Source organism: Bubalus bubalis, chromosome 13, assembly GCF_019923935.1.
Source record: "Bubalus bubalis isolate 160015118507 breed Murrah chromosome 13, NDDB_SH_1, whole genome shotgun sequence".
Taxonomy (NCBI): domain Eukaryota; kingdom Metazoa; phylum Chordata; class Mammalia; order Artiodactyla; family Bovidae; genus Bubalus; species Bubalus bubalis.
The window spans coordinates 276,165-413,402 of NC_059169.1; the positions used below are offsets into that span (position 1 = coordinate 276,165).

Below are 137,238 nucleotides of genomic sequence, written 5' to 3' on the forward strand. Positions count from 1 at the left end.
AGCACCTTGATCAACTCACCAAGCACAGAAAGCACACCTGTCTGCACTCCCCAGGCTGAGGCCAGGCTCCGGCTCGGTTAAGCCTCCCCCGCCCCAGCAACGGACACGGAACGTCACCTTCTGCAGCGTGGCTGAGCTCCTAACTGTGCCACCCTCACGGAACGGAGCCTGGTGTGGGGAAGAGTAAGAAGCCCAGCGGGGGCGGCGCTGCAGGTGGGGCCGCTTCTAACCACAGGGCCTCCTCTGCCCCAGGCTCTCTTTGCAGCAGGGTCACACCTCAAAACAGGAAAGGGACAGGCGGGTGGACAAGATGGACAGGTGAGTGGACAGGGGTGGACAGCTGGGCGGACACGAGTGCACAGCTGGGTGGACAGAGTGGACAGGTGAGTGGACAGGTGGGTGGTCAGGGGTGGACAGCTGGGTGGATGGCAGGGGCAAGGGTGGATGAGGTGCACAGCTGGGTGGACAGAGTGGACAGGTGGGTGGACAGGGGTGAACAGCTGGGCAGACAGGAGTGGACAGGTGGGTGGACAGCTGGGTGCACAGGATGCTGCCTGCGGCCAGAGGCCCCTGCTCCTTCCTCGGTCTCCCTCGGATCCCATGCCTACATCACCCCCATCTCCCTTGCAGGAGGGAGAAACCCAGCAGCCTCCTACCATCGCGTAGTCAGTCAGTACGCACCAGTGGGTGAAATCCCACATTCACTCAAGAATAAAGACAGTGACAAACATCAAGTGGATTTACCGCTCCGGGCTGACCCTCTCTTGGTGAGCTCCATCTGCAGGTTGGCTGACCGCTGGCCCCGAGAGGTGGTGGTCACACAAAGGCGGCCTCACAGGGACCTTAACAGACAGTGACTGCAGAGCAGGCAGTCCCAGCAGGGCTGCAGAGGAGACAGGGCCAGGCTCCTCCAGGAGGAGCCCGTGGGGCTTCCTGGAGGAGGTGGATGAGAGAGTTGAGGGGAAGACTCACATTGCATTTTGTGTATTTTTTTTTTAAGCAGTAAAAACTAAAGGAGAAAATCTCTCATGTCCGCACTTTAAAATTTAATCAGATAAAGCCTTTACTAAGCTGCGGCTGCACAGCTCCGCCCTTTGGAGTAGGGCGGGGGGGGGGGGGGGGGGGGGGGTGGGCGCAGCTACAAAGGGGAACGAAGGAGAAGCAGGGGACAGGGCGCCCTGTGGGAAGGGGTTGCCTCACAGTGAGCAAAAGCGCAGGCCTCCAGTCTGCTTACCTGGAGCCAGAGGGGGTGCGGGGCAAAACACTGAGACACAGCCTCCGGGCGGGAGGACGCCGGCACACCCGCCGTTTGGCACCGAGTCAGTCAGTTCAGTCTCTCAGTCGTGTCCGACTCTTTGCAACCCCATGAATCGCAGCAGGCCAGGCCTCCCTGTCCATCACCAACTCCCGAAGTTTACTCAAACTCATGTCCACTGAGTTGGTGATGCCATCCAACCATCTCATCCTCTGTTGTCCCCTTCTCCTCCTGCCTTCAATCTTTCCCACCATCAGGGTCTTTTCCAATGAGTCAGCTCTTCACATCAGGAGGCCAGAGTACTGGAGTTTCAGCTTCAACATCAGTCCTTCCAATGAATATTCAGGACTGATTTCCTTTAGGTTGGACTGGTTGGATCTCCTTGCTGCCCCAGGGACTCTCAAGTCTTCTGCAACAGGCGCAGGTCAGCCTCAGTCAAGGCCTGGACACAGGCACTTACCAGCTGTGTGGTTTCAGTCTGGTCGCCCACCCACCACTGAGGGCTGCTCGCAGCTCGGCCAGAGACCCCAGGCCTCCCCATGACAGGTGGAAAGGGGTTCTCTGTCCTGCAGGAACCCCTTGGGGTCGGCTCCCAGGCCCAAGTTTAAACCAAGGCGGAGGTGGGATTGGCTGCAGAGGCTCTAAGATGAACCAGATGCAGTTTTAAACACTCGGCCTCAGAGCGCTAGAAATATTTGGGACGATCTCTGAAGTTTATCAAGCACTTGCTACGAGCCAGGAACTAAATACACACATTCCACACGCTACTCTGCTGGGCCACAATGACCCTGCAGAGCTCAGGAGGCCAGGGCGCATCCTCCGCCCACCTTGGTCATGAAAGGGTGAGCTGACAACGACCCTGCAGAGCTCAGCAGGTCTGGGCACGCCCTCCAAGCCACAGCCAAAGTGGGTGCTGACCTGGTGGCCTTGGGGGCCATCGTCTCTTAGGGCTCAGAGATGACCCTCCAGGAGAAGGAGTGAGCTCAGGCATGTCAGGATGGGCCTCGAAGGTCCGTGTGAGGATTAATGACAAGGCAGCACAGCCTGAACCGGCAGCTGCCAGTGGAGAGTGCCCGTCCGCGTGACAGGCAGTGGGCCGGACACCACACCCCTGCGAGCCCCGCGCTGAGGCCCTAGGGCAGCTGGGCCTCCAGGTCTGGGCAAAAGCCAGTCTGCTCCAGCCTGGAGCCGAGAACTTCCTTCCACGCGCTTTTCTGGGACGGGCTTCGGCAGAGCTTCTGTCCTCAGGACACTCAGGGTGGAAGGTTCTCACTGCTGTGATTTCGGGACCCTCCCGCCTTCAGAGCCCGTTTCCTGCCTGAATCCGAGCTGTGTCGACTGGGCCGTCCCCCGACCCTGCCGGGCCCCAGGGCCATGCAGGTGGTCACACTCCCAGCACCGGCCAAGGCGGCTTCTGCAGAGAAGGCCGGCAGCTGCTGGGCTGGCCCAAGCTGCTTCCTCGGAGAGAACCTCCTCGGGACCACCCCCGTGTGACACCCACACTTACCTGTCCTCCAGGTGCTGGGACGATGCCCACCAGACCGGGGCTCTGGCCCATGCTGCCCCTCCAGTCTCGCGTCCTGCCGGGCTCCCTTTTCTTCTCCCCCTCTTTCACCCCATGCGCTGGGGTGTCACTGCAGGATGAGGTCCACGCAGCCATCTGGTTCCTGGGGCTGCGGGGTGGAGAGACGGAACCAGGGTCAGCCTTGGCCACCGCGCCTCTAGAGGCAACAGATGGAGCAGCTGTGTCCCCTGCCCTCAGGTCGGAGCGCGGCAGCCTCTCGATTCCTGTCTAGGGAACAACACGGCCCTCAGGCCATCGAGTTCACTTAGTGAGTGAGGGCTTCCCCGGGGCTCAGCGGGTCAGGAGTCCTCCTGCAGTGCAGCAGACACAGGTGATGGATCCTTGGGTCGGGAAGATCCCCCGGAGAAGGAAATGGCACCCCACTCCAGTATTCTTACCTGGAGAATCCCATGGACAGAGGAGCCTGGCGGGCTACAGTCCGTGGGGTTGCAAGAGTCAGACACAACTGAGCGACTAAGCACGAAGTGACAGTTGAGATGATTTTTGATGACTGCGTCTAGAGGAAGACGAAACAAAGACCGATTTCGAAACCCCCGTCTGCGCAGTCCGCCAAGCTCGGGCGGCCTCAGGCGTGCCTGTCCTGAAGTCCTCCCTGGGGACGGAATCCTGCCGCTAGCCTGGCTCTGCCCTCCAGAGACGTTCCGAGCATGACCGACGCGTCTGTGAGCTCTGCTGCACAGTGTCCAGGCTTCACTGTCTCTGCAGCATCAGGAGGGTGTTGAGAGAGCCGGCCGTGTGGCTTCGCCACCCCTCCAGTGCCTGCTTCAGAGCTCCAGGTGGAATGAACCTCAGCACACGCCCGAAACTTCCGGACTATGGCTACCCACCCACATCTACCCTCCAACGGCCCCCACGGTCTTCCGTCTCCTGGGGTTTTACTTCCTAGGAAACCGCTGTCTATGATTTGGAACCACAATTGCAGAGGAAAGTCACAGAAACACGGCAGGATTATCTAATTTGCTTGCCAAGGACATGCTGCTCTTCTAAAATCCTCTTGTAGTTTTCTGCAAGCCAGTCACAGCCAAAATGTCAAAGTCTGTCTGAATAGTCTGAGAAGGACAGACCAGTGGGGACTTGAAGCTATCCCTCTGGGCGGCCGGCTTTGTGGCGCTCTGAACCGGGCAAGGACTGAAAGTGTGATTATGACACAGGACCCGCTCTGAGCAGAGATGCTCTGAGCTGTGCTTTCACAGGAGCGGGGCCTCTGATCACGGAAGGACTCAGGCAGATGGCTCCCGAGACGCAGCCATAATAAGGAACTGACTTCTAATCGGCCAAGAAGTCACTGCCCGCGGCGCACACGTAATGCACTCCAGACGCCGCTGGCACCGCCGGGCGCCAGGACTGAAGGTCAGTCTATTCGCAAGGGTCGTGCGGGCAGCCAGCCCCTAACCCCGTCCCTGCCCCCTCCAGCCTTCCCTCCGGCTCCTTCACCCACCGCAGGACAGCATTCTTTCCAACTTCAGCGTCTGCTTGAACCAATCATGAGTTCTCCTTCCACTGAACACATCACACAGAACCAGGTACAGACACAGTGAGAGGCATTAAGAAAATATGCTGTGCTTACTTCGTGGATCCAGAGGTGGACGCCTTTGGCCCTCTGTGCACCAGGAGTCCCAGGCTGGTGGGAAAGGAGGGCTGACCTGCTGTCTCACCCGCACGCGGCCTGTGGCCACGTCCCTGCCGGGCAGAGCAGGGCCTGAGGCTTCTCGTGGCCTCCGCTGGCTGGGGGCAGAGAGCGCAGCACCGAGGCCTGGGCCAGAGGCAGGCTGGGCCCTGCGGCTCCTGCACCCGGCCCTCGGCAGGACACAAGCTCAGGTGAGGCCATTGCAGGTGTTTCCTCATCCATGCACATGCCCCGGGGGGACACACGAGGGTCATTAGGTGCCAGGAACTGTCAACCGGACATGCGACTGCCTGTCACCTCCGCCACTGTGTGTGTCCTGGTCATCCCAGGAACAGCCTGAGTCTGAGAAATGAAGCCACGTAGAGAGAGTGTCCTGTGAGCCTGAGCAGACATCAGGGGACCGACCGCCACCGCAGGGCTGGCTGGCAGCCTGTCTGCGTTCAGGGAAGCAGAGGACAGTGTGCTGAGCGGGCAGCTGTGGTCCCGTGAGGACCCAGTCCCCCCGGACGCCCGCCTGATCCTGGAGCGGGTGGCTGGGCCGGACTCAACCCGTCCTCCTGACATCTGACCACACTCCTTGGGGCCCAGAGAGACGGCACCCAACTGGCATTCAGACCAGCTGGGCAGATGGCTCTCCTGGAAGGAGGGACTGAAATAAGAAAAACCTGAATGGACTTGCTCAGAAAGCCTGAGGAGACAGAGGGAAGAATCAGTGACTGGAAAGCTGAGCCAATAAGAACCACCAAGTCTGAACAACAGAGAAAAACCAGACCCGAAACCAGACCTCTCAGAATGTCAGGGACTGCAGGGCCACGGCTTCATGTCGTAGGATCCTGGAGGAGACGAGCATGAAGACAGAGCTACAAATGCTAAAGAAAACATAAATAAGGACAGGAACAGCTGAGAGTCTGCAAAAGGCCTTAAACCCACAAAATTAAGCTGAAAAAACAAATTCCAAAATGGGGAAATCCACACCAAAAAAACAGCAAAGTCAAACTTCTGAAAGCTGAAGACAAAATGAAATGATGTTTTAAGCATTTAAATCAACAAATTCAGAAAACCACTCACATTACAAATTGTCTCATGAGGAAGCAAGAAAGCCGAAAGGGCAGAGTCTGGCATTCTCAGACACTAAAGGAAGGGTCAGCTTAGAGGCCTGTATCCGCAACAACGGCTTCAGGTTGAGGGGAAACCAGAGCATCTCAGCTGAAGGGAAGCTGAGAAGACACGAAGCAGAAATCCTTCACTAGCATTAGCAGAGAGTCCAGCAACATGCGGGGACACCTGAAGTTCACGCCAGGAACAACTGAAGTTCACTCTCGGGATGCGAAGCTGTTTCAGTGTTTTTAAATCATCCAGTGTAGTTCACCGTATTAACGGACCAAAGAAGAAAAATTACATGGTCCTATGAGTAGGGACACTCACAGAAAACCATCTGACTGCAATCGGCACCTGTGCACGCGTGGTAAGACAGCACCAGGAGGAACCTCATGGACTGGGCGAGGTGGCAAGAGTCAAGCCCAACATAAAAAAAATCAACTGTCTGTATGTATCAGTAGAAATACACCTACATGTATATGATCAAGTCATTTTCAACAAAGGTGCCAAGATAACTCATTGAAGACAGGAATACCTCCCAGCAACTGTTGTACGACAGCTGGATATTCACGTGGAGAAAAAAAATCAGCAAAGGTCACCACTGACCCTTACCACACTGCACGCAAAAACTAACTCAAAATGGATCTTAGCCCTAAATGCTAAATTAAAAACTATGCAGGATTTCCAGGAGAAAAATGTGTAGTTTGGGTATACACAAAGATTTCTTTGGATCCTAAATGCACGAGCCATGAAAGAAACTTGATAAATGGGACTTCATCAAAATTTCAACACCTTTGCCTTTGGAAAAGCAACATTAAGGAAACAAAAAGGAAGTATATCAGAAAAGGAATATTTGTTTTTTCCCCTGAAAAGGTATTGATGTGATTTAGCAACACTAGCTGATGAAAAAATATTGACAACGGAAAATAAAAGGAAATATCCTTAACATGTTTTTGCCTTTTGGAAAGTCTCTTGAACATGTGCTACTTGCCAGGTTTATTCTCCTCTCTTGGCTGCACGTCCAAACTCATAAATCCTCCCCATGAAGACAAGCCTGCCTCCACCTGGACGCTGCCCAGATGTTTTTGCCCAACACATTTCAACATTTCTTTAGACTTAGAGATGAGCAAAGAGAAGGGGGTGGGGAGGGAAGTCTTACTGCATCACTGGGCCAACCGCCCAGTGCAAACCTTCCGCTGGGGTGGGTGGTGGGGGGAGGCGGGGAGAGGCGGAGACCCCCAGGCAGAGGGGTGATGCGCACGATGGACCCAGACAGGAGTCCCGGACCCTGAGCCCAGCTGGTCCTGGAGACCACTCTGGGCTTGTGCTGAGCAAGCTCGCATTGAGGGGCTTACTACTGAACATCCAATCCACAGGGCACAGAGCCCAGGTCAGGCTCCCAGACTGCGGCGCATGCGAACTAAAGCAGCTCAGACGTCAAGTCCGGGACAGGAGGTGACTGTGGACTTGGAGAGGCTCCTGATGGGAGATGAAGCAGGGGCGGAGCGGGGTCTCCAGGTGAAGCACACTTTCCTAGTGTCGTCAGGGCCTTGGCCGGAAGCCTCTGTATATCCACTGTACTCAGCAGTCTAGAAGTCCCACCTGATGCAGTAAGACCAAAACAGAAATAATAAGAGCTGGGACGCCAGAAGATGAAGGGAGGGTGGGGAAAGGAAACAAAGCTCTCACCACTTACGCCTGACGTCTCTAAGAATGTCTGTATTACGGTTTTACACGCATGGTCGGGGCCCTAGGAGGCAGGTTTGACCACTAACATTTTACAGACAAGGAGCCAAGGCTTTCAGAAGGTAATGAGAGGCATTGGGAAAGCTGAATATCCACCTCCAGAAGAATGAAATTGGACCCCTGTCTTATATCATACACCAACGTTAACTCAAACTGATAAAAACTGTAGAACTCTTAGAAAAAAACACAGAGGGAAAGCTCCTAGATACCGGTCTTGGCAAAGGTTTTGGGATTTGATAACCTAAAGCACAAGTGACAAAAGCCAAAATAAATCCAATTACATCAAAGTAAAAACTTCTGCACGGCAGAGGAATAATCAACAAAACACGAAGGCAACCTGCAGAACGGGGGATGGTTGCAAATCATGCATTTGGTAAGGGATATTGCTGTGAGGAACTCACACAACTCAACATCAAAACAAGTAATTTAATTTAAAAATGGGCAAAGGACCTGAATACACATCGTCCAGTGGTCAACAGGCACATGGAAAGATGCTCAGCATCATTAATCATCAGTGAAATGCAAGTCAAAACCACAGAAAGATATCTCCTCCCAGTCAGAATGGTTATTGTGAAAAAGGCAAGTGACAAGTGTTGGTGAGGATTGGGAGAAAGGGAAGCCTCCTGCACTGTTGGTGTGCATGGCATCGGCAAGACGTGGAGACAGCTCAGGTACCTGTGGATAGGTGCGCATCGCGTTATGGCTGTAAGTGCTGTGCATTGTAACACACACATGCTTATCACATATATCACATATTATTTATCCATGATTACCATAAGTATACACACATATGTATATTGGATAATTATGCATATGTAAAATGGATAAGCAGTCAGTCACATCCACATGGACAGTAGCCGTCCAGGCTCTTCCCTCCACGGAATTCTCCAGGCAAAAATACTGGAGTGGGTTGCCATTCCCTTCTCCAGGGGATCTTTCCAACCCAGGAATTGAACCTGGGTCTCTACTGCAGGCAAACCGTTTACCATCTGAGAAGGACTGATGCTGAAGCTCCATTACTTTGGCCACTTGATGCGAAGAGCTGACTCACTGGAAAAGACCCTGATGCTGGGAAAGATTGAAGGCAGGAGAAGGGGATGACAGAGGATGAGATGGTTGGATGGCATCACTGACTCAATGGACATGAGTTTGAGCAAGCTCCAGGAGTTGGTGATGGACAGGGAGGCCTGGCGTGATGCAGTCCATGGGGTTGCAAAGAGTCGGACATGATTTAGTGACTGAACAACAAACTGGATAATAATTATGCAGCCGTAAAGAAGAGGTAAATTCTGCCATTTTCTACAACGTGGATAAAACTTGAGACCATGAGACCATTATGCCAAGTAAAATAAGTCAGAGAAAGGAAAACACAGTATGATCTCACCTGTATGTGCAGATCTAAAGTGTCCAGCTCACAGAAACAGAGAGTGGAACGGCTTCCCCACAGGGGCTGGGCTTTCAGGAGATGTTGGTCACGGGATACAAGCTTTCTGTTATAAGATGGATAAGTCCGAGGGTCTGATGGGCAGCCCACAGCAGCACCCGCAGTTAACAACACTGTGCTGAATATGTGAAGTTTGCTGAGTAAATGTTAAATGTTCTTAGCACGTTCGGAACAATGTGGTCACGATGTGAGGTGACACAGGTCAGCTGGCCTTAGTGGTGACCCTTTTACAGGAGACACATGTGTTGAGTCACCACGCTGTACACCTTAAACTTACACACTGTTGTTAATTGTATCTTAATAAAGCTCAGGGGGAAAAGCCCTGGACCCAGCAAATGGTGCGTTAAGCATGTAAACACAGGTCTGGTTGACTCCAGAGTCAGAGCTTCAAGTCAAAAAGCTCCCAAACACCCAAAGGAATGGACTCACAATTAGTAAAACAAAAACGAAACGACAGTGATGGGCAATAAAATGACCATACAAACCCCATAGCCTTCCCAGATGCTAGACGTAACCAGTTAGCCAGGAACGGCGAGGGCAGAGGAGCCATTTAAAATAGCAACACAGTCCATTAAACCTCAGGACCAATCAGGTCAAGGAATGTGACACAGCTTACGCTTTGCCAGGGAAAGATTGAGCGGCGAGAGACGCAGATGCAGCACCAAAAGCGGAGCCGAGACGGGAGAAAAGAAAAAGAAGAAAAGACGCATGGAAATAGAAAAGCCCGCGGCGCACACATGTGTAGAGCAGGCAAAAATACAGACCCCCATCGCAGGGTGTGAGAAAGCGTGTGCCTGGAGGAGCACCACGTGCTCGGAGCCCTTTTATTGGTTGAGATGTTTGGTCTGATAAGTGAAAAGCGTGGGGGAAGCAGGGAGCCGTGGTGGTGGTAACCCACCACAGATGCTCCGTTGTGGCCAAACGTGCACCGCAGCTCATGCGTGTCCAGGCGTCTGTGCCTGACGTGAAACCTGCAGTGAACGGGTGACCAGTTGTAGATGCCCATGGTCTGGTACCAGCCAGATCGGTTCTCATTTCCACTTCGGAAATACCATGAAGCCTTTAGGACAATATTTCAGAGGAGTTTTTAGTAAACTTGAAAAGTGCTAACAATACTGCTAAGTGGAAAAAGCAGGTTGCAGAAGCAAGCGGATAGCCCAAACACTTTTTTTGCGAAATGTATATGTTGATATGGGGTTTCCAGGGTGGCTCAGTGGTAAAGAATCCCCCTGCCAATACAGGAGACTCGGGTTTGAGCCCTGGATTGGGAAGATCCCCTCAGTAGGAAATGGTAACCCACCTGTCTTCTTGCCTGGAAAATCCCAGGACAGAGGAGCCTAGCGGGCTACATTCGTGGGGTCGCAGCGTTGGGCGTGACTGAGCACGCGCACGGGTGTGTGCATGCTGCTGTGACGGGCATTTTCACACGTCTGAATGTGTGTCAAGATACCAAGTGTGAGCGAAAGTCTTAACAGCGGTGATCTCTCAATGATTTTATTTCCTTATTTGTATTTTTCTTGTGTTTTTCAAATGGTGTTCAGTGCACATGAATTTGGATGGCATCACCGACTCAGTGGACCTGAGTTTGAGCAAATTCTGGGAGACAGTGAAGGACAGGGAAGCCAGCCATGCTGGAGTCCATGGGGTCACCAAGATCCGGATCCGACTTAGCGACTGAACAGCAGTCCATGTGCCAGACGTGCCCCAGCACAAGTCCTATTACTGCAGACATGTACTTGGGATAAGAAATTACCTACTACAGCCAGCTTTCCTTCCCAACATTTTAGGTGGGACTTGCCTGTATTTTTTTGATCGATGATTTCCCCACGAAAACGAGGAGGATGACACCAACGTGGACATGCTGCAGCCGGGTTTCTGTCCGAGGGGCGGGGGCAGGGGATTTTCTCTGTGACTGCCCTCGGCCTCGCACCCCGCTCTTCTCATTCTGTGCTACCCCTGCTTTCCAGAGGAAGGCCGTGACCCATCTCCTCCGGTCTCACAGTGTGCAGGAAGTCTACCAGGAGTTTGAGATGGTCCGTAGATGGATACGTTTTATTTTAAAAGTTGCTAATTATTTCAGTGTATTGTAGAAAAAATGTGCAGCAGGTACCACAAAGTTGATTTTATAGATATATTTTCAGGTGGCACTGGATGTATTTAAAATTTTAATCTATTAAAGGTGCATGAGGTAAATACTAAAAATATTATTATTTTCTAGATATGGCAGATACTCAGATATGGCAAAACTTTGGAATTAGCATGCAAAGGACTGAAATTTGAGAAACACTTATGTATGAACCAACGCTTGGGCTCATGTCATAAATACCGTTATGTTGCATCTGTGTTTCCATTGCTTGTAAATATCTTGAAATACCTTTGCACACTGCTTTCTATATATGCACCACTTGTTCTGAAACAGAATAAAACCCCACCTCAGCAACATAAGTGGGTTCCAGGGAATCCAAACAGGCAGATCATGGACTACGTTTCTGCGAGGTTGAATGACCAGGGCAAAGCTGGGACAAACCTCTGGCTACACCTGACAGATGCCACCTTCTGGTAATGGTCCATCTTGCTCTGGCTTCACATCTAAGTGGACGGCTCTTGTGGTTACTGGGACTTCTAGTCAGAAATTCCTTTTCCAAAGAGGTTGGACTGGGAGGAACTGGGCACCCAAGTGAGTGGAGCTCTGTGGGCAGAAGCGGGGAAGGTGAGGGCCCGGGAGGGTCTGCCCGGGAGAAGCGAGAGTGATGCCTCAGACGCGTCCCTTTGAGGTTCCGGCCGGGGACATGCAGCAGAGAGGGACCCACAGCAGAGAGGGACGCACTGGAAGTGCTTACTTGACATCCCCCAAGCATTTTCGATTCAGAAGTCTGGAGGGGTGAGGGCTCAGACAGCCCCTCTCGTTTCCTCATGGGCGTTTCTATGATCCTTTCTCCTTTCTTCAAATATAAAATTTGACAAGTAGGTGCCTGGGGTTGCAGATGGGGGTGGAGTCTCCCTTTCAACATTGCTTTGGGGCAAGGTTGGCTATAGTATCCTTGCCAAGATTTACTTTCGGAATTTTCTGGAACTAGCTTCTGAATCGGTTTCCACATTGCTGATAAGGGCTTGAACGTCATGTGTGGGTTGACATGTGGATCTGACTGCTTATTAACTATCTGATCTTGTGCAAGACACCCAGTTGCTGGATGCCTCAGTCTCCTTATTTGTACACTTGATACGAGACGCCTCTCCTGGGGGATTGCTGTGGGCTTAGACAAGACAGCACACGCATCACATCCCGCCAGTTCAGTTCAGTCGTCAGTCGTGTCCGACTCTGCGACCCCATGGACCACAGCAAGCCAGGCTCCCTGTCCTTCACCAACTCCCGGAGTCCACCCAAACTCATGTCCATCGAGTCAGTGATGCCATCCAGCCATCTCATCCTCTGTCATCCCCTTCTCCTCCTGCCCCCAACCCCTCCCAGCATCAGAGTCTTTTCCAATGAGTCAACTCTTCGCATGAGGTGGCCAAAGTACTGGAGTTTCAGCTTCAGCATCATTCCCTCCAAAGAAATCCCAGGGCTGATCTCCTTCAGAATGGACTGGTTGGATCTCCTTGCAGTCCAAGGGACTCTCAAGAGTCTTCTCCAACACCACAGTTCAAAAGCATCAATTCTTTGGCACTCAGCCTTCTTCACAGTCCAACTCTCACATCCATACATGACCACTGGAAAAACCATAGCCTTGACTAGACAAAACTTTGTTGGCAAAGTAATGTCTCTGCTTTTAAATATGCTATCTAGGTTGGTCATAACTTTCCTTCCAAGGAGCAAGCGTCTTTTAATTTCATGGCTGCAGTCACCATCTGCAGTGATTTTGGAGCCCAGAAAAATAAAGTCTGACACTGTTTCCACTGTTTCCCCATCTATTTCCCATGAAGTAATGGGACCGGATGCCATGATCTTCATTTTCTGAATGTTGAGCTTTAAGCCAACTTTTTCACTCTCTACTTTCACCTTCATCAAGAGGCTTTTGAGTTCCTCTTCACTTTCTGCCATAAGGGTGGTGTCATCTGCATATCTGAGGTTATTGATATTTCTCCCGGCAATCTTGATTCCAGCTTGTGCTTCTTCCAGTCCGGCGTTTCTCATGATGTACTCTGCATATAAGTTAAATAAACAGGGTGACAATATACAGCCTTGACGTACTCCTTTTCCTATTTGGAACCAGTCTGTTGTTCCATGTCCAGTTCTAACTGTTGCTTCCTGACCTGCATACAGATTTCTCAAGAGGCATGTCAGGTGGTCTGGTATTCCCATCTCTTTCAGAATTTTCCACAGTTTATTGTGATCCACACAGTCAAAGGCTTTGGCATAGTCAATAAAGCAGAAATAGATGTTTTTTCTGGAACTCTTTTGCTTTTTCCATGATCCAGTGGATGTTGGCAATTTGATCTCTGGTTCCTCTTCCTTTTCTAAAACCAGCTTGAACATCAGGAAGTTCACGGTTCACATATTGCTGAAGCCTGGCTTGGAGAATTTTGAGCATTACTTTACTAACGTGTGAGATGAGTGCAATTGTGCAGTAGTTTGAGCATTCTTTGGCATTGCCTTTCTTTGGGATCGGAATGAAAACTGACATTTTCCAGTCCTGTGGCCACTGCTGAGTTTTCCAAATTTGCTGGCATATTGAGTGCAGCACTTTCACAGCATCATCTTTCAGGGTTTGGAATAGCTCAACTGGAATTCCATCACCTCCACTAGCTTTGTTCATAGTGATGCTTTCTAAGGCCCACTTGACTTCACATTCCAAGATGTCTGGCTCTAGGTCAGTGATCACACCATCGTGATTATCTGGGTCATGAAGATCTTTTTTGTACAGTTCTTCTGTGTATTCTTGCCAGCTCTTCTTAATATCTTCTGCTTCTATTAGGTCCATACCATTTCTGTCCTTTATCGAGCCCATCTTTGCATGAAATGTTCCAGCAATTACTGTCGCGATCATTTTGTTATTCTGGCTCCTCCACTGCGACTACCCTCATATCTACAGGTGAAAACCTTCAGATCCTACCAGTTCCTTTGGGGACATCATCTTTCTGTACTTCTGTACTTCTCAGTGCTTCTGGAACCCGCATTTTTCCTTGCTCTCTTAAAACATCTATTGCAATTATAAGCATGGTATTTGAATACCAGTGACCTGTCTCACGTTTACAAACCTTGACTTTTCTCTCCCTTTAAAATAGTGTAAATTCATCAGAGCTTGAGCAACAGCATGAGTTTGGAGGCCTCCTGCTCAGCACATGGTCTCTGTGAAGATTCTTTCCTTCCTCCCCCCAGGTGCCCCACCTCAGGTATTGGTAATTGGACAGGGATGGTCTTTTTCTCCAAATGCCTCATTATTTTTGGAGTCTCGTGCTGGACTTTTATTGTTTTTTATTGGGGGTAGTATTATTGGGGCTTCCCTGGTAGCTCAGACGGTAAAGCATCTGCCTGCAATGCTGAAGACCCAGGTTCAATCCCTGGGTCAGGAAGATCCCCTGGAGAAGGAAATGGCAACCCACTCCAGTACTCTTGTGTGGAAAATCCCATGGACAGAGGAGCCTGGTAGGCTACCGTCCATGGGGTCGCAAAGAGTTGCACACGACTGAGCGACTTTACTTACTTATTTATTATTATTATTGGTGGTTTCATAGGTGTCTCAGCGGTAAAGAATCCACGTGCCAACACAGGAGACATGAGTTTGATCCCTGGGTCAAGAAGATCCCTGGAGGAGGAAATGGCAACCCACTTCAGTATTCTTGCCTGGTAAATCCTGTGGACAGAGGAGCCTTGTGGGCTGCAGTCCATGGGGTGGCAAAGAGTCAGACACTCCTGACAGGCGACTGAGCACGCATGCACACATTTGGGGTATTATCCTGGCTTCATCTGAGCATTTTTCCCAAGACTAGCTCTCCTTCTGGCCATTTTCCTGGGTCTGTTTCTTTCAGAAAATGCTCCAATAAGGCCCTGATAACCCACGTCACCAACAAAGGTCCTCTGCCTTTGCCAGGAGGCTTATTTGGGGAAAGTGAGCACAACGCCACGTGTGCACTTCCCCAGAGAGGCAAACACTCAGACACTCGGACAGACTGTCTTTGGAGACTCCCAGGCCCTGTGGTGGCAGGCTGCCGGGCCACCAGCGGCAACCTCACAGGGAAGGCATGCGGCAAGACAATGGAGCTGTGAGCGAATGATTCACGCCTCTTCCAGGAACACTGGGAACAGACCGAGCACAGTAATTCCCCCGTGAAGGCTGCACTGGGCGGCAGCGACCTGCCAGCGCTGCGTGCCTTCCAGCCTGTTTCCGAATCTGCCTGGGGGTGGGGGCGCGGGGTCTCCGAAGACACGGGTCGGGCAGCCCGCCCGCAGGCCCCGCCCACTGCCCCCCGCCTCGGTGCCCCGAGTCCGCTCCAGGAATTTCCCGCGCGTCGGGAAAGGGCCACAACATCGGGAAAGGGCCACAACAGGAATCGCGTGTACTCCAACAGAGAACACTCACGACCTGAAGCCATCGTAAAATGCTCATCACAGGGAAAGCGGGAAAGCAGAAACACAAATGAAAAAAAGAAGGAATCACCCAGAGAAAACTGCAGTGAACATTTCTGCCACGTTTTCTTTGAGAGATTTTATATCATGTTGTTGTTTAGTTGCTAACTCAAGTGTGACTCTTTGCTACCCCATGGACTAAAGCCCACCAGGCTCCTCTGTCCATGGATTCTCCAGGCAAGAATGAAGGAATGGGTTGCCATTTCCTCCTCCAGGGGATCTTCCCAATCCAGGGACCAAACTCGTGTCTCCTACATTGGCAGGTGGGTTCTTTATTGCTGAGCCACCAAGGAAGCCCATCATAGTTCAAGAAAAATACAGTTGTTCCTATTCATCATAGGTACAACCTTATTATGACACAGAACATGTGACCGCCACTCGTGGATGAACAGACGAATGTCATTAACTCTGGATCAGCACCTAGTGTTCACTGCTTTACCTGCATCCATCAACAGGACCCACCAAGGGTCAACTAATAACCTCCCACTTGCACACTTGAGTTGTTTGTATTTTTCACAATTATCCATCATGCTGTCCTGTAATGAATAACTCGGGGCACAAAGATATAAATGTCTTTACAACTTTTGATGTCTGGTGTTTTTAATTAAACAAAATCTATTCAAATATTGAAACACTGGCATTTTGTTGGAGAGTTTTGGAGAAAAGTTTATTTTTCTACCCTGAGGAGCTGTGCAAAAAATGTTAAAGCATGCATTACCTAGAGTTTGAGAAGAGTCCACCAAGAGAGTTACAATTTTTTCCCTATTCATGCAGCACCTGCTATTTCAGCCAGTATCCTGGGTGCTGGAAAACGTGCAGAGGCAGCTTGGAGTCCTCAGCGCACATGAAGTCCTCCCCTGGAAGTCAGAGCCCATGAGTGGGGGTGGGGACCCATCCTGAAGAGTCACCTGCTGGGTGGGGGGCGGGGGCCTGCAGACCTGAGGTCCTGGGGCAGGAAAAGTTCCCGCCATAGAGAACAAAGCACTCACAGGACATGCGGCAGCATTCTCGTCTCTTTCTTGGAAACTTGGCTCTAATTATTGATTTTTCATTGCTTCCCGTACAGCTTGATATATTTTGCTTCCTGAAACCACCCTGCAGGTTTCACAGGCAGGAGAAAAGAGTGGCCGCCACCGAGGGTGGGGTGCGAGGCTGTGGGGGCGGCCGGGCACCTGGTCACTGGAGATGCTGAGACCTTCAGGGCCAACTCGGCCAGAGGGGGAGGCTCTGCCTGTGGTCCCTAAACTCAGAGCACTGCTTTCTTCTTCCTTCAGTCTGTGGGTGGTTACAATATAGCTTATTTCTGCTTTGTTGGAGCCTGAGGTCCAGTTAGCAATGATGTATTCTTACTCCACACCCTTTCAAGTTTGAAATAAGAACCTCAGGCCCACAGGAGCCAAAAGCCTTTGTTGTGTTGACGGTTCAAAGCCTCTAAGCTCCTGCTGTGCTGCAGGGAAAAGGACATCTCAGCGACAGGAATCTGCTTGTAGACCGGGCCAGGGGATTCGGAGCATCCTGTAGCTGTTTCTGGAGCTCCCACCCTGGACCCTGGCCTGTCTGGACGGTGACTCTGGTGACTCTGAGCCCTGGTCACCACCAGCCGTGGGTGGACCTCGTGATCGAGCCTGAGCCCCCCACGTGTCCTGTGTTCTCTGCATTCGCTGGGAACCACCTGCTGGCCCTTTGGGCGAGCGCTGCTGGGGTCCCCCCGCAGCCCCAGCCCCTCCCCAGGAAACCGGGGACTCGTCCACATGTGGCCCAACAACAGAAGCTCAGCGTCTCCATCCGGATGCTCTGAAATGGGAGGACGGTGACTCAGCATCCCAAAGGGCCACCTTCCCTCCTGAGCCAGGACGACGAGGATGGCTCCACAGGCGGGGGCCACACTCAGCAAGCGCTCACACTCGCCAAGTTCAAGAGCAGAGCCGCGCCTGCGAAGGAAGCCGCAGGACCCTTGCTCCCCAGTGGGCTGTGGGGAGTCATTGAAAGGGGGCGAAGACTACATTGTTGCTGTGGTTTAGTCACTAAGTGGTGTGGGGCTCTTTTGCAACCCCGTGGACAGTATCCCTCCAGGCTCCTCTGTCCATGGGATTTCCAAGAATACTGGAGTGGGTTGCCATCTCTTTCTCCAGGGGATCTTCTCGACCAGGGACTGAACCCCAGTCCCTGCATTTGCAGGTGGATTCTTTACCACTGAACCATCGGGTAAACATGAAGGCTACAAAGGATGATCAATTTATCAATGCTGCTCCTGCTGCTGCTGCTGCTAAGTCGCTTCAGTCGTGTCCGACTCCGTGCGACCCCAGAGACGGCAGCCCACCAGGCTCCCCCGTCCCTGGGATTTCCCACTGGAGTGGGTTGCCATTTCCTTCTCCAGTGCATGAAAGTGTAAAGTGAAAGTGAAGTTGCTCAGTTGTGTCTGACTCCTAGCGACGCCATGGACTGCAGCCCACCAGGCTCCTCCGTCCATGGGATTTTCCAGGCAAGAGTACTGGAGTGGGGTGCCACTGCCTTCTCTGATCAATGCTTTATAATCCATTATATGCAAGTTTTACCTCCCAATTCTCCACACCCATCAGGATGCACGGTCTAGGAGCAGTGTCCTGCCTGGGCTTAACCAAACTGCCCAAGAGGACCCAGCTAAGGGCTTGGATTCTCTTCTCTGGTTGGCCCTCTCATCCAAAACCAGATTCTGCTTAAAGTTCCAAATTGTCAGAGTTATTCTTTGGAACAATTTCCCTCCACACAGCCTCTTCCTCATACTCTTTGCTTTACTTCTGCCCCAACTCTTAATAGTTAAAATGTCTGATAACCTCAAAAATAACTTTTCCAGCCAAATAAATCTCTAAACCTTCAATCACTGCTGTTTGCATGTTTGAAGACTGTCTCTCAGCAGCAAAGACCCCGCAAGGTGCATCAGGGTGGAGCCTTTGACTTTGTCCCAGTGGACAGGCCCCACCAGCCTGGAGCCCAGCTCCACTTAACCGACAGGCTCCCCTCCCACACAGCAAAGAGCTGCATAATTTTTGCAGGTCCTTCACTGAGTGGACAGCAACTGAGTCTGCATTCCCACGTCTACTGTGTTGGAATCCATGAGTGGGCTGGGGCCACCTGCTCCCTTGCAGCAGGTGGTGGTCCTGCACCATGAATAACTGCGTCTCCCAGTTAACTGCATGCCTTGTGCGTGGGTCAGGCACCACAATCAGCCAGCTGCCACAGACGGGGACCTGACCCATGCTGACCCTCTGGGGTGCCGGCACTGCGAGGATCAGCGTTCCCCCAGGCTCCGCCCATCAGCCAAGCCGACTGCTCTCTACCTCTCACCTCTCGGCACAGTACCCTTCTCCCACCACAAAAGCGCAGGTAGAGGGAAGGAACGTCCTTGCTGCCAGCCAACTCTCTGAGGCAGGAGCCTTCCTACTGCTTCCAACTTTCCCATCTGAATCCAATTGGTGCATCTCAGATGGTAATACGTGATTCCGCAATCAACTCCAGAGTCTTGTCAGGGCGTCCTGAAGCCAAATCTGGTGAAGGATGACCTGCCTTAGGTCATCCAAGGACGTTCAGCTGTCTCAGGCCACAAGGACACTCGTTTAAGAACAATGCCTCCTACAAGGCAGATCAGACCCGAAACCACAGACGTCTGTGCTGCCGGCGGCTCTTCTAAACCAGTCGCCAGGAGATGGGTCCTGAGGACCCGCAGAGCTCTGACGTCAGACAGGGTTTTCAGCTAGAAAAGGGGACGAGGGTAGCCCTGGAGCCTGCAAACCTGATTCGACTCTGGCCTCACAAAGTTTTTAGCTCTGAGACCTTGAATAACTTATTTAACTTGATGTCAGATACTTCATCTGTGAAACAGGTATAGCAACACTTAAAAGAAAAGGCTAACACTGAGGAGTCAAAATAAGATATTTAAGTGATAAATCATTGAATACACTATCCATCCGGGTAAAGCAAAATTCCTACACTTTATTCTTCATCCCATGTATTAGAATACATTTCAGATGAAGCAAGGATTGGATTTAAAAGAAGAAAGGAAAGAAGGGAAGCAACAGACAGAAATATGGTTTTTCTGCTGTCACGTTTCTACAGCTCTACAATCTTGAAAGGAAAACAGGGAAACCTGGTCACCTCTCTGGACACAAATCCAGAGAACTGGAGAAAAGGCTAATACAATTAATAGCATCATTTTGAACTCTGTCAGATGATACACGTACAGCCGGGGGCTTCCCAGGTGGTGCTAGTGGTAAAGAGACGTGGGTCCCATCCCTGGGTCGGGAAGGTCCCGGGGGGAAGCGAACGGCAACCCTCACCAGTCTCGCCTGGGAAATCCCAAGGACAGAGGAGCTTGCTGGGCTAGAGTCGGCTGGGACACAGAGTCAGACGCGATTGAAGCAACTTAGCATGCCCACACGCATCCTTACACCCAACAATAATACTTTACATTTGTTATATGTATGGACAGAACTCTCACACACAAGCAGCCTTTTGAAATAAACATAATAAAGAAAAATGGGGGAAGTTTTCTGTACACTTGACCAAAGAGCAGTCATTTCCTTCAAGTATAAAAGGTATAGAGGAGAACAGGCTCCACTGCATGGCAGTAGCTCCCCATGAGCCCGTCTTTCCTAACATAACGAGGATAAATTCCAGACAGCATAACACCAAGTGCTCGCAGGTACCAGAGCGCGACAGAGAGCAGGCACCTGCTGGACCCTTGTGAAGACGGAGCTGTTCTCTGGCTCTGTCATCCCCGGCGCCCAGCCTCCGCTGCCCCAGCCCCCGCCGGCCTCCGCGCCCGGCCCCCGCTGCCCTCCACACCCAGGCCCCTGCCGCCCTGGCCCGCTGCCCTCTGCGCCCCGGCCCCCGCCGCCCCAGCCCGTCGCCCTCCGCGCCCCAGCCTCCGCCGGCCTCAGCGCCCCGGCCCCCACCGCCCCAGCTCGCCGCCCTCCGTGCACCGGCCTCCGCTGGCCTCCGCTGCCCTCAGAGCCCCGGCTGCGACGCTGTCCACAATGTTACCGCTGGAGGGGAATGCAGAAGAGGGCACAGCAGTCTCTCTGCTTTACTGTTTACAACTGAGCCTGAATCTTCAATTACCTCAAAGATTAAAAATTTAATTAAAAATCAATTTCTGTTGTTTATAGGATTATAGAAAAAATTAATCCATACGGTCACTGAGATGTGTGGAGACACATGTACAGAAAGCCTTTGACAAAATTCGACATTCATGATTTTAAAAACCCAGCAAACTAGATGAACCCACATTAGAAGAACTCAGCAAAATAGAGGATAGTTGCTTCAGTTGATAAAGGGCATTTAAAGAATCTACACTTAATATAATGGTTACAGTGAAACAGCAAACAGTTTTCTCTTAAGATGGGAGACAAGGCGAGACTCGGCTGCTGCTGCTGAGTCGCGTCCGTCGTGCCCGACTCTGTGCGACCCCAGAGACGGCAGCCCACCAGGCTCCCCCGTCCCTGGGATTCTCCAGGCAAGAACACTGGAGTGGGGTGCCATTATTGCTCCCTAATTCCCCAGCACGGGGTGGAGGGGCAGCTGCTGCAGTATTTCAGGAAAGATGACAAGCATCTCGGCAGATGCCAGAGGCCAGCGGTCCGCTCATCTCAGCTCCTCAAGCTGACACACCGCTTCTAGCTGTCCTCAAGTCCAAGGCAGATAAAAGGCTGGGCTAATGGATGCGCGTCCTATGAGTTCCCTTCCCCTGAAACATGAAAGGGCTTGGTGAGCAGAGCTCCTGCGTGCCACACTGACCCTCTGGTCAGTGAACCGGCTGGCAGCAAGCTTGTCCTGCTGACGACCCCTTCGTCCTCAGCCGAAGCCCTCACCTTGACCATGTGAGAGGCGCGTCCATGGGCTGTGGCTGGGCTCCAGTGCTCATGGGGTAAGCCGGTCAGACTCAGGAGCCACAAGGGGCTCCTTCGGGTAAGTCACTTTGGAGACGCCCGAGGTCTCCCCCGGACCCCTGCCTCCAGCACCAGCCTCAGTCCCCACTCAGGGCACATGCCCCATGCATCCTCTCAGGCTGCAGCTGGAGCGGCCCCCGCAGGCTCATCTCCTCCCCCAGGCCCACCCCAGGTGGGAGGAAGCCGCCTCCCCCAGAGCCACCTCTCACACCACTGTCAGGAACCACACTCCAGGTGTGTCATCTGGACAATTTATTGGCTAAGATCTGCCCCATTAAAGAAGGTAAGTTCTTTGCAAAAGGCCCTATATTTAAATTTTTAATTTATTTTGTGCCTCTCATCTCCACATCTCCCATGGTTCCTGGAGGACGATGATGTGAACTTGGTAAATAATCGTCAACTCAATGAATGGACGCAGGAAGCCCGGGAGAGGGTCCAGGTGAGGACGGGGTTGGGGCTGCAGGACTTGGGGGGCACAGCTGACGGGCCCCGAGCCTCTCACACGTGATCCCCCAGGGAGAGGCGGTAGCAGCTGCACCATGACCCTGACCCCCAAGTCCCCGAGCCCACCCCCCCCCGGAGCACGGGTGGATCCAGGGCCCAGAATCCCATCTCTAGATGGCCACGATGCGGGGGCAGCCCCAGCGCATGAATGTCTGTCTGAAAGGTCACTTCTCACAGGAACTATGGCTGCATGTCTTATCAGCACACAACTGTTTATCAGGACATTGCTTCGAACCATTCACGCTGGCACAGACTCTCAGCAAAACTACCTGATGGAGCCTGGGAGCCCCCGAGTCCAAGGGCACCCTGGGGAGGCGTCTGCTCGCTTGGTGCAAAGCTGCTCGGGGTTTGTGTGGGTGGGGATCACGCCCCCCCCAACCCACCCCCGATCTGCGAATGTGCCCTTGTGGCCGATACGACTGTGGACGTGGAGGCTCTGAAGCGGGCGACGGTATTGATGGCCCCGGGGCGAGTGTAACCTCAGGGTCCTGACGAGGGAAGGAGGGAGGCAGGCAGGTCGGAGTCAGGGAGGCCTCAGGGCTGCAGGGAGCTGACCCTGACTGCGGACTCAACCGACTCCCGGAGCTTGTGTGGTTCTACCCCCACCCCCGCCCGGGACGAGGACGGTGAGCCTGGGGGTCGGGACTCAGGCCGGAATGGCGGTCACAGCCACACGCACATTCAGAGCTGAGCTTCAGGACTTCCTGCCAACACAAGGTGCTCCCGCGGGTGGGCAAGGGGGCTTGGGGGTCAGGAGTCATTGCAGACCCCTGGGAAGGAAGGCTTCCGGGCAGCCAGCTCCCATGAACACTTCACGTGCTTGTAGCCTCAGTCAAGTTCATCCAGGGGAGCTGTCATGGCCCCAGTGCGGGGTCCCAGCCCACCTCTCCATCCGGCCTCTGCACCCCCCACACACCCCGCCTCCACTCTTGGGCACAGACACTCCCTCGGGTGGAGGGCAGCCAAGTTCCTGACAGTTTGGGCCCCATCCTCTGGCCCCAGTGCGCGGGTATACCTCCCAAGGTGCCCTGGGCCACGCCTGACCCCTCCCTGGGCCCAGCCCAGAGCCTGGCCTGGCCTGGACCAGAAGACAACAGAAGAGCCACTGAAACAGCGAGAAACCCCCGGAAAGACAGCCAGGGAATCTGCACTCTGATATCTGACGACCGAGAGGAATCACTGGCATTTATTTTCATTGTAAAATACGAGTTGTGGTTTCCTGGGATGTTTTTAGTTCTTATCTAGCTTTTAGAAATACTTTCTGAAATATTTACAGATAAAATAATATGACGTCTAGGACTGGCTTAAAATAACCCTATGAGGAAGTGGGTGGGGTGTAGACAAAACAAGGCCGGAGGTGGGCCAGGTCCTTGCAGTGGGATTGGGCTGGCTGTGCATGGTCCACGGTCCCAGCGCGTGTGGAGCCCCTCCACCACACGGACCACTCTGGGCGCCGGTTCCTCTGCGGGGCTGCTTGGACCCAAGCCGAGGGGTGGGCTCTGCCCTCAGGAAGGGCGCACAGCCTCCCCCCGGGTGGATGAGGGGCCCTCGAGGCCGCTCACTCACAATAATCTGGGGCGAACACACCCGGGGCGCACACGCGTCCTCCTCCGCCGCCCTCCAGGCCCGCCTCCCGCCAGGCACCACTCTGCCGGCGGCTCGAAGGAGGAAGGCCAGCTGGTGAAGGGCCTCCGCTTGCCCAGCCCACCGTGTCCCTGACCTGGTGTACTCACAGTCCAAGCCCCACGCCGCCCGTCCCGTCCAGACCAGGGGCAGAGGCCCGCCTCCTCCGACACCGGGCTTTCGCTCGGGCCACTGCCCGGGCCCACTCACACCTCCCCGCCTTGTGTAACACAGGAAGTGGCCTGTTTTGATAAAACAGAGCAACAAGCTGGGAAATTAGATAAGCTGGGCTGCACAAAAGCGTTTCCTCTGCCGCATTCCAGCCCCAGAGACGGGTCTCAGGTCTTGATTAGAAAGACCGAGGGCGCATCGGGGGCCGCATGGGTGGCCTGTCACCCCTCGGGGCTCCGTCACTACTAGGGGGCGGTGGCGCTGGGCTGGGCCACGTGCCAGACAGGCCGTGGGACCTGCAGCCGCTCTCCCGCTTAAACACGCCGCAGCGCTTCCTCTCAGGCCCCTGCCGTGTCAGCGAGGTCAAACGGTCCTTTATAACTCGCTCTGCGGCCTTTGGCCCAAATCTCAGAACCAGAAACAGGAAGTCAGGTGGAGACTTGGGTCAGGCAGAACCCCGATTTCTGCAGCCCCAGCCAAATGTCAAGACCTCAGGTAAACAGCTGCCCCCAGGGCCTCGGGGCCCAGGAGGCCGAGTGGCCTGGGAAGGGGTTGCCTGAGTCGTAGCCAGACATGGGCACTGCTGGGCACGGAGGCCACGGGCCCCAGGGACAGCCTGTGGCTGCTGGGTACCCAAGGCCGGAGCGCCAGGAGTGGGGCCGGGCTGTGCGGGCCGAGACCGTGTGAGAGCTGAGCCACAGGACGGAGGCGCGGGGCGAGCAGGCGCCCCCGAGGAGGGACGAGACGGCACCGTGGTGCCCACGGCCCACACCACCGCGAAGCCACTGGGGCCCAGCACCAAGCTCAAACAGCTGAGCTTCCTGCAGGCGCTCCCTTCAGAGTCGAGAAGACACCTGTGGGCCCTGGCAGAAACCAGTTATTGATAATTACCATGGTGACGATGATGCTTTGCTTCCTCCAACCCCCCGGTGCCCCCAGGACCAGGCAGTGAGAGCCAGCAGGGACACGTCGGGGCCTGAGACAGAAGCAAGAACACGCACCTCTGGACATGTGCGTGTGTGTGTGTTCAGTAGTTTTTCTGGAACATTAGAAGTCTTTGAGAAAGATACTGAAAAATTGAAAAGCAAGTACATTGAAACTCACAATATTATCAGTTTAAAAATTTTATTTATATCAAAAAAATTTATGTAATTTAACCATATTGAATTTAATGGAATGGAAATAAGGGCACTGATAATATTTTCAAAATGCACTTCTAAAACAATGAACCATTAACTGAAAAATGACACAGCCGTGTTTATGGGAACATGTGGGAAATCCAAGAAATAGAGTGGACACGTCAGCATTCACACCAGCATCGCTCACAACAGCTGAAGAGCAGACGCAGCCCAGGTGTCCCTCAACTGAGAAGACTCAAACAAAACGTGGTCCATATGCTCAGTGAATGATTGCCTTTCTAAAGGTGTCACGTGGAGAACAAGTGACCTTAATACCGAGCGGACAACGTGGACCCGTCAGGAACAGGACGCCTCCCCAGCAGAGGCACGGCGCTTTCTCCTCACGTGAAACATGGCAGCAGCTCATCCACCCCCCACGGACCTGCAGCCACTGCAAGACCGGAAAGACGCCGAACTGGATTCCGACTCAGCTCGGCCACTTCTGCCTCTGACCCCAGGCAAGACGCCCACCCTCTCTGAGCCTCACACGCCCTGTCTGCAAAATGGGAATAAAGCAATAGTGTGATGAAAGCGCTCAGAATGCAACAGACTCTCAAGAGGAGGCTGGGTCCCCCACCTCCCGGGGGACGCTGTGGTCCTCGGACACCACGGACCTGGGATTTCCAGCACCAACACAATGCTCAGCGATTCTCAAGTCCTCTCCAGTTTACAAAGATGCACTCGATTCGCACACAGGGTCCTGGGCTGTTCACCCGTGAAGTCCCTCTGCAATGCCGTGATCCCTGACCAGCAGGCGGCAGATGGGGGTGCCAGCCTCCCGTGGGGAGCCTGCTGGGTGGAGGGAGGGCAGCAGCCTGGAGAAGGGGCAGCAGCTCGGGCCCGCGTCCGCCTCTGCGTCCCCCCACATTGCGGCAGCGCCAGGCCACCCGCCTCACGCTTGGAAACCACACGCGCATCGAGCCAAGGCCAGCAAGTCATCTGTTCTGTTCAATCCCTGGACGGCATGAGCTCATTCTCAGCACCAGAACACCGGCCTCCACGCCTCGGGGCCCGAGGGATGGAGGGTGTCCAGGCCCTGCTCAGCTCCATCCTCGATGATCACAGAGCGTCTGGCAGCGAGAGCAACCATAACTAATTGGTTGTTTCCCTTGCCTCTTTCGATAAAAAGCAGGAGAAGGAGATGTGATTTCACGTGGAACATGAATCACACACATCCCAGAGCTCAACACCCTGGCCGGGAGGAAGGCCTTGCTCTGTATTCTGGAGTGAGTGCCGCCCCCACCGAGCACAGAGCCTTGGTTCTCACTCACCTGGGATGGTTACCTGGAAGCCGGCCGTTTGGAGACCAGTTACCCCACCCTGCTCAGCTCCCGGGAAATGTCCTCATCAAGCAAACAGGCTGCTTGCAAGCTTGGGCTTCACGAGTTGCAGAGGGAAGGGGTGGGGGGTGGTGACTAAATACCAGGGTGCCACCCGGGAGACATGCCCTGGACAGAGGACAGACAGGCCTCCCCAGGGGACACAGCGCCACCTGTGAAGATGGGTGTGGCTGGCCTGTACCATGGAGTCACCTCCACGTCCAAGCCCCAAGATCCTTGTGACTTTCAGGGAGGGGAGCAGACACCAAGGCTCTCCTCCTGCTCGCAGATGGCCAGGATGGGTTGGGGGAGCGTGCGCAGCCTCACATCCCCGGCCAGCACCCACCTGCCCTGATCGGGAGGGCCCACCTCCAGGTCTGAGGTTCCCTGAGCACCAAACACCAGCAAATCCCACAGTACACCGCCAGGGATGGAGCGGCCAAGGTGGGCACCATGAACTGTGGAGTCTAATGGGACCAGATTCACCACCTGGAATTCGTTTTACAGATGCAACAGCCTACAGATCTATTCTTGGCTTCCAAACAGAAATTCCAACAAGAATGTTCTTGCTCTCCACTAAGCATCAAATAAAGAACTGTTCGGGAAGCAGGCCCACTCTGAGGATGAGTGGTCCTCAGGGAGGCACCTGCAGGCCCACTCCGCAGGTGTTCTGGGTGAGCACTGACCCCCGGGGCTTCGTGAATGGGGGACCTCACTGTGAGGGGGTCAGGCCTGTGAACCAGCTTTCCTGTTACCAGGAGTCATGGCTCCAGTCACCAGCCATAGTGGGCTAAACGCTACCTGAGGACACACCACATTGTCTGATAGTACGGCGGCCTCTTCTCAGAGAGGATAGCGCCATCTGTGTTGAGAAAAATACCCCAGACTTGGAGATCTGGCCAGAGAGCGTGAGGTGAGACCCCACGGTCAGCCTGTCCCTTTGCCCAGCCCCCCAGGCCTTCACCTGGGCCCAGCGCCCTGTGGGTCACAGAGTCGGGCTGCAGAGTCACTGTGGGCTCAGAGCTTTAGTGGCAAAGGGGCAAATAACTTCCTCCCACAAGACACTGAGGGACACACACCAGCTTGTATCCAGCCCTGCAGCCCTGCACACATACCCCTCAGCGGCTGTGGACACCCAGGTGCTTAAAAAGCTCTTGGAACAACTTAACTCTCTGATTCCCTTGTTAATGAGAGAATAAATATTTGACACTTGTTCATTCTGCATCTGCGTGAGAGTCAGGTTTTGAAATTTTTAAAACTACAGCGTGTCACGCCCACAGAGAGACAAACCGCACCGGAGGCAGCCTGGGGTCAGGAGCCTGCAGAGATGGGCCTTCCGGCTCTGCTGACCTCAGGAAACGAACCCAAGTTCACGCACTGGTGTCTTGGCTGCATGGGGACGGCCTCACAGGTCACCGCTCGCCTGGCCTGTTCTTGAAGGTGATACCAACTCCACAAATGTTAAAGCAGCTGGTCAACCCCAGGGGCTCCCGTGGCTACTGGAAACGTTTTTGATCCTCCTCAGAGGAAGATTTCTAGGTGTCTTCAAGCTCTCACCGAACCAGGTTTTTTTTCACTAACTAAAGCAAAGTTCGTCGGTTTGTTTAAAGGTCGAGGTTCAGACCAGCTCATCTAGGAAACAGTCCTTTGTCTGCATCTCACCTGTGTTCATAATCCCAGATTCAGTTTCTGTCAGCAGGTGGTGGGCTCAAAACTGAGGCTGCACACGACTCCGGGGTCCTCAGGCAGCCTTCCCCATGACGCTGTTAGACGAGCCTTGAAAGGCAGATCAGCCCGAGACACCCAAGCGTCACCCTCCCTGCTTCCTATAGCTGCACAAGTTCTGGCCACGAAGGACCGACCTGGGTCCCCACAAGGGGAGACGCTGGCGTGAGTCGGGAGGAGGCTCGGGCCACAGCTCATCAGACGGTCAGCAGGGAGGAGCCACCTAGGACCCCGCCTGGCCCACCCGCCTGGGCACTGAGGGTACCCGTCACCCAAGAGGGGGACGAGCTCAGGGGATGCCACTGCTGTCTTGTCATGACCCCTCCTTTCTGTCAGCTGAACCATCAGTGACACGGCAGGCCTGGCACCTGGCCGGGTGCCCATCCCTGGCCTCAGCAGAGACCAAGTCGTTCGACTTTTCAAAGAGCCTGATGCTGTTACAGACAGAGCCACCCAGTAATTCGGCCCAACAGACAGGCAGCCCTGAGCACCTCTGAGGCTGGGCGCGACTGCCTGGAGACACTGGCTCAGGCAACACCACATGCTCAGCCTCCTCGACACCAGGGAGGAGCTTCCTCCAAGCATGAAGCCTGGGAGGGTCTCACAGCCTGGCCTCCACATCTGCAGAGGCCCCTCTCTCTGCACCCGGGCCTCCCCAGCAGCAGGGGCTCCAACATTCGATACTCACGGGCTTGTTGTAGCAGTAACTCGTGCTTGCAGCAAAAGACAGAACAGGCGCAGAGATGCAAGAACACGGTAAAAACAGGCCATCCCCTGCACCCTGCACAGGCAGCTGCGGTCAGCCACACGTTCCCGGCACCTGGCAGCCCACGGGCCCATGGAGGCCGCATCCCCTCACCAACGGGCTCCGTGCCGCTGCAGCTGTGCGTGCGCATCCAGTGACCTGGGCAGCAAGTGGAGGTCAGGCCACCACGTGTCACTACACTCCAGGGAGATGCCAGCTCCAAGCCCTGCTGCCCAGCATGCTGAAAGCCGTGGGAACTTTGATGTTTCAGCAAACGGCAACTGATGGTCAGTCTTACACGGAGACTTGGGGAGTCACAGAAGCAGAAGGTGGGAGGCTAACAGGGAGGGTCCCAGGCCCCGCAGAGCCCGCGACTCAGGCCTGATGGAGGGGGCCCTGTGTCCCCAGCTCAGCCCCCTTGGAGGGGGCTCTGCGTCCGATAGAGGGGGCTCTGTGTCCCCAGCTCAGCCCCGATGGAGAGGGCCCTGTGTCCACAGCTCAGCCCCGATGGAGGGGGCCCTGTGTCCACAGCTCACCACCGATGGAGAGGGCTCTGTGTCCGCAGCCGACTCTCGGCACCTCACGCCCGCACCCACCTCCCTTGCCCCTTTCTGCCCTGTCCAGGCCCTTCCTGCTGGCTGCTTCCTGCCAAAAGAAGCCACCACTGACCCTCCCAGGAACAGTCTTCTCACGGTTGTTCTGCCTCAACTTAAAATCAGCTTGCAGTGTGTTCAGACCTATTTGGTTAAGAAAATCTGCTTGGGAGATGAGTAGATATGAAAAGGAGACTTCGATCGGGCTTTGCAAAATCCGAGTCTTTGTCCCAATGATAAGGTTAAAAGTCCTCCTGGAGCTCTACAGGGGAGCGAGCAGGGGCTCTGCCCTGAACCCCGAGCCCCACGGCCCTGCCAGTGCCAGTGCCTGGGAAGGAAGCCCCATGAACTGTGACTTCACGAGGAGGTCGCTGCAGCAAAGGAGACCTTTGCGTCTGGGTTTCAGATCTTTAGAATACAGTCTAAGCCAGCTTACGTAGTTTTCTAACAAATACCTTATCAGCCAGAAAGGAAAAACAATGTTCTGAACAGAAGCTAGTGATCCGCAAATTCTAAAAATGTAAACTTTCCTGTCGTGGCATGTTTATCTCCACCTCCGGTACAACGGCCCTTCTGTTAACGGACACAAGGGGCATCTGTGGCATTCCGTCTGCCCGGCAACCTTGCCCTTCCAGGGAGCTCTGCGTGCCTGCGGGGCAGCTGAGCACACGGTGCCAGGGCCACTCGGGCCAAGCAGACACACCCCCGGAGCTCTGGCCGGGCCCCTGAAGCCGCGCGGCTCTTCGGGTTTCAGGACAGCACCGTCTTGCTGCTCCCGGAAGACACGTCACCGGCTGGCATGAGGGGTCCGGCACCGCCAGAGCGTGAGGTCAGTGCCGGCCGGCTGGCATGAGGCGGTCTGGCACCGCCAGAGCGCGAGGTCAGCACCGGTTGGCTGGCACGAGGGGGTCTGGCACCGCCAGAGCGCGAGGTCAGCGCCGGCCAGGACTTCTCAGGCACCCAACCAATGGGCTCCACACACAGCCACACTGGCCCTGGTGGGCACGCCTCTGAATCTGATGGTCCCAGCAGTTGGCCCAGGGCCGGGCCCACGCTGCATCCCAAACAGGTGCAGAGCATGTGCTCCAGCCCATGAGGCCTGCGGGTTGGGGAGCTGCCTCGCTCCTGAGCGCAGCACGGTTGCCGTCCGAGAGCCACGGCCTCCTCATACTCAGCCCCACGAGGCGCCTCTGGCGAGCGACGCCCCGCGCGGCTCTTGTGCTAGAGCTGAGTGCGCAGACGCCCCGGGCTGAACCAGCATCTGCTGAGCAGCAGCAGCCCCTGCAGCCAGACACACCAACAAGGAGACCGCAGCCCCTTCTCTCCCACGACCCTTATCTGTGCTGCATCCCAGATAAGGAAACCGGGTAGAGAAAGGTGACCGCCAAAGGCTCCCTGGGGGTGTGAACTGCATCTGGGCCCAGAGCCCCGCACCCCCGTCTGCCCTCAGCAGGCCCAGCCTCAGGCCGAGGCGCTAGTTTCAGAGAAGCAGGGTTGACCAGGCTACTTCAGCAGCCTCACCTGGGGATGGCTGTTGTTTCCAGCAAGATCCTACAGCATTCCACAAAACCACACAGAGTTTGGCACATAATCACTTGTAAGTCACAGGCTGCCAGGGAACCCCCAATGGGGCAGAGTAGGGGGAGCAACCACCCTGGTCTGCCTGGGCTGAGGGGGTCCTGGGACCCAGGGCTGAGCCGGGAGCAGCCCAGGAAACCCTGAAGGACTGTCCACAGCAGCACTTTCACCTCAGTGGGGCCGGGCCACGTTGACTCACGATGGTAAGCAGCATCTTTCAAACTTTTGGAGCATAACCCACAGCAATAAATACATTTTACTTCAGGATCCAACACATACTCTGAGAAATACAGTGGAAATAAAAACTCACCTCTGATAAAACTCTGCTACCCTCTACCCTCAGTTCAGTTCAGTTCAGTCACTCAGTCGTGTCCGACTCTTTGCAACCCCATGAATCGCAGCACACCAGGCCTCCCTGTCCATCACCAACTCCTGGAGTTCAGCCAAACTCACGTGCATCGAGTCACTGATGACATCTAACCATCTCATCCTCTGTTGTCCCCTTCTCCTCCTGCCCCCAATCCCTCCCAGCATCAGGGTCTTTTCCAATGAGTCAACTCTTCGCATGAGGTGGCCAAAGTATTGGAGTTTCAGCTTCAGCATCAGTCCTTCCAATGAACACTCAGGACTGATCTCCTTTAGGATGGACTGGTTGGATCTCCTTGCAGTCCAAGGGACTCTCAAGAGTCTTCTCCAACACCACAGTTCAAAAGCATCAATTCTTCAGTGCTCAGCTTTCTTCACAGTCCAACTCTCACATCCATACATGACTCCTAGAAAAACCATAGCCTTGACTAGATGGACCTTTGTTGGCAAAGTAATGTCTCTGCTTTTTAATATGCTATCTAGGTTGGTCATAACTTTCCTTCCAAGGAGTAAGCATCTTTTAATTTCATGGCTGCAATCACCATCTGCAGTGATTTTGAAGTGAAGTGAAATGAAGTGAAGTTGCCCAGTCGTGTCTGACTCTTTGCGACCCCATGGACTATAGCCTACCAGGCTCCTCCATCCATGGGATTCTCCAGGCAAGAGTACTGGATGGGTTGCCATTTCCTTCTTCAGGGGATCTTCCTGACCCAGGGATCGAACCCGGGTCTCCCACATTCCAAAAAAATAATTGGAGCCCAAAAAAATAAAGTCTGACACTGTTTCCGCTATTTCCCCATCTATTTCCCATGAAGTGATGGGACCAGATGCCATGATCTTCGTTTTCTGAATGTTGAGCTTTAAGCCAACTTTTTCACTCTCCTCTTTCACTTTCATCAAGAGGCTTTTTAGTTCCTCTTCACTTTCTGCCATAAGGGTGGTGTCATCTGCATATCTGAGGTTATTGATATTTCTCCCAGCAATCTTGATTCCAGCTTGTGCTTCTTCCAGCCCAGCGTTTCTCACGATGTACTCTGCATAGAAATTAAATAAGCAGGGTGACAATATACAGCCTTGACGTCTTCCTTTTCCTATTTCTACCCTACATCATTAAAAACTGCAGGTTAACAAAACACTGAAACTAGGGCCTGAACGCAGGTCTCCTGCATCGCAGGCAGATTCTCTACCATCTGAGCCACCAGGGAAGCCCCAAGTACCTACCAGTGAGTGCGAAACATGGTTTGGGGAAAAAAAAAAATTCTTCATTAAACTATGTCTGGAGGGTTCTGTTCTGGACAAGACAGTGTTATATGGACCAGACTCAACTTCCTGTCTGATTTACCAGGCAGAGTCTGAAACAACTGCAGAACCAGACAAATGTAGGAAATGATGGTATTCCAGACAATGCCATCAGGCAACGAGAGTGACCCTGCGGGACGGAACACAGGTGAGGTGGGCCCAGACCTCTCCCGCTGTATGGAGGGGACCCCAGCCACTCACTCCCTCCCGGGAGACCGCTGCCCAGAGACGGAGCTTCTGAGACCTCTTTGGCTGAATTGCTACAATCTCGGGTAGACTCCCAAGACTGGGAAAGAACAACCTGAAATGATCAGAGGCGCCAACCCCGAGGTTCTCACAGGGCCTGGAAAGTTCCAATCCATTCCGCCAGAGAGGGACTCTTCTGCTCACAGGCTTTGGAGAGTCCCTGGTGGAGGGGCCTGCCGCGGGTCTGCAGCAGGAGGGCATTTAGCTCTGCTCCTGTCTCAGGCGAAGCTCCAGAGACAGAAACAAACGTTGGAGATGAAGCAGACCCTGCACTGATGGATGGATATGACGCTGCAAAAGAAGAGACTGGGGGACTTGAAGGCCCAACAACAGAAAATATCAAAATCATACAGAGAGAAAAAATGTAAAAAAGAGCATTTAGTAAGTTCTGGGAAAACTTAAGTAGCCATATGTATGTGCCACTGGAGTTCCCAGAAGAGAGGAGAGGTTTGAGGGACATGAAACAGCATCTGAAAAATAATGGCCAAATTTTTTTCCAAATTCGATGAAAACTGTGAGCTCACAGATCCAAGAAGCTCTGGGACCTCCAATAACAGAAGTGCCACCAATTAATTAAAGATCTGGTGTAAATCGCGACTAAAGGATTTCCCGCCTCACCCAGATTTTTGACAGCAGTGCTTCTCAGGACAAGCGGGAAGATGAACGTGGTCGATATTCTGTGTAAGCGCCTGCCATTCCAAGCCCGCTTTGACTCACTGCTCTTGGAGTCTGGCTGAGGTGGGCAGCTGAGAACAGCGCAGACACAGGGGCAGACGTGCGGGCTATTGAATTGTTAATTCTCTCTGTAGAGGTTCGGGGGAACATCCCTTTCGCTGAAAGTAACATATTCACGTTCACTGCTGCTGTTAAGTCGCTTAAGTCTGACTCTGTGCGACCCCATAGACAGCAGCCCACCAGGCTCCCCCGTCCCTGGGATTCTCCAGGTAAGAACACTGGAGTGGGTTGCCATTTCCTTCTCCAATGCACGAAAGTGAAAAGCGAAAGTGAAGTCGCTCAGTCGAGTCCGACCCTCAGCGACCCCGTGGACTGCAGCCCACGAGGCTCCTCCTTCCATGGGATTTTCCAGGCGAGAGTACTGGAGTGGGCTGTCATTGCCTTCTATCCCCCCTTCAAACCTTTGACCTCAAGAAATCTGCCATCAGCGGCGCTCACCGTCCCGCCAGGGAAGGTGGGGTGGGCGCAGGTGCGGACTGGAGGTCGGGGTGGGGGTGCCTCGCCGCCCCTTCACTGCCCCGCGCGGGCGCGTGCTCCGGTCAGGACCCCCGAGGCGGCGCCGGCCGGCTACCTGCCCCGGTCCCCCGAGGGGGCTGCTCTGCTTTGGTTTTGCTTGTTTGTGTGTGTGTGTGTTTATTGTGACTTTGCGAAATATTCCAGGACGAGAGACACAAAGTCTTGGTCTCCCAGAACGAGAGAACGCAGCTTTTGGTTTAAGCAGCTACTGGGAGCCCTCGAGGTTTTCCAACGTCATCACCGTAAAAACAGAAACTACAGAAGGACACCATCTAATCTCGCTCCCTGGACCCCAGTGGGGCTCGCTTTGCCTTCAGTTTGTCTCTCCTTTGGTGGGTACATAGTCTTGAGAATACGCGCCTAGGAATGAAGTCTTCAGAAAGGACGCGGAGATCTGGGGCGCGGTCGGGGAACGGGGTGGAAAGAGGTTGGAGGCTGGTAAATGTACGTCTGTACCTGACAGGCTGGACTCGCGTGACCTCCTCTCCGCGTTCGCACCGCCCGGTTACATAAACTTAACCCGCGACTGGGAAGAAGCTCGCGGGCGCGGGGGCGGGGGAAGAGGGGACTCCCCGCCTTCGTCCCGAAGACCCGCTGCCCCTCTGGGCTTTGATCTTCCTGAGAAAACCGGCTCGGCCCGGCGGCGGAGAGGCAGGCGCGCCCCGCCCGCCCCGCGCGGCCCCGAGGCCGGTCCTGCCGCGCGCCCCGCCCCCGCCGCCGCCCCCGCCCAGCCCCGCGCGAGCGCCGCGGTGCCGCCGCCGGGATGTGACCTTCAGAGCCGCCCGCACAGGATGACCAGAGCCACTGCCCCTCGGCGCCCGCGCCTCGCCACGGCCCCCCGGGCGCTCTGACCGCGCGCGCCCGGCCCCCGGCCCCGGTTCCAGTGCTGGCCCTCGGCCCCGGCCCCGACCCGCCCCGCCCCGCCCCGCCATGCCGCCCGGACCCGCCGCCGCCCTGGGCACCGCGCTGCTGCTGCTCCTGCTGGCCTCCGAGTCGGCGCACAGTGAGTACCGCGCGGGGCCGCGGGGCGCGCCGGGCCGGGAGCCCCCCCAGCACCCCGCCCCCCCGGAGGGCGAGGGGCGCCTCGGCGCGGCACCCCGCGCGCCCCGCGGCCCCGCGCGCCCCGGCCCCGGCGCCGCCGCGCTGACGGCGCCTCTCCGCTCTCTCCCCGCTCCTCCCGCCCGCCCGGGAAGCCGTGATGCTGCGGGCGCGCGAGGCGGCGCAGTTCCTGAGGCCCAGGCAGCGCCGCGCCTACCAGGTCTTCGAGGAGGCCAAGCAGGGCCACCTGGAGAGGGAGTGCGTGGAGGAGCTGTGCAGCCGGGAGGAGGCCCGCGAGGTGTTCGAGAACGACCCCGAGACGGTGAGCGCGGGGCCGCGCGGGGCGGCGAGGCGTGCACCCGGAGCCTTGGGGCGGCGAGCGGAGCGTCGGGGCAGGCGGGTCCCCTCGACCCCCGCTCCCGCGGCACCACCCTTCGGGGGACCCCGGTCCGCGCGCGCACGGGCGGGAGCCGGGGGTCTGCGGCAAACCTTTCTGCGGGCACACCGACCCTTATACAGGGAGGCGGGCAGCGGTGGCGGAAGGGCAGGGTGCTGTGTGCCGCCCCGGCCACCCTCAGGCCTCCTCCTTTCGAGCCCCTGTTCTCCCGGTGATGCCAGGTGCCCCTCCAGCGGAGGAGCGGCGGCCGATGCCCGCGGGGGGTCCTGTGGACGCCCGCAGCCACTTCCCGCGGCAGGCCTCGGAAGGCAGCCGCCTTGAAGGAAACTGCAACTCTGACAGCTCAACCAGAAAGCAGTAGGGTCCGGCTTAAAACGTAAACGAAATAAATGGTTGGAGAGCCGGAACAGTTTCCTGCCTCCCTGCCCCCTTGGCCAGATTAGAGGTGGGGGTGGGGCTGTCCACAGATCCCTGTCTAGAGGCGGGAGCCTTAGCTTCAAAGACGGAGGGCTGGACGAGCCGGAAGGCAGCAGGTCCCAGGCTGGGAGGACTGGGAGGACGGAGCAGGGCTGGCACACGCGGGAGGGCGGGCCAGGCGGCCACAAGGTGCGCCCTGGGAACCGCGGAGACTGCAGGAGCCTAAGGTGCTGGCTCAGGACAAGTTTCTATTAATAACGTCGTGAAGAATGTGGGGCGACAGGCAGCCGGCCTCGGGGAGTGGCCCTGGGTGCACTGTGCCATCTTAGGTGGGGCAGAGGCTGGGGTGTGTGCCCGGAAGCCCCCCGCGGGGAAGCAGGGCTGATAGAGGGGTGGGCTCACCCTGCCTCGCTCCACACCCTGAGGTCAGGATGATTTCACAGCTGGTTTTGGTTCTACTGGAATAGTTCTTTTAAAGAATTCTTCTGGGGTGGAATAAGCGTCTCGTGCAGTGAACAAATGAGTGTGAAGGATGCAGGCTTTTACGTGACTCGCGTTTCTGACTGGCTGGCTTGACCCACCCTGTGGTCCCCTATGTGAAACAAGCTTGATGGCGACGACCGAGCTGTGCCCTTCCTTGGCCTTGGCACAGCCCGCAGCTGCGGTGGCTGAGCTGTGACCGGTGACTCTCGGTGTCCGCAGCCGTGCGCGTTAACCCGCTGTGAGCAGCAGCTCTGCCCCGCCCCATCTCTTCTGCCTGTCCTCCCGTCTCTTTGATGATGATGAGTCCTGCTGGCCCCAGGGAGCTTGCTCCGCGGAGCGTTTCTGAAGGTCCCACACAGGCTGTGTGCTGGCTGCCTGGGTTGCTGCCCGGCTGCGGGGTGTGTGATAAGTGTGTTCCTACCAGTCCCAGGCCCAGCCTGGAACACTGGCTGCCACAGAGCAGGGGATGGGGCTTGCAGGTGACCAGGCTTGAGGGCAGTGAGGCCGCCGCCTGCACCAGCCCCGCCCCGCCCAGGCCCTGCTCCTGCAGGACAGAGAGGCCTTGGGCTGGACACACTGCACACTGGTCTCCGCGCACCCTTCCCAGAGCCTACCCCGCCCCACTGCAGCTGTTCTTAGGTTTGTGATAACCCTGTCTGTGCTTAGTCGCTCAGTCTTGTCTGACTCTGTGTGATCCCATGGACTGTAGCCCACCAGGCTCCTCTGTCCATAGGAGTCTCCAGGCAAGAACACTGGAGTGGGCGGCCATGCCCTCCTCCAGAACCTTGTCTGCAGTGGATGAAACGAGGGCAAGGACAGCGGTGCTCACAGCAGCGACTTTAACACGGGGCCTTGCACCCCCTGGCGCCCTGCCCTCCCTTCCCGGGGGGTTGCCTCCCACACCCGCCCCATCCACCCCATCAGGAACGCGTGGGCTCCTTGCACATCAAAGCCGCGTGTGAGTTTTCAGAATCCTGTCCTGCTTCCTGACCCATCCTCGAATCACAGTCACACCTTTCCCTTTATTACCAGCTTCCCGGGCGGACCGGCTCCTTCTGCGTTCACCGAGGGGCGGTGGCTTCTGGAGGAGCCAGTTCGGGTCGGGTCGGGGGTTGGGGCTGGTGCTTAGGGGACTTCCTCGTGTCCAATTCTGCTCTGGTCGACCAGATGCCCCTCCAGGCGTCCACGCCATCTTTTCCCTCACTTTGAGGAGGTTCTGGATTCCAGGACTGGGGGAGACCCTGCAAACACAACTCACTGCTAATAAACCTTTGGAAAAGCAGCGCGTTGGGTGAGGCGGTCCTGTGACCTCACCCATGGGCCCCCGGCTCCTGAGAGTCTGGGCTCTCCTGAGAAGCATCACTTCCTTGCCCTCAGATTCCTGGCTCTTTGTGATCGTGTGTGGGTGTGACCCCGACGAGGCCCTGGCCTTAGTTCAGGAAGTCGCAGGAGCCCCGTGCATCCCAACGTGTGACGGGGAGGCCGCGGCCTCTGGGCTGAGAGCGCTGCCAGATCAAGGGGCCGCTGCCGGGACAGCCTGTCCTCACCCGCCAGCCACGGCAGGACTTCCTCCGTGCGGCTGCCCCGTCGCAGCCACACACGCCTGCATGAGCGTTTCCCACGGGCCCTTTGCTTCTGGCAGAGGGGCAGCATGTCCCGTGTCTCCAGGGCTGCGGGTGGGGCAGAAGGTGGGGGTGGCCGCCCTGTGCCCGGGCTGGGTGGGGGCTCCGGCACCTGGAGCCGGCTCTCTGGGCCACGTGCCTGCCCTGGAATCCCTGGAGGCGGTGCCCTCTGTGCTGGGTGTGTTCTGGGTGCTTCCTGCCCGGGCAGATTGTTCCACCCTGGGCCGCCTTCCTGTCTGTGGATGGGCCCCTCCTCTGAGCAGGTAGCTGTGGGCACCTTCCTGATTCCAGGGGCTGTGGAGCCCTGGAGAGGAAGGCGCCTGGGGCCTTCCTGATGCGTCCAGTGCTTCCCAGGCTTCCCTCCAGGCACGAATAGTCTCCTCCACATTCTTCCAGCCTCAAGAGTGTTCCACCCTGCCCTCCCCTGGAGCCCTGTGATTAGACTCCCTTCTTATCTTGTTTTCCTCTCTTGTTACTGTGTCTTCCCAGCACTGTCCTCCTCCTGGGGTCTTGTTCAGAGGACTCTGGGTGCTGGGCGCCCTGCTGGCCTCCCCGAGTTCTCCCGAAAGCTCACCAGCCCGGCAGTCACCTTCCTATTTAGGTCCTTCAATGCAAGAGGGCACCAGAGCCCGTACCAGTGCCCTTGGCTTCAGGAAAGGATTCTGGATGAAAGACTCACCCAGCCTGACCCACGGCCCAGGCCCGGTTCGCCACCTCCCAGCACAGGGGCCACCTGAGGCCTGCAGGTCGGAGGGGGCTCCAAGGTCTTGGTCCTCCAGCCCTCGTTTGTTTGAGATACAGACAGTGATGCTCACACGTCGCAGACTCGGTGCTCACAGGTCCACAGACTCAGTGCTCACATGTCGCAGACTCAGTCCTCACAGGTCCACAGACTCAGTGCTCACACGTCCGCAGACAGTGGTGCTCACACATCGCAGACTCAGTCCTCACAGGTCACAGACTCGGTGCTCACACGTCCACAGACAGTGATGCTCACACGTCCACAGACTCGGTCCTCACAGGTCCGCAGACTCGGTGCTCACAGGTCCGCAGACTCAGCGCTCACACGTCTGCAGACAGTGATGCTTGTAGGGGGACACCCCTAGGGAGGGGACAACCCCTTCCTCAAGTCTCCCCTTGTTGCAGTGGCCTGAGGGGTCTCAGGGGCACAGAAATGGGGTCCTTGTCACCCCCAGTGACCTCCAGGACAGCCGAGGCCCACCTGCCCCCCACGCCCCACCCCACCGTGACAGCATCTCCCTAACATTCACTCACTCAGATGCTCAGGCACACTTCCCTCTGCCCCCTGAGGCTCCGTCAAGGATGGGACCAGGCCCCACCGGTGCAGACTCAGCCCCAGCTCCTGTCTGTCCAGGAAACCCCCTGCTCACTGCAGCCAGGCGTCCCCCAGGGCCCAGTCCCTCCCAGGCTTCCCCCACTGGAAGCCAGCAGGGGCGGGTTCTCTGAGTTGTCTGGCCTGATGCATTTTCTCCGGAGTTGACTCCGCACGACCCAGAGGCCTGCAGACTGCTGGTTAGACGGGTGGCACGCAGGGCCCCCACATGGGCCAGCCTCTCCCCCGACGGCCTTGGGGGAGGGACAGCTCTGTCTGGCCCCCGTTTGCTGCCCCTGAGCCCTCATACATGCTACTCCCGGGGGGGTCAGCCCAGTTCGGAGCTGGGCCCTGCGGCCTAATGACAGGACAGGCCCCTAAATGATGCGTCGTCCGCGCCCATGGGCTCAGCGTCTGTAGAAAAACGAAAGATGTTCTGAAGGACACCGCAGGTCTGCCTGTGGGACTTAGGGAGAAAATGCCCTTTAAGGAGCTGATGCTCACAGCCTGGTTCCTGAGGTGCCGAGTGGCGGGGCTGGGACGCTGTGCACCCAGCGGGGCTGTTGCTTTACTCCAGCTCTGCCCGTGCGTGTGGGATGCGCTGTGTCTGCTGGGCTCAGAGGTCGGAGCTGTTTCTGGGCTGCAGACTTTGGTGTGGCTTGAGAGTTAGTGTAGATATCGGGGCCCCTGGCGCTGTGGTGGTGATTCAGTCCAGTGATCCCTGCAGCCCCCGTGCGCGTGCCTGAAGCTGCGGCCCTGGGAGCGCAGGTCGTCCCGCTGGGGTAATTCTTAAGGAGGCGTTGGCTGTGGGATGACCCCAAGCCCTCACGCTCTGTGCCCGCGCCCAGCTCCTGAGACCACGAGGCCTCACCCCTGCCCAGCCATCCCTGCTGGCTCCTGCCCTGCCCTTCTGCTCCGTGGGCTCCTGGTGGAGGCCCCCTGCTCACCAGGAGCTGGTGGGCCTGTCATTCTCCCTCCCCCACTCCCACGCTGTCCAAGCCCCCAAGGCCCGCCACCATGTGTGGGCAGGGACAGGTCAGAGGGGGCAGGAGCGTCGCTCAGACTTGGAGGAAGATGCGTTGTTCTCTGTCACTCTGTAACGTGTCAGCAGGAGCTACTCTTCTGGGGCCGCAGGAGGTTCCACGCCTGCTTTTTTCAGCTCCTGCCAGCATGTTCACAGCTGCCAGAAAGAGCACCTGGCCAACAGCGGGGTCACTCCTGTGTCTCCAGAGGGTATGGCGAGGCCCGGCCCCCGGGGAGGCTGAGGACCTGGAGAAGCTTAGGACCCAGTGCAGCCCAGTGGCTTCCTGTCCTGCTGGTGGGCACCCTAGCCACTCAGGTGAGCATCATAGCTGCATTTGGCCTTGAGAACAAAGGCCACTCAGGTGAGCATCATAGCTGCATTTGGCCTTGAGAACAAAGGCGTCTCCAAGCAAAGCTGTGGATGATCAGCCAGTGCCCTGAAGGGGAGTGCCCGCAGCCCTGAGGGGCCTCCACCAGGAGAGCACAGGAGAAGGAAAGAAAGGCCTTCGCGTTGCCCATTTCCCAGAACATTCTCACCGACTCATGAAATCTTCACTTTGCAGGCCATGACACATCTATTTGCGCTCATTTTTCAAGTTCAGTCAGCCGGTGCTTTCGCCTCATTCAGTTCAGCTCGGTTCAGTCGCTCAGTCGTGTCTGACTCTTTGCGACCCCACGAATCGCAGCACGCCAGGCCTCCCTGTCCATCACCAGCTCCCGGAGTTCACTCAAACTCACATCCATCGACTCAGTGAAGCCATCCAGCCATCTCATCCTGTCGTCCCCTTCTCCTCCTGCCCCCAATCCCTCCCAGCATCAGAGTCTTTTCCAGTGAGTCAACTCTTCTCATGAGGTGGCCAAAGTATTGGAGTTTCAGCTTCCTTCGATCCTTCCTTCAGTCCTTCCAATGAACACTCAGGACTGATCTCCTTTACGATGGACTGGTCGGCCTCATTAGGGTGGTTTAAATAAGACAGTGTGTTTCTCTCTCATGTAAAAGGTAGAAGGCAGGCTGCCCAGGGCTGCTCAACGGTGGGGGCCCAGGGACTTACATGACTTATTTGTGCTCCACTGCACGAGTGTATGGCCTTTGTCGCCCAGGCCTCCTCGCACAGTGGGCAAGATGCTGGAGAACCAGCCATCACATCTGCATTCCAGCAAGGAGGCCAGAGAACCAAAGTACCCCACTCTCTCTTTACTGTTTCGCTCCCTGTGTGTATCCCATTGGCTAGGACTTAGTCACACGGACACGCCTAGTTGCAAGGGCGGCTGGGAAGTGTAGTCCTGCAGCTGGCTGCACTGTTGCTTAACTGAATCCAGAGTTCTATTACTGGGGATGAAGGGAGAATTGGATGCTGGACAGCAGCTACAAATCTCTGCTGTGGGGGAGCAGTATTTGGAAACAAACCTGTTTTATGAGGTCCATTTCCAAGAGTATTTTCGTGCCTGGCAGGAGACACTGTACTGAGCCACGCCAGGAGGTTTTGCACAACACGCTTCGCACGCAGGTCTTTCAGCTGCACTCTCACAACCTGTGCTGGGAGGGACCAGCCCCCTCCAGTCCCTGGCTCATGCCCCACCCTGGGCCTCGGGTCTCCCATCCGCCGGAGCCTGCAGCTGCCTCAGGGCCCCGCAGATGCCCGGGCCTGCCAGAAGCTGAGCTGCTGCGGGTCACCGGGGCAGTGGGGACTCATAGGGGGCGGTGCGAAGGGATGTGCCGGGGGCAGGGGCGGACTGCTGGAAAGCTCTCAGTAGCGAGGGGCACTGGGATCTCCACGCCCCAAGGGTCACTGCCACCTGCCCCAGGCCCTGAGCATAGCATCCACGGCAGCTTGTCCTGACACTGATGTGACCGGGACCCGGAGAACCCTGCCCGGCCCCTGTCATGTGGGGCCAGGCTGGGTGGGAGGGGATGGCTGTGGGGATGGAGGGGTGTTGCCGCCCTGGGAGTCACACGCACGCACACACGTGCCGAGCTGCTGCAGGCCCCGGGTCACCCGTGCCTCTGGCTGGTGACATCAGGGCTTTGTTCCAGGACCTCCCTGCAGCCTGTGCGTCAGTGTCTGAGGACGGAGGGGACACAGTGCCCTCACAGGGTGCCTGGGGGCCCACCTGGGGTCCTCCAGGAGAGCAGGGCCTAGGGCACCTGGGAGGCCCGTGGCCTGAGACGTAGCGTCCGCGTTTCCTTCGGTCTCACAGAGTCCTCCGCGCCTAGTTGGGAGAATCTCAGGAGAGGAATTGGGGGAAGGAAGGGAAGAAGGCTTTTGTCTGAACTCTGCCAGGAAGATGTGTGGAGCCCTGCGGGGTCAGCGGGCACCGAGGGAGTCTGGGTGCCTGCCTGCAGGGGGGGCTGTGCTGAGCTTCACGCTCTCGGGGCCCAGCGCCTGGGCAGCAGCAGCCTCTGGACGAGACCGGGGTGCTGGCCAGGCCGGGCCTTGGCGGGCCCTGCCCCCGAATCCCGGGGAGGACGCCTGTGTCCGCTCTGTCGATGAGCGAACTGTTGTGACACCCAGCTCTCCACTCTGCTTTCACAAAGAGTAGAGATCTTTGGAACTAAAATTGTGGACAGCTACAGGTTAAAGAAAGCAATAAATTCTCAGTTCACTGTTTGAGAAACAACTGGATTTGTTGCAGTGTGATGTGAGAGTCCTGTCATGTTGGGTAACCCAGGTAAAGGTCCCGGACACTCCAGACAAAAGCATTCAGGCACCACCGACACGGTGTGTCTGGAGGGCAGTGTCTGCAGAGGTCAACGGAGCTGGGGGTGGGTGTCCCCGGCTCATTTGCGCTCAGGGCGGGGAGCATGCGTGGCTGGTGGAAGGGAGGGCTGCATGGGGGTGGGAGTCCCAGCCTCACCTGGGCCCTGCGGGGATGTGAACGGCTCTCCTTTCCCCTTCGGGGGATGGCTCATGAGGAGCAGAGGGAGAGGAGGCTCGGATGTGCTGTGCCGTGGCACTCGACATGGCCAAAGCCCACGGCAGCCTCGCTGCAGACCTCTGCTCTCTCTCTAACCCCAGACAGATGCCACGACCCACAGATCCCGGGAGACCCCGAGAGTGCTCATCACAGGGGCCCAAACCTGCCTGTCTGTCTGTTCCCAGAGCGAACTGGTGTAGGACTGAAATTGGGAGGAGAAAACGCAGCCCGATTTGTCGAGAGAGGGCCTGGGAGCCAAAGGGGGGCAGGCCCCTCCCCCCAAGCCCGCCCGCCTCTTGATCACGTGTGCACGGATGTCACCTTCGCCAGTGCTTCAGAAGCCCTGGACTTGGTCCGATCTTTGCTTTTAAAATAACATTTTATAAGAAGCACCCCTACCAGAACGTTATTTCTAAAAGCATGAACTGACTGCATCTGCCCAAGGCACCCCCACCCAGCCCCCAGGCCCGGGGGCCCAGCCGGGTGGTGGAGGTGACGCTCAGGGTCATGGGGAAGCAGGGCTGTGGCTGACCTGAAGTCTCAGCTTACTCATCTGTGATAATGGGCTGATGAGAGCGACCTTCCTGGGAGGGTGGGCGGGAGGATTAGACACCAGCAAGCTGGCAACATCAGGTCACTTGGTTTCCTGGGGGAGGGGATTTAGGACCAAACGGCTCCACCATCAGCCCTGAGGGGCGGCAGAGGCAGGGGCGGGCTGCTGTGACCCCGCCCCGTGGCAGCTGGAGACCAGAGTTGCTGCCCAGCTCCAACCCTGTAATTCGCAGTCGTGGCTGAAAGGACCTCCCCTTCACACCCTCTGTCCTCTTCTGGCATGGTTTACAAACACAGGAGCTACTGGGAGTCCTCCCACCGGAGTCTGAGGCTGGGTTCTTTCCAACGTGTTTCTTATCCTCCTGAAAGACACTTTACCCACGTGGTGTAGCTGCTGTTGGTGGCACTGGGCTGCTGGTTACGGCCAGCTGCTCTCAGCATGCAAGCACCCTGCAGAAGCCCTGGGCCGCTTGGGCCTCCCCTCCCCTGCCCTGCCCTCCCCTGCCCTCCCCTCCCCTCTCCTCTCCCCTCCCCTGCCCTCCCCTCCCCTCTCCTCTCCCCTCCCCTGCCCTCCCCTCCCCTCTCCTCTCCCCTCCCCTGCCCTCCCCTCCCCTCTCCTCCCCTCCCCCTCCCTGCCATCTTAGAGGCAGAAAGCAGCTTTCTCACCCTCCCCCTCTGCAAGCACCTGCCTCCAGGGGGGAGGGGGGGTTCCCAGCCCAGCGGCCGTAGGGGTGCTCAGACGCCAGGCACTCTAACAGTTAACCGCTGCCTTTCTTTTTCTCTTTCCACAGGAGTACTTTTATCCAAGGTACTTGGGTAAGTGGAAATCACAGCCTCCTTTAGTCGGGGAGACATTACGTGTTGGAGGAGAGGTTGCTAAGACCTTGTCACCAAGTTGTTCCTGGAGGGACAGAGCTCTGTGACAGTGAGATGGGACCTCCGGGCTCACGGAGCAAAGCGTGGCCTATGTCCCTAACCCTAACCCTAACCCTAACCCTGCAGCCAGCGTCGCTGTTGGCAAACCTCCGCTCCACTCTGACCCCCAGCTCAGCTGGTTAACGGGGGAATACGATTGATTTAGTCTCAGGACTCCCTGCTGTGATGTTACTAAAGACCCCGGGGAGCTCTTGTCTGTGTGGGGTGTAGCTATTGACACCATAAGACTAACTAAAGCTGAGAACATTAGAGATGATTTTGCTTAACTCGAACGACAAGATTGTGCAAGCAAGCCGCCTTGGCTGTCAAGCAGCGACGTCTCTGTGAGTGTTGAGGGGGAGGGGGGCTGGAAAGCCCCTCTGGACTTTGGGGGAACAAGAGGAAGACGGCCCGTCTCTCCAGGGCGATCTGGAAGTCCCCAGGGACCTGCTCCTCGGTCAGTGCCGTTTTGAGGCTTGCTGGGGCGTCTGTACTCACAGCGAGAGAGGCATCCGGGGCTCTCCCTTCTGATTGTGTAGGATGCATTTGGGTCACTTTTCCGCTGGCCTTGCAGCCTCTTAGAGGCGCTTCGCAGAGTGGACCATGGTCGGCCCCAGGCAGCCCAGCCTGGGCCCCGTGTAGCCTTGCTCCTGGGTGTGTGGGTTTGTTTCCTCAGGAAAGGGTGACCGTGGTCCCCTGGGCCGCCTCTGGTCCTGTCCACTGCTCATGCCCACGTCCTCCACATTTGCTTGAGCAGCAGCAACCTCCTGAAAGGCCAGTGAAGTGGCTCAGCATCCATTGTGCCCAGATGCACGTGGTCGCTCCCCAGCCCCGGCCCCGTGTGGAGGCCCAGTCAACTGAGTAGTGGGGAGGAGGAGCTCGGTCTCCATCAAACCCAGGGCGCTGTTCCAAACAGGGTCAGGTTGAGATGGAGCTCAGGTCTCTGCCACAGTCAGAGAGCCTCCCAAGGGCCACCAGAGGGCCTTCTGTGCAATAGCAGGAGCCTCCCCCATCAAGGTTACAGGGGCTGGCACCCCTTGGACAGAGCTCTGCCTGTTGGAAGCACCTGCTCATTTTTGGTGTTAAAATTCTGTGTCGGCATGAGCACGTCTGTCAGGGGGTGACACCCCCCTCCCTGTCTTGCAGAATGCATCAATAAACATGGATCTCCGTACCAAAAGAACCCAGCTTTCGTCACCTGTGTGCAAAGTAAGTGTGCTCCTGCCTCACAGCCCCTGAGTCTGGGATCTTGGGGTCTTGTGGTCATTCCCAGGGGCCCTGAGTGTCCCTGTGGCCTTCGGAGCCACAGCCTGAGGTCAGCCCCCTCTGCCCTGAGCCAAAGTGTGTGTGGCATGAAGTGCGTACCTCTGCGAGGTGGAGGGAAGGCCCGTCTGGGCCCATCCTGGTCAGTAGAGTCCCCTTTCACCGCGGTCACTGGTTCTGAGAAATGTTCTCAGCCCACTTGGTGGGCAGCATGCCTGGTAAGCAAGGGGCACTGGCAAACTCCTGGGCTCTTTCCAGTTTTTTATTGTAACAAACAAACCAGAGTGGCCTCCTTGTCTCCTGAGCACCTCTGCTGGGTAAGTTCCTAGGAGTGGAAGTACGAAGGGAAAGCTATGTCCTTTCCCGGTTTTGACGCAGACCTGGCGCATTATCCCTGTAGAGGGCAGGAGTGCCCCCCAGTACCCACACCAGCCAGTTGTACTTCTTTCTACTTTTTACCTCTTCCAGCAGAAAAGTGGGGAAACGGCCCTCAAGCCGTTCAGTTTAGTTCTTCTTACTCACGAGTGAAGCCAAGCTTCACGTGTTTCTTTCTCTGCGAATGGTTTGTTCACATTCTTTGCCTGCCTTTCTCGGTTTGTAGGAGCTGATGATAGATTTTGCAGGTTAGCCGTTTGTAGTAAAGGTAGCAAGATTCCCCCTCAGCTCATCATGCATCTTTATTATTATTATTACTTTAAATTATCATACAGTAACACTGACATTTTTGGTGTCCTGTCACATGGCTTTCATCCACACGTACACACATCTCAGCTGAGCCTGACTCCAGGCCTGGCTCTGGCCTGAGAGTCCCGTGGAGCAGACACGTTATCTCTGCCCCCCTCAGCCTTTGGTGCAGCCGTCTGTGACCCGTCTGTCCCCACGAGGGCAGTGTCTCGGCGCTTGCTCCTCTGAGCATGCCCTGCCCAGGTCATAACTTGCCGTTGCCCTCACGCTTCTGGAAGGAGGAGCAGAAGCCACGAGACTGGCCCCCACTGACCACGGCAGGTGCCGAGCATTCCAGTGCACAGGGTGGCCTCCCCCCGCACCCTCCCCCCGCCGTCAGCGGGCAGATAACCACTCACCTCCCTCCTGTGGGGCTTGGGTCAGGACTCAGCCCAGAGCCTGTCCGCGGGCTGCCTGCGTCCACCGAATTCCTCAGAAGCTTGGGACACCCGCAAACACACTCCTCACTCTGCCCCAGAGATGAGCTTCCCAACGAGACAGCAAAGGAAAGCAGGTGGAATTCTTCCTACTGGGAGTTGTCCGCCGCCAGGAGAAGGCGGGGTTGCCCTCTCGGCCTGGGGACCCTGAGATTTGTAAGGGGTGGTGTTGGGCATTTTAGGCAAATTCCAGGCGAAGGTAATGAACTCGGGCTTGTCTTTCTGCAATAACTCAAGTCTAACCGAGTGTTTCGGGTGGGGACGCACCCTTGTCCAGCCGCCCCTCCCGTGGGGCCTCTGACATGCTGGGTGCTGCGGGGGGGCGGTGGGACCGTCCGGGTCGGGAGCTGCCTGGCCCCACGCACGTCCCCCGCTGCCCAGGGGTCCCAGGCACACTCCAAGCGAGCTGGACGCGGGCCTGCTGAGTGCTCGGGGAGCAGGGGCCACTGCTCGAGTCTCAGGGGAAGCTGGACAGGGAGGTGGGGACCTGTACCTGCCTCCTATGCCTGCCGGGGCCCTGTGACCTGCTCCATGGGAGGTCCGGCTCTGGGACCCTGCCAGGCCTGGCCTCTCCCCCACTTCCCCAGGGCACAACCCCAGCCTCTAGCCTGGTGGGTGGGCGGCCGCTCCCTCCAAGCTGACCTGAGTTTCCTGGGATCAGTCGGGGCCTGGCCGGCCTGGTCTCTGACGCCCTCCAGGGGAGGTGGGGTTCGGTGTGGCCAGCCAGGGCCAGCAGGGGGACCTCAGTGCCCCCGACCCGCCTCAGTGCTCTCCCAGCTCAGGGTCCCCTTCTCTTTGCTTTCCACTCAGAGCTGCCTGACCAGTGCTCTCCAGACCCCTGCAATAAGAAGGGGACCCACGTCTGCCAGGACCTCATGGGCAACTTCTACTGCCAGTGCAGAGACGGCTGGGCAGGACGACTTTGCGACAGGGGTAAGGCTGCGTTGCCTGGGGAGATGGGGGCGTCAGGACACCCCTCAGGGCCGCCCAAGGGCCTGGGCTGGCAGGGGACACAGCCACACCAGCCTGTCTGGCTGCGACAGGAGTGAGGAGACTTTGAAGGGATGCCAGCTGTGTGGGGACACAGGACCCTCGCTGGTCCTCTCCCAAGGAGCAGATGGGTGCCTGGGGCCCTCAGCCTCTCAAGTCCTCCCGGGGCGTGGACGTCTGGACAGCAGGTGTCCTGCTGCAGCCCCGGGCAGGGCTCCATCCAGCTTGAAAAGCCTCCATGCTGAGCCCCCAGCAGCGCCCAAGCCAGGCCAGCTCTTCCAGGGTGCCAGGGGGCGTGGGGGCACGCCCTCCCTGAGGCAGGCTACCCTACTGTCTGGGCCCCCACTGATCAGAAGGGAGTCGAGAACAGGTTCATCTCCACCCTCCTTGAGTTTGCAGCGTGCTGGGTCAGCAGAGAAGACGCAGGAGACCCCTGGGACCTGGTTAGAACCCTCGGGCACCCCTTCGCTGCAGAGGGAGCCCTGAGCCCCTCAGAGCCTGCTGTCCAGCCACAGAACTGGGTCCCTGTGCCCCCCACCCAGGACCTGAGGGTGGATTCCATGGGGCTGGGGCTGCAGACGCTGCCAAGTGTTCCAGGCGGTCGTGGGTCACCTCTGGCTCTGTGTCCTTTTCCCAGATGTCAATGAGTGCAGCCAGGAGAACGGGGGTTGCAGTCAAATATGCTACAACCAGCCGGGCAGCTTCCAGTGTGCCTGCCACGGGGGCTACACGCTCTCCCCAGACAGTCGGACCTGCCACGGTGAGCCTGACCCAGGACCCCCCCGCCTCTGTGCTAGCCTGTTCGCTTTTGCAGTTGCCAGAAGTTGGCAGGCTGAAGCCTCAGCCGCTTGGCTCCTCTGCAAGAGGCTGAGGCTGTGGCTGGCTCCTTGGCTCTGGAGGGAGGGCAGGAGGGCGTCCCGCAGACACAGCACATGCCCAGGCTTGTCCGTGGCCACGGGCCCCAGAGCCGGGACACAGGCTGATTCACTCAGATCTGTGGACGGAGCCAGCCCAGCTGGGAGGCCTGCCTGCTGCTCAGGGAGAGGGGGTGGGGTGGTCGCCGGGCCTCCTTCCCGGCCACGGAGCCTGTAGACGTTCCTTTGACCTCAGGGCCCCGGACGCCTTGTGGGGAGGTGCGGGCAGGACGCCTGGGGTCCCACTGCTCACTGCTACAGGATCAGAGCTCACAAATGGTAGAAAGGGAAGGTGCCTTTAATCAGAGTGCTGGCACTCTGAGGAGATGGTGGGCTCAGCAGCCCCCAAAACCACCTCCGAAGCCTCGGCTCAGCCTTGAGAGCTTTTAAAGGGACGCAGGAAGGAGCCTCATTAGCCACTGAGACTGGGGTCAGCGTCCTGCTCCCCGCACAGAGTGCAGGCCCCTCAGCTCTCCTCACGGCCCCTCCAGGCGCTGTCTTACTGTTCGGTCACACCGTCTTCGTGAGGTTACTGAAGGGGAAGCTGGGGGAGAGATCAGGTCATCTGTTGTTTATTTCTAGTTCTTTGATCTGCACAAAGAACCATTAAGTTAAGCAAGGTGCTGTGTGAAGGTGTGCTTTGGCCAGAGACAGGCGAGCAGGGCAGGGCCTGGTTAAAAGCTGGTTACAACGCAGTTTTGCTAAAGTGACGAGAAAGGGGGCTTCCTGCTGAGGGCAGAGTCCTGCAAAGGGCTGCTCGCAAGTTCGCACTTACCAGAACATCACTGCATCTCTGAGGGGTTGAGCTGAAGGTCTGTCTTCTGTAACTTCCTGCTGACACGGGCGTCATGCTCTCAGAGGGAATGATGTCTGTGTAGGCCTGGAACATCTCTTTGCTGACGGTTTCAGTTGCCTCCTTACACATACGGGCAGAACAAACGATTCCGATGCCCACAGAGACAGACTGTCGGGAGCGATAGTGTGAATCCCATTCTCTCAAGGCCGCAGGTTTAGTCCTGCTCGAGACTGAGCCGCTTCCGGCATCTGCAGTCTGCTCTTCGAGCAGTCTGCCTCTTGCCTGCGGCGGCAGTCACAGCCTCTGTAAACCTCCTCAGAAATGCTCATCCGACACTGAGTGTGACCATGGCCCTGATCAGAACTGCTCAGTTTCGTACTTATTGGTGGGGGGCGTGGGGGTGCTGCAGGACTGTGCTCGAGGCCTCCAGGATCCTACCTTACCACTCCCGCCCCACTGGCTTCCCAAGGCTCCAGTCACCAGCCTTCCTTTGAGAAAGGTCTGCTCTGGAGTGAAGCAGAAGGCAGCTACCCTGCCCCCCCGTTTCTGCAGTCAGTCTGGGGCTCCCCACAGCCAGCCCCCGGGGCACCCCAAGAAACCACTGCAGGCTGCCCGCTCCCCAGAGGCACCCCTCTCTCACCCCCACTCTCCCAGAGGCAACTCGCTTGCCCACCTCCCTCTCCCCATGAATTCCCATCTGTCACGGCAGCATGAGGGGTCAGGGCCCGGGGTCTGGAAGCCCCAGGGGGGCCCTGAGCACAGACGCGGGTCGGCTCTCTTATCTGGAGAAACCGCTTCCAGTCCATGCACATCGGTGCCTCCCGGGCCTGACGAGACGCGGGAGGCCTCCTCGTGTCCCGGTGGCGGGTCCCATCCCCTGCTCTTCGCAGCCATCTGCCTCCCCCTAAGAACGCACTTCCAGGCAGGCTGTGTCATAGGGCGGTCATTGTGGGGCGTGGAGGGTGGTGCTCAGGGACCCCAGGGCTTCTCCCCCCACTTCTCCGGGAGCCCTTCTCTACTCAGGCTCAGCCTCTCTTGTGCCCACGGCTGCCGGGGCCGTCCCGAGGGCCCAGACTGCGGGGCTCAGATTCCAGGGGAGCCCTGTGCTGTTGGTGTGGGTGCCCCAGGCACCGTCGCCGCCCTGAGAAGCGCCCTCTTTGCAAAACCCCGAGGGCCGGCTTTGAACCTCTGGTCGACCTCGCAGACCACCCAGGGGTGAGGCAGCCTCCGGCTCTGAGTGAATCCCAGCAGCCCGCATCCCTGGCTGCAGGACAGCAGGGCGGGCCCTGTGCCTCCCGTTAGCAGGACTGGTCGCTACTTAGCCTGTCGGCACGGGCCCCGCCCCGACGCCGGTTTCGGGGTGTGCCTGCAGAGGCGGGCCCGACACCTCCTTTCTCCTGGTGTCACTGTTTCCTTAGCACCCCTGCAGTGAGGCACCGTCTCATCGTGTCCTCTGTGGTCAGCCCTGAGATGCTGAGAGCAAGGGGGTGGGGACCCTGCACCCGTGGGGCTGGGCTCCTGGGGTCTGCTCTGAAGCGCTGCCCAGCCTTTGCGGATGAGTCTCTGGGCACCTTCTTGGCTGCCGACAGAGGACCACCCAGAGGCCAGTCATTGCTCATCGTGAGCTTTCGTGGAGCCAGTTAGGTTGAGCAAGACTGCAGGGTGGGCTGTGAGCTTACCCTACGATTGTGGTGAAGTTTCGGCAGCCGAGGGCGGGGGCTGGCACTGCTGAGCCAGCACGGTGTGGGGTACCTGCCCGTGGCCCCCAGTGTGAGCGTGGTGCCTGCCCGCCTGGGGACTCTGCTTGGCACCTCCTGCCCCTGAATAGCTGGGGCTGGTCTGGACCCACTGCCAGCCCAGCCCACGTGGGCTCGGCCCAGCCTGGCTCCTGCAGTGCCTGCCAGCCCTGACAGTGGGGGCCCTGCGGGTTTACAGGCTTCCTGCGGGGAGCACGTGGATCATTCCCGCCGTCTCTGGGAGGAATCTTAGTTTCCACATCTGAAAGCCTATGTTTGCCGAGCTGCCCTTGTGACAAAGTCAGGAGCAGCTCTGAGTCTTTGCGGGCAGATCTTATTTGAAGTACCAGTTGCACTTTCTAGAAATTCCCTCTGTCTCCTCAGGAACCAGCTCTTGGCTACAGGTTTCTCCTGCTGATACTGGTTTGTCCATGTGGCAGAGGGGAAGGAGCCTCAGGACGACCCCGGACGGTCACTGACCGTGGCTGTGGTGCTGGTTTTCCTCGGGCAGACCTCAGTGTGAGGCCCATGCAGACCTCAGTGTGAGGCCCATGCAGTCCTCAGTGTGAGGCCCATGCAGTCTTGATGGTCGGGGGCTCTGGGGGTGCGGGGTGGGACTTAGGGTTAAAAGGCCCCAGAGGTACTCTTTTACCTTCCTGGACTGCTGTCATTTGAATTCAGCAACAACTCTGTGCACCGGGCCAGCCAGTGCCCCACAGAGACAGGAATCCGCCTTCTCAGCCAGGCCCCGATCAGAAACTCCCCACCCACCCCCAGCCCTGCTTCTGGGCTGGGGCTGAAAACCCCATGGTTAGAAGGAAGGGAAGAGACAGCAGAGGAGGAGGAGGGGGTAGGATGGACAGAAGGAGGGGGCAAGGGGCAGAGGAGGGGGAGGAGAAGGCAGGGGGGACGCTGCACTGACCCCGCCAGGCGAGGCTGGGCTCCCCCCGCAGAGCTGGCCGCCTCTCCACAGTTCCTGGCCAGCGGGCAGCAGCTCCTTCCAGGCCGGCCGCCAGCAGGCCTGGTGGACCTGATGCAGCTGGTTTTTCCTGCAGATGTAGACGAATGTGTGGATGCGGGCGCCTGCGGGGCGGCGCGGTGCCAGAATCTGCCGGGCTCCTACTCCTGCGTCTGCGACGAGGGCTACGTGTTCAGTTCACAGGAGAAGGGCTGCCAAGGTACCTACCTGAGGCCACATGGGACACACAGGCACACACAGGGCGCCATGCTCCAGGGAGCGCTGTGCCGCGTGCCCCCCAGAGGGGCTGAGCACCTGCACACACGCGACGTGGCCCCTGCCTCACCATACACGCGACGTGGCCCCTGCCTCACCTGCACACACATGGCCCCTGCCTCACCTGCACACACGTGGCCCCTGCCTCACCTGCATGCACATGAAGTGGCCCCTGCCTCACCTGCACACACGTGGCCCCTGCCTCACCTGCACACACGTGACGTGGCCCCTGCCTCACCTGCACACACGTGGCCCCTGCCTCACCTGCACACACGTGGCCCCTGCCTCACCTGCACACATGTGGCCCCTGCCTCACCTGCACGCACATGACGTGGCCCCTGCCTCACCATGCATGCGATGTGGCCCCTGCTGCACCTGCACGTGTGATATAGTGCCTGCCTCTTGTGCAACTGGCCCCTCCCCAGAGACACAGGGAGGCGGCAGGCAGGGCCCCGGCTCTTGGGCAGCTGCCTTCCTCCTGCCCCCAGCGCACCTGGCCCAGCCATGTCCAGGGGCCCAGACAGCCACGCTGCCCCCCACTACCTTCCTGCCTGGGGCCCATGGCTGCCCCTCCACGAGGAAGGAGATGGGTGGTCCCAGCCTGCCTCCCCAACCCCCAGGCCATCCCGGCTCCCCCACCCTGGCCCCTGTCCTGGGCACAAGCCCACGGCCGACCGTGAGCCTGGTGTCCTGTGTGTGCCGCCCTGGCCCTGCTGATGGCCGCCATCCAGGTGTGCAGCCCTGTCCCCAGGAAGGAGCCGGGCGGGAGCCACACACCTGGGCCACCTGGGGCTCAACGCCAGGCCTCGCATCTGCTGAAGTGTGATGGGGGCAGGCTCTGGCGGCCCTGCGGGCTCAGGGGCTTCCTTGTGGTTGCAGACATGGACGAGTGCATGGAGGAGCGCTGCGAGCAGGTCTGCGTCAACTTCCCCGGGAGCTACACCTGCCACTGCAACGGGCGCGGGGGCCTGAAGCTGTCCCAGGACATGAACACATGCGAGGTAGTCCCGGGTGGCATGTGGGGGCAGCAGGGCCCCGGGGTTTCAGCGCCCCCGCCTGACAGCTGCCACCCCCGCCCCGACAGGACATCCTGCCCTGTGTGCCCTTCAACGTGGCCAAGAGCGTGAACTCCCTGTACCTGGGCCGCATGTTCAGCGCGATGCCCGTGATCAAACTGCTCTTCAAACGGCTGCAGCCCACGAGGTGAGAGGGCAGGAGGGCATCCAGCCCCGAGGGGACATGGGCACGAGGCTGCCTGGTCAGGGGACCTGCTGCCCAGCACAGCCACACGGGTCTCAGGGCTGGTGCCGGCCTTCCCTGCCCAGCGACTCACTGCCAGCATCAGCGTGAAGATGGCTCCTAGCCTGCCCACCTGGCGCTTCCTGAGGCCGGGCCATCCCATGCCGGGAAGGGCCACACGCCGCAGCTTACAGTGACCCTTTTGTTCCTGCTGGCCCGCAGACTGGTGGCTGAGTTCGACTTCAGGACCTTCGACCCCGAGGGCATCCTGTTCTTCGCTGGAGGCCACCGGGACAGCACCTGGATTGTGCTGGGCCTTCGGGCTGGCCGGCTGGAGCTGCAGCTCCGCTACCAGGGCGTGGGCCGCGTCACCAGCAGCGGGCCCGTCATCAACCACGGCTCGTGGCAGACAGTGAGTGGGGCCCCCGCAGCCCTGCCCAGGACCCCGCAATGCTCACGTACACTCCCTCAATGGTCAGCAGGCACAGCCCCAGCAGGGCGGCCCTGGCAGGAAGCCTGCGCCCTGACGGGCATTACTCGTCACAGCAGCTGAGCTGGGCTTCCGCTGCCGGGACCACAGTTCTCAGTGGACCGGCTCCACTGGGGCCGCCTGGCTGTCTGGAGGTGCTTCTGTCTGTCACACCTATGGGTGGGGGCTCCGGGCCGCTGGATTGAGGCCAGGAGGGCCACTGGGCCCCTGCAGCACACGGGGCTCCCATTCCCAAGGACCCTCCGGTTCAGACTGTCAGCTGCCCCGAGGCTGAGAACGGGATGAGATCTGGGTGCCTGTCCCGCTGCCTCATGCTCTCAGTGGGGGTCAGGGTCGGCCGTGACTCACGGCACCGTCCCGGGCTCTGCCTCCGGGCCTGCTCCCATCCTGCTGACCTCCAGGGCTCACACTTGGCTGCCTCTTGATGGAGGCACCCTGATTGCCCAGGGCCTGGCCTCCGGCCGTCAGCTCTGTGGGTGCCACGATGCCTGGAGCAAAGTGGCCTGTGACACGCGGGCTTCCTCCCAAACTGTTAGCACTGGGCTTTTAGAAGTAAGTGCTTGAAAGAGAAATGGGAAAAGCATTCTTTTTCCCTTTAGAAGTAAAGATAAAATGGGAAAAGTTGCCCTGGCCTCCATGAATAAAAGCGCTGTAGACATTTGCTAGTGTTTCCATCCCATCGGTGGGTCCAGCTCCTCCACTCCTAGACTCTTAAACCCCAGGCACCATCACGACAGCAGGAGGAGACCTTCTGCAAAAGGACAGATAAGATAGTCGCTCTGCAGGGAAGCTGTCCCGGGGATTGAGGATGCTCCATGTGTGGGAGCCTGCTGCTCCAAGCTCGAGGTGCCTGAGCACCGCTGGGACTCTGCCGGGGAGTGGGGCTGGGGGAGGCACGACCAGTGGGTGCGTGGCCCCAGCACCCCGCCCACCCCGAGATACACCCGGCCCTTGAGCCACAGGCCAGGCTCCATGACGATCTGCCTGCTCTCTGGTGCCCACCAGACCCCCCGCCCCCCACTTTGCCTCCTCAGCAAACTCAGACCCTGCACTTGGATGTTTCTCCACCTGAGCCGAAAAGGAAACCAGGGGCTTCTGGGGCTGAGGAAGATGCTCCGAGCACAGAGTGACAGGCTTTAAACTCTCCTACAAGGAGAGCAGGGGAGACGGGGCAGTTTTACAGAGAATTCATATGCTCACTCAGCATCCGGTCTGTGCCAGGCACTGCCTGGCTGCAGGAAATGCCAGGGTAGAAAGTGTGCTCCCGTCTAAACATGCTCAGCTGAGGGTAGAGAGGTGAAGGGCCAGGGTGGAGCAGAGAACCCCGGGCTGATGTGCGGGGGCAGTGACCCCAGGTTCCTGAAGCAGCTCCCTGGCTAAGGCTTGATGCAGGGCCAGAGATGGGGAGGGGAGGCTCCCTCGCAGGAAGGGGGATGAAGAGGTGGAGCCGATCCCTGGAGGAGTTGGTGGGGCCTGAGCCACACCGTGGATGCCAGGGAGGCGGTGTAGGTGGTGAGCCTGGACCCCCGAGGCTGGGGGTCTCCTGGCCCCATGTGGTGATGGGAATTGGTACGCCAGGTTGGGCCCCCCTTCAGAAGGTGCACGTCCACCCTTATGGCACCGTGCTCCTCAGATCTCTGTCGAGGAGCTTGAGCGGAACCTGGTGATCAAGGTGAACAAGGACGCCGTGATGAAGATCGCCGTGGCTGGGGACCTGTTCCAGCTGGACAGAGGACTGTACCATCTGAACCTGACCGTGGGGGGCATCCCCTTCCAGGAGAAAGACCTCGTGCATCCTGTAAGCACTCCCCTTCATCCCTGGGGTCTGAGCCCAGGGGGCTGAGGAGGACAGAGCCCACCGTCCTTAGTCCCTAGGGTCCGAGCCCTGGGTGGGTGAGGAGGACAATTAACCACACTGACCAGGACTAGCAAAGGGTGGGAAAAAGGCGAACGTCTCTAGGATATAACAAGCCGCAGCTGCAGCTATGTCGCCTATCTTGCTGTCTCTTTCTGTGAAACTCACTTGCGGTTTCGTCTGAATTGATCATGAAAATGTCTATTTTGGAGAGGAGACAAATCACAATGAAATTATTCTCTCACAAAAAGAACAATGAACTTACTTTTTAACACTTTTTTTGGGCAGTTCCCAAGAACATTTTGGGTTGTTGATCCTGTTGGGGTTCCCGCAGGGGAAGTAAGACCTAATGAGAGCTCGGTGTTGGTCGTTTCTCAGAGTCCTGTCCCTTCTCGCCCCCGGCGTGCTGGTGTCTATGCCAGAGCCCCTGGCTCCGAGCTGGGTTTCCACAGCGGGCAGGAGGCGAGTCCACACGCTGAGGCTCCGAGTGGGGGCAGCGTCGCAGCGTGTCCCCCCGCCCCGAGGGCTGAGGGCTATCCGACACCCCGGAGTCCCTCCTGGTTTTCCAGAAGAGGCTGGGCTGGCCCGACCTGCTCAGAGCTGTGGCAGGTGCGGCTGAGCTGGAGCCGTGCTCTGGGGGCCTGGCGTGAGCACAGGCGTGTGTGCATCCCCTCGCCCGTCCTTCCAGGCAGCAGTCGGCACCCCGAGCCTGCCAGCCGAGGGGGACCAGGCGCCCCGAGCCTGCCAGCCGAGGGGGGACCAAGCGCAGGCGGTGGGGAGGGGGGCGGCCCTGAGTGGGTCCAGGGCGGACCGACCGCCCTCAGCAGAGTCCATGCCTGCGGGCAGTGGATTGCCACGAGCGTGACCAGCAGGGCGCCGTAGGACGGGCAGCAGCAGGAAGCCACTGGGGTCCCTGTCTCTCCAGATGAACCCGCGTCTGGACGGCTGCCTGAAGAGCTGGCACTGGCTGGATGGTGAGGACACCGCCGTCCAGGAGACGGTCAAGGCGAACGTGAAGATGCAGTGCTTCTCTGTGACCGAGAGGGGGTCCTTCTTCCCCGGGAGTGGGTTTGCCTTCTTCCACCTGGATTACGGTGAGTCTCCACTCCTGCGAGGGGATGGCTGTGCTCGGCCTTCTGGCCCAAATTCCCCGAAGCAGCAGCAGCAGCCAGTCGCCCCGGGGCGAGCGCCTGAGGGATGGCCGGCCTGGGTGCTGGGTTGCAGGGAGAATGGGATGGCGGAGGGCCTGTGGCTGAGATGGGGGACACTGGGCTTGAAGCGGGAGCTTCCAGGAAGGTTCTGAGATGGGACACCCTTGAGTGCATCTGTGGTCACAGCGCTGTGGGCTGTGGGGAGGGGCCGAACCACCAGGAGTCCAGTGCTCCAGGCTCAGCAGGAAGAAATAGGAGGAGGCCCCTGACGGAAGGGCCCAAGGCCCCAGCTGCAACTGTGCCTCAGAGAACCGAGGCTTTTCCAGCAGCTGCGGAAGCTATAGAGGAGCTTTTCTGTGACCCCAGTAAGAGGGGAGCAGGTGGGGCGGGCAGCCGGGGGCCAGGGTGGCTGCAGGGGACGGCGGTCCGCCCAGAGTCCTTCCCGCTTCTGTAAAGCAGGGCCTTTAATTCCACGACCGCTTCCCTTTTAGCATTAAGAGACAGTTTAAATCAGTCACCCTTGCACGCTGATGAGTGGGCACCTGGACATTAGCTTTACATCTGCCCTGAGGGGTTGGCCTGCACGGTGTGGGCCGTGGGGGTGGGGGGCACAGCGGTTCAGTTTGAGTCTGGACTCAGGATTTCCCTAGATTTCCTCGGGCAGGGTCAGAGTTAACCTCTGCCCCCAGGAGGGCACCACTGTGCCCGGAGGCGTCGCTGTGCCTGGGTGCGTGGCCCTGGTGGCCTTTGACGTGAGGATGTCAGGCGGCTCTGTGTCACGGCCTGGGAGACACCGCACATGGACCCATGAGCCTCTTTCCTCAGGCGGCAAGGTGTGCCTCACCCCACGCCCGGCATGCCCCCAGCGTCTGTTCCCAGACTCTGAGCCTGTCATGGTTGAAGGTGCACACGTGACCCTCACCACCCTGCGTGGCCCAATCGTAGGGACGGTCTATTCGGGTCAGAGATGGGACCTGCTCCCCCCTCCCCATTTCTGTCTTGGCTTTACCTGTCACGAGCGCCACCAGGTCACCCAAGGAGAAACCTTCACTCCTGACTGCAGCTCGTACGGAGCGCACGCCGCCCCTGCAGCCCTCGCTTCTGTGCGCGCAGACCCAGGGCGTCCTTGTGGCAGTGGGTGTCACACGCAACACGCTGGCGGCCTGGCCCCGCTGCCTGTGTGCCCGCCACGGAGGCAGCCACAGTGGCTGCGGGGCTTATTAGATCTGCAGGTTGCCACAGCAGAGGCCACATGGCAGTCAGGACTGGCGCCTCTAGGGCGCCTCAGGCTGGCCGTCCTGTCCTCATGACGACACAGAAGGGGCGTGTCAGGAGTTACAGGCACCGTTCTCAGTGGCAGGTCAAAGATCTGGACTCTGTGGGTCTTAAAGCCCCAGAAGCCATCAGGCAAGGGGCACGTGGGTAATCCCCCTCGGCACCCAAGGAAACCTCCCAGGGGAGCTGAGGCGCTGGCCCCTCAAACACGCTTCTGGCAGCCAGGCCCCTCTCCCCACCTCCGCCAGGGGACCCCGCAGAGATTACCGCTCTCCCCACCTCTGCCAGGGGGACCCTGCAGAGATCGCCCCTCTCCCCACCTCTGTTGGGGGACCTCGCAGAGATCACCGCTCTCCCTACCTCTGCCAGGGGGACCCCGCAGAGATCGCCCCTCTCCCCACCTCTGTTGGGGGACCCTGCAGAGATCGCCACTCTCCCCACCGTCAGGGATGCAGGGAAACTTGGCAACAGAGGAGAAGGCTGGGTTGGGGGTTTTGTTCGTTGCCTTTTCCAATTCTACGTGTGTTCAGCTCAGTGAACAGTTTTCAGAACTGATCGTTACGTCCCTCTCTGGGGTGGGGACCTGCACACGATTCAATGGGCTCTCGGTTCGCTGGTGGAAAAGACACCAGTGCAGGGCAAGGCCTGACCTGAGTGGCCTTGCCGACCTGCTGCATCCCGAGAGGTGGAAACGCTTAGAAACCGAGGGGGCAAGGTTTCCTTCCGGCCCCTTCAGCAGCGGTGGCTCAGCTGGGAGGAGACGCGAGGTGGTGTTTGCGTCTGAGACCCGGACCCACCACGGCTACCAAGGGTGCCCTGGAGCATGACATACGTGACGCATGGCAGGCGGCTTGTCACGCACACACGTGCCTACAGAGTCCTGTAACACGTGTCCTCTAAGCAGCGCCGGCCCCGTGGAGCATCGATTAGAGCAGAAAAGCGCGGCCCGGGAAGGAAGATTGGATGCAGTGTCCGGCAGCTTTCACTGCCTTCCCAACCCTTCCCGGTCCTTCAGCTTGCTGGGCTGAGCCTGTGCGGTGGGTGGGCAGGCTGAGCCCCACCCCATTCCTGTCCTGGGGGCAGGGAGTCAGGTGCCCAGGGGATGGTCCCGGCCGGACTGGGTGGGGCGGTCGGTGGCCACTCAGAGGGGTTCTTGGGGAGTGAGCATGTGGCTATTCTCGGTGGGCTGGGGCCTCTGCAGTCCAATGCCGGGCTCCCTGTCAGTTCCTGACAGCTGGGCCACTGAGCCCCGAGCTACTGGCTTCCCGCTGCCTCTGCCGCCCGGGGCCCCGCGGGGCCCAGCCCGCCGCCTCTGCGCCACGCTGTCTGGACTGCCTGGTGATGCGTGGCCTTCCTTGCAGCGCGGACGTCCCCTACCGGCGGGACGAAGACCACCTGGGCAGTGGAGGCTGTGGCTCGGGTCCGCCCTGCTGCAGACACCGGGGTGCTGCTTGCGCTGGTGGGCGACCGCCAGGCCGTGGCCCTCTCCGTGGCGCTGGTTGACTACCACTCCACCAAAAAGCTCAAGAAGCAGGTACTGCTTGCTGCTGCCCCCCGCCCCCCAACCCTCGCTCTGAGACAGAGCTGCCGTGAAGCTCAGCCCCACCTCTCGCCCTCAGAGTTCCAGCGCCCACCTCTCAGCAGCGTCTCAATGGCCTCTGGTGGCTCAGGGCTGGTGCTGGAGCCCTGCAGGCTGGCTGTGCAGTGGGGAGACCGTCCTGCCACCCCCAGCGGTGTAGATAATTTGAATTAATCGCTTGTATTTAAGCCAAATGATTTTGCTCACAAATGACATGTGTGAGTGTACAAACAGGCCCAGACCCTCACCAGGCCTCTCCTGGAGGCAGGCAGGGCTCTGAGTATCCGCCCCTGGACAGGCTGCCGTCACCTCCATACAGTCCCTACCCCACCCCCGACCGTCACTGGTCACCGCGCTGGCTGTCTTCTCAGAGAACAGGCAAGAGTAGTGGAAATGGGTTTATTCTCCCGCCTGTCCCAAGAGGGGTGTGTTCCCCACGTCAGCCTACCTGCGGGAGCCATCAGCTCCCCTCTTACTGCGGCTGCAAGCTGATGGGCACAGATCCAGGCATGGCCCCTCTCTGCTGTTTCTGTGGCAGCGCCACATGCAAGGGGCAGCTCTGCCCTGAGTCCTGGCCACAGACACAGTGGGAGCCCTGGTCCCCTCTGCCCAGACCGATGCATGTGTGGCCCTGTGACCAGAGTGTTTCCTCCACGTCCCCCCCGGGGACATGCAGCTCTATATGCTAGTCCTCAATCATGTTGGAGGGGGTCAAGCTCCCCCTAATTCACACATGTAGAAACCATGTCCTTGTCACACTCTGGCCATAAGCGACCCTACCCACAGGAGACCCATGGACCTCGGCAGGACAGGAGGGCCCACGGGCATGTGGCCACCGGCCCGTCTGCCCCAGTCAGCTATGCCTCTCCCCACAGCTGGTCGTCCTGGCCGTGGAGGACGTCACCTTGGTCCTGATGGAGATCAAGGTCTGCGATGGCCAGGAGCACATGGTGACCATCTCTGTGAATAAGGACAGGGCCACCCTGGAGGTGGACGGCACCCAGGGCCAGAGTGAAGTGAGCCCAGCGGGGCTGCAGGAGCAGCTGGCCGTCCTCGGGAGACACCTGGAGGGCTCCGTGCTCACCTTCATCGGGGGGCTGCCAGGTAGGGGCCCCGACTCGCTCCCCCAGGCAGGGCTGGGCGCTCTGTAGGGAAGGGAGGCAGGAGGAGCCAGTCTGTGGCAGCAGCGTGTGGGGCCCAGCCCAGCCGCTGTGGGGTCAGGCTGACAGCACCTGGGGGGACACATCAGCCTGAAGCTGTTCCCCACCCCACACCTTCCAGGAACACCCCCATGGGTATCAGATGGTGGGTCTGGGCCACACGGGGAGCCACCCCCGAGGCCTGGTGTCCAGCTGCCTGGGGAAGCAGGCCAGGTGAGCCTGCCCCCGCCACATCTGGAGGTGGTATCGCAGCAGAGTAGGGGAGATGGGAGAGGCTGGGCCTCCCACCACTCAGGCGGGTCTCCACTTGTCCCCGACAGAGGCGCTGGCTTGGCCGCCAGACTCCAACTGCGTTTAGTTTTAGTAAACAGAGCTTTGAAGAGGATAAGAGAGCCTGGAAGGCCTGGGCATGACTCATTCGGGATGAGATAATATTTAATGGATGTGACTGTCTGTGTATCCTTCTGCGGGGTCGGGGTGCTGTGGTGCCGTGCCAAGCCTGGTGGCAGGCGTCTGCTGCCCGCCGGGGCTCGTGGCTGAGCTGCATGATGACGCTCTGCCAGAGACGCGGCGGGGCGCCCGGGCTCCGGGCGGCTCACCCGCTAAAACGCGCTTGCTCTTTCCCCGCGGCCCAGACGTGCCCGTGACCTCGGCTCCGGTCACGGCCTTCTACCGCGGCTGCATGACGCTGGAGGTCAACCGGAAGGCGCTGGACCTGGACGAAGCCGCCTACAAGCACGGCGACATCACGTCCCACTCCTGCCCTCCCGTTGAGCCCGCCGCCTAGGCTTCTGGGCCGCAGACGCCCCGCCCCACGCACGCCGCAGCCTCCTCTCCACCGGAAGGGTGGCGGCCGCGCCCGCGCCCGCGCTGGAGACACTGAACCCTCGCCCACCAAGGCCCTCGGGGCCTCCCTCCCCGTGTGTAACATACGTGTACATAGAGGACTAACCTCACCGCCGCCTGAGCGGACCCGGGAAAAGAATTCTGTTATTTTTATCACCAGATGCTTCTTTCTGACTTAAAACTATGGAAAAATAAAATATTTACAGAACCTTTCTAGCTCTGTGTTGGCGGTGTCCGCTCCTTGCTGCTTTGCAGCGGCCGTCACAGAGTCAGCGGCTGAGGGCACCCGTAAGTCCAGGGGCCGTCACCCCTGCTGCCGCTGCCCGAGGTTCCCCTGGTGGGGACGAGCTGCTTCACTGGAAGAGGCCGCGCCAGCGCCGGCGGGGCTGGAAGTACGGCAGGTCAGCACCGCCCGCTCCCCGACACGCGCCCCCACCCCCAGCCTCGGAGGCTCTCCGGTTAAACCGGGGGCCTATTTGCTCATTTTGAGGGGCCGGGCAGTGAGCCGGGTCTGCAGGAGGTCAAGTGGGCGGGGCCTCGCGCTCTGGCTCCAGGAGTAGCGGGCGGGGGGCAGCCACGGGGAACGCGTGGGACCCACGGGTCTCGGCAGACCGAGCAGCGGCAGCAGGACACGCCCAGGACTGCGGGCACCATCACAGCATAGGCTGCAGGGGCATCTCCAGCACCTGCTGGCTCCATCCCCAAACTGGATTGTTTTTATAATAGACTTTTTTTCTCAAAAGTGAGTCTATTTTTTTCAGACACCAAACCCCAAAGTGTATCCTGAAGCAGGTAAGCAGGCAGCCAAGTGTCGGGGCGCCATCTGCTCGGGTCTTGCCTGCCACCCACGGCTTCCTGGAGCTGGCCAGCATGGCTCTGAGAAATGGGGGGCAAGCACAGTCCTGCCCATGCCCCACAGGGGACCCCCTGCTGCTCACCATCTGACCACAGGCGGCCTCAGGAGCCCAAAGCCACTCAGGCTGATCCACCTCTCAGCCCTGACACCACAGCATTCCCACCGAGCTCTCTGGTTTTCATCTACTCTGGAGACGGCTCTGGAATGTTCTGGAATGTTCCCCCAGTCAGCTGGGAGCCTGCACCTGGCCGCCCCCTCTCTCACAGAGGCCAGGACGGCCAGAGAGCAGTCAGGACACACACTGAGCTCCGGGACAAGACGCCACAGACACAGGTGGAGGCCAGCTCTCGGGGCCATCTGACCACTGTGGCTTCATCTTCCCTCCAGGGAGAGTGAGGCCCAATCTGTTTCCTAACGTGGTTTATACAGACTTCCACTGGGCTCCAAGGGTTGTTCTAACTACGGCCAAGAAAAGCTTATGGCCAATTCAGAGCCACAGGCTGCAAGACACCTCCCAGCTGTGCTGGCCAGCTGGCGGCCTTGCTGCTACCAGCTCCAGGGCCAGACTGCACACGAGCCTGGGGCGGACACAGAACTTCATGACTTCTGACTGTGCTCCGGGACGGGGAGGCAGGATAAGTCTGACTGTGGTTCTGACTGTGCTTCATAGAGGAGGTGGGATGGGCCTGACTGTGCTCCATGGAGGAGGTGGGGTGGGCCTGACTGTGCTCCATGGAGGAGGTGGGGTGGGCCTGACTGTGCTCCATGGAGGAGGAGCTGGGGTGGGTCTGACTGTGCTCCATGGAGGAGGTGGGGTGGGCCTGACTGTGCTCCATGGAAGAGGAGCTCAGGTGGCACTGACTGCTCCATGGAGGAGGAGGTGGGGTGGGCCTGATTGTGCTCCATGGAGGAGGAGCTGGGGTGGGTCTGACTGTGCTCCATGGAGGAGGAGGTGGGGTGGGCCTGACTGTGCTCCATGGAGGAGGAGCTGGGATGGGTCTGAGGTGCTCCATGGAGGAGGGGCTGGGGTGGGTCTGAGGTGCTCCATGGAGGAGGGGCTGGGGTGGGTCTGAGGTGCTCCATGGAGGAGGGACTGGGGTGGGTCTGAGGTGCTCCATGGAGGAGGTGGGGTGGGCCTGACTGTGCTCCATGGAGGAGGGGCTGGCGTGGGTCTGAGGTGCTCCCTGGAGGAGGGGCTGGCGTGGGTCTGAGGTGCTCCCTGGAGGAGGGGCTGGCGTGGGTCTGAGGTGCTCCCTGGAGGAGGGGCTGGGGTGGGTCTGACTGTGCTCAGTACACTGTGCTGCTGTCATATGTGGTCTGAGTTGACCTCAGTGTTTTTGTTTTTTAAATAGAAGAACTGCAATATTTGTTTGCATTTCATTTTTTGGTTTTTGGATAGTATGGATTAATTGATAATGGTGGTTGTGTGAAGGGCTGTTCTTAGGGCATTTGGTGGTATTGAAACCTCTGCCCTCGCTGCCTGCTGTCCCCCCAGACACAGACAGACACTGTGACGGCAGAAACGTCTCTTACACTGCAGCACATGCCCTGGGGGAATCACCCCGTGACACCTCTGCACTACAGAGATGGGGCATTTGACTCCAGTTCACACAACTCATACTATTAGCTCCAATAGAGTACATATTTAAATCTAAAGGTGATCTATAAAGTATTTAGAAGTTAAGGTAAAACTCTAGCCAGTGGGCCCACTGTGATGCACCTCTGCTCTTTTCAATAAAGCTTTATTGGCACACATTTCTGCCCACTAACTTCCAATTCGCTACAGCTTCTCTGCTGCTCTAGTCAGGACTCAGTGGTGGATTCACAGCTATGGGCCCTCGAAACCTGTGCCTTTACAGAGGAACTTTGCTGACCCCTTTGATAGCAGAGTATTTTCATGAACTAGGATTTTTTAGAAGTATTTCTTTAAAATATATAATAAAACAAAATACTCTTATGATAAAGAAAAATATTTAAAAATTGGGCTGTGTTAAAATCAAGAACTTCAAGAAAAGGAAAGTTGCAGGAAGCTACCCAGCTTCAAGACTATGAAGCTGCGGCAGTCATACGGCCCGGTGTCGCCAAAAGAGTGAACAGTGGATCACTGGACAGACAGAGAGCCCAGAAACAGACCCCCAGAAAGAGTCGCCTGATCTTCGACAAAGGAGTAAGGGTGACAGCGGAGAAAAGCGAGTCTCTTCCCTGATGGGGCTGCACGGAGGCCTCTGCACCTTCTGGTGATTCTGCTGTGATTCTAAAACTGCTCTAAAAAATAAAGTCCACTTCAAACAAACCAACCGATCATCAAGAACATCTGTTCATCAAGGCACCATAAGGAGCGTGACAAGACCAGCTGAGAAGAGGAAACGCCGGGAACCACGGTGACCGATTCATAAGGAGCGCGACAAGACCAGCTGAGAAGAGGAAACACCCGGAACCTCAGTGACCGATTAACGTGGGGTAACCGTGTTAACCAAGAAAGGATAGAGCTCCTCCTGCAAATCGGTGAGAGTAATGACCCAACAGAAGACCGGACGCTGCTGGACAGGACAGGAAGTGCCAGTGGCCAAGGTGTCTGTCCACGGGGCCAGCTTCATCAATAAGGGGGAAATGCGGGCACAGACAGCACAGGAAGGAACCCCTGCGCCCACAGCTGTGAAAGTTTCTTGCATCGAGTAGGACCTGATCTTGGCAGCCTGGAGCTGAGACTAGTCTGGGCTGACCCCAAGGACCAGGGCTGGGTGTTGTCCAACAAAGTCCAAGTCTCCCGTGCACCCTAAATCCACACCAGGAGCCCCACATACACATAGGAACCCCAAAACCAGCCAGGGCCACCCACAGCCGAAGGGGCAGTCACGGTCCCCGTCTCAGGGCGGAGCGCCGCGGTCTGTCACGGGCACGCAGCTCAGCAGAGGACAAGCCACACACAGCGGAACCGCGTGCAGGTGGGCCCAGGATGTGGGGGGCAGCCCCGGCCTCGGTGATGGCCCTGCTCTGAGTAGCTGCAGCATACACCGGGGTTCTCAGCGCGCTTTCTGTTCCATTTATAGTAGTCATTCAGTTTTGTGATTAAAGAGTTTGAGCAGAGAGGAAAGAGAAAGGCAGGTGCCATCCACGAGCTGCTGAGGAATGAGGCCCTGCCCACTCCTCTCGGGGCACCGGGAGGGCATGCCTGCTCCCAACAGCTCAGTGTGCTCTCCCCACACCCAGAGGGGGCGAAGGGCTGTCAGAACAGGAGGGCAGGCCTGGGGGGTGCTGGTGACTGCAGGCTCCCAGTGCTGCTGCTAATGGGTGCCTTGCTAACTGAGCACGCACGGTCCCCTGGCCACGCTCAAAGAGCGTGTCCTCTGTGATCCAGCTCACACACCAGAATCTCCAACAGTGTGCAACTCAGGAGGGTTTAGCACCTTCACAGGGCTGTGCACCCAGCACTGTGTCCAGTTCTAGAACATTCCATCATGGCAGCAGGGAACCCTGTTCCCATCAACAGCCTCCCTGGCCATCCCACGCCCCAGCCTCCAGCCCGTCTGTGACCGAGGATGAGGCAGGTCACTCAGCAGAGGTGGGCCCCACCGGGACCCACCCCGTGGTGGTGCCTGGAGGCACAGCAGTTACACCGCATGGGCATCAGATCCAGGGTGAGCCTTCTGGGCTGGGGAGGCCTTGGCAGAGATGCTCCCTGGGAAGGGCGCCTGGAGCATGCTGAGGCCAGGCCGGGGCAGGTGCTGTGTGCCAGGCAGGGGAGCTGCCCCAGAGCCTGGAGGGCAGGAGGGGGGCACACAGGGTGTGCGGGGGAGGGAGTCCCGGGGGCCAGGGAGAGGGCCTGAGCCACCAGCAGGCTGGGGCTGAATCGTTCACATTCTTTATGGCTGGGCTGAGGGATACAGACATTTTTGTGGCAAGAGCAAAATTGCTGGCTTTGGAGTTTAATACTTTTTATCAGCTCCAGGCGAGATGGAAATACCTGGCGGGGCAGACAGCATGGGCAGGAGACGCAGGTGTGGACAGTCTGGGGAAACGCTGAGCCCGCTGACCCCACCGGGGGTCGTGTCCAAGGTCAAAGGTCAGCCCACGTTCTGGGGCGCAGGTTCGCTGCAGGTCTACAACTGCTCTGCCGTTTGCTCCAGGGGCTGCGTCTTCACTCCCTGCAGCCCCGGACCAAGGTCCTCCCCGTCCAGTCACGTTGGGTCCGGGAACCACTGAGTGGATCGACATTGCAGACCACAGACCCCTGGCTGCGCTGAACTTCGGTTCTTAAACTCTGGGCGGGTGAAGCGCTTGCTGTGGGACCCCGGATGGGTCAGCGGGGCTGGTAGACATCCTGACCTCAGGCAGCGCGAGGGGTGAGCCCTGGTCAGACCCCAGCGGAGGCCCACGCTGAGCTCTGCCGTTACCTGCTGAGGAAGCCAGAGGCCTGGGAGTCAGTCGTGGGATTTCTGGCTCCAGGACGCCCCCGGCTCAGGGCTCATATTCGAGTGCAGAAACTGAGGGGGCGGGACAGGGCACCAAAGGAGAGGAAAGAGAACTCCTTCCTGGTCTCAAGCACCACCCAGCCTTTGGACATGGAGTTTCTGCTCAGGTGTGGCGCCCCGCCCTCTGGAAGCGCTGAGCCGACCCCCAACGAGAGCAGCTCTGGGGCTCGGCCCGGATGTCCTGTCTCCTCTCCTCTCCTCTCCTGCTCTTGCCTGGCAGGGTGGGCACCAGGTCAGATGCTCCCAAAGGGCAGGATGCCAGCGCCCCACGGGGCAGCAGCTGAGCTGGTGCCAACACCAGGGCACCAGGGAAGCCAGGCCTCCCCCCAGAGGCTCTAGCCTCGGGGCCACAGAGGGTCCTGGGCTCAGGCAGTATCCCCACCTTGACCGACACTTCCCGGAGTGACGACAGTGGACACGTGAAGGTGTGTTCACACCACAGCACGGAGCCCAAGATGGCTGTAGGCAGAGCAGGAAGCCCTCATGCTGACCCACAGCCCTGTGCCCAGGATTCACTTTCATGCAACACGGTTGAAGGCGTTTAAACATCACGTGTTTCTGCACTTTGAACCCAAAACACCGAGTACGTGAAATTAAGGATCCCCTGGACAGGAAGGACTCCTCCGGGAGCCCACCCGACCCAGACAGACACAGTCTCTCTGGCTCCAAGGAGCGCTTGTCCATCCAGGACTGTGAGGTGTGGTTTGTGTCCTGTGATGCATTCAGGGTGGCGATCGGGGAGGGCAGCTGGATGGGCACGCCCTGACCCCAAGCAGGCCACTGGGCACACACGCAGAGCCCTAAGTGCCTGCAAGGTCCACCAAGTGTCCCCGGGAAGCGGGGACAGACTGCGCATCTGCAAACAGACGCCACGAAGGGAAGGAGGGACGACAGGACCTCACCTGATATGAAGCGAAGTGAGCAGACACGCGTGATGGGGGTGGGGAGGGGGCTCCTGGCCACTTACCCTAATGGCGGGAAGCCAGGCGTGCCTGCAGTGGGGACAGAGGAGCCGGGCCCTAGTCCTCAGCCCGCTGGGGTCACTCGATGGCTCCTGACTTGTGACCAACACCCTGATGTACTCCTCAACATAAAGAAATGTCTCAGTGACTATGAAACTCTTTATGAAAAGCCCCTAAATTTGTATGTGTAACTTTTGCAAAGTCAGGAGTTCGCCTCCTTGCCTTTGTGATAAGGATGGCTCACGTTAGGGAGAGGACAGCAGTTCGTCCCCAGCTGCGGTCCGGACGCCCCCTTCCTTCCCTGCACAGGGGCACCTGCCCTGGGGCTTGGGGCACACACTCAGCCTCTCCAGGCCCCAAACACCTGCCATCGTGATGTGACGCCCCCAGAAGGGAGAGCTTTGCAGAGAGGCTAAGTCCTCAGCCAGCCAGCCAGCCAAGTGAAGGACGTTTCAAAGCCTCCACACTGTTTCTCAGTGGCCACAGGGTCCATCTCAGCCGATGGAATTACTCCGCCTAAATTTTGCTGGGTTTGTTTTTAACAATATGCCCACAGCGAATCAAAGAATTCAGCAGGATTGGTCACGATGACTTTGACCTAAAATTCCAAATTGACGAGTGGCCTTGCTGGGTTTGTAACCTTTGGAGCTGAGATTCCAGGACAGCAGGGGGTGGGGCCGTGTCCTGCCCACAAAGACCGCAAGGCCAGCGCCGGGCTGGGCCCACCTGCAACACGGAGCTCGTGAGCCCACATCTGACAAAACACAGGCGTGTTTACTTTACCGCACTTTGCACACACTGCCCTTTTTGTTGTTGTTACAGACTGAAGGTTTGCGCCACCCTGAGCGGAGTGAGCCTGCTGGCACATTTTTCCAGCAGCGTTTGCTCACTTCCTGTCTCTGTGTCCCATTTCAGTAATTCCTGTGATATCTCCTGTGTCTGTGGCCTCTTGTCCCGGAGCTCAGCGTGTGTCCTGTGATATCTCAAACTCTTTATTATCATAGTTGTATAGTGACTCCTGATCAGTGGGCTTTGATGTTACTATTGTGGTTGTTTAGTTATTTTTTAGCAAGAAAATGTTTTCAATGAAGCGACGTACCGCGTTCCGGTAGACACAACACTGCTGAAGGCAGACGGGGGCGGGGGTGGGGGGACGGGGCCGACACCACCCGCGGCTGCTGGGGCCAGGGAGTCGGTGCCCACCCGCCCTGCTTGCTCACCCCGGGGCCAGACACTGCACGGGTTCCTCCCTGCTGTAGAGACGCGTCCACACGCTCGGAAGAGGGAGACGCGTGTGAACCTAAGGACCGTCCTGAACGTGGGGGCTGGAACGGGTCTGTTGGGCGCAATTGCGTCCCCGCCGGCAGGGGGCGCCGGAGACCGCGTCTTGTTGCGACTCGGCCGCCTCCCCGCTCTTCCCCCGCTCCCCTCCCCCCCCACTGCTCCTCCCCTCCCCCCACACCGCTCCTCCCCGCCCACTTTCCTCGGGCTGTAAGTGGGTCTCAGGTCTATGAGCAGCTCCAGGCCTGCGCTCACCTGCTTCCTCAGGCGTGTCTGGCCGCGGGCAGAGCTGCCCTGGGTCTTCACTGGGCACAGCTGCTCCCAGATGGCCCCTGCAGGGGTTTCTCCGCAGAGAGCCGGCATCTTAGGGGCGCCTGCTCTGCAGGCTGGGGGCCCATGTGGGGTACCCCCGCTGAGGACCAGACCCGGCTCTGCTGGACACCCCGGGGGCTGACAGTCGGACAGACGCAGCCCCAGGAGCTCGCCGCCCCCCAACCCCCGGACACCACTGGAGCAGAGCCCACGCGGACCCCCGGCCTGCACAGGCCGTGGACGCAGAGCTTATACTCGAGCCGGGAGGACTTCACTTGGGCAGACGCGCACCAGGAGGGCCGCGCTGAGGGTGGCCACCCTGCCCTCCCCGGGAACGCGCACACGTGAACAGCACGTCTCCTGGGAAGCGGCCCTCACCGCGCACAGCCACACTTCCTTCGGTAACGTGCATGATGACAGATGAGGAGGACAGAAGAGAAACGAAAGTGCTCTGTAAGCGGTGAGGCCAGAGCCCAGCCGCTTCAGCGGGAATTATAGCTCAGCTGGGGTGTGCTCTCACGGGGTCGGGGGAGGGGGGGCGGGGGCCTGAGCGGCCTCACCACTGGGGTCCTCCGCAGGTTCCTGGCCTCTCCTGCACAGATGAGCCAGGGAGGATCTGCAGGAGGGTCTGTAGGGAGGGTCTGCAGGAGGGTCTCCAGGAGGCAGCCACAGTGGGGAGGGGGCTGCTTTGAACAGACCAAACTACTGCTTTCCATCTCCACCCTCTGCATCACGGTGTGTAGGGAGGGGGCTTCTCCCCGGGGAGGAGGTGGGTGGGGGCGCTGAGGGGGTGCCGGCAGCTGGAGCTGGGCTGAGGCTGTGAGTCCTCGGGCAGAGGTGAGGCCGTGAAGCCACCGGGCAGCTGCAATCAAACAGAAAAGCCTCCTCAGCCCATGGGAGCCCCTCAGAGCCCACTTGGGCTCAGCCCCCAGGCCCAGGCCCGCAGGCGGTGACTGCTTCCTGATGAGGTTGAGTTCCCAGGGGCCACAGGAGGCCCTGATTCAGCCCCATGGGGCCCCCACCTCGCCTGCGGGACACTGGTCTCGACACTCAGAGGGTGGCCGTCGACCACCTGACACTGGACACATGGACACGTGAACCCTGTCCCAGGAAAAGGCTGCCCAGCTCGTGTGGGGCCCTGGGCTTACTCAATGCTTCATATTTTAAGGGGAAAACCAAGAACATCAATGTTTTCCATAGTGCGTGATGGTTAATTTTATGCATCAACTTGGCTAGACTACGGTCAGTGCCCAGGTGCCAGGCTGCCGTCTCGATGTCATCTTGAGGGTGTTCTGTAGCTGTGATGAGCATGTAGACCAGCAGCTCACACTATCTGTTACAGCTGGGCCTCATCCCATCAGTTGAAGAGGAATGCCTGAGGTCCCCAAGCAGAGGGAATTCCGCCTCCAGATACCTTCAGACGCAAACTGCAAAACCCATTCTTCCCGGGGCCTCCAGCCTGTGGCCTGCCCTACAGATTTTGGACTCTCTTCCTCTAGCTCTCTATTTCTCTGCCTATAAGTCTATACATGTACCACCTCCATCTATAAATACATCTTTCTGTGTGTCTACTCTGTGCAGGCATGCTACTGGCCCTGTATGTCGGGAGAACCCACACTAACACACCTAGATGCAAAGTGATGCTGCGAAGAAAATGTTGGGGCACGGCACAGCTTCTAAACAAATAAAACTCCCAGTTTTTTTCCACCAGCCAACAAACCTCTTAAATTTCTCTTTTTTTCTTAACTTCTAAGGGTTAGAAATGCCTGCTTAAAACCAACATTAAGTAAGTAAAGCAAGCAACCCCTTCTGCAATGGGACAAGGTGAGTGCATTCAGGCTCTGGTCTGCAGTGGGGCCAAGTGAGTCCTTGAACTCCACCCATCAGGAGCCCAGGGCCAGGGGGCACCCGCCTGCCTGCCCCTCCTCCTGGAGACCCTCTAAGGGGGCTCTGGGATCCAAGGGCCCTGGGTCCCTGCCCACCTCTGTTGCTTTCTCTCTCTCAAATTCACACTTCTTTCTGACCTCAGACGACAGAGGAAATCTCTAGAGAACATCCTCTCAGGTCTGTGGGGACTGCAGCTCCCACTGTGCACGTGCGTGCTCTGTTCTTCATTGGAAATGAGCCGCTGAGAGAACCAGGGAGTAAACCACACCAACTACAGAATCAACCAGTGGGAACCACAGAGGAGCTGGCAGGAACCACATGATAAATGAATAAGGATCACAGAGTAAATGATCAGGAACCATGAAACGAACAGATCACCACAGACCACAGAGAAAACCACCAGGAACCACAGAGAAAACCACCAGGAAACAAGGAACAAACCGCCAGGAACCAGGGAGGAAGCCACCACAGAGCAGAGTTAAACCAGGCTCTGCTCACACAGGTGATACCATCAGGAGGGCAGACGAAAAGTCCTTTAGTAAAGGATGCGAGGCCCTTATTTACCAGATGCAAGTCCCTTAGTGACAGTGTACAAGGTCCTTCGTTACAGGATGTGAGTTAATTATCGGTGGGTCCTTGTTCCTGCATTTCCTGACCAGGCAGCCCAGGGAGTAGGAAGGTGAGTTCCCTTCTGTGATTTTCTTTTGACTAACTGCTCAAAACAGCCCCAGCAGCGGCTCACTCCCTCTGTCATGTAGGAGTGTGTTCCGCTGCCAGTGACTGGACAGAACACTTGCAGAGTCCCTTTCCTCCTCCGCTGGGAGCAGAGCTGGGAGCAGCCATCTGTCCTTTTCCTCCTGACGAGACACACACGGCATCTCCTCGGAGTCTGATTACTGCTGTGCATGGAATTGTGCTCCTACACGTGCTGCTGGTAAAAGCTGATCAGGCCCTCGTGGTCATCGATACAGACCAGAGGATGTGCCAAGACCACCCCCCAAAACAGAGGCCCTCTGCCCCCGAGGCCACAGGACGACAGTCGAGGGCACTCTGGCTGTCACGCTGGGGCTGCACCGGTGGCTGGTGGCTGCTCCGGCGATGCTGCTCTATGAACAGGCTTCGCCCCACACGCCTCCTCCCACAGCACCCCGAGGCCTCCAGAGCTGTGTGAGAGTGAAGCCTGCGTGGTAGCCGCTGTCGAGGGTAGGGAATGGCTGGAGGTTGGAAACCTGCAGGTGCCACTCGGGGACTCTGGCACATCCTGGGGGCCAGGCAGCTGGCCCACCCAGTCGCTCTGGCCAGGAAACTGCAGCCAACTTCCAGGGGACCCGGATGGGGGTTAGGAAAGCTGAGGCCCCAAAGGGTCAGCTGGCTGGGTCTCCAGGGCCACAAGGAGCAAAGGACACCCAAAACGCACCCCTGGGGCCGTCGAACATCCTGAGAGGGGCCTCGGGATGCCCTCCATGTCATCCCACGCCCTTGCTGGTCCACACCAGCTTCACCACCCCCACCTAATCAGGAGGGGGAGCCACAGACCCCGCACTCCTTCAGCCCAAGCCCCCTGCCCCTGGGTCCCACCTGGGCAGCACTTCCCAGGTGAGGGCTGCCTGTGACGTGAGCAGCCCCCAGGCCAGGGCACTCGGCCTACCTGGAGGGGCAGCGGGTAGGACGAGCAGGTCGGGATGGCTGGGGGCCTGGGGTGAGAGCCCGAGCAGGCCAGGATCTGCTGGGCGGGGTCGTAGAGGACCCGAGGCGCCGTGGACGGGCCGTAGGCCAGCTGGGCCAGCGGGACCTGCCACAGAGGATGGAGATGCATCAGCCGAGCCTGGCTCTGGAGAGCCCCATCCAGCAGTCATGCAGGAGACAGCCGTCATCCTGTGGAGTCCCCAGGTGACAGCGTCCACGTCCTCCCGCGGGTTTCCCTCTGACCAGAAGTAAAGCTCACCTGGGAACTGCCTCCAGAGCCCTGACAGCAGAGACCTTCGGGTGGCGAGTTAAGTGTCTCCGTTTAAGATAATTCTTCAATTATAAGATGCACTACACTTACAAGAGCATCTACTCATAGGTGTAAATTCTAAAAAGTCACTTTGCTTGCTTCTCCCAACACCCAGAGCTCTGGGTTTGCAAGAGGAAACTGTCCAGCACATAGCTTACACACAGCTGCATCCTGTGTAATGAGTGGCCTTTCTGGGAGGTTGCCACATTCCCCAGAGAAGCTTCAGCGGTTCTATCACAAACTCAGTGAGCACAGGACCCATTCTGGGAAGCCCATCGGGCTGACCACCATCCCTGGGGACAGACCAGCCACCTCCGCCAGGCTCGCAGGGCCCGGAACCAGACACTGTGCACCTATCGAGTCTAACCTCCCTGTCCTCGGAGATTTGCCAGGGGAACACTCTGACCTGCAGGAGAAGCCCCCCGAGAAGGCCCCACAGACCCTGGCCGTCCCAGGGGCAAGAGGACCAGCTGGTTGCCGAGCCTTGTGACCAAGCAGAAAGCGGGCCTGGGGTCTGCAGGGCCCAGAGTGGAAGCCAGGGAGAAGGGTGGTTAATGGGGCACCGGGGACTCCCGTGGTCTCCCAGGACTCATCTGGGGTCAGGAAACCTTCCAGAAACATGTCACAGCTCTTGAGAGGCTCCAGGCTAAGCTGAGAGACGTGGGCGATAGCCATTCTCCGGGGCAGCGGTAACAAGCCCCCCGTCGGCTGTTTGAGCGGGGGAGGCGCTGGGGTCTGGGCCGCGGGGGGCCATTTGGAGGTGCATTCACACTGCCTTTTCTCTAAAGCTGGGTGACGGGAGCATGGCTGCTGGTGCGGGCTGTTGTGGGCACACCCGGGTGTGGGGGGCCTCACGTGCGGCACCTCCCAGGATGGGGGCAGTTGTAGGAGGTGCCCCACAGGATCCACTTGAGAACATGGCCTGGAGAAGCCGGTCCCCTGGGGAGGATGCCAGCCGCGGGGAGAGCCGCCCAGACACTCAGGCCGGCTCTCGGGAATGCACACGGAGTCACCTGTGCCTGGGGAAGTGTAGGCCCGAGCCCCGGACCTACGGGGCAGAGGCGCTGGAATTCCGCAGGCCTCGGGCCAGGGAGGTGTGGCAAGGCCTTCGAGGATCAGGCTCCACGTCCTGCTCTGTCCCTGAGTGGGCTCAGGCCGCTCACGCCTCAGGGAGGACGGGCTGAAGGGCCGAGGCTGCGGTTAGCCTGGCGGGGACGAGCGCACTCACGGCGTCCTTGAAGGCCCCCAGGAGCCGCGGTGACGATCCCCAGCAGCGGCCCCAGGACTGAGCGCGGCCGAGGCCCGGAGCACCCAGTACAGCTGGAGCGCGTCCCAGCCGGCGCCGACGCCCACAAACGCGTGACAGACGGGGGCTCCGGGCGCTGCATGGCAAGGGCACGCGTCACCTGCAGCCGCAGAGGCGCTGCCTGGGCGGGCAGGCGGGGCAGGGTGGGGCCCAGGGCCCTCCGCAGGGAGACGCAGCAGGCAGCGGAGCCCGAGGCCGTTTTCACCCGGGAATGCCCCAGGCCTCTGAGCAGAGCAGGACACACTGCCCTGCTGGCCCCACATGGGCCCAAAACTCCAGGGGTCCTAGGCTTCGGGGGGCAGTCCCCACAGAGCTGAGATTTACCTCCAGGGACTGGACCAAACCCTGGAACAACCCCCTCCAGCCTTGGGTGGGGGGCAGGGCATGAGGCTCTGAGACACCCCAGGGCCCCGCTCCTGCGTCCAGCCCCTTCCCAGGGAACCGCGCTGACACGCCTGCCCAGGCCCCGGGCCCGCGCCCCTGCCCTGCGGCCTCTCACCCCCGGCAGTCGTAGAGGTCACAGCAGTAGCAAGTGTTGCTCTTCACCTTCAGCGGACACCCACCGTTCGGAGAGTGACAGGTGACCTCCAAGCAGAGAGGCAGCCAGGCGCCCACACCTGCCCTGCCCTGCCCTCACCCTCACCCAGTTCTCTGCCCCCAAGCCAGGCAGCCGCCCCTCCCGAGCGCGTGCTTCCTGACCCGCCTGGTCTTCTACCAGGTCAGGTGCAGAGGCTGGTGGGCAACGCAGCCTCCCTGCTGGGGGAGGTAAGGGACCAGGTGACCAGCGCCTGCTGCTGGACAAGGTGGGGGAGAGGGCCTCGGCTCCATGCCTCCAGGGAGGGACCTCTCCAGGTGGGAGACTCTCCAGGGAGGGACCTCTCCGGGTGGGAGACCCTTCCAGACCTCCCAGCAGCTCCATCTGACCAAGCCTGTCCCCACACCACAGAGGCCTCCCCTCCTTCCTCAGTGATTTGTGACCAGCGTCACGAGCCAACCACCCCCATGTGGGCGGTAAGTGGAGCAGAGACCACCCAGCCGCAGAGGGAGGCTGGGGACCCTAGGGAGGACTTGCGGGGAAGAACGTGCCTGAGTGAGGACAGGGACTCGGGCAATGGCCCCCACTGACCAGGACAAGGCCCCAGAGCTCCCTCCAGGAGTGTGGGCCAGGCCCTCAGAGAAGGGGTGTCCCACGTGGGCAGGCAGCAGCAGGCGGCGTCCGCAGAAGCCACGAGGCCTCAACCACGCGCCTGCTCCCACCTTCTCCCCACCACCCGCCCCACACTTCTCCTGCCTGACCTCTGCACACAGCGTCAGAGGCTGTGTTTAACCAAACTGACCAATCTTCACAGACAGGACAGTGAGATAAGAGATGGCAGGACAGAGGGGGCCACGCAGCCACCACACCCCCGTCGCTCCCAGAACAGATGTGAAAGCACCCTGTGTCCTCAGCCCGGGACAGCCAGCAAGCTGGGACCCACGTGAGCGCTAATTAGTCAATAAAAGGCTCATCTCAAAAGCCACACAGGCTGGACAAGTGGATGCGGGGCTACTGTGAGTCCAGGGTGAAGGTGACGGCAGATGCCCCGCTCCTCACCAGACGCGTGGTAAGACAGGGCACATACACGCTGGGGCCAGGACAGTCCAACGCGGACAGGGCCATGTCCCCGGGACACAGGCTGCGGGTCAGAGAGAGGACGAGCTCTGGCCCTTACCTCCGTCTGGTGGACGTCATGTAGATAGCCAGCTCCGATGGAATGGAACTGGCACCTGCCCGCCATGAGGGGCCTGGGCTCCTGGAGGGAAGTGGAAAGGGCAGCCTCAGCGCAGATCGGCAGCCACCCGCAGCGAGTTCAGACCTGTCACCGCAGGCTCCAAGCCGAAGGGGCAAGGCCGCGGCCAGCGAGAGCCTCCGGGGGATGGGGCAGGAGCACCACGGCTCACCCCAGAGCCACGGAGAAGGTGGGGAATTCGGGTCTAATGGCGACTGGCCACGGTGGGGGCAACAAGGGGAAGGGGGGAGGACAGCCCAGCGACCGGACAACACAAGGGCACGCAGACAGTGAGGGTCACCGAGCTGGGTTCCGCAAGAGGAAACTGAACTTTTGACAATCTCTTAAACGCACACAGCACCTGAGACCTGAACCAGGACAAGCCGGGGGAGGACTCACAATGTGCCGAGCGGCGAACACGCCGTCCATGACGGCGCAGCAGAAGGCCGCCACCACGCCAAAGCTGATGAACATGATGGCCGCCACCAGCTGGAAGCAGAGACAGGAGCAGCTCGGGCGCGGCGGAACCTTGCAACGCCCCCCTGCTCAGGTCCCGAGTCCCCGCGGAGCCCCGCAGCACCTCCCCGGGGTCCTCGCCTGGAACACCGCAGCAGCTCCTCAGGGTCCTCACCCGGAACCCCACGGCAACTCTATAGGATCCTTGCCCAGAACCCCACGGCACCTCCCCGGTCCTCGCCTGGAACCCTGCGGCAGCTCCGTGGGGTCCTCACCTCCCACCATGGCCGCTGGAGACCCGCCACGCTGGCCGGGATGCCCCCCCCAAGCAAGGCCAACCCGGTCACTTGCTTGTTTCATGGGGTCTGGGGGTGCAGGTACACAGGGAGCTGTCATCCCAGCACACAGCCTCGTGGACAAGCCAGGGCCTCCCAGAGCCTGGCAGTTCCTTGCTGTATCAAACTCTGCTACCAAGACCCTGATTGCATTCCACAGAAAAGCCTGGGCTCAGACACAAGTGTTTCTGCAGGACGGGCTCTGGGGACCCAGGGGCCACAGGTGCCAAGGGATACAGTGGGCACCTCCGCATGCCAGAACCCAGGGGATGAGTGGGCCCTCCGCACCACAGCCTGATGCGCGCCCCTGATGACCCCAAGGACGCTGCCCGCTTCCACCATGTGCCTCCTCCCATCTGACAGCAGACAAGCCTCACTCTCACTGCCCGCGTTTCTATTATTCGTGAGGCTGAGAACCTGTCCTCTTGTCTCAGATCGGCCATCTCTTTAACATTTTTTTTGATATTTCTTGTGAAACGATTTCAGGTTTATGAAAACAAAGAGCAAAAGTGGAAATTTCCCGTGTGCCCTCCTGTTAGGGCCGCTGGTGTCAGCCCTGCACCAGGACCCCTCCCAGGGCCACGCAATCCACAACATGAGGGCACGTTCTCCGTCCTGGGAAGTTTGTAAAGTGACCGGAACTTTCACCCAGACTTCTGTAAAACAAGCTGCCAAGTAGAGTACGACACTCATGCACACGGCAGCTCATCTTCAGCTTCGAGAACGTGGCCAGAGGCGGCCCGCTCAGCCACGGGGCTGTCCCAAGGGGCAGGTGGCCGGGCGAACTTCCTCGTGGCCCCTCCTCACTGTGCAGGTACTGGGTCTGCCCAACACCGGGCCGGAAAGCCTGCTCCAGTGGACAGGCACACAGCCCCCTGGAGGGCGCTGCCCCCTCGCCGCCTCCCCCCAGGGCCCTGCAGCGCCCCCGAGCAGCAGAGCGGCCCCTGGAGAGGGCTCTGCTGGGCCGGCAGGTCTGCGGGCAGCCGTCACGGGGCCCTCCGCCCGGCCCATGTGCCTGGGCTGAGTGCTGGCCCGGGCGAGGGCCCTGCCAGTCTCATCACAAATGGGTGTGTGGGCAGAGTTGCCATCAGACCTGCTGCCCTGCTGAGGCCTTCAGGCAGCAGCTGATGACCTCACAGACCCGCACTCCTCATCCTGGCTGGCAGCTAACTCTGAACTGCAGTCTCAGCCGAAAGACCTTCACACCACACTTGCACCCAACTGCCTCCAGGCTTCACAGAAAGCACACAAGTTCCAAGGTACCCTGGCACACAGGGCTGCCTGCTGCAGATGTGTAAACGTGGTCTGACTCAGGTTGCACAGGTCCCCACGACCTGAACGTCCTCGTCAACCTTCAGGAAACGTTAGAAGTCAGTGTTAGCATGATCACCAGCGTGATAAGCTCGGCTCAGGGACGACCGCACGTGTGGAAGTGCCCGAGAACCCAGGGTCCAGGCAACGGTGCTGGGAAAGACATTGGAAGTCCTCTCCTTCAAGCCCTAAGCTAGAAATAGGAAACCTGTCAGGACAAGCGTTAGGACAGCGTCCTCTTAGCCGAGACCTGCGTGTCCTGGGCTCCGTCACAGCGCCTCATCCTTCCCAGGCCTCGTGGCCCCCTCCAGCTGCTAGTGGTTTAACATTAGCAGAAGGACCACTCACCCCCCAGAAGGTGCCTCTCCTGTGTGAGGGTGGCCAGACCCCACAGATGTTGCAGAGAGGATGTGTCTGTTGCCCTGGCAACCATAGGAAGCTCTGGGTTATGTTGTGAATGCACCTCCCTGTCCAGTCGGGGTCTCTTCTCCTAGGAGAGGGACAGCTGTTACTCAGTAGCTAGAAGGTCATCTTCGAATCGCTGGTGGGCCCACCGTCTACATTCCAACAAGGGCAGGTGATTTTAAAATGCAAATACCAAGCAGATAAGGTTGTGATATGAAGAGGGCTGCCCAGAGCTGGGTGGAGACAGGGTGCTTCGCCCCAACAACAGGATCCACGTGAGAGAGGACGCAGCCCAGCCAGGACCCTGGAAAGCGAGCGCTGTGAATCCACACACTGAAAAGGAGAACGACCACAGGCCTCAGGCAAAAGCTGGAATGTGGACCCGTCTCATGCTATATACAAAATCAACTCTCAGTGGTAAAGAATCTCTCTGCAATGCACGAGATATAAGTGAGGCAGGTTTGATCCCTGGATGGGGAAGATCTCCTGGAGGAGGGCATAGCAACCCACTCCAGTATTCTTACCTGGAGAATGCCATAGACAGAGGAGCCTCGTGGGCTACAGTCCATGGGGTCACATAGAGTCAGACATGCCTGAAGCGACTATGCAGACATGCTCAGACCAGACTTAAACGTAAGTGATAAAACTCCTAGACCTTGGGTAATCTTCATGACCTTGGAACTGCCATGAGATTCTTAGAAATGACACCAAAACATAAGCAACAAAAGAAAAAGTAAGCCAAATGGGCTTCATTAATACTGAAACAGGACTGGAAAAGGTCAGTTTTCATTCCAATCCCAAAGAAAGGCAGTGCCAAAGAATGCTCAAACTACTGCACCATTGTACTCATCTCACACGCTAGTAAAGTAATGCTCAAAATTCTCCAAGACAGGCTTCAGCGATACGTGAACTGTGAACTTCCAGATGTTCAAGCTGGTTTTAGAAAAGGTAGAGGAACCAGAGATCAAATTACCAACATCCGCTGGATCACGGAAAAAGCAAGAGAGTTCCAGAAAAACATCTATTTCTGCTTTATTGACTATGCCAAAGCCTCTGACTGTGTGGATCACAATAAACTGTGGAAAATTCTGAAAGAGATGGGAATACCAGACCACCTGACCTGCCTCTTGAGAAACCTATATGCAGGTCAGGAAGCAACAGTTAGAACTGGACATGGAACAACAGACTGGTTCCAAATAAGGAAAGGAGTATGTCAAGGCTGTATATTGCCACCCTGCTTATTTAACTTGTATGCAGAGTACACCATGAGAAACGCTGGGCTGGATGAAGCACAAGCTGGAATCAAGATTGCTGGGAGAAATATCAATAACCTCAGATATGCAGATGACACCACCCTTATGGCAGAAAGTGAAGAGGAACTAAAGAGCCTCTTGATGCAAGTGAAAGAGGAGAGTGAAAAAGTTGGCTTAAAGCTCAACATTCAGAAAACTAAGGTCATGGCATCCGGTCCCATCACTTCATGGGATATAGATGGGGAAACAGTGGCTGACTTTATTTTTCTGGGCTCCAAAATCACTGCAGATGGTGACTGCAGCCATGAAATTAAAAGACACTTACTCCCTGGAAGGAAAGTTATGACCAACCTAGATAGCATATTAAAAAGCAGAGACATTACTTTGCCAACAATGGTCCATCTAGTCAAGGCTATGGTTTTTCCAGTGGTCATGTATGGATGTGAGAGTTGGACTGTGAAGAAAGCTGAGCGCTGAAGAATTGATGCTTTTGAACTGTGGTGTTGGAGAAGACTCTTGAGAGTCCCTTGGACTGCAAGGAGATCCAACCAGTCCATCCTAAAGGAGATCAGTTCTGGGTGTTCATTGGAAGGACTGATGCTAAAGTTGAAAGTCCAATACTTTGGCCACCTCATGCGAAGAGTTGACTCACTGGAAAAGACCCTGATGCTGGGAGGGATTGGGGGCAGGAGGAGAAGGGGATGACAGAGGATGAGATGGCTTGATGGCATCACCAACTCGATGGACATGAGTTTGAGTAAACTCCGGGAGATGGTGATGGACAGGGAGGCCTGGCGTGCTGCGATTCATGCGGTTGCAAAGAGTCGGACACGACTGAGAGACTGAACTGGAACTGGAATACTGAAAACTTTTATGCCTCAAAGGACACTATCAAGAAGGTGAGAAGACACCCCACAGGATGGCTGGAGCCCCTGCAGGTCCTCTGTCAGATAAGGGACGTGTGTCTGGAGTATACAGAACTGACAAGACGTGACCCAATTTAAAAATGGCCAAAGGACTTGAATAAACATTTCCCAAAAAATGATGTACAAAAACCAACCAGAACATGAAAAGCAGCTCAGCGTCACTCATCAAGGAAGGACAAATTCACTACAAGCCCCCGTCACACCCACCAGAGTCGCCGGCGTGAGACAGACAGCACTCGCCCTACTCTGCGGGAGCTCTGGCTGGAACCCTCTGTCTGCGGGAGCTCTGGCTGGAACCCTCTGAGGAGCTGCCAGGCTGTTTTCCAGAGAGGCGCCACCTTCCCCACCTCCTCACACGCCACGGACGCCCGCGCAGCCACTGCGGCACTGGTGAGCCCGCAGGAAGAGGAAGCGCGTGTAGAGGCGGAAACAGCAGTGCCGTCTGATGAGAGACGAGGCAGAAACGGACATCCCTTCTGAACCGCACAGAGGCCTGCCACACTGAACCAGCAAAACTAACTAGCATTCTTACAGCTCCATTTCCCAAAGGGGTACATCAGCAACACAGATTCCAAATGGAAACACTCAATAAAACTTAGGTTTGTAGCACCGATCAAGGCTGGGATGCATAGCCCACAGACAGACAGCTGTGGACGTGTCCTCTGCAAAGCCCTGCGAACCACAGTCCTCCTGGCTCTGCGCTGATCCTCTCTCCCCAGTCTGGGAGAAACTACACGCTATCATACCCCAGAGGCAGGAGAATATGCGAGGGCTCCTGACTCAAGCACAAATGCTCACATGTGCGTGGTTTTGCCTGAAGTTTATCCACAGTGACTTAAACTAATGACCAGCCCTACACTTTTCTTCCTGTGCCCCAACCTTAGCTGCTAAGACACCACATGAAGCTGTGGGACATAACCCACAGTCCCAGGGGTGGGGCTCACTTAGACAAGGATGTGAACGGCAGCCACTCAGGCCCGAGTCTGGGCTTACAGTGCAAAGCTAGGGACTGATTCTGGGGTGCTGGGTTGGGGCAGGGCTTTCCTAGGAACACCTACAGCTAGAGCTGTGAGGGGGACATGCCACGCCCACATCCCACCCCCGCAGCCCCCACACTCCCCCCCAACACTCCCCACCCCCACACCCCCCACACCTCCCCTATACTCCCCCCACACTCCCCACCCCCACACCCCCCCACACCTCCCCTATACTCCCCCCAACACTTCCCCCAACACTCCCCACCCCCACACCCCCCACACCTCCCCTATACTCCCCCCACACTCCCCCCAACACTCCCCACCCCCACACCCCCCACACCTCCCCTATACTCCCCCCACACTCCCCCCCAACACTCCCCACCCCCACACCCCCCACACCTCCCCTATACTCCCCCCACACGCCCCACTGCCCACACCCCACACACACACTCCCCCCCAACACTCCCCACCCCCACACCCCCCCACACCTCCTCTATACTCCCCCAACACTCCCCCCACACGCCCACTGCCTACACTCCCCCCACACCCCCTCCACACCCTCCCACACTCCCCCCACACCCCCTACACTCCCCACCATACTCCCCCCTACACTCCCCCCACACGCCCCACTGCCCACACCCCCCCACACTCCCCCCACAAACTCCCCACCCCCACACCCCCACACTCCCCACTGCCCACACTGCCCCACACTCCCCCCACACACTCCACTCCCCCACACTCCCCACACCCCCCCACACGCCCCACACACGCCCCACTGCCCGTATTTGAAACAACACACATTCTCACCATTTGTTTTCTGTTCTCCATCAGGTTGATGCCAATAATTCCTAAGAAAGCTCCAAAGCCCAGCTGACGCCAAAGGAAAACAAGGGAGAGAGCGCTCAGGTTACAGGCCTGATAGCCTAAAGCGGACACGGAGCAGTGACCGCCCACCTCAGGACATCCCATCAGAGAGCACGGATGGCCACCCCCACCGCCGGGGCTGGAAGCACGAGTGGTGGGGATGGGGTGGGCGGTGGCTCACGCCCGACGGGTGGGCCTCTCCAGAGCCATCAAAGCCGGCGATGACAGAAGCTGCTGTGTTCTTGTCTGTGTTGCCAACCGTGTTCCCAACCGTGTTCTCATCTTGTGTTCAAATACCTGAACTCCTACAGTGACAAACTTTATTTTCTTGGGCTCCAAAATCACTGCAGACAGTGACAGCAGGCATGAAATTAAAACACACTTCCTCCTTGGAAGAAAAGCTATCAGCAACCTAGACAGCGAATTTAAAAGCACAGACATCACTTTGCCGACAAAGGTCCGTCTAGTCAAGGCTATGGTTTTTCCAGTGGTTGTGTATGGATTGTGAGAGTTGGACCATAAAGAAAGCTGAGTGCCGAAGAATTGATGCTTTTGAACTGTGGTGTTGGAGAAGACTCTTGAGAGTCCCTTGGACTGCAAGGAGATACAACCAGTCCATTCTAAAGGAGATCAGTCCTGGGTGTTCTTTGGAAGGATTGATGCTAAAGCTGAAACTCCAGTACTTTGGCCACCTGATGCGAAGAGTTGACTCATTTGAAAAGACCCTGATGCTGGGAAAGATTAAAGGCAGGAGGAGAAGGGGATGACAGAAGAAGAGATGGTTGGATGGCATCACTGACTCAGTGGACATCAGTTTGAGCAAACTCTGAGAGATAGTGAAAGACAGGGAAGCCTGGCGTGCTGCAGTCCATGGGGTCGTAAAGAGTCGGACATTACTGAGTTGAACATATCACTGAGCTGAACACTGAGTGATGTGAACAACACATCAGTTGAACTGATTCTGGGAAAAGAGCGTCAGGGGCCCCCACCCCAACACGGAGAATATCTTCACGGGGACCCGTCCTCTGTGTCAGGGAGTCAGAGAGAGGCCCGTCCCAGGGTTTCTCCTGGACCATTGGAGGAGGACGGCTGACCTGTTGGGGAAGATCAGGAAGCCGGAAGGGCTGTTCCAGACAGACAGGCTGACACCCATCACTCAGCTGAGCAGGCGGACAGGTAACTCCCGGGACCATCCGCTTGCCCCCCCAGCCTTGGCTCTTCGCCCGGGAGCGGGTGACGTGGGTGCAGCGGGGAAACCCCCGGGCTGTGCATGTCTCAGCGCCCCGGGGTGCAGGCAGCCTCACCCCACCGTGCCCACCCCGGGGAGAACGTCTCAGTTTCTGAAGAGTGGAGTTCCAGGAACGCCGGGGCCGCTGCTCAGAGCAGTGGGAGACAAGCCCCTCGCAGACACACAGAGCGGCCTGAGACCCAGCTCTGGAGCCCACCGGATGGTGCCCACAGCTCTGCCCGCCTGCTGGCATCCAAGTGACCATGAGGAGCAGGCGGGGGCGGCCAGCAGAGCGGGGGCATCTCTAAGGCCATGGCACCAAACTTAATGCACAAACGTCAGACCTACCTGTGTCCATGAATGTCTTCTCTGTGAGGACATCCATGAGACAGACATGAACACACAGATGCAGTTTTCATCAGTAATTTAAAAATTCTCAAGGAGTACAGAAAGACGAGCATTTTCTTCCAAATATTGCAGTCCTGCTCCACCATCCAAGAGAGCAAAATCCCCTCCAATATAAATAAATTAAAATATGTCTATTGTTGCCTTAAGTTCCATGTTTTCAGATTTGAAAAAAATCCTCTTTCCAAAATGTTGAGGTGTTTGCACCCTCTCGCCCAATTTCTGCTTGAGACACACCCTTCGCCACAGGGTTGGAGCTGTGTGTCCCCAGAAGTGATTTTCATCCTCATTTGCCTTGAACAAAGCTCATCTGTCGTGTCCACCGTTTGCTTTCAAAACCATCCTGCTGAAGCCAGTTCTGCCCAGGTCGTTGCCCAGGAGGCAGGTTCCCTGCAGAGCGAGGCTCTGAACACACCCGGGACGTTCTGAAGGTGAACTCAAGGTGAGATCCTGAGCCACCGAAGCTTGGAGAACATGGAAGACCTCCTCGCGGCTGATCCTGACGCTCTGCAGGTCACCTGGAGGACACATCCTCGCAGCCGCCAGCCCCAGCTCCCCCCGCCCGTCCAGGACACAGGCCAGGAAGCCAGATTCTCGAGAGATTTCACTGAGAACACCATCCGCACAGCACTGCTCGTGGGGGGTTACTCATGAAGGGCACACAGGGAGATAACGTAGATTCATACAGCAGAAAGTACAGAAATAAAGAATACAAAGACGAAACGAAGGACGTTTGTAAAACACCTTCATCCTTGCTAAAATGGCATCAGCATCATTACTCCTCTGGATAATACTCTTAGTGAGAAATTAAATAAGCTTCATCTTTAAGGTCTCTGTTCATCACTGTGTGAGACTGCGCCCCGGGCATCGCGTCTGATAAAGGGCGATGTCATAGCGCTCCCTGAGCGCAGCACCAGCACCAGGAGCAAACCTTACTGCCGACAGTGGACACGACCTCATAGTTCAGAGCCTCGATGACCTCGGATTTGGGGGCTGCTGTTGCCAGGTCTGACCAGGCCGTGACTTTGACACAGGGGGTCACTACCCAGAGGCAGAGATGTGGACCACATCAGCTCATTTTTCTGCTGCTCCCATGCGGCCGTATCAGCATACCTCCATCCAGGCTTCGTGGCCTCTTTTAAAGTCCAAGTCCAATTTCTGAGAGGGTTGGCTCCCTCTGGGGACCCTGGGGAGGGCCTATCACACTCCTTGGCTCCGATTCCTTTCCCTCCCCACTTCTCAGGACCCTGCACCCCATGGGGCCACCTGACGATGTAGCCAACCACCTAAACTTCCACCTCTGCGGGGCTGGGGCGATGTGTCTCAGCACCACACGGAACTGTCTATCCTGGGCCCCCAGACCCGCCCCCAGGGACCCGACACTCACAATGATGCCGGGGTAGTAGCCGCCCACGGTCACATTCTCAGTCCTGGTGGTTGCGGCCAGGCCGACGGTCAGGATGGAGGCGGACACTGCCAGCGGAGCCCCCACAAACCACAGGGCCGTCTTCTTTCTTCTCACAAACTTTGCCAGGGGAGGGCACAGGAGGGGCCGGTGGGTAAGGTGCTGGGCTCGGGGAGGGTCCCGGCACCTCATAAGCATCCCAGCAGCTCTTGCCAGCAGCCCTCTGCTCACAGGCAGGGCCTGGGACGCACTCGCCGGGGACCGCGAGTGTCTGCCTCCATCCTCCCCACCCCAGTCCTAAGAGTGGGGACCGCTCGCCGCCCCCTCCCATGCCCAGCCTGAGGTCTCTCCCGCTGCCTCGCTGTCACCTGGTGAAACACACAGACCCCACTGGTCCTCCTGCACGGCCGCCCTCACCCGGGCCTCCATCAGACCGCCTGCAGTGAGAACAGGAGCCTGGCCACCCTCCCCCAAGGCCCCCGCTGCACCCAGAGTGTCTTAAGCCACGGTCACCATGCACGCGTTCTGTGTCCACTTCCCTAACGCTGTCCCCCAGACAATGGGCCCTGCGGGGGTGGAGGGTGCTCTGCCTTGTTCCCCGACATCCCCCTCTTGCCTAGGACGGCGCCTGCACACGGCGAGTTCTCAGTAAACATCCGGCTGGCCAAGCCCTCCCCGGGTCCCAAGTCCCCCAGCCCTCCACCCCGGCCCCAGCCCACGGCAACAGCCAGGCAGCTCCCCAGGCCTGGACCCCACCCCAGCTCCAAGGCTGGTCGGAGGACCTCTGCACCCCGCCTGGACCAGACCGTGCAGGCTAGGCACAGCAAGGGCGCCCGCCCCCTCCGGGCCACCCATGAGTCCACGCTGCTCTGTGAGTTCGCCCTTGTCCCAGGCTCCACCCCAAGCCGGTCCCACTTGCTGGCCCACCTCTAGGTCTCGGCTTAGCACCAAACTCACAAGACATCGAATGGGAGGCGCAGAAAGTATAAAAGTGTGCAAAGCTCACCACCACCTCCCTCTCCCCCTGTCAGAGGGGCCCATTATTGGATGTGGAAATGGGCCAGCTGAGAGGTGGCACTTCCCAGCCTCTTCTGCTGGGTAATTACATCCTCAGCAAATAGTCTCCATCTCAACAAGGGTGTCAGCTGGAACCTACTGGAAATCTCTTAAAGGAACCATTGCCTCCGCCTTTCTCCTTCCCACAGCATGGAGTGTGAGCACAGAGACGGAGCCCCTGCAGCCATTTTGCTCTATGAGGAAACCTCAACAAGGGAAGCCGCACCCAGAGAGAGGCAGAGCAGAAAGACAGCCCTGGCTACCCACCTCCAAACTCTGCTTAGGTAACAGAATCACATCTCCAGACTGCAAGGCACGACTGTGGATGCCCTGGTATCTGTAGTCACAGAACTCAAGAAAGCAAGAAAGGAACCCTTCCATCACTCGCACCTCCCTCCCCCAAGCCTTGACTTCTGGGTTTCGTGTGGAACTACCTTCCCCACACGTGTCTCAGGGAAGGCAAGAAATCTTGTTTACAATAACCATAATTGTAATACTAATAATTATTACCGTAATCAAATCTCAGTTACTCCCATCCCTACATGGTCATCAACAACCACACAACAGAGCCAAAGACAGCCAGGCAGAGGGCCGATGAGAGACCCACACAGAACCCAGCCAGGCTGGTATGTTCTGTTTGTTGCAGAGTTAGCTGTCTTGATGCCTGTGACTCCAGAACAAAATGGGATAAAAGAAAAGCGTGGTGCTTCTTCCCACACCAAAGTTTTCAAAATCGATGGGTTTGTATGTGTGTTCGCTGGGGAAGCAGCTGTGCATTTGACCACAACCACCATCTCAGATCTGGACCATCCCACGGACGGAGGGGCCTAGCGGGCTACAATCCATGGGGTCACACAGAGGTGGACACGAGTGACATACATGTATACCATCTCAGATGACTCCAGTCCCCGCCAGCAGCACTCACCCGCCTCCGCCGCTCTGGACTGTGCATCTGAAGATTTACACGCTGTCTGGAGTCCAATCAGCAAAGCTGAACAGCAGGCCAAGGCCATGCCACCCAAAACCAGATTGTCACATACTCAGAAATAAATTACCCAAAACCCTGAGTCAACGTGCTGACTCAGAATCGCTTGGTCAGCCTGGGAACACTGCTCTACCCACTGGCCTGGCTGGGGCGAAGCTCTCCAGAAGGGCACTTCATTCCGGAGGCCCTCCACCCTTCACCTGCTCTTTCACTGCTATTTTCTGATAGTTTTTATTGCAAATATGTAAGACCTGTTGAGGGTGAACCATTGAGAGGAGTGTCCACAGCATGCACAGCCCAGGTGTGCGTGGACGATTCACACCTTTGGGACCCAGCGGGCCCGGGGGTCCCCGCGGAGGGCTTTTCCCTCATTCACTGCTATTCGCTGCATCTTCCTGGTAGAGTCACAAGCATGCAGAAGCAATCACTTATTTTTCCTTGCATATTTAAAGCCTGAAACCAAGGATTCAAGTACAAGTTGGTTTCCCCCGGAGACTGAAAGGTCAGCGGTTACGACTGATCTGGGGTGTCTTGTGGGGGGAAGAGACCATGGAAAAGTAAAGCCACTTCGACAATGGGTGAGTGAGAGAAAGAAAGTTGCCTCCCCACGGGCGACATCCTGTCCTGGGTGATTAACTTTAGCATGGCAGGCACATTGAAATAAAGGACGCAAAAGTTAAAAACACATCTTCTTCTACGGTTTGGAAAATTAACGAAGCTGTTAGCTTGGACATTGACCTGACAGTCACACTAGTCACACAGGGCTATCCAGCAGCCAGAGGGGCCTCTAGCCTCCGCCCTGCCCAGCTGGCCCGGGGCTCACCTCTCCTACGCGCTGGCCACCCTGCCCAGCCCCGAGCCCCATAGGGGAGCCCACAGCCGTGCTGTGTCCTGGGCAATGCTCGCCCTCGACCACTCTTCCCGAGGGCCCAGACCAATCTCGGTTGTAAAGCATGTTTTAAGAGCAGGAAGATGCCGGAAACAAAATTTTATGGGACTAAGTGTTTGACGAAATTATCAAATGCCCTCCTCCTCAGAGGGTTTTGCTATTTTTACTATTTTAATGCATTATACATTCATTATGCTCAAAATAATTAACTGACATCTCAGTGCCTGTTTCACACCACCGATCCAACTGTTGGACCTGGTCTCTTAGCTCCGTGAGCCCATCTGGCTGACCCCTCGCTTCCCTGCGACGACACTCTGGTTCCGAAGGCTCTCAGCTCTACTTTGATCAGCCCCTTTAGGAAGCTGCATGATGAGTGGGTATAGGAGGGCACCCACCGGGTGAATGGTTTTTCTGGGGCCTCGTCAAGTCCGTTAGTGACGTCCTGACAGGCTTCGTCAAAGGCGTCTCCTTCAGGACCATGTGAAGCTTCCTGGAACCATCTTCAATCTAACTGCACCGTTTCACCGCATTTTCCCAAGTTTGACTTTCCCTGTGAAACCGCTACATGATAAACAGCACAGGGCCCAAGCAGCTCTTTGTCAGGATTGTGTGGTAGCTTCTGAGGGAACGTGAGGTCTGGGAAGACAGCAGACGGGGAAGGGATGGGTCTGAGCGGCCTTGTTTCAATGACACAGGCTGCAATATCCAGACTCCAGGCACAAGAGATACACTACGGCAGATCCCAGCCTGCACTCGGCATTATAAACCTGGGACTTCACGTAAACATCAGACAATAAGAAATGAGTTCAAGAAAAGACGGGGGGCCATGTTCCTGACCACCATCACACATGTGCACTTTTAGGTCAGGTTTTGGAGGGGAGGGGGTGGTCTGTGCTGGAGGAAAAAACCAGACTCCCTGACTTGTTCCTTCCCGTCCCGTCAGCAGGAGTCTCACATGCACATCGTTATGACTGAAGCACCGTGAGGCTGTGCCCTGACTGTCAGCGAAAATCTCAGCCATTAGGCTTGTAAGTGTGCCGGCAATTTACACGAGCTGCTGTGGGGCTGCCAGACACGCTGAGTGAGGAGACACGCTGAGTGACTGCAGGTGCCCCAGCCCCTGGCCCTGCAGAAGGAGGCCCCGAGACACGCTGAGTGAGAAGACACGCTGAGTGAGGAGACACGCTGAGTGACTGCAGGTGCCCCAGCCCCTGGCCCTGCAGAAGGAGACCCCGAGAGCAGGGGCCATGGCGCTCTTGCTTGACATGGGGTTCCCACACCTGTATCGCTTCATGCTGAATGAATGAATGATCTGCAAGTGGGGATAATGACAACTCCCTGCTCGCCTGCCGCTTCGCTGCTATAGGGTGCAGTGAGAGAGCATAAACGAGGATTCTAGACGTGATTTGATGCATGTCATAGCTAGAGGGTCATGGTTGGTGTTAACATTAAGATGGCTCGGCCCAGTGCTTCTCCCCTCCCAGCCTCCCCCCAGCCTCCCCTCCCAGCCTCCTCCAGCCTCCCCTTCCAGCCTCCCCTCCCCTCCCAGCCTCCCCTCCCAAGGACAGAGTAGAGCCAGTCACTGTCCCGCCCTCTGCACCTTCTTCATTGAGTGGAGCTGGAAGGGTGCATCACAAAGTGTTGTGGGGTGGGGGCAGTCACCTAGCCACCCACTCCCAGCGGACAGGGCCCAGGCCGCCCAGAAAGAAGGAGCTTATTTAATCATCTACTCTTAACAGCGGCCATGGGGACAAAGCAACTGTTTCAGGGAAATGGACCACAACACAGGGACATGCCCTCAGCCAACAATTTCCCTTTTATTCCACTTTTACACAGAACACACCCTCAAGGGTGTGAACCCAGAAATGTAAGGCAGAAAACACCCATAATCCCATCCCAGCCACACTAATGTTTAGTATTTTTAAGTAAAAAACCAACTCTTAGCATTTTTTAAATTTAAAGTTCCTCCTCAGAAGAAAAATCTAAAATGTTATTTTTAAATCAAGTCATTCTAATATAATAATGGCAATAACCATAAGTACTTAATAACTATAATAACAACTATCTGTTAGCATCAGTAACTGTTTGCATTTGGTTTTAGAGAGTGTTGGTCACAGAATTGTTTCTTTTAGAAAAACTCCTGATTCCTCGGTTATCATTTAAAAATCAAGTGACATCACTAATCTGGTTTTTAAAAAGACTTTGCAGGGCTGGGAGTTAAAACCCCCATTTCCTACTGGATGGTCTGTGAAGCCCTTCAGGACCCAGGCATCTCTGCACCCATCCCAGAGCCTCTTCTCTTTGGAAGTCTTCCCGCCTCCCCCGTCGGGAAAACAGCCCCCTCCTGGCGGCCTCCGGCAGAGAATACAGGCGCTGGCCTCCTGTGTCCCAGGCCCGGCTTGGCTGCATCAGGCTGGGAGGGAAATCCTTGAAATTATGGAATCGTCTGGAGAGGGCGCGGGGAGCCCAGCAGCCCCAGGGAAGCCCAAGGAGAAAGAAGCTACCTGGCCCCAGGAATGACCTTTTCCTAGAAAATTTTGGAGACTGAAGTTGGGTGGAAGGATGAAAACAGAGTCCGGCTTGTGCGGGTCGTGCTTTACTGTCTGCAGTAGAAGACGGTGGAGAAGAGACGGCAGAGGCCCGCGCGGTCGGGACCCTCAGAAAAGAGGTGGGAGGGGGCCTGTGGGAGCTCGGGCACCGGAGAAACGGAGCCCGGCTCACCTGCGCGCTCACCTGTCGTGTCCAGCAGGGCCATGGGCCCGGGCACCGGCGGCGGGAGCGGCTGCATCCCAGGGCTGCTCTCCCGCTGCTGCGACAGCGACCGTGGGGCGCGGGGCCGCGAGGACCAGCCGCGAGCGCGGGCCCTTAGGTGAGCTCTGTCTGGCCGCAGCGTCCCACCCGCGCCCCGCCTCGCCCCGCCCCCGACCTCGCCCCGCCTTGCCCCGCCCTCACCTTCGCCCCGCCCCTCGCCCCGCCCCGCCCCGCCTTGCCCCGCCCCTCACCTTCGCCCCGCCCCGCCCTCGCCCCGCCTCCACCCCACCCTCTTCAACCCCGGGCCTTGTCATGGGCAGAGCGTTAGAGGTGGGACGGTAGGTAATGCTGAGAATCTGCGGGAAGGGAGCTCCCCTGGTGTGGCCACATTGACATCGCTGTTTGGAAAGGAAGGTGGGTCCCTGTCTGCTCTGCTGCGCTGCGCTCAGTCGCTGAGTCACGCCCAACCCTTCTGAGACCCCATGGACTGCAGCCCGCCAGGCTGCTCTGTCCATGGGAGTCTCCAGGCAAGAAAACTGGAGTGGGCTGCCATTTCCTCCTCCAGGGGTCTTCCTGACCCGGGATTGAACCCGCGACTCCTTCCTGAGTTTCTTGCGTGGGCAGGCAGATTCTTTAGAAGCCAGCAATTCCTGCTTATGGACATGACCAAGACCTGTGGTTCTAAGCCCAGAGAATCATCTAAAGATCTTTTTAAAAAGATTTACTGCTGCCCTGAACTCAACCCAGACCCATCGACTCAGAATATCTGTCAATGAAGTCTCTGTGAGGAACCCCAGTAGTTCTGAAGGGGCTCCATTGTGAGAGAAAGCCCTGGCGCGTGGGGTCTGCACACAAGACGGCTCTGTGTGTAACCTCGACCAGGTCCAGGGTCACTGCACACACCAGCAGGAAAAACTCGAGGGCAGCGCGGAGCGAAAATTTGAGTGAGTGGTGTTGAAGCGAGTGGAACACCACCTGTGCACGGTGTGTAAGTGTGAAAAGCAGCACTGTTCGCCCATACGTGCCCCGCATGCACTGCATGGGCAGCCACTCTGCATCCTAGATACCGTCCCCTTCACTCGGGAAAGACCGATGGACGAGGGGACAGAGGTCCTCGTACAGCAACGGGCCCTCGGAGAAGAAGGGACAATGGAGAAGAAATACGGTACCCGAGGGCAAGATGGGCCTGAGTGGCCACACCTGCTACCAGAGCGGGGACGGTGTGAGGCTGAGAGGAAGCTCCGGTCCCCACCAGAGCAACGTCCTGCTCACCCCGAGGGCGTGACATGGGGCCAGGCAGCCGTCTGGGAAAGGTACCCTGGGCAGACCAGGAGGGTGGCCGGGCACACGGGGACGGCAGGAGGCCTACGGGAGTGTCCAGGCAAGCCCGCTTCAGAAGGGTCACTGGGAGGGCACTTGCAGGGCAGCAGGCGGGCCTGGGAGGCCTGCGAGGAGGTTCAGGTCCAGGGAAGGTGGCCACGGTGCAGACCAGGACGGGGTGCAGGTGGTAAGACAGCCATGCAGACCTCATTCTGTGCCTGTTGTTCCAAAGATCCGCTGAAACCGTTCTTAAAGGATGCGCTCGCGTTACCAGAAATGATACCTTCTCCAATAAATACATTTCCTGCCAGAAGTTTCAGATGCCACTGCAGCTGGGCAGGTCTTTGGAAACTGTCTCTGGGCCCCCTGAGCAGGGGATCCTGAGGAGCACGGCAGGTGTCCAGGTCCCCACAAGGCACCCCATCGGGGGTCCTCCAGCCCCCCACCCAGGTGAGGAAGCCGAGGTCCAGGAGGCAGATGGACGTAACCAGAGCAGACTCGGCATGCACACCTGGGGCGGGCATCGTTAGAATCCACCCCAGACGCCCGCACAAGAGCCCAGACAACACGGCTGCAGAGGCACTAGCTGAGGCTAAAGGCGCTGACCGACCCTGGTGCCCCCGCCTCGGCCGCGGACGCCTGCGTCCAGCCCAGCTCTGCAGGGAGCCATAGTCTGGGATCAGGGTATTTTTAAAACATAATTTAATTTAGCTCTTGCAAAGGCAATTATGAGAAGATGAGGAAATCTTTCTTCTACTGGTCTGAGGACAGTCAGAGTCTGGACCAATTATTACTGACATCAAGAAGATAATTGATTAAAACAGTCATGATCCCTAGCACCAGGCTTCTTCCTGCTGTGTGTGAAACATTTAAAGACTCTAAGGTTCCCTACCTCCACTGCCCTCACCTGAACTCAGGTCCCCACTCCCTCAGAGGGTCTCATCCAGAGGCCCTGAGCCGACCTGGACTCACCTCTCAGCTGGGATGGGCAGGCGGCAGTCAGGGACGAGGGTGATGCTAGGTGAACACATATCAGACACTTCACCCCGCTCACATCTGCCTTCATTGATTGGTACAATATTCTACCCATTTCACAGATGAGGAAACCGAGGCACTAAGAGTTTGAATAACTTTTCTGAAGTCAAGTAGCTGGTTGGTGGCAGAAACAAGATATGAACCAGGTCAGTCCCATTTCAAGGTGTAATTACGTCCTGCAAATAGGAAAGCGTGTATTTACCTGACTACAGACATTTAATCTTTTGTTCATGCAATCAACAAATATTTACTGAATTTCCTCTATGTTCAAGATACTAAGAGAACCATGAAGATGAGTCATACAGACCTGCCCTTTAAGAACTTGAAAGGTGAATAGTAGGAGAAATAAAACGTGCTGTTGTGTTATAGGGCAGACGATGACGATAGCAGCCGTGAGAACCCTCAGGAGAGGAGAAATGGGGGTCCCCAGGGGTGTGGCCCGGCCCCAGGGGAGACTGAGGCTTCCTGGTGACCGGCGTGGCGCCCTCATCTCCCACCGGAACCCCCTCGGGCCATTAACAATCCCAGCGCCCGGAACTCAAACCAGAGCCCCTGGAGGGAGAAGAAGTCCGAGGGGCCCGGGTGGTCCGTGAGCATCAGGACTGGGAACCAGGCTTGCAGGCCAAAAGGATGCTGACGGGGCAGGGGGTGCAGGGTTCAGGGGGCCATGTTGCATCCAGCCTGTAGTGGGGGCCACTTTCCAGGGGCCCTGGGAGCAGGGCTGTTGGGAGGATGAGAAATCACCATCAAGTCCAAGGATTCCAGATGGTGAGGTCTTCCTGCGTCTCTTTCCCCCTGGAGACAAAAATAAGCATGGATGAGATGATGGGGGGGGGGGTGGGGGGGGCGGGCAGCCCCAGACATCAGGAAGCGGAGCTGATCTTTCTGGGGCCCGGCCAGTCCTTGTGGCCTCCACAGCAGAGGTCCACACCCGTCTGGCTGGCCCCTGCTCCCGTCTAGGCACTGCTCCGTCACAGCGGTGCTCAGTCCGCACCGCCCGCCCTCCCCACCAAGCTCGGGTGGCTGGTGTTGCTGCCACCTCCCCGCCTGGAGAGAGGGTGGGCGTCCAGGCCACAGCAGGGGCCACACGGAGCTGCCGGGCTGAGGCTGACACAAGCGCTGGGCGACCTCCGCTCACCTTGCGGCCGTTGCCGCTCAGTTACCTGGGCTTCAGCTTTGGAGAAACCAAAGACAGGAAGAGTCCAGGGGCTCCTGCCCGTCCACCCTTCCCCAGGCCTGCCTCCTCGGAGGGTAGATTTCACGGACTCCAGCTGGAACAGTGCAGAGGAAGAAGAGTCTAGAACTTCGTTTCTTAAATTACAATCAAGGAGACTTAAAAGTGCGTGACCGGCTGCCCGAGAAGGGAGGATGAGCCGTCGACACTGCCTGTGGAGGTGGTGGGCCGGTGAGCCAGGCGTCCACTCAGTCCTGTTAGGAAACTGGGTTCACTGAGGCCCTGCTTAGAACCGCGTCCAGCTCACAACAGGCGCCCAGTAATATCGTGTGCGCAGAGAGCGAGTAAGGGCGGCCCCACCCTCTCGACACTGGCTCCCTCCCAGGCAGGCGCCCCTGCTGGACGCACCCCTCTCCGTGGGGTCCTCCCGGCCCTGTTCCAGGAAGACCCATCACCTCCATCTGCCTGAGCAGAGAGGTGTCAGCAGACTCTGAAACCAGGGCCAGCCCTGAAAAGAGAGGGATTAGAAGACCCCCACGAATCAGCCAGGAAGCCCCTTTGGCAGCCGCAGGCCTGGTGGGGTCCAGATGCAGGGGTCCTCAGCCCCGTGCTGGGGGGACCCTCATCACTGAGGGAGCATGTGTGGGAGCCTGGTCCAGAGCCCAGGAGCTGGCGTGGGGCAGACCGCAGAGCATGCCTGTAACCGATCACCCTGCAGGAGCTGGGGATGAATAATGCAGACGGGAGGCCAGGAGACACAGGCCCACCCCATCCACCCGTGCCCGTTGAGGCAGTGAGGGATGCGCCAGACGGGAGATGCTCTCGGGGACATGGATGGATTAAGTTACGAACACTCTGGGCTTCGCAAGAAAGCCTATAATGGTGATCTCCCAGCCCCTAACAAGCCTGAGCAGGGGGCTCACCTTTCAGGTGCTCAGTCCCCACGGGAAGCCCACCCCGGACTCCCCAGAGGGAGGGTGCCTTCCTGGCCTTGGATCCGCTGTCCCCTCGGACATGCAGGACGATGCCTGTGTGGGCAGAGCCGTGCCCCTCGCAGGCCTGGCCTCCTGTCCGCGTTCCTTATCAAACTCTGCCTTGCCAGGGAAAGGCGGCCACCCCCAGTGATCTGGACCCACAGGGCCTGGCGAGGAGCTGGGACAGGGAGCCCCCAGGCTGATCGCCCCCATCATCTCAGGCCCTGGACCTTGATAAGCTTTCTCCCTGCAGCCCTGCATCTTGGACAAAAGGAGGCTGACCTGCAAAACTCCTTGTTCTCTCTCACTGAGGGAGTGAGGTTTGGTTTCTCCAAAATCAAATCAAGCCTATTTAATCTCCATTTGAAATTGTCTACATAAAGCCTGAGAGCCTAGCTAATATTTATTTTAATTCTATGCTTTCAAATTGAGGTTTTCCTTTCAAATTATTCTTCTCTTGGCTGGCAGAAGGCCTGTAAGGTAGACGCTAGCTTTTCGCTCAGGCCCAACCTGTGGCTCCGGACACTTGCGGAGGGGCTGGTCCTATCGTGGAGTAAGAGGAGGTGACCTCAGCCTTTGCTGAGCTCAGGTTGCATGATTATTAGCAGTTATGTTTAGTTAGTTATTGTGTTTATCAGAATCAGCTCGTATCACTTGAATAGCCCCAGAATCTCCATGGAGATGCCCTGGCAGGGGGGCCCTCCTTCAAGGTGTCTCTGCCTCTCCCAGGCCTCAGCTCCACTCAGACAAGTGTGGGACGCAGTTTCAGAAAAAAAGGGGACTCCTGTGTACACACAGTAGGGCCTGACAGGCTACCGGGACCTGCCCAGATGGGGAGCAGAGCAGTGTGCAGACATGGAGGCTATGGGGCTGTGCCAGCAACTCTGGATCTAGAGAGAGATGGGGACAAAGTGTGCATGTGTGTGTGCATGTGTGTGCATGTGTATATGTATACATGTGAGCATGTGTGCATGAGTGTTCATGAGTGTGCATATGTGTATGCAGGTGCATGTGTGCACACGTGTGCGTGAGTGCATGTGTGTGTGTGCATGTGTGTATGGGTGTGTACATGAGTGCATGTGTGTATATGCATGTGTGTATGAGTGTGTGCATGAGTGCATGTGTGTGCCTGTGTGTACATGAGTGCATTGTGTGCGTGTATGCATGAGTGTATATATGTGCATATGTATGCATGTGAGTGCATGAGTGTGCACGTGTGTGTCATATAAATGTATGTGTGTCTATGCGTATTTATGGTATACTTGTGTGTATACATGTATGTGTGCGTGTTTGTACATATGTCTATACATGTGTTCACATGTATTTGTGTGTATGTGTGTGTCTGTGTGCATCTGCATGTGCATCTTTGTGATTTTGAAGGAGTGTGCACCAGGACCATAGCATAATCTAGAGAGTGCATCCCTATTTTTAAACTCTATTTTTACCCATTTCTACTTGGATAGAAATTGCATTTTTTGTTCTTTATTAATACAAAGAAAAGTTTCAGTGAAGTCATTTTCAGCTTCTCCAGGTCAATAAGGAAATATGCTCAGTGGGGGTGGGAGCAGTGGGGGACATTCTCACACAGGTCTCGTCAGAGCCCACCGCAGGGTGGAAGAGTGGTGTCTCCTTGGGCTCCTGGCGTGGGGATGCCTGCAGGGCCCCAGTGCCCAGCCTGCTCCCTGCAGGGGTCCCGTGGTGAGTGCAGAGGGCCAAGGGAGCCAGGGACTAGGGCTTCTCCTGGGGGAGTGGTCACCCGCCCGGGGCAGACGAGCGAGCTGCTGCTGCTGCATTTGGGGGCCGCAGGCAGCCCGGTTATCTGGGCTGGATAGCCTGTCCCCTGCCCAGCGCGGCGGGGAACAGCTGGAGTGACAGCGAGACCCCTCCAGGCGTGCCTGGTCAGGGGCCTGCACCAAGATAGCCCCCAGCAGAGGTCCCGAAGACACACGAAACATCACCGTGAGCACCGACCAGGAGCCACCCTGTGCACCTACCCCCGCGGCCTCAGCCGGCCCGGAGGTTTCAACTGGCCGGAACGGGAGGCCGTCCCTGCAGCTCAGCTGGGAATGACAGTGCGAAGGGATCAGAGTCCCAGCCTCACGATGGGGCGTTTAAGTTCGTGCTTTGGGCACTGCTTATGGTGTCTGCAGAGTGGTGGCAGGGTTGGAGAGGGGCGGGAGGGTGGAGCAGGGGGCGGGGGGGGGGGTGCTGGTGGGGGGCCAGGTGGGGGCTGCGAGGCGGGGAGGGGGCCCACGGGGCGGGGAGGGGTGGTGGGGCTGGGAGGGGGGGCGGGGGCAGGGCAGGGCAGGGGGCCGGTGGGCACGGCTCCTTGCCCCTGCAGGGAAGCCTGCCATCAGAGTGGGCCTTGGTGATTCATTTTTTTCTATGTGACAGTTTAAGTTTTAAAGTTTTTTAAAATAAAAGTGGGGTGACTAGAGGACTTTTGCTGCCTGTGCCTACATGCGGCTGGCTGTCACTTTATCAGGGTGGGGGTCCCCGAGCAGACCATGAGAGAGAGACAGCTGAGGTCCCGTGTGAGGCTTCTGTGACTGTGTCCATACAGACCCACTAGTTCCTGGAATAACTGCTGATCCATAGGTCCAGTGTATCCTCTGCCACAGCTGGGCCAAAAGTATTGAATAAGTTTTTAGTGTATGTCCCATGCAATATTTGGGACACACGTAAAAAAGTTGTTTGCTGTTTATGTGAAGTTCAGCTGTACCCCAGTTATCTGGCCGTCTAAGCGCGAGAGGAAGGCAGGGGGGCCCCACTGGGGATGCTGACTCCCCGTCAGGCCGCTCCCGGCCCGTGAGGGTTAAACCATTCTGTTCAGGCCATGGGGGCCTGGAGCAGATGAAATGGTTGAGAAAGGCCAGAAGTGGCGTCTCCTGCCTCTGCTGTAGGCAACTGAGGTCTACAGCCACCCGACGACGACGTCCTGTCCTAGGACACAAAGCGGCGTCAGTGTATGGGTACAGTTCCAGGTCACAGACCAGGAGTGCTGGACGCCTCTGCCGGGTTCTTCCAGGACGTTCTGTGACCAGCGCACAGTAGAGAGACCCATCCTGCAGGTTTATTCATCACGAAAGGGCTTTAATGTCCTCGTGCACGAGGGGCCAAAGACACGCTTGAAACATCCCCACCAGCAGGCTGCCCTCTTGCGTTGATGGACAGCCATCTGCCCACACCCGCTGGGGAAGCGGCTCCAGATTGGCAGGGCCGACGGTTCCCAGTGGCCGAGCCGCGGCCTCCAAGGCCCGACTTCTCAGGATCACGCTGTCCCGAGGCCGCAGGGCCGCAGGTGGCGGGTGCACTAACTGCATGCCGTGGTCTGAGGGAGGGGTGCTCAAGACGGGGAGGGGCCTGCCCTGGCCATCAGGCAGCCCACCCCACAGAGCTAGACCAGCCCTGCGCTGGCCAGGCTCTGCAGGCCCAGAGGCATGAGGGGCAGGAGCAGGCCTGCAGGGAGACAGCTCTGCCCCCAGCTGCCCGGCCGCACGGGTCCGCACGCACGTGTCGTTGGCTGGAGACGGTCTCAGGAGGAAGGGAAGCCGGAGGGTGGCCAGCGGCCTGTCTCACCCTGGGGCCCTATGCCCTTCCCTCCTCTGGGACGCCTGGGACTCAGCACCCCTGATGTGTAGGGGGGGACCAGCCCGGCCCCACCATGTCTGGCGGCTGTAGCAGGTCCAGCAGCTGGGCACTGAGGGAGACGGGCTAGGTCCCCAGTCCGGCCTCTCCAGGGGGGCCCACAAGCCCCGAGGCCAGGGTTTGCCAACCTCTGCAACAGCCCTGAGAAGCCAGGGCCTGGCCAGCTGCCGTGAAGGTGTCACGAACCCCAGCCCAGCCCCTCTCCTGGGGGCCGACAGCTTGCTTATCTGCGCCAGCACCCTGGAGAGCCGTGTGTCAGGTTGGACTCCATTCGGGAAACAGCACTGGATCCTTTCTGAGCGAAATGGTACCAGAAAGTGGACCGTTTCCCACTGGCGCTCCTGACCCGGGGTGGGAGGTCTGGCTGGACCGGCCTCCTCCTCCTGTGCTGAGCAGCTGGTGGGAGGGCTCGCTGACCCACTGGGCACCATGGCCGGCCTAGGAAAGCACACACATGCCCGACTTGGATGAGGGGGCTGCCTCCTGCCCAGAGACGCCCTTCATGTCGTCCGGCATCTGCCCATCCGGCCGCCACACGTTCAAGTCCCCGAAGACGCCCGTCTCGATCATCTCCTCCTGCCAGGGGATGGGGCAGGTGCCCGAGGCGAACTCCTGGAAGAATTCCGTGTCCGCTTTGTCAAAGGCCACACCCTTGACCGTGGAGAAGGCACCCACATCCTGGATGTTCTTTGCATAGACGGTCCTGGAGTCTGGGACGAAGGGCGGGGTCAGCATCCCTGCAGGGGGATAGGAGACCCCAAGCCTGAGCCGACAGCCGGGGCCAGGGGGCCGCTTGCTGAAAGCCCCGTGTGTCTGCCCCCCCAACGCTGCCCTGGCGGAGACGAGCCATGAGACCGCCCCCCCCCAGGGTGCCGAGAAAGGCTGGACACTCAGTCCAATTTGGACTCCTGTCATCAGAACCCAGCCCATACCTGCCACCCCCTCCGCCCTCCCAGGAAGCCCGTCACAAAGGTGGGCACTGTGCCAGCCTCACCACCCTCACCCTGCCGTGCCCCCGGCCCTGCACTGGGCTCCGGCCTGCAGGTGGACCCGGACGCTCAGGATAAACGCCTGCCCTCTCGCCCCACCCTCGTCTGCATGGACCCCGGGCCGAGTCAGCCCAGCCGGGTGTGGCCTCAGGACAAAAGTCCAGCTCCAGCTTCCTGGGTGCTGACCACTCGGGCTGCTGGGCCCCCTGCACACTACCAACTCCACCCAGGGCTGGTCTGGGTGGCTCCCAGGGCGCCGGCACCTTCAGTTCAGCCAGGGCTGCCTCCACCCAACCCTTCCCTCAAAGGTGACTCCTACGAGAGCGTCGGGCCGTGAGGTCTCAGGCTCGAGCTCCTGGGATGTGGCTCGGGGGGTATGGTGGGTCCCACATGTCTCTCCCTGATACACACATGCACACACTCACATGTGCACACACTCGTAAAGTGCACACACTCGCACACGCCCATGCTCACTTGCACCTGCTCACAAAAGACCCGGCAGCAAACTCGGGTTGGATGACGACTGGAGAAACCCTGCTTGACTTGGCTCGTGGGTTCCTTAAAGGAAGCACCCAGCCACGGGTTCGGGTGCTTAGCACAAAGGCGGGTCAGGGTGCCTTCAACAAGACCCGTTCAACCCTTGCCACCTCCGAGGGTGCCCGAGAGGCCCAACCCGAGAAGGTCCGGTCCAGGGCTTGTTGTGACAAGCGGGAATGGGGCCCATGGCACCGTCGGGCAAAGGATGCTGCGGGGGTTTTGCCAAGGCCGCCCGCCCTGCCAGCCTCACACTGAGCTTCCGGATGCCCACGGGACGGAGTGGTCGCGGGTTTCACCCAGCCCCAGCCCCCCACAGGCAGTACCAGCCTCCAGCTGTCGCCAGCTGACATCTCTGAAGAGGGGGTGCGTGCGGAGCCCATCGCAGGAGCCATCCCGGAACCCCAGGCGCTTCTCAGGGTCCTTCTGCAGCAGTGCCTCACAGAAGTCTTTGCTGGCCGGGCTGAACTTGTCAGGGTAGGTGACCGCCTGCTCCAGGACCCTCTGCTTCAGCTCCTTGTTCTCTACCTGCATGGCGGGCGCAGCACCGTCTGCCCAGACACTCCACGGGGCCCCTCCCGCCGCCCGGCACCCCCCGCAGCTGCAGACACAGCTGTACCGCGGCCCAGCCTCAGGAGGGGCGCACACCACCCTCCCAGGAACCGGCTCAGCCTCGCTGTCAGGGCACAAAACCCTGAACGCGGAGACTTGCACCCCTACGACCTTCCCCTCTAGCTTCTAATGGGCAGGCGTCCACAGGGTCCATGGGGCCACAGTTCAAGCCAGCTCCCCAGGGCATAGGGGCCACTTCCAGCGACTCCATCAGCAGGGAGCTCCCTGACAATTGCCCCGGAATTCTCTACCCCACCTCAGCCAAACGCTGACCAGGCCTCTCCCTGTCGGTCAGATTTGCCCTTCCTGAAACTCCTAAACCTTCACGGGGGTGGAGTCTTCTAGAGTCACTCTTCCGGGCCCACATTCTTGCATCCATCGTGACCTGTCCATGTCGTGGGTGTATCCAGGGCCCCTCACCACTGAACAGAGCAAGGATGGACCACAGAACATTTGGAGGGACCATGATGGACCAGAGAGTGGATAGACCAGGATAGTTCACTTTCTCATAAAAGCTCCTTATGTTGGTTTTCACCAGAACACAGGGACCCTGGCAGGGCTATGGGGTTAGCACAGGCCCTGAGGGGGCTTCAGTCCCGAGGCCAGCGTGGACCGCATCCTGCTGCTCTTCTGAGCCATGGTCGGGGAGACTTGCTGGTTCAAGGCAGAGGTGCAGACACAGAACAGCCCTACGTGTTTGTCAAGGGGAGGTCCTCACTCTTGGGGGACCCGGTTTGTTCTCCCAACTGTCTTGGGAGAGGCGCAGGGACTGGATAGGGTTGCCCCTGGGTGGTCTAGCAGAAGAGGCGGACAGCTGAGACCTCCAGGCAGGCCGAGGGGCCGCGGGCACAGCAGATGAGCTTCGTCTGAAGTGCCGTCCACACCGAGCCCCCGAGCCCCAGCTCCGAGCTGGGTGGCGTGGAGCCCACAGGACAGTCTGCGTTGCTCTTCTTGTTCTGAACACAGACGGGGCCTCCGGAAGGCCTCTGCTTACAGCCCTGCTGGGCAGCGCAGAGCGCCCCAGGGAGGCGACGGGCCGCCCCCAGGCAGGAGTGGGCCTCCCCGGCCCAGAGCCCCTCAGTGCCTACTGCCCCAGGCAGGAGTGGGCCTCCCCGGCCCAGAGCCCCTCAGTGCCTACTGCCCCAGGCAGGAGTGGGCCTCCCCGGCCCAGAGCCCCTCAGTGCCTACTGCCCCAGGCAGGAGTGGGCCTCCCCGGCCCAGAGCCCCTCAGTGCCTACTGCCCCAGGCAGGAGTGGGCCTCCCCGGCCCAGAGCCCCTCAGTGCCTACTGCCCCAGGACACCCAGGGACGCTGCTGTGCCTGGAGCACGGCCTGCAGTCAGCACCAGGGAGGAGAGCCCCCAGGCCGAGCTGCTCCTGGGGCAGGGCTGGCGTCTGGAGACCAGGGATGACGTCACCATGTCCCCCTCCTGCCCAGGGCAGACCTGCCCCAAGAACCCAGTGCTTCCCCACGGAGGGCCACAGGCAGGTCAGCGGGGGACGCTGCCCCCGTGACCCACACACACACAGGACCACCGGCACCCATACCTTCTCTCCACGGGCTCGGAAGGGCCCTCTGGCCGCGATCATCTCGTACAGCGTGACACCCAGCGCGAAGTAATCTACAGAAAAGTCATACTCCTCCCCCAGCAGGAGCTCAGGGGCCATGAACCCTGGGCAGGAAGAGCGGGACTCAGCAGCCAGCAAGAGGAGCAGACACCCCGTCTCCCTGGAGCCAGCAGGGTCCTTGTACCGTGACACATGGGGCAGAGCCCCGCCCCCTGGGAGGTGCCCCCTTGTCCTGAGTGTCCCCTAGGCACAGCCGCTCCCAGGAGAGACCCTCCCACCCAGGGTGGATCTTGCCCCACTTGGGTGCCCATGGCAGATGGATTGGGCTTCTGAGGCTCACAAGGGGTCTGCAGGTTCGCGGGGCTGTGGTCAGAGGCAGGCGCTCAGTTGCCACCCAAAAGGGCACAATAGGAGAAGCCGGAGCCCCAGTGTCCAAAGAGCGGACTGGACGCTGGTGGCCTGTGCGCTCCACCTCTGGGGAACTGGGACCCACCAGCTGAAGGGGACACCCTGGAGCCCACCCCAACCTCCAACCCTGCATGCCCGGTGCGGAGGCCAGCCTGGCACGTGGGGCGGTGGACAGGCAGCATCTGGGGCCCGTTGGGCACTCCTGGGGCAGAGGGGTGCTCGGGAAGTCGGGGGCTTCTGTGCTTGGATGACTGGATGTCCCTCCAAACCAAAGCTGAACGTGTGTCTGTTTCCAGCCTCTCTGAGTCCTGCAGGGTCTGCCCGTGTTTGTGGCCAGTTCCCAAGGGGGATGTGACCACAGGACATTCTCCCAGGGGCTGCAGGTCAAGTTCAGAAGAATCACTGGCCTCGAACACAGCCTCCCATCAGGGAATTACACTGCCTTCCAGGTGCCGCAGACTCAAGAAAGACACGTTCACCAACCACTGTTCTCCATGGAAACGTCCAGGAGGAGGCCCCGGAGACGCAGCGTCCCTGCGGCAGACAGCCCGCTGGCCCCTGCCCTCCGCGCAGCGCGGTCTTCAGTGGCGACGGTGAAAGTCGCCGCATGAAAGAAGGATCGATGGGGGGCGAGGAGTGAACAGGGAGGGTGTCAGCTCCTCGGGGGGAACCTCCCGTCTCCTTCTCCCCACTGCTCGGCCATGCAAGTCCCCGCTTGGGTGGACTGCGGCTGACCCGGGCTGGAGGAAGCGGGGCCGGGGAAGAAGGTACGGCGGGCTCCGTGAGGCCTCACTGGACACCCCTGACCCCAGGCCCTGCGGGGCTGCTCGCGGCCACACCCGGCGCCTGACCTCAAAGGCCCGGCTCAGCGCAGCCCGCGGACGGAGCGCCCGCCCGGCGAGGCCTGGCGTCCCCTGGCGGCCAGCAGGGCTCCCTGCAGGCGGGGCGGGCCACACCTGCGGTCCAGCCACCAGGGTCCTGGCCCCGGGGAGGAGCCCCTGTGGCGTTCTCCTAAGGACGCGGTTCCCGGGAAGAGGCGAGAGGCGTCTGCCTCACACACTCACGCCCAGGGAGGAACCTCAGAGATCTGGTCCAAGGTCCAGAATATTCAAGACAGAACCTTTACCTAAATAAAGCCCTAGATGAGAAAGACCTACCGTGGGGACAGACAGCCCCCAAAGGAGCTGAGAGCACAGGATAGGACAGAATGTAACCCAGAGGCCCCAGCCCCGGGCCCCTCTTTCTCTCCAGAGCTGAGCAAACGGGAGGAGCAAAGCTACCGAGAAAGCCTGCAGAAACCCAGGGCCGTCAGGAGCATGGAGGGCGCGGCAGTCTGCGTGTGAGTCTCGGTGCCCAGCGGCCCCCAGGGGCCTCAGTGGTGAGACCCCTACCCCGTCCCCCGCTGTGAAGCCTCTGTTCCCACCCGCCGGGGGAAAGAGGGGATGGGGGCAGGACCCCACAGGCACGCTCGCGTGAACACACACACACGCTCTGGACAAGGGCAGCCCCCACTGCACAGCCTCCCCGTGGCCATGTGGGGTGGGGAGGGGTGGGCCGGGGACCCCCCGAGGCCATCTCCCCGCCTGCCCCCCAGGATGCCCACAGCTGAGCCCCTGCCCAGCCCCCGCCCAGCGCCCCCTCCCTCTGCCCCTCCGCCTTCAGCACGGACCCCAGGCTCTGTCCATGGCGGCGCTGGGGAGCTTCTGTCCCCAAGGGTGGGTGCAGGTGCCGCTTCCGCACAGCTGTGCAGGCCCCCGGCTGTATCCCTGCCTACTCTGCGGATGAGGGAGCAGTTTTCCGCCACCCCAGCATTCACCATGCCCCCTACCCCAGGCCACAGGACCCCAGGACAGGCCCTGCCCCCACCCCCAGAGAGGCTGCGCCCCCAGAGAGCCTTCACCTGGGGTCCCCGCATAGCCCTTGGTCTTGGTCTGCCCTTCCTTCAGCTCCACGGCCAGCCCAAGGTCGGAAATGCGGACGTTGCCTGGAGAACAAACACAGCTCAGGTCACCTACAGCCCCACGAACAGAGGCCCTGGTCTTCCTGGAGCCGCGGGAACCCTGGCCAGCTTCTGCACACACACATGCACACCAGGCACGCGCACGTGCACAAGCATGGCACAGGCACACACGGGAGACCCCACTCCTCGCTATGGACAGACGGGGGTGTCCAGCAGCACCTGCAGCTGGAGTCCAGGTCCCCGGCCCCCAGCCAGCCTCTTCCGCGAGCTCTGCAGCCTCGGCCTATGGGGACGTCAGGTGTCCGTCCAGCCTCTGATGGGGAGGGGGCCCTAAAGTCACTTACAGGAGGCCTCAGCCTCTGGAGTCGCTTTCTGATAAGAAGCCCGGTTTGACTCCTCACAGAGGAGGCAAGGAAAGTGATGGGCGGGGACTTGGCTGTAGCCCTAACTGTTTACTAACAGCTCCACACACTCCCGACGCCTGGACCGACCCCTGCAGCCCCGGGTGCCCAGTCAGGCTCCAGATTTCCCCTGGGGATAATCACTGAACGAACAACTAACAGACGTCAGCTGGGTCTTTGTGCTGTGGAACTATAACCAGCATTTATCAAAGCTGGTCCCTCCCCTAATGATGACCTGTCAGGCTGGAGAGGGGAGTCAGGAGGGGAGGCAGGAGGGCAGGGAGCCCGCCGCACCGTCGTCGTCCAGCAGCACGTTCTCGGGCTTGAGGTCTCGGTAGATGATGTTCCGCTGGTGCAGGTGCTCCAGGCCGCTGACGATCTGGGCCGTGTAGAAGACGGCACGAGGCTCCTGGAAGCCGGGGTTGTCCTCGTCCATGTTGTAGATGTGGTACCTGGGGGCAGACCGCGTGGAGCCCGTGCATCTCTGGCACAACCACAAGCCACGGGCCCACAGTTCTGACGGGAAGTAAAATCTTGGGGAAACGGTGAGGGCTGAGGCCGCCCGGCCTGAGGAGCCTACGGCAGAGCCGGGACCCCGGCCCTGGTGTCCTCGTCCTCTTCCTCCCTCTCCAGAGCCACTACCGGCAGAAGCAGGCGGTTCTCCCAGCCGCACCCCCGCCCTCCGGCCCTGGCCCACAGGGCTGGGAAACGGGCCCCAAAGCCACCAGCAGAGGAGCCAGGCAAAGGGAGGTGCAGGCAGGCCGTGAGCAGCCCGAGGCCCGCTCGACGCGAGCGGCTGACCCAGAGCCTAGCTCCAGCATGGGTTGCAGCCTGGTTACTGGAGTATGGTGCAGAACAACATAGCACAGTGTGAGAGCACCGCGCTGAGCAGCGGAGCGTGGTGCGGCAGAGGCTGCGATGGGGCAGGGTGGCGCTGGCAGCCTTGCCCGGTGCAGCTCGGTGCCGTGTACAGGCCGACACAGTGCCCAGCGCAGCGCAGGGCCGCGCACACAGGACGTCACAGCGCCTTCCCAGCACCCTGCAGGGCGTGGTGGGCGGTGGAGGCACGCAGAGCGTCAAGGTCGCTCTCTTGCTATTTGCACACTCCAGACCCTTGGCTCCTCCTCCATGAACACGCACAGGCAGCTCAGCCAGAGCCTCAGCCCCTCACCTGGAAGGGTGACCAACAATTCACCCAGCCGAGTTTCAGTGCAGGAGCGCCCAGACGGAGGCCGGGGCCCAGCAATGGCCCTGCACGCTCGGGAGGGACATGTGAGTCCCTAAGTGTCTCAGAGGCCCTAGCTGACTCTCCGCGGCAGCCACGGAGCACTGGTGTTTATCCTTATCCCTGTCGCACAGACCAGCGCTGGCCAAGCGTGGCCGAGCTGCCCAGCTGACCGGCGGGTCCTTTCTCCCATGAGAGCCCAGGGTCAGGCCCCCGGATCGCCCGCAAATCCAGACCCCCTGGTCCTCCCCACGGGCTGACGGCCAAGCCGCAGTTCCAACGTCCTCATGCCGTGCTTCCAGCTCTGCCATTGCCCCCGGAGCCCCCACATCTCACTGAGACCACGGACGCCTCAAGGACCAGCAAACAGAAGACAGAGAAGAGGCTCAATGAGGACAGGACTTCTCCCCCTCGCCACTCACTCTCAGCATGTGGGGAGCAGCCCCTCTGGCCCCAGAGACCCTGCACAGTCAGCCAAGCCCTTCCAGCCCTGCTCCCACGAGGCCGAGAGGAGCCTTACCGAATGTCACCTCCGTTCATGATGGTCATCACTAGGCAGAGGTCCGTCTTGGTCTCAAAGGCGTAGGCCAGAGACACAATGAACCTGCTGTGCACTTTGGCGAGGATCTTCTTCTCCACCATCGCACCCTGCAGAGCAGGCCCAGATTCAGGCAGGAGAGAAAGACCACCCCAAACAGCGGGGCCCCGGGTTCAGGCAGGAGAGAAAGATCGCCCCAACAGCCAAGCACCACCAACCGGAAAATGTCCCAATAAAACATGGAGCTGCAGATATATTTTTTCAGTTCAGTTCAGTCGCTCAGTCGTGTCCGACTCTTTGCAACCCAATGAATCACAGCACGCCAGGCCTCCCTGCCCATCACCAACTCCCAGAGTTCACTCAAACTCACGTCCATCGAGTCAGTGATGCCATCCAGCCATCTCATCCTCTGTCATCCCCTTCTCCTCCTGCCCCCAACTGCTCCCAGCATCAGAGTCTTTTCCAGTGAGTCAACTCTTCACATCAGGTGGCCAAAGTATTGGATTTTCAGCTTTAGCCTCAGGCCTTCCAATGAACACCCAGGACTGATCTCCTTTAGAATGGATTGGTTGGATCTCCTTGCAGTCCAAGCAATTCTCAAGAGTCTTCTCCAACACCACAGTTCAAAAGCATCAATTCTTTGGTGCTCAGCCTTCTTCACAGTCCAACTCTCACATCCATACATGACCACAGGAAAAACCATAGCCTTGACTAGACGGACCTTTATTGGCAAAGTAATGTCTCTGCTTTTTAATATGCTATCTAGGTTGGTCATAACTTTCCTTCCAAGGAGTAAGTGTCTTTTAATTTCATGGCTGCAATCATCATCTACAGTGATTTTGGAGCCCAAAAAAATAAAGTCTTCCACTGTTTCCACTGTTTTCCCATCTATTTCCCATGAAGTGATGGGACCGGATGCCATGATCTTAGTTTTCTGAATGTTGAGCTTTAAGCCAACTTTTTCACTCTCCTCTTTCACTTGCATCAAGAGGCTCTTTAGTTCCTCTTCACTTTCTGCCATAAGGGTGGTGTCATCTGCATATCTGAGGTTATTGATATTTCTCCCAGCAATCTTGATTCCAGTTTGTGCTTCTCCCAGCCCAGCATTTCTCATGATGTACTCTGCATATAAGTTAAATAAGCAGGGTGACAATATACAGCCTTGACGTACTCCTTTTCCTATTTGGAACCAGTCTGTTGTTCCATGTCCAGTTCTAACTATTGCTTCCTGACCTGCATATAGGTTTCTCAAGAGGCAGGTCAGGTGGTCTGGTATTCCCATCTCTTTCAGAATTTTCCACAGTTTATTGTGATCCACACAGTCAGAGGCTTTGGCATAGTCAATAAAGCAGAAATAGATGTTTTTCTGGAACTCTCTTGCTTTTTCCATGATCCAGCGGATGTTGGCAATTTGATCTCTAGAGGTTGTAAAAAGCAAAGACATTACTTTGCCAACAAAGGTCCATCTAGTCAAGGCTATGGTTTTTTCAGTGGTCATGTATGGATGTGAGAGTTGGACTGTGAAGAAAGCTGAGCACCAAAGTATTGATGCTTTTGAACTGTGGTGTTGAGAAGACTCTTGAGAGTCCCTTGGACTGCAAGGAGATCCAACTAGTCCATCCTAAAGGAGATCAGTCCCGGGTGTTCATTGGAAGGACTGAGGCTAAAGCTGAAAATCCAATACTTTGGCCACCTGATGCAAAGAGCTGACTCATTGTAAAAGACCCTGATGCTGGGAAAGATTGAAGGCAGGAGCAGAAGGGGACGACAGAGGATGAGATGGTTGGATGGCATCACCGACACAATGGACATGAGTTTTGGTGGACTCTGGGAGTTGGTGATGGACAGGGAGGCCTGGCACGCTGCAGTTCATGGGGTCACAAAGAGTCACACACGATAGCAACTGAACTGAACTGAACAGAGCGACTGGTTCAAAATTGGGAAAGGAGTACCACAAGGCTGTATGTTATCACCCTGTTTATGTAAATTATATGCAGAATACATCACATGAAATGCCAGGCTGGATGAAGCACAAGCTGGAATCAGGATCACCAGGAGAAATAACAACCTCAGATATGCAGATGATACCACTCTAATGTCGGAAAGTGAAGAGGAACTAAAGAGCCTCTTGAAGGTGAAAGAGACAGTGAAAAAGCTGGCTTAAAACTCAACATTCAAAAAACTATGATCATAGCATCTGGTCTCACCACTTCATGACAAATAAAAGGAGAAAAAGTAGAAGCAATGGTGGATTTTCTTTTTAGGGGCTCCAAAATCACTGCAATGGTGACTGGAGCCATGAAATTAAAGGACACTTGGTCCTTGGAAGAAAAGCTATGACCATCCTATACAGCATATTAAAAAGCAGAGACATCATTTTGCCAACAAAAGTCTGTATAGTCCAAAGCTATGGCTTTTCCAATAGTCATGTATGGATGTGAGATTTGGACAATAAGAAGGCTGAGTGCTGAAGAATTGATGCTTTTGAACTGTGGTGTTGGAGAAGACTCTCGATAGTCCCTTGACTGCAAGGAGATCCAACCAGTCAATCCTAAAGGAAACCAGTCCTCAATATTCATTGGAAGGACTGATGCTGAAGCTCCAACACTTTGACCACCTGATGAGAATAACTGACTCACTGGAAAAGACCCTGATGCTGGAAAAGATTGAAGGCAAGAGGAGACGGGGACGACAGAGGATGAGATGGCTGGATGGCATCACCAACTCGATGGACGTGAGTTTGAGCAAGCTCCAGGAGTTGGCGATGGACAGGGAGGCCTGGCGCGCTGCGGTCCACAGGATCGCAGAGTCGGACACGACCGAGCGACTGAACAGCTGCAGCAGAGCAGCTGTAAGTAACTGAGTGACGTGCCTCACAGGCCCCATCTCGCAGGGACAGGGTGCAGCCTAGGAACCCGTCACGTGCAGGGACTGCAGGGTTCCTGGAGCCTCGAGCAAGTGGGCTCCCACCATCAGCCTTGCAAATGCCCCTGAGGTCACGCGGGTCCCTGGGCATCTGTGAGCACTGGCCTTCCCTCCAGCTCCGCCTCTGCAGACCCGCCTCTCCTCCTGTCCAGGCCTCTGGACAGTGGAGATCAGCCAGGCCCACTGGCCAGCACCCTCCCAAGCCCCGCACCCCTAGTCACTTTCTATACTCATCTTAAAACCCTATGAAGTCTGTTTAAAGTGCTTCTAAAAGTTGTGCTGGGTAAGGACAAGAGCCCTTCTTGATTTCGGAAGCCCTTTCTCTCCACTGCATGGGAAGATCTTAGGCAGATTTTACTGTAAAAGTTCAGTAAGTTTCCTGAACAAGGGAGAGAAGCAGCTTAGTTCCCTAACAGCTGGGTTAAGATTACAGGTAGATGGCCCCGAGGATGACCGCTGCCCCAGAGTCCATCGGGCAGAGTGCCATCAGGGGCCTGGGCGGGGTGCTGCGGGGGGGGCTGCTGTTGCCCCAGAACGGGAACACCGGCGCTAGACGGAGCGCTGCCGGAGACGAGTATCCGAGACACTAAGCCACTTTGATCCCACCCGAATGGAGCCTGATGCCAGAGGGAGAGCTGGGGGGCCTCTGCCCCCTGTGCACCCCTGCCCCCTCCAGGACCCAGGCAGCGCTGAGCTAGGCGCCCCAGCTTCCCCGCACTGGCCCCAGGGACGCCCTGGGCAGCCTCCTCGCTGTGCAACCAGGAAGTCCCGGGAAGCCAGAGGAAGGGGTCTGGGGAACCGATCCAGCCTCCCTGGCACTGGCTGCTGCGTCTCATGGGGGCACCGACAGACCGAGGAGGATGAGGAAGCTGGCACAGCACCCTTGCCAGCTACACCCAGGCCGCGCTTTGCGGAGGACAGCCACCCGGCCCGGCCCAGAATAGCTGGCCGAGCCGAGCCGCAGGTCCAGCGTGGAGCCTCACCGTGCCCACGGCCTTGGCCAGGCGCTCGGCTGCTGTGCAGACAGGCGGGTCCGACCAGGAGGCACAGGGGACCGACCCCCACCCAGGCACCCCTAGCAGCGCAGCCCACCTGGTACCCCTTCCGTTTCTTCAGCCGCTTCTTGTTCAGCTTCTTGCACGCGTACAGCTTGCCGGTGGCCCTCATCTGGCAGGCGAACACCTCCCCGAAGCCGCCCCGCCCCAGCACCCTGAAGTCTAGGAACCAGTCCTCGCCCATGGGCTGGGCCTCCAGCCACTTCCACTGCAAGAAGCGCAGGAAGTAGAGGCTGTCCAGGAACTCCTGGAAGGGGGCCTGGCCGAGGTGCACCAGGACGGCCCGCAGCAGGGGCTGGAAGAGCCCGTCCCCTGCCCCCGCTCGGGCCTGTGCCGCCGTCTCCGCATCCAGGAAGCCGCAGAAGAGCTGGGCCTGGGGTTCCAGGTACGCGGCCCGGATGGCCTGGGCCTTCTGCGGCCGGAGGGCATCGTCGGCCGTGTCGTAGTCCTCGATGTCCTTCCAGAGCTGCAGGGCCGGCCCGTGCTGCTCGTGGGCCCGCAGGAACTGCTGGAAGAGCCGCTTGCCAATGGGCTGCTCCAGGCACATGCCCTCGAAGCCCAGGTCCAGGCTCTCCCGGAGCGCCTCGCACTTGGACAGCGGGGGCAGCTTGAGCCTGGCCAGGTACTTCCTGTCCCGGGAGGCCGGACCGCTGCTCGCGTCGAAGCTGCCCCGGGCCGCGATGAAGGCTGAATTGGCCACCACCGTCTCCAGGGACCCGAAATCCATCCCGGCACCGGGCCTTCTCCACGTCCGGCTCCTGCGTCCCCAGCCGGACTGATCCGCCGCCCTTGGCCTGTGGCCTGTGCCCGCCCTCGGGACGGGAGGCTGGCCGGGCGGTGGGAGCCCTGGGAAGCCCGCTGACGCAGCTTGGGCTAAATCCCGGCCAGAGTGGAGGACGTGCAGGGCAGCAAGCAGGTGCCAGAAAAAGACAATCCCTAAGCTGCTCGCAGACGGATTAGCCAGGCCGTGCTGCCCACTGCTTCCTGCAAGGAAGGACACGTGGGGCCCAGGCCCACCTCACGAGCCTGGAGCCCCTGCCTCATGGGAGCCGCCCTGTCCAGCCTGCTGGCCTGAACAGACAGGCCAGACTCTCATCTGTTTCCTGGTGGGGACACGGGGCCCAGGAGGAACCTCAGTCCACGCACCTGGCTGGTTTTCCTCACCGTGTGCCATTTTCGTCTTTAGAAAAGCAATCGGTGAGAAGACCGGCGGATGATGGTTTAGGAGTAGACTTCCCGCATGTCCACAGGCGAGACCCTGGCCAGGGGACTGGTCAGTATGTGAGCCCTGACATTCGTCCCGACCTGACACTGAGAACAGCCTGTCAGGCTGGTGGCGTCGTCGCCCTGGGGTAACCCTGGCTCTTGCCGAAGAATCAGCTCCCTGTCAGCCCCTGCCCTCACCTGTGTGGCTGGTGGAGCAGGAATGCCAAGAGAAGCATCCAGGTTAAAACAGAAAGGGACGCAGCACACACCAACTGCAGCTGGGGCTGAGGCCCCACGGAGAGCGGCAGGATGGGGAACGAAGAGGCCAGGGACATGCCCGGGCTGCTCCGGGGGGTACCCGGGGCTCACCCACGGCTCACCCGAGACACACCTGGGACATGCCTAGAACATACCTGAGACACGCCTGGGGCTCACCCGGGGCTCACCCGGGGCTCACCCGAAACACACCAGGGACACACTTGGACACACCTGGGACATGCCTAGAACATACCTGAGACATGCCCGGGGCTCACCCGGGGCTCATCTGGGACTCACCCGAGACACGCCTGGGGCTCACCCAGGGCTCACCAGGGACATACTTGGACACATCTGGGACACGCCTAGAACATACGAGACACGCCTGGGGCTCACCTGGGGCTCACCTAAGACACACCTGGGACACACTTGGGACACACCTGGGACATGCCTAGAACACACTTGAGACACACCTGGGGCTCACCAAGGGCTCACCTGAGACACCTGGGGCTCGCCTGAGACATATCAGGGACACACTTGGACACACATGGGACATGCCTAGAACACACCTGAGACACACCTGGGACACACCTGGAGCTCATCTGGGGCTCACCTGAGACTCACTTGGCGCTCACCTAAGACACACCTGGGACACACTTGGACACACCTGGGACACATTTGGGACACACCTGGGACATGCCTAGAACACACCTGAGACACACCTGGGGCTCATCTAGGGCTCACCTGAGACACCTGGGGCTCACCTGAGACATATCAGGGACACACCTGGACACACCTGGGACTCACCTGGAGCTCATCTAGGGCTCACCTGAGACTCACCCAGGGCTCACCTGAGACACACCAGGGACACACTTGGACACACTTGGGACATGCCTAGAACACACTTGGGACATGCCTAGAACACAGCTGAGATACACCCAGGACACGTCTGGGGCACACTTATGGGGCACCTGGGGCTCACCTCGGTACAGCCTTGCCGGTCTTGCTCTAGTGGGCAGTAGGTGCTCAGTACCTACAGTAAGGGAAAGAATGACGAGGAAGTGATTGGGGTTGGTGACAGTTAAAGAAGGGAGGAGAGAAGGGCCACAGAAATGCAGAACAGCCCAGCCAGAAGAGGCCGGGTAGCCAGCCTCCATGGCGGGAGGGGAGGGCTCTAGAGGGCAGGGAAGCTCTGCAGGGGTGGGAGAGACGGCAGACTCTGCAGCAGCTGGGGAGGCAGAAGAGAGGGCACGTCACTGAGAGGGCGGGTTGGCACGTCCAGCGGCACTTCCTAGCAGGTGACCTTGGGCCAGTCTCTGCAACCCCTTCCTGCCTTTTCTTTAGCCTGCCAGGAATCAGATGGGACAGCAGCCCCTGCACAGGCATGGGCTGGAGTCCCTTCCTCAGTGTTCCTGACTCTGTCCTGAGCCAGTGCCTCCCCGTGGCGCCAGGCACTTGAGTCACCCGGAGAAATAAAGATTTGCTTCGGTGGGCCTGGCGTGGGGCTGGGACTGAGGTCAGGACACAGCCCGAGAGGCAGGGTCTGAGGACAGCGAAGCCCGCTGGATGAACTCGGTAAACAACCATAACTGTGTTTATCATGGGACTTAGAGACTGAAGAGCGAACCCGGCTGAGAGGAGTCAAGTACACAGAGCTTTCTAAATTCATTGGGTCCTTTTCCAAAATTAAAGTTTTTATTGAGAGTAACTGTAGACTCACGTGCAGTTATAAGAAGTAATGCAGAGACCCCCGTGCCCTCGCCCCGTTCCCCAGTGACAGCATCTCCCCCACTTAACGCAGGATGGAAGCACGTATACCGATGTGGACTCAGCCAGCACTCAGGACCCCCGACACCACATGGTCCCTTTTTATAGACAGCCACCACCTTCCCACCCTGACACTGTCCTGAACCTTGATAACCACTCAGCTGTCCATTTCCATAAAGCTGTCATTTCAAGAATGTTGTATGTTGCAGTCCATGGGGTCACAAAGAGTCAGACACAACTCAGCAGCTGACAAACAACTCCACGTAAGTGGAGTCGCACATTATATACTTCCGGGGACTGGCTCTTTTCACTCAGCGTGACTCCCTGGAGGCAAGCAGGTGGCTTGCCTACCCGCACCTGCAGGACTGCTGAGTCCTACAGGTCACTCCACGGTGTGAGTGGACCGTGGCTGGTTTAATCATTCACTTGTTGAAGGACATCTAGGTTGATTCCAGTTTGGGCTATGGTAAATAAAGCTGCCATAAACATACAGATATCCATGCAGACATAAAATCTAATTTCTCGGGATTAATGCCGAGAGCATTGCTGGGTCACATGGCACTTGCAATATTTGCCTGTTTAATTTTTTAAGAAACTGGCAAACTTTTCCCCAGATGGAGCAGAATGAGATGGTTGGATAACATCACCAACACAATGGAGTAAGTTTGAGTAAACTCTGAGAGATAGTGAAGGACAGGGAAGTCTGGTGTGCTGAAGTCCAGAGGGTCGCAGAGAGTCAGACACGACTTAGCGACTGAACAACAACTGCTATTTTCCGTTCCCACCAGCAACATATGAGTGACCCAGTTTCTTAGCATCCTCACCAGCATTGGGAGTTGTCACTATTTTTTATTTCAGCTCTTGTGATAGGTGGTACCCCATTGTGGTTTTAATTTGCATTTCCTCACTGGCCAGTTATGTTGAACATTTATCCAAGTGTTTATTTCCCCCTACAAATCCTCTTTGGTGAAACGTCTCTTCACATCTTTTGACCATATTCTAACTGGACCGCTTGCTTTTCTGCTGCTGTATTTGAAGTCCAATTTTTCAGTTTTTTTCTTATAGATTGTGATTTTGGTGTCAAGTCTAAAAACTCCCTGTCTTAACCCTAGTCCTTAAAGATTTTCTCACATTTTTTTTCCTAAAAGTTTTATACTTTTACATGTAAATCCATGACCATTTTGAGTTAATTTTTTTGCAAGCTGTGATCTAGATCAGGGCTATTGGACATTCAGTTGCTCAGGCTCCATGCGTTAAAAAGGTCGTCTTTGCTTCAGTGAACTTCTTTGGCCCTGTTGTCAAAATCTGTGGGCGCACGTGTGTGAATCTGCTTCTGAGTTTTCTGTTGTGTTTGCTGGCCTCTGTCCCTCTGTCCCTCACTGTCTTGATGATGTGTTTATATCTGCCCTTGCAGCCTTGAAGTTGTGTAGACCAAGTCTTCCTACCTTATTTTTCATTTTTAATATATTTTCTAAAGAAGTAAGTATTTCAAATAAAGAATAAAATATTTAACTTTTCTAGTTCCTTGGCCTTTCTAAATAAATTTTAGAGTAGCCTTATCCCTAGACACCAAAAATAGATCTTGCTTGGATGTTGATAGAAATTATGTTAAAACAGCATGTCAGGTTGGGGAGTATGGACATCTGTGTAGAGCCTTCCAGCCTGTGAGCGCACTATGCATCTCCATTTACGTAGATTTCTGTCTCATTGTCACTTTGTGGTCTTCAGTATAAAAGTCATGTACATGTTTTGTTAGAGTAACACCTAAGTAATTCCTTTTTATTTTAAGCAGTTGCTTTCTAGAGTTTCTTGTGTGTGTCTTTGATATCCAGAAGTTTGATTGCAATGTGGCATGGGCTGAGGTGCCTTGTTAGCAGTTCTCTCAGCTTCTTGGATCTGAAGGCTCACTCCTCACCCCGCTTTCTTCTGCCCTGCAGGACCCCGATGACTCGGGCGTCAGTCTTTACCACGGCTGGGCACCGAGCTCTGCACAATTTTTTCTGGCTCTAGTTTCTCTCTATTTGTTCAAACCTGGAAACTTCTATTTTTTTTTCTTCCATGTCACTGATTCTTTCCCCTTTCCCCTCCCCTCTGCTGAGGAACACATTATTTGAGCTTTTTAGTCTGGCTTCTGTATTTTTTAATCTAAAATTTCCGTTTGGTTCTTCTGTGTATGTTTGGTTTCTTTCCTTAAACTTCCTACTTCTGTTTTCCCATTTGTTTCAAGCATGTTCACAGATGCTCACTGAAGCATTTTCATTGTGGCAGCTTCACAACCTGTCGATGACTCCAGCCTCTGTCACCCCAGTCTTGACACCTATTGACTCTCCTGTTTTGATTCCTTTTGAGATCTTCTCGGGTCTCGCTGTGATCAGTGATCATCCACTGGGCATCTTCCTCTCATCTAGCCCTTCAGTTTCTGCTGACTCCTCGGAACCCCCACCAGGGAGAGGGGTGGCTCCCGCTCCTTACGGCTCCCAGGTGGGAACCTGGGGTGAGCCCCACTTGGTCTGGGACTCACCCTTTTCGGGGGTCATCTGCTCAAGTGGTCCCACAGGCATGCTGGGCAGGAAGCTGCCCTCTCCCAGTGCCCACCCCCCCAACCATGGACACGTGTCCCGAGAAGGTCACTGTGATAACATGTGTGCAGCTCAGCACACATGTTCATGCTTGTGGGAATTCAGAGACTAAGTGTGAGGGTTCAGTCCCGAGACTAAGCCCCGGAGAGTCTGCACTGTCCAGGCCAGGGCGGCACAGAGTCTGTGTCTGGCAGTTGCTGCCCTGCGCCTCGAGCCTCCTCACCTGGAGTCCCGGCTCCATGGGCGTGGACAGTGAGACCAAAGCCCGAGGCCACACTCTGCGTTTCTACTGCCCTGAAGTTCCAAAGCCGTGACTGGGAACAGTGTTCAGGAAAGCGCCTAGGAGCCGCCCATTAAGAAACCCAAGAAATTATGAGTCCAAGCTAAAATGCTACAATTCCATGTGAATTTTTATCATTTTGCTGACAAACTGTAAATCACCCTAAAGAAAATGGCATAATGACTGGAGGGTTTTCATAATTCTTACCCTGGAAGAAACCTTCCGATTTGACCCTGTGCGTCCCTCAGAGTGAGGGTGACAGTGGACAGTTGGACAGCTAGAGCTGTGGGCGATCCCCGTCAACCCAGCCAGTTCTGACGTGTCTGAGAAGAGGCCTGTGGTCAATCACCCCTGCCTGGTGTTGCCTCTTCTGCCTCATCGTGGAGGAAGGAGTCACATCCCTGGGCGATGTCTGGTCCCTGAGGAGCCAAGGTTATGGCCCCGGCTACATAGCCCGCCAGAGCTTCCTGGTTCTGACCACACACCACAGGGGTCACCACTGGGGGGTGGTCCGGACACTCAGGCCCCCCACAGGTCAGCTCGCTCAGAAACTCGGGGCTGGGACCAGTGTCAGAGGCCGCCGAGGCTCCCCAGGTGACTCGGACGTGGCTCCGGGCGGCATGTCCGCTGCCCAGACGTGGCTGTGGTCCTGCAGCCGCAGGCGAAGCCTCTGGGAGCTCCCGGCCCACCGGGCCCATCCAGGTCAGAACCTGCCTTTGAACAGCATGCCCGGGGCCTGGCATCGTTGAGTGAAAAGCATGTCTCGCTGTAGGGCACTGGATCCCTCTGTGACTCTCAGGGCAGCACGTAAGTTGTCACCCGAGCTGTGCTCAAGTGTCGGGACCCCTGAGCCCCCAGCCCGCCTCCCGAGGCGCCGGTGAGCTTGGCTCTCCCGCAGCAGCAGTGACAGAGACAAGAGTCCCCCGCTCCCACCCCTCCGGGACCCCCGCCATTGCCCGCCACGACGTCAGGCTCCTGCCCCTTCAGCTCGAGCCTCTCGGCCACAGCTGGGTGCTGGGTCCAGGCCTGGCCTCGCCGACCTGCTCTCCTGCCAGCCCCTCCCAAGCGCCTGCTGGTCTCCTTGCTTGCTTGTTATCAGAGCAGATAAAGTTCCCGCCAAGGGCACGCGCGAGGAGGGGCTGGTGGTGGTGGTGGTGGGGCGGGGGGCTGCCCTGACATGCCGGGGGAGGCGGCGGAGGGCACCTTAACAGCAGGGCCGATAACACCTGCCGGGGCCTCCCTGATCTGGGCGCCACGGTGCCCTTGGGCTCCGAGGAGGAGACCTTAAAAGCCGGTCGCGCGGCCTCCCTGCAGCCCCGGCAGCAGCGGTCAGCGATGGCAGCGCTGCAGGAGAAGAAGTCGTGCGGGCAGCGGATGGAGGAGTTCCAGCGCTACTGCTGGAACCCAGACACCGGGCAGATGCTGGGCCGCACGCTGTCCCGCTGGGGTCTGTGCACGGGGCCCAGGAGAGGGCAGGGGCCGCGCCGCGGCTGCCAGGGACTGGCGGTCCCAGGGTCCAGACCAAGCCCCCCCAGCCTCCCGTCCCCGCCGGCAGACCCCAAAGGCCTGCCCAGGCCCTGACACCCCTGACCCCGGGTACTGGAGGGTGGAGGGCAGCTGAGGACGGGCCCCAGAGGCTCAGCCCTGGATTTCAGAGCAGCAGGTTTAAAGCTAGGTTCCCAAAACTGTAATTTTTAAGAAGACTTTTACGTGAAGGGGCGCGGGGTTATTGGGGTGAGCATGTTCCGGAGCAGGTGGAGTGCCCACCTGAGAGGTGGGGCAGTGAGCGCGCGCACGCTCCTGGCGACCGAGCCCCTGACCCGCCTCTGCCCGCAGTGTGGATCAGCCTCTACTACGTGGCCTTCTACGTGGTCATGACGGGCATCTTCGCCCTCTGCATCTACGTGCTTATGTGCACCATCGACCCCTACACACCCGACTACCAGGACCAGCTCAAGTCGCCAGGTAACTGGCGGAGGGCCCCACTCCGCCGACCCCCTGGTACCAGGGGACCAGGAGGTAGGGGGTGGGCGTCCAGCTCCGAGGCCACTCTCCCAGGGGACCCTCGCCTCCTAGCAGCAGGAGGCCAGCAGACCCAGGGCTGGAGTCTTGTCTAAGGGGGGGCAGCCGCTCCCCATGTGGAGTCACTGCCCAAACAAGGGGAAGCGCTGGGGAGACGCGCAGGCTGGGGTCAGGCGGGCAGCACCTCTGAAGCCTGGGGACGGCACCTGGACCAAGACCTCTGCACGCAGCCCGCTGACCCAGCTGAGGGCAGACAGCAAAACAGAGAGAGGCGGGAAGGGTGCTAAAGGAAGCTCGGCTTTTCCAGCCCAGCGACTCAGTGTTTGTCAACCCTGCGTCCTCAGTGCTTTCCGAGGAAGAAAATAACCCAAGACCACCCAAGAGTAGTGCTGGGCTGTGCCTGGAGGCGGCGCGCTCGCCGCCCTGAGCATCGTCCACAAATCCTCGTGACAGCTGGGGTCAATCTTTACAATCAACAAACAGATCAAACGTGGAGGATCTCAGTGCAATCTCAGAACAGGATGTAGTAGACTACACGCTTGAAACCACACCCTGATAGAGTTTGTCTCAAACCCGCAGGCTGGCAGGCAGGGTGAGGGGCGGGCCTCTTGCAGAGGGAGCCCGGAGGCCTAACCAGGCCTTGTGCACCTGAGCGGCCCCTGGCTACTGTGCAGTGTCCCGGGCCTTCCTGGGCACACCTGGGGAGGCCGGGGGCCTTAGAAGTCCTGGCCCCAGCATCCTGGGCGCTGCCCCACCCCCAGGGCAGGCCAGCAGCACAGCACGCAGCCTAAACGTGCAGCCAGACCCCAGGCACTGCGTCCTCTCTCCAGGGGTGACCTTGAGGCCGGACACCTACGGGGACAAAGGCCTGGACATCTCCTACAACGTGTCGGACAACAGGACCTGGGCAGGGCTCACACAGGCCCTGCGGCACTTCCTGGCAGGTAAGGGGTGACCCGGGCCCCGGTCTCCATTCTCCTTTCTTTAAGAGCTGGGTGGGGGGCAGGCTGCTGCTGGGCAGGACCACAGGTGCGTCCCCCCCAGGCTACTCGCCTGCAGCCCAGGAGGACAACATCAACTGCACGTCCGAGAGGTACTTCTTCCAGGAGCGCTTCCTGGCCCCGAACCACACCAAGTTCTCCTGCAAGTTCACAGCGGACATGCTGCAGAACTGCTCTGGCCAGCCTGACCCCACCTTCGGTTTTGCAGAGGGAAAGCCGTGTTTCATTATCAAGATGAACAGGGTGAGTGTGGGGTCAGAAGGGAGAAGGGCCCCCGCCCTCTGCCCCTCCAGCCCCTGGGCTGGCTGGGGAGCCTGCAGCCCCTTACCCGGAAGTAGCCATCCGGACTCGCCACCTGCTTGACTGGCGAGCCGCAGAGCCCAGGGCAGTCCTGTGTGCAGGACGGCTGGGAAAAGCCAGGCGGTCAGCATGGGGAGGGCGCCTGGGAACCCGCCGGGGCCAGGCGCTGAGGGACAGGCTGAGAGGACTCGGCAAGCCTCTGGAGGCCGCCCACGATGGACAGGAACCAGGGGGCGCGGGATCTGGCCGGGGTGACACTTCACTTTCCTCTCTGAGAGACAGCGGAGGCCACAGACCTGTGCTCTGCGCTCAGCCTGGTCCAGCCGGGGTCTGTTCCCTGGTGGGCACGCACAGCAGGAAGGCTGGGGTCCCTGTGAGTGAGGCGGGTGCTACCCTGGGCCCTGGGCACCAGCTGGGGGACCCAGGGGCCAGGGCTTTCAGAGGCGGAGCCAGGAGGGGAGGGGAGGTGCAGAGGGGGCACCGCACAGGGGCGGGAGGCGGATGCCGCGGCTTGGGCTCTGCTGACCGTCCAACTCTGCCACCTGGCAGCCAAGACCGCAGGCTTGGAGCATAAGGGGGCACACCTGCTGAGTCCTCAGAGCAGGACCCCCAGGCCCTCCCCGCCCCCTGCACTCACAGCTGCTCCCTTGCAGATCGTCAAGTTTCTCCCCGGCAACAGCACGGCCCCCAGGGTGGACTGTGCCTTCCTGGTGAGTGACCCAAGGGCCATGGCCGTCCTGTTTGGGCTGGGAACCCCTCGGGAAACCCTGATCAGGTTTCCCCTACAAACATCTCAGGGGTCGCCTAATAAACCGGGTCACGGATGGCAGGACCCTTAACGCTAAGTGGTTTTTATCACAGGGATGAAAACCCAGTAAGAAAAAACAGCACTTTGTTTTGCTTCAAAAAAGCATCTGAGACAGCGTATCCCCAACACACTTCAGGATGTCTGTGGCAGTTTGGAAAACCCAACTCACCTCTACCACACTCTTTTGTCCTTTTGTTTCCTTATTTACAAAACGATGCTGATTAACACCAGTGCCGTTGATTAACAGTGTGAGTTTACACGCTGCCAAGAATTGCAATTAATTTAGTCCAGTTTTTCTCAAAATGCGTTTTTAACCACATGGATAAAACTAAATTTGTCTTCACTGAGTCCTTTCTAAAGTTTGCTTTCTCAGTTATGCCTGGGCCCAGGCTCTTTGCCGCCTGCAGGGACACCCCACCAGGGCGACCGCACACACTTTGGTGCCACCCCCCAGGCCGTGGGGTGCGTCCTGCCCCAGCTTCCCGTTTCCAGCTTCCCTGACCGCACACATGTAGGCTGACTTGAGATTTTAACAGACACCAAAGTGCCCCTTCCTGCTCTCGGACGGGCTTGGGCTCCGTCGGGCCGTGCGCCGACCCTGACGGTGGACGAGGGCAGCCCCGGCGGCAGGCGGGCCCCAGCCTCGTGGGCTGCCAGCCCCACACACTCGGCCCTGGCTCCTCTTTTACCCTGAGAGGGTTTAATGTGAAAGGTACGACTTCGGTAAGTCACCGGGGTCTTATGAACTAACAAGTTACACCATGAATGGATTCCTGGTTGATGATACAGACTAGATCTGGCTCATGCCAACTGCCCGTGGAGTCACCTGCTTTGCACCCGTGCACACATGCAGACACACATGCAGAGCAGGCACGGAGACACACGCGTGTGCGTCCGCCCGGCCCGGCCTTTCTCGCACAGCTTCTCACCCGCAGGACCAGCACCGGGATGCCCCGGCTCTGCAGGTGGAGTACTTCCCGCCCAACGGCTCCTACAGCCTGCACTACTTCCCCTACTACGGGAAGAAGGCCCAGGTACGTGGGCCCCAGGGCCCGACTGCAGCCGCCGCCCGCGAAGGGATGGCCGGAGACGCTTGCCTGCGAAAGGAGGCCAGACTGCACTTAGCCCACCCTAACCGCTTAACCTCCGGGGGTCTCCCAAGCCCACGTTCTCACCCAAAATTGACATCAAATCTTATTTTTACCTTCCACGGGTCTCCTTAGACAACTGCATATCCACTTAAAATCATTTTCCCCAAAGCTCTTGCTTTATCCTGTGTTGGTTAATTTTTATCAGGTACAGTTTGACGTTGGATTTGTCACGGGTCCGTCCCTCTGGGCCGGTCTCCTCATTTCTAAGCAGGAGATGTCTGTAACTCAGTGAGAGCTCCGCCTCTGTGCTGAGCACCCAGCCGCGCACCCAGCCGCCCTCTCATGAGGACCCTAACCGGCGTCTCTTCAGCCCCACTACAGCAACCCGCTGGTGGCCGCAAAGCTCCTCAACGTCCCCAGGAACAAGGAGGTGGTTGTCGTGTGCAAGATCCTGGCGGAGCACGTGACCTTCGACAACCCCCACGACCCCTACGAGGGGAAGGTGGAGTTCAAGCTGACAATCCAGAAGTAGTGGGGCCCAGGCTGGCCCCCAGGCACAGGGCGACCCCAACGCCTCGTCCAGCGGAACCCAGCACCCGGGCGGCTCGGCACCAGACAGCCCCGCTCCAGGCTCGCACCATCAGGATCCCATCAGACCTCTTACCTTTCAGGCAGATTTGTAGCTTCGAAAAACAGGCTCACACGGGGACCGTAAGGCAGCCGCTGCACGGCTAAGATGTGGGAGGACGCAGCTCGGCCACGCAGACCGCACCATTCTCGCTGCAACTTACTGTTCCTACACGTGACTATGAACACCAGAAACCTGACTTACGACTTAACGCATTCTGGACTCTGGCTTTAAAAAGTACAACTCCTAAACTGTAAAAATCAAGTTTATTAAATTTCATTCTTAACCTACATAAAAGAGTCATGTCTTTCCTGATGATGGGGAAGAGTTAACTAAAAAATGGAATGAATTAAAATTTAATTAGTTAACTTTAAAAGAATTAACTAAAATTAACTAAAAAATTCTCCTTCTATAACACTTTCGACTGCAAGTCGGCTAAGTTATGAAGCAGCGTGGGAGGGGCTGCCCCAACGACATGGCCAGGATGCAGGGTGTGGCCATGTGGTGGAGCCTGGACCCCAGAGGTGGCCTTCCTCCCAGCACAGTCTCCCGTCCAACCTCCAGGGCGGGGGTCTCCAGCCCCAGCCCATTCAGAAGACCCAAAACCAGAACATTCTGTCCCAACGACATATCTGCTATTATTATCTGTCACCCAGAGCCTCCAGAGGAAGCCCCATGGAGCCAGGGGACAGGGGCCCTGGGCTGGGGACGTCCTCCCTGCTGACCCCTCGGCAGCAACTCTGCGCCACCTGGGAAATGTCAGGTCAGGGTCCAGGCCATCCTGGGGATGCCACGACACATGGGAGGTCGGAGGTCAGGGGTATAGTTACCCTGGAAATGACTCCAAGGTCTCGATGGGGCCCGTGGTGTCCACGCACAGTAGGCAGCCTGCCCGGGTTCCCCCTACAGACCCCGGAACGTGGGGCTGCTGACCCAGTTCAGGGGGGGATCGGTCCAGCTGCTAAGGGGCTGTCCCTGCCGGGTGCGGGGAGGGGAGTACATGGCCTCAGACCTAGCTCCAGCTGGCCACAAGGCGCCTGTGGATAGGAGGGCTGGACCTACCCATCAAGTTGCTGCTGAATACACAGGCTGACCAGCCCCTAGGGTAGGGGCAGCCGGGCTCCAGGGTCAGAGGTCAGAGGCCTGGGTTCAAGTCTGGATGCTTCTCCTGCCAGGCCTCGCACCAAGGTCACCGACGCCTCGTGTGACCACCGGGGACTTGCAGGAGCTTGTGGACACCCCCAGGGACCACCGGGGACTGGCAGGAGATTGTGGACACCCCCAGGGACCACCGGGGACTGGCAGGAGCTTGTGGACACCCCCAGGGACCACCGGGGACTGGCAGGAGCTTGTGGACACCCCCAGGGACCACCGGGGACTGGCAGGAGCTTGTGGACACCCCCAGGGACCGCTGCTGCACTAACACCAGAGTCAGGGCTTGGCCTGAGCCGCCCCAGGCCGTCCTGTCTGCAGAACTCAGGAGTCAGTAGCTTGCAGCTGTGACCACCCCAGAGGTCATAGGCCACCACCGCAGGGACAAGGGGGTGGAAGGAGGCCGGCGTGGAAGCCCTGAGGTGTGGCCCTCCAGGATGGCTGGGTTGTGGCCCAGTGCCGCCAGGAAGAGCGCTGAGGTGAGGATGCCAGCGCCTCACCCTTGCCCAAGCTCCCCACCCCCGCCACAGACCCTCAGCCCTGCCCCCAGGTGTGTCAGCTCTGCAGCGCCCTGGACGAGCAGGAGCGCCATGCTGGCGACGCAGCTGCAGCTGTGGTGGGTCTGTCCTCACCCACGTGGTCCACCCTCAGCCACACGCGGCCCGCCTCCCTGCACACGACTGCACTCACCCACACGTGGCCCACCTCACCCACACGTGACCCCCCTCACCCACACGTGACCCCCTCACCCACACGTGACCCCCCTCACCCACACGTGACCCCCTCACCCACACGTGACCCCCCTCACCCACACGTGACCCCCTCACCCACACGTGACCCCCTCACCCACACGTGACCCCCCTCACCCACACGTGACCCCCTCACCCACATGTGACCCCCTCACCCACACGTGACCCCCCTCACCCACACGTGGCCCGCCTCACCCACACGTGACCCCCCTCACCCACACGTGGCCCGCCTCACCCACACGTGGCCCGCCTCCCCTGCACACGACTGCACTCACCCACACGTGGCCCCCTTACCCACACGTGACCCCCCTCACCCACACGTGGCCCACCTCACCCACATGTGGCCCCCCTCACCCACACGTGACCCCTCACCCACACGTGGCCCACCTCACCCACATGTGGCCCCCTCACCCACACGTGGCCCGCCTCCCCTGCACACGACCTGCACTCACCCACACGTGACCCGCCTCACCCACATGTGACCCCCCTCACCCACACGTGGCCTGCCTCACCCACACGTGACCCCCTCAGCCACACGCGGCCCGCCTCCCTGCACACGACTGCACTCACTCACACGTGACCCACCTCACCCACGTGGTCCACCCTCAGCCACACACGGTCCGCCTCCCTGCACACGACTGCACTCATCCACACATGACCCACCTCACCCACACATGGCCCACCTCACCCACACGTGACCCCCCTCACCCCCACGTGGCCTGCCTCACCCACACGTGGCCCGCCTCCCCTGCACACGACCTGCACTCACCCACACGTGACCCCTCTCACCCACACGCGGCCCGCCTCCCTGAACACGACTGCACTCACCCACACATGACCCACCTCACCCACGTGGTCCACCCTCAGCCACACGCGGCCCACCTCCCTGCACACGACTGCACTCACCCACACGTGACCCACCTCACCCACGTGGTCCACCCTCAGCCACACGCGGCCCGCCTCCCTGCACACGACTGCACTCACCCACACATGACCCACCTCACCCACACATGGCCCACCTCACCCACACGTGACCCCCCTCACCCCCACGTGGCCTGCCTCACCCACACGTGGCCCGCCTCCCCTGCACACGACCTGCACTCACCCACACGTGACCCCTCTCACCCACACGCGGCCCGCCTCCCTGAACACGACTGCACTCACCCACACATGACCCACCTCACCCACGTGGTCCACCCTCAGCCACACGCGGCCCACCTCCCTGCACACGACTGCACTCACCCACACGTGACCCACCTCACCCACGTGGTCCACCCTCAGCCACACGCGGCCCGCCTCCCTGCACACGACTGCACTCACCCACACATGACCCACCTCACCCACACGTGGCCCGCCTCCCCTGCACACGACCTGCACTCACCCACACGTGACCTGCCTCACCCACACGTGACCCCCCTCACCCACATGTGGCCCGCCTCACCCACACGTGGCCCACCTCCCCTGCACACGACCTGCACTCACCCACACGTGACCTGCCTCACCCACACGTGACCCCTCTCACCCACACGTGGCCCGCCTCCCCTGCATACGAACTGCACTCGCCCACATGTGACCCGCCTCACCCACACGTGGCCCGCCTCCCCTGCACACGACCTGCACTCACCCACACGTGACCCCTCTCACCCACACGCGGCCCGCCTCCCTGAACACGACTGCACTCACCCACACATGACCCACCTCACCCACGTGGTCCACCCTCAGCCACACGCGGCCCACCTCCCTGCACACGACTGCACTCACCCACACGTGACCCACCTCACCCACGTGGTCCACCCTCAGCCACACGCGGCCCGCCTCCCTGCACACGACTGCACTCACCCACACATGACCCACCTCACCCACACATGGCCCACCTCACCCACACGTGACCCCCCTCACCCCCACGTGGCCTGCCTCACCCACACGTGGCCCGCCTCCCCTGCACACGACCTGCACTCACCCACACGTGACCCCTCTCACCCACACGCGGCCCGCCTCCCTGAACACGACTGCACTCACCCACACATGACCCACCTCACCCACGTGGTCCACCCTCAGCCACACGCGGCCCACCTCCCTGCACACGACTGCACTCACCCACACGTGACCCACCTCACCCACGTGGTCCACCCTCAGCCACACGCGGCCCGCCTCCCTGCACACGACTGCACTCACCCACACATGACCCACCTCACCCACACGTGGCCCGCCTCCCCTGCACACGACCTGCACTCACCCACACGTGACCTGCCTCACCCACACGTGACCCCCCTCACCCACATGTGGCCCGCCTCACCCACACGTGGCCCACCTCCCCTGCACACGACCTGCACTCACCCACACGTGACCTGCCTCACCCACACGTGACCCCTCTCACCCACACGTGGCCCGCCTCCCCTGCATACGAACTGCACTCGCCCACATGTGACCCGCCTCACCCACATGTGGCCCGCCTCACCCACACGTGGCCCCCTCACCCACACGTGGCCCCCTCACCCACATGTGGCCCGCCTCCCCTGCACACGACCTACACTCACCCACACATGACCCGTCTTCACCCACACGTGGCCTGCCCTTGCCCACTCGTGACTGTCCCTCACCCATACGTGGCCCACCTCACCCTCAAGTGGCCCGCCTCACCCACATGTGGCCCATCTTCACCCACTCGTGACTGTCCCTCACCCACACGTGGCCCACCTCACCCACACATGGCCCTTCTTCACCCACACGTGGCCCATCCTCATCCACTCATGACTGTCCCTCACCCACACGTACCTGTCCTTGCCCACTCATGACTGTCCCTCACCCACGTGACCTGTCCTCACCCACACATGGCCCACCTTCACCCACTCGTGCCTGTCCCTCGCCCACTCATGGTCCTCACACTGCCCCGACCTCTGCCGCATCCCTCAGCACATAAGTCCGTCACAGTTGGGATGACGGGATAAGCTGCCACACTCTGGGGCACAGGACTGCTCGAGTCCACACCTTGTACTGAATCTTTGCTCGTGACTTCAGACAACCTGAATAAAGCATTGAACTTGCCCATCTTACCATCTTACTCTTTTTCTGAAAGTCAAAGCCTTAAACTCTGTTTCAGCTCCTGGGATCCAGGAGGAAGGTGAGGAAGGGCTGGCCTGGTCATCTTACTATAGGCCCATCACCTGCGAGGGCATCACCCCCGTCCTTCCGCCCCAGCTTCCCCGCGCTTTTGACCTTTTGGGGATGTGTCTGCAAAGGTCATGTTTCACAAGGATTCAAACGTTAAAGGTAGTGGTAATATTCACATATGCTAGGTTCTGTCTCAGTTCAGTCTAGTCCAGTTGCTCAGTCGTGTCCGACTCTGCGACCCCATGGACTGCAGCCCACCAGGCTCCTCTGTCCATGGAATTCTCCAGGGAAGAATACTGGAGTGGGTTGCCATTTCATCCTCCAGGGGATCTTCCTGACCCATGGACAGAACCCATGTCTCCTGCACTGAAGGCGGATTCTTTACCACTGGGCCACCTGGGAAGCCCCAAGGTGATGAGTACGGTTCTTCCAAAAGTAAGACAAGGAACAGGCGCTCTCCCCACCACCAGCCAGAGAGGAGGCACCACTTCGGCTGTGTCCTCGGGACCACCTTCCTCACCCGCCCCCGGGGCAGTGCAGGAGAGGCTGGGGCTGTGGTGGGTCCTGTATCTGCCGCAGGGCCCGCACCCGCTCCTCCCTGCAGAAAAGGTGGGGTAGACGAGCTGCAGAGAGCATCCCGAATCACAGGGACACGCGGCTCGTTTGAAATGCCCATGCGCACTTTATTAATAAAAACCAGCAGTGCCGAGTTAAACAAGTCAAACAATTAAAGTCTCTTTATTCCACAAAATATTACAGAAAAGTTTACTTGTGTTCCAATAAAAAGACTATTATTTTAGAACAGGCAGCTAACAGCAACTGTGCAGTTAATGGTTCTGGTGAATACATTTTAAAAGAGACTACTGCCTGCCCTGAAATTCTTTTTTCTTTTTATAAAAAAAGAACTATTAAAAATGATTGACAAATTTTGAGTTAAAAAACTGTTAAAACATTCTCTATATTTAATTTCAACTTTATAATAGATTACAGGAAGATGCTTATGAAACAAATACAACATTTGTTTCAGTACATGTCTTTAAATGATAGACTTATAAGTATGTAAACAACTATATAATAAAAAGTTTCCGAACACTGCCTGTAAGAAATCAGGCACATTTTACCACAAGCAGTAAACCCTCCCAAGCTTCAGTTCCCATCGCTGCACCAGCATGGCAGCAAACTTTCACCCAACAAAACGAAAACGAAAAGGGACCTTGCGATCCACTTGCTGCAGCACAGAGCAAACCAAAGTGTAAGCCCGCTGGACTCACGCAGTCAGTATAACTTAAGGGAAACAAAGTCAGAACGAAACGTCGAGAAGCAGAGCTGGGCGCTGCCGGGCCCGCAGTGCCCCCGAGCGCTGTGCTGGGCCCGCAGGGCGGCATGGAGGCGGCACAACTTCTCCAGCAAACTCAGGGGGCGAAATGAACTCTGAACTTAAAAAACAGCAAACGAAAACACAAAATCCGAAAGAGTAGAGGTCGTGTGTCGCTGTCAAACACAGGCGGCTCGTCGGGACCCCCGGGGCACGGCGAGTGGCTCGTCAGAAGCGCCCTGAGCCCGGAGGTCGGCAAGCTCTTCTGGGAGGAGGGCGCGGGACGGACGTCTCACGCCGCGCGCTCCTGGCCGCGGGCAGCGGCTCAGTCCTCCTCGTCATTCTCGTTGAAGTCCTCGTCGTCTTCGTCGTCCTCACCGACGCACGACACGGGTGTCTCCACCCGGGACCCGCTGTACTGCGACCCGCTGGAGCTCGTGGCCAGCGCCCCGTCCGCGCCATTGGCCAGGTCGCTGCAAGGACAGGGGCATCAGGGGCCGCATGCCCGGTGGCACAGAACCCGCCTCTCCCAGGCTGAGCTCACCGTCACCCTCGCCCAGCACGACGGAGCGAGCAGCTCGGGCGGGCTCCTGTTTCTCACCGCGCCAGGAACAGAAGCCCCGCGCACCAACAGAGACCCCGAAACCCTCCTCCAAAGCCCCCGCTGTGCCCGTCGTGACCTCTGCGGGAGGAGAGGGTGGGGCGTGTGACACACGTGTGTGCATTCACGGGTGTGCACGCGGTTTTCCAATGCTCAGCATGTTTTCCTTTTAAGAGAAAACCACACGCATGTCTTAATACCTTTTACTGGTGTTTACTGACGCTGCTCAGCACAACCTAGGCCGTATCACGCTCTCTAACAAAGTAACCCCATATCTGGGAAACCCCCATCTAGCAACCACGTCGGAAAGAGTGGAAAACAGGCTGAAGCTGCGGCTGCCTGCAGCCAGGAACCCCCTGAATGCACGACCAGAGAGGGCAGCTCAGTAAACCGGGGCCCCGGGGTCAGCTTTTCTTCCGAAATGGTACTGGCTTTCATCTTGTTAAAAACACTGACAAGAGCCCGAAAGTTCATTAATATAAAGAATTTCTTAAAGAGGAAAGTGTAGAAAATACCCGAATTCCACCTCTCAGAATAATCAGTGTTCAGACTTTACAAACCGGGCCATGCACAGTGGCAGATTCAGAATTTAAAACCAGCCAACCTCTGTCAAAACGCAACCAGGTGCGGGCACCCCGCGAGGGGCTGGGCGCCAAGACCCTCACAGGGAGCCTGCCCTCCCTCAGGCGCACTGAGGCTGAGCCGGGGTCACGCAGAGGCAGCCTTCGAGGCAGGTGCACTCAGGGTTTACTAGCCAATCCGGTTTCGTCAGACCCACATGCTGCTGATTTCATGTGTGTGAGAAACGAGACGTTCTTGACCAGGACTGATATGAACATGTATGAGGCCCAACATGGTACTACACAAGACCACTGTTCTGTCCACACTCAAACGGAAATCCCCTTACACTTATCTTTAAGAACCAGGAGGAATGCCGAGGCCTGACCCAGCCCTGCTCCGGGGGCTTGTGAGGTCACAGCTCAAACACACTCTGACTGAAATGATAGAAGTTCCTTCAACACGTAGAGGAATGCAGGCAACAAACGGTAAAATAAGAAAAAGCAACGACAAGATCACATGTACATGGTGACTTCAAGTGCGTTGAAAAGAAAAGGGGAAGAAACAGACGGAGAAACAGCGGCGCTCAGGCTGCCGGCCACGCGGGTTTTGCCGCCACTGCGCGGAGTTACTTTAATAGAAAATAAAGTCCACGTACCGCTACTGATCTTTGGGGGGAAAATCTCACCAGGACAAACAGCTTCTCTGCTCAGAGCACAAGCTCCGGGAGACCCTGGGGCCCTGGGGTGTCTGCTGAGCAGGGAGCCCCGCTCCGAGCAGGACGGAGGCCGCTCACGAGACCCGGGCCTCCCGCCGGGGAGGGTGGCCGCGCGGCTCCCGGGGGCGCAGTTACCTGGCAGACAGCCGCGTGCCGTTAGAGGTCGACACTGCCGACGCGACAAACACACCGCCGAGGGATCCCTGAGCCATCTCTGCAAAGAGGAAGAAAACGAGGCAAACGTCACGAAGCAGAGGCCATAGGACTCTAAGAGCGGATGGCTCCCGGCCCGGCACCCCTCGGGAAGGTGGCGACGAGGGCACTGCAGGGGCGGGAAGGGACACGGCCTCCAGGAGACGGATGGACGGGCCAAGGGGGGACGGCTCCCCTGCCCCTCCTCCCGGCGAGACCCCGGCCCCACCCCTCTTCCCCGCGGGACCCCGCCCCGACCCTCCTCCCGAGCACGACCACAACGCCAAGAACAGGTGGGCAGCAGGGGTCAGTGGGGCAACCACTGGCGTCGGGGGTCAGCACACAGGAGATGCTTCATGGACGTCCTGCAGGGCTCGGGAGCCCCCAGGCCACCCAACGCGGGGCTCACCAGAGGGGCACAGGGAGGCCTCTCCTCTCACCAGAGCGCCCCCACCCTACGCCAGGACCCCCAGCTTGGCCGGAGGGGCACCAGGACAGACTCCAGGACCCCTGCTCAGCTGAGAACCCTACAGGCACCACACCCACACCCCAAACCCCGAGCCCCCTCATCCCCCGCCCCCCTTGCTTCTGCTGCCCCCGCAGGCAGGCGACCCCCCCAGGCCGCTGACCTGTCACGTAAGGCTCCAGTGCCTTCGGCACCAAGCTCCTGGCCACCCTCAGGTCCTCGGGGGAGCAGCTCCCGGACTCCAGCCCGCAGGCCATGCCCATGCGCTTCAGCACCTCAATGTCGTCATGGATCTCAAACGTGTTGTCGAAATTGAACAGGTACTCAAACCTGGAGGCGACGGTCGCCGTCAGAAAAGCACCGTCTCCAAGACGGAGCCGATGCCTGACTTCGGACCCCGAGCCCCCAAACCTTCCCCGGCATACAACCCACCCATCAGAGGCAGCGACGCCCCCGGGACGGGCCCCAGGTGCCGCCTGCCGTCCTGACAGCAGTCCTCACGGACCCCACCGCCCTCCCTTCCAAGGGGCCCGCACAGCCTGCGGGGGGGAACCCGCCAGTGGAGGAAACCCTGGGAGCCTCGCCTGGCGACCCCGCAGACACGCAGCGCGGCGCAGAGCAGGCCCCGCCCACCCTCGCCGGCAGGCCCCTCCCCCACGGCCTACTTGTCGTTGGAGATGCTGCAGTCGATGACCGTCTTCTTGCTGGTGTTCACGATGATGAAAGGCAGGTGGATGACTGAGTTGGGCGGGGGCGGCCGGCTGGCCTGCTGCTCCACCTGGCGGTTCCTCTGCACCAGGTTCTTGAAGGCGATTTGCTACAAAAGACGCACAATTGGCACACGCTGATTCCCGCGGCCACTGAACAGCTAGCCTCCGCCTGGGCATATGCGACGGCCCTGCCCGGCCCCAGCCAACACCAAGAAGGCTGGTCCGCTGAGAGGTCAGAGTGGCTGCCCAGGGAGCCGCCGGCCAGGGAAAACACGCCCAGAACCAAATGCCTGGAGGCCAGATGACAGGCTCGCGGCGCCTGCACCACCAAGTGGCCTCCCGGGCAGGAGCCCCTTACCTGCAGGATGAGCTCTTGAAGCTGTGACTGTTTCTGTTTTATCCTTTCCAGCCTTCTCTGTCTCTCCACCTTCAAAGACCAAACACCAAAACAAAACCATCACGGTTCGTTTCTGAAGCATATTTTAAAATCCAAGGCAACACATGGTCACCAAAGGCACGAGCCCTGAGCCTGATGGGGGCCAGGGGGCCAGACGAGGCAGCTGCTGCCAGGCACGCGGGCGGCTCCTCTGTCTCAGGACTGCACCACCTCCGCCCGGCTTCCCCTCCTCTGGGCGTGGATACAACATTCTTTAAAACCCCCACAGGCCAAGATGTGGAGTGTACCCGCCCCGGGCCATCAGCCTCCAGCCCCGGGTCACCACCAGGGGCAGCACGGCTGTGCCCAGCACCCCCAGGTCCACCCAGCACCCCAGGGCAGCCGGGCACCTCCAGGCTCTGGCACTCCTGGGCGGAGTTGGTGGGCAAGCCGATCCACTTGATCTCCTTCTTCTCCTTGGAGATGATGTTCATCGCCATGAGCACATTCAGTGCGTCATACACACGCCTCCGGATGTTCTTCTGATCGTAGGCCTGGCAGAGACGCGGGGGGTTCCAGACGGCCCAGGACCACGTGCAGAGCAGCACGTGAGCACCGGACCCTGGACACACCCGAGGCCACACGCTGCCCCCCGACCCAGGGCGGCCCCTGCACGGCCCACAGGAGCGAACAGATGCCACAGGGATGCGACAGCTTCCCGGCACCAGTGGGTCAAGAAACGTCCTTCCCAAGGGTTCCGGGGCCTCCTCTGCACCCACGGGAGGTGGCGGGGCGGCCTCTCCAGGGTTCCGGGGCCTCCTCTGCACCCACGAGAGGCGGCAGGGCGGCCTGCCTGGCGCACTCACCGACTCGCTGGGCAGGATGTGGCTGTCAGCAGCGCTGAACTCAGCCACCAGCTCGTCGGCCACCTCGTTGTACGACGTGGTCCCCTTGCGCTGCACCTTCTCACACACCTTCATGGAGAAATGCCGCAGCCCCTTCCCGTTCTTCTCTCCTTTCCGGTTGCGCTTCCTGCGGGGACAGCACGGAGCAGCCGCGGCCTCAGTTCGCAGCGCAGGCCGGCCACACTAGCGTCTGGGGCCGGCTCGTTCCGCCAGGGGCCCCCATGGGCCATGCCCAACAGAGGAGGGGTGGGAGCCTGGCTCCGTCCCCCATCCAGGGACCCCCCCTCCTTGAAAGGCCGCAGGACAAACGTCCACATGGCCGCATCCCACACGTCTCTTCAACTCTAGGGAAAAGCAGGGCAGGACCTGGGACACATCGGACAGGTGTCCAGACGCTAAACGGTGCTTCTTAATAAAACGTCATCGGACGTGAGGAGCTACGGAAGTTTTGCTGCAAATTTCGGAATTTGGGGCAAACGCAGCCCAGCTGAGACGAGGCCACATGGCAGCCAGGAGGGAGACCCAACACCTGGCCTTCTAAGTCGCCACATCAGGGGAAAGGCGCCCAGGTTCCCCACTGAGGGGTTTTGGGGACTGATGGTTGTTGCTTTAGAACCAGTAGCTTTTTGTCTTTAAGGAGAGTCACACAGCTGACCTCTGAGTAAAACTGTTTCACGTTACTTTGCTTTTGGAGGAAAGGATTAAGGCAACAGTGTGACCGTGGCAGGCGGCTGCACACAGCCACGTTTAGCAGCAGGGGGAGAGGCTGGAAGACCCGCCCACTTCCTGGGGCTCCACAGACGGTACTTCCCAGCACAGACAACGGCTCAGAAGCTGGAGCCCACCCTCCGCGCGCCACCACCCCCCCCAAGAACTCAGGGCGGCTGCCCGCGGCCTGGCCTCTCGAGGCCATTCGGGGCCACTGCCCGCTCCTCCAGCGCGCCGGTGCCCACGTGCACGCAGAGGCTGGGTGGGGGGAGTTCTAGGCAAGTGCTCACCCGGCAGACCAAGGTGAGGGGTCTGAAGGCTGGTTCTGGGAGACAAAGTGAGTGTTAGGGGTGTGTGGGCTTCCCACCACGATAGTGTTTGGCGCTGCAGGTCTCTGAGGCGTACCAATTACCTACAGTCAAAAAAGACAATTCAGGACAGTCAGAATCTCCCACACACGACGCTGCCACCTCATCTTCTCCTGCTACCTACAGCCGCCGCTGAGTGTCGTTAAGCAGAGGCTGGAGGAGGGTCCCGAGAGCCCCGGAGCCCCGGCTGCCGTCGCACACCCGCTGCACACGGGCGGCTGGAGACGACCCCGAGACCCGCACGCTCCACTTCACCGCCTTCGCCCGCGACCCGGACAGAGATGAGACCGCTTCACTGGGGCAGCAACGAGCCCCGAAGACGAAAAGGAAAAGAACCCAGGGCCAGTGGGGCTCACTGCGGTGACCCCAGTGCCCGCCCACCCACACAGGGAGCCTGGGCACCCCGGCCAGCGCACGGTGGGGGCTGGGGGCAGTGCCACCAGGGTGGAGGCAGGCACCCACTGCTCGGGCACAGACATCTGGCCCAGAAGCCCTGACCCGTGGCCCCACGTTCACAGGGCATGCACACACTGCCTCATCCAGCCAGGTAGGAGCTCAGCTTCCCAGAGACTCGTGCCTGAGCCGGGAAACCACTCAGAAGCAGTGCTTCCCGGGGACCGGCATGGGAGCCCCAGGCCCCCGGTGCTGGGGGTGGAGAGCAGGCACATCTGTGCTATTTTAAGCTGGATTC

General features: G+C 58.5%; 7 protein-coding genes and 2 long non-coding RNA genes across 24 annotated transcripts in view; 4 read left to right on the plus strand and 5 right to left on the minus strand.

The window, feature by feature from the left end:
- Nucleotides 1-1,540: 1,540 nt before the first annotated feature.
- Nucleotides 1,541-31,141, minus strand: LOC112578379. Of its 2 annotated transcripts, XR_006543936.2 has the most exons (4): nt 23,485-31,141; nt 3,218-3,336; nt 2,763-2,928; nt 1,541-2,669 (listed from the first exon to the last, which is right to left on the minus strand). It is a non-coding gene; the product is annotated as an uncharacterized LOC112578379 (long non-coding RNA). The 2 variants fall into 2 exon arrangements; XR_003102616.3 differs by having other exon boundaries at nt 1,541-2,928.
- A 3,462-nt stretch (nt 31,142-34,603) lies between these two features.
- GAS6 (growth arrest specific 6) lies at nt 34,604-62,445 on the plus strand. Of its 2 annotated transcripts, XM_025262520.3 has the most exons (16): nt 34,604-34,848; nt 35,039-35,205; nt 40,295-40,474; nt 44,418-44,442; nt 45,688-45,750; nt 47,775-47,897; nt 48,592-48,714; nt 52,456-52,578; nt 53,514-53,635; nt 53,719-53,837; nt 54,096-54,285; nt 55,997-56,161; nt 57,144-57,312; nt 60,006-60,178; nt 61,099-61,327; nt 62,019-62,445. In XM_025262520.3, exons 1-16 carry the CDS (start codon nt 34,776-34,778, stop codon nt 62,168-62,170), a joined length of 2,196 nt encoding a protein of 731 aa, XP_025118305.2. In that variant the 5' UTR covers nt 34,604-34,775; the 3' UTR covers nt 62,171-62,445. The 2 variants fall into 2 exon arrangements, with proteins under 2 accessions (XP_025118305.2, XP_025118307.2); XM_025262522.3 differs by lacking the exon at nt 40,295-40,474 and having other exon boundaries at nt 34,609-34,848.
- A 4,550-nt stretch (nt 62,446-66,995) lies between these two features.
- Nucleotides 66,996-70,190, minus strand: LOC123328934 (protein enabled homolog). Of its 2 annotated transcripts, XM_045162490.1 has the most exons (3): nt 70,056-70,183; nt 69,619-69,793; nt 66,996-67,482 (listed from the first exon to the last, which is right to left on the minus strand). In XM_045162490.1, the coding sequence occupies exons 1-3, from the start codon at nt 70,161-70,163 to the stop codon at nt 67,340-67,342; spliced, it is 426 nt and encodes a 141-aa protein (XP_045018425.1). In that variant the 5' UTR covers nt 70,164-70,183; the 3' UTR covers nt 66,996-67,339. The 2 variants fall into 2 exon arrangements, with proteins under 2 accessions (XP_045018425.1, XP_045018426.1); XM_045162491.1 differs by lacking the exon at nt 69,619-69,793 and having other exon boundaries at nt 70,056-70,190.
- A 242-nt stretch (nt 70,191-70,432) lies between these two features.
- LOC123464841 lies at nt 70,433-73,630 on the plus strand. 2 transcript variants are annotated; one of them, XR_006639872.1, is made up of 4 exons: nt 70,433-70,572; nt 71,694-72,501; nt 72,610-72,678; nt 72,758-73,630. It is a non-coding gene; the product is annotated as an uncharacterized LOC123464841 (long non-coding RNA). The 2 variants fall into 2 exon arrangements; XR_006639871.1 differs by having other exon boundaries at nt 71,694-72,678; nt 72,758-73,629.
- Nucleotides 70,583-77,095, minus strand: TMEM255B (transmembrane protein 255B). Its single transcript, XM_045162489.1, is given in 6 exon segments — nt 70,583-70,974; nt 73,648-73,791; nt 75,224-75,245; nt 75,247-75,282; nt 75,284-75,886; nt 77,014-77,095. Coding segments are annotated over 5 exon segments (615 nt in total). The 5' UTR covers nt 75,565-75,886; nt 77,014-77,095; the 3' UTR covers nt 70,583-70,842.
- LOC123328928 (translation initiation factor IF-2-like) lies at nt 76,870-78,221 on the plus strand. The gene is made up of 3 exons (XM_044926994.2): nt 76,870-77,260; nt 77,429-78,084; nt 78,155-78,221. The coding sequence occupies exons 1-3, from the start codon at nt 77,051-77,053 to the stop codon at nt 78,219-78,221; spliced, it is 933 nt and encodes a 310-aa protein (XP_044782929.2). The 5' UTR covers nt 76,870-77,050.
- A 21,532-nt stretch (nt 78,222-99,753) lies between these two features.
- Nucleotides 99,754-113,526, minus strand: GRK1 (G protein-coupled receptor kinase 1). Its single transcript, XM_006076612.4, has 7 exons — nt 112,719-113,526; nt 108,684-108,811; nt 107,233-107,390; nt 106,478-106,561; nt 104,149-104,273; nt 102,317-102,518; nt 99,754-101,204 (listed from the first exon to the last, which is right to left on the minus strand). The coding sequence occupies exons 1-7, from the start codon at nt 113,406-113,408 to the stop codon at nt 100,906-100,908; spliced, it is 1,686 nt and encodes a 561-aa protein (XP_006076674.2). The 5' UTR covers nt 113,409-113,526; the 3' UTR covers nt 99,754-100,905.
- A 6,450-nt stretch (nt 113,527-119,976) lies between these two features.
- Nucleotides 119,977-124,909, plus strand: ATP4B (ATPase H+/K+ transporting subunit beta). Of its 7 annotated transcripts, none has more exons than XM_006076615.4 (7): nt 119,977-120,215; nt 120,605-120,733; nt 121,621-121,734; nt 122,000-122,034; nt 122,745-122,801; nt 123,841-123,933; nt 124,361-124,909. In XM_006076615.4, the coding sequence occupies exons 1-7, from the start codon at nt 120,104-120,106 to the stop codon at nt 124,520-124,522; spliced, it is 702 nt and encodes a 233-aa protein (XP_006076677.1). In that variant the 5' UTR covers nt 119,977-120,103; the 3' UTR covers nt 124,523-124,909. The 7 variants fall into 7 exon arrangements, with proteins under 7 accessions (XP_006076677.1, XP_006076676.1, XP_025118313.2 ...); XM_006076614.4 differs by having other exon boundaries at nt 119,980-120,215; nt 123,835-123,933; XM_025262528.3 differs by having other exon boundaries at nt 119,981-120,215; nt 121,835-122,034; nt 123,835-123,933; nt 124,196-124,503.
- A 5,431-nt stretch (nt 124,910-130,340) lies between these two features.
- Nucleotides 130,341-137,238, minus strand: part of TFDP1 (transcription factor Dp-1) — a 17,634-nt gene continuing 10,736 nt past the window's right edge. For all 6 annotated transcript variants that reach the window (XM_006076616.4, XM_044927026.2, XM_044927028.2 and 3 more), the window contains 8 exons: nt 136,470-136,591; nt 135,433-135,598; nt 134,977-135,120; nt 134,549-134,617; nt 134,146-134,297; nt 133,644-133,810; nt 132,958-133,036; nt 130,341-131,418 (listed from right to left, as the gene is read on the minus strand). In XM_006076616.4, coding sequence (XP_006076678.4) covers nt 131,271-131,418; nt 132,958-133,036; nt 133,644-133,810; nt 134,146-134,297; nt 134,549-134,617; nt 134,977-135,120; nt 135,433-135,598; nt 136,470-136,591 — 1,047 coding nt within the window. In that variant the 3' untranslated portion in view covers nt 130,341-131,270. The remainder of the gene's footprint in view (nt 131,419-132,957; nt 133,037-133,643; nt 133,811-134,145; nt 134,298-134,548; nt 134,618-134,976; nt 135,121-135,432; nt 135,599-136,469; nt 136,592-137,238) is intronic.

Excerpts from the sequence above, each read along its gene's own strand:
- LOC123328928 (XM_044926994.2), top strand. The coding sequence starts at position 77,051 with ATGGAATGGAACTGGCACCTGCCCGCCATGAGGGGCCTGGGCTCCTGG. Across the intron at positions 77,261-77,428 it reads ACCCCAGAGCCACGGAGAAG|CACCTGAGACCTGAACCAGG; the intron begins GTGGGGAATTCG and ends AAACGCACACAG. Across the intron at positions 78,085-78,154 it reads TGGGGACCCAGGGGCCACAG|CCTGATGCGCGCCCCTGATG; the intron begins GTGCCAAGGGAT and ends TCCGCACCACAG.
- LOC123328934 (XM_045162490.1), bottom strand. The coding sequence starts at position 70,163 with ATGCCGGCTCTCTGCGGAGAAACCCCTGCAGGGGCCATCTGGGAGCAG. Across the intron at positions 69,794-70,055 it reads AGACACGCCTGAGGAAGCAG|CGTGTGGACGCGTCTCTACA; the intron begins GTGAGCGCAGGC and ends CCCTCTTCCGAG. Across the intron at positions 67,483-69,618 it reads GTTGTGTCTACCGGAACGCG|CAGGTAACGGCAGAGCTCAG; the intron begins GTACGTCGCTTC and ends TGGCTTCCTCAG.
- ATP4B (XM_006076613.4), top strand. The coding sequence starts at position 120,104 with ATGGCAGCGCTGCAGGAGAAGAAGTCGTGCGGGCAGCGGATGGAGGAG. Across the intron at positions 122,035-122,744 it reads TCATTATCAAGATGAACAGG|ATCGTCAAGTTTCTCCCCGG; the intron begins GTGAGTGTGGGG and ends GCTCCCTTGCAG. Across the intron at positions 123,934-124,360 it reads ACTACGGGAAGAAGGCCCAG|CCCCACTACAGCAACCCGCT; the intron begins GTACGTGGGCCC and ends GCGTCTCTTCAG.
- GRK1 (XM_006076612.4), bottom strand. The coding sequence starts at position 113,408 with ATGGATTTCGGGTCCCTGGAGACGGTGGTGGCCAATTCAGCCTTCATC. Across the intron at positions 108,812-112,718 it reads AGAAACGGAAGGGGTACCAG|GGTGCGATGGTGGAGAAGAA; the intron begins GTGGGCTGCGCT and ends CCTGCTCTGCAG. Across the intron at positions 106,562-107,232 it reads CGTGCTGCTGGACGACGACG|GCAACGTCCGCATTTCCGAC; the intron begins GTGCGGCGGGCT and ends TTTGTTCTCCAG.
- GAS6 (XM_025262520.3), top strand. The coding sequence starts at position 34,776 with ATGCCGCCCGGACCCGCCGCCGCCCTGGGCACCGCGCTGCTGCTGCTC. Across the intron at positions 45,751-47,774 it reads TTTCGTCACCTGTGTGCAAA|AGCTGCCTGACCAGTGCTCT; the intron begins GTAAGTGTGCTC and ends CTTTCCACTCAG. Across the intron at positions 48,715-52,455 it reads AGACAGTCGGACCTGCCACG|ATGTAGACGAATGTGTGGAT; the intron begins GTGAGCCTGACC and ends TTTTTCCTGCAG.